Source organism: Nuphar pumila, chromosome 13, assembly GCF_984573655.1.
Source record: "Nuphar pumila chromosome 13, dmNupPumi1.hap1.1, whole genome shotgun sequence".
NCBI classification, from domain to species: Eukaryota; Viridiplantae; Streptophyta; class Magnoliopsida; order Nymphaeales; family Nymphaeaceae; genus Nuphar; species Nuphar pumila.
This window is the reverse complement of record NC_143261.1, coordinates 89666221-89810399: the sequence shown is the minus strand read 5'-3', so window position 1 is coordinate 89810399 and position 144179 is coordinate 89666221. Positions and strand designations below refer to the sequence as shown.

General features: G+C 38.4%; 6 protein-coding genes across 10 annotated transcripts; 2 read left to right on the top strand and 4 right to left on the bottom strand.

The window, feature by feature from the left end:
- The first annotated feature begins 2415 nt into the window (after positions 1-2415).
- LOC149819098 (light-harvesting complex-like protein 3 isotype 1, chloroplastic) lies at positions 2416-5925 on the top strand. Its single transcript, XM_089984415.1, has 3 exons — positions 2416-2770; positions 5204-5341; positions 5422-5925. Exons 1-3 carry the CDS (start codon positions 2449-2451, stop codon positions 5670-5672), a joined length of 711 nt encoding a protein of 236 aa, XP_089840541.1. The 5' UTR covers positions 2416-2448; the 3' UTR covers positions 5673-5925.
- Positions 5926-25756: 19831 nt separating this feature from the next.
- Positions 25757-26932, top strand: LOC149819097 (UPF0481 protein At3g47200-like). Its single transcript, XM_089986342.1, has one exon. The coding sequence runs from the start codon at positions 25757-25759 to the stop codon at positions 26930-26932; it is 1176 nt and encodes a 391-aa protein (XP_089842468.1).
- Positions 26933-46803: 19871 nt separating this feature from the next.
- LOC149819096 (cyclin-U4-1-like) lies at positions 46804-49702 on the bottom strand. The gene is made up of 2 exons (XM_089985543.1): positions 49260-49702; positions 46804-47140 (listed from the first exon to the last, which is right to left on the bottom strand). Exons 1-2 carry the CDS (start codon positions 49643-49645, stop codon positions 46846-46848), a joined length of 681 nt encoding a protein of 226 aa, XP_089841669.1. The 5' UTR covers positions 49646-49702; the 3' UTR covers positions 46804-46845.
- Positions 49703-69528: 19826 nt separating this feature from the next.
- Positions 69529-76904, bottom strand: LOC149819095 (WAT1-related protein At4g19185-like). The gene is made up of 7 exons (XM_089984204.1): positions 76615-76904; positions 75656-75718; positions 75445-75561; positions 75063-75348; positions 73157-73312; positions 72693-72844; positions 69529-69881 (listed from the first exon to the last, which is right to left on the bottom strand). Exons 1-7 carry the CDS (start codon positions 76788-76790, stop codon positions 69692-69694), a joined length of 1140 nt encoding a protein of 379 aa, XP_089840330.1. The 5' UTR covers positions 76791-76904; the 3' UTR covers positions 69529-69691.
- A 2210-nt stretch (positions 76905-79114) lies between these two features.
- LOC149819094 (NEDD8-conjugating enzyme Ubc12-like) lies at positions 79115-85563 on the bottom strand. Of its 5 annotated transcripts, none has more exons than XM_089984417.1 (7): positions 85442-85563; positions 85118-85229; positions 83789-83899; positions 81991-82099; positions 81531-81609; positions 81312-81428; positions 79115-79527 (listed from the first exon to the last, which is right to left on the bottom strand). In XM_089984417.1, the coding sequence occupies exons 3-7, from the start codon at positions 83892-83894 to the stop codon at positions 79390-79392; spliced, it is 549 nt and encodes a 182-aa protein (XP_089840543.1). In that variant the 5' UTR covers positions 83895-83899; positions 85118-85229; positions 85442-85563; the 3' UTR covers positions 79115-79389. The 5 variants fall into 5 exon arrangements, with proteins under 5 accessions (XP_089840543.1, XP_089840545.1, XP_089840546.1 ...); XM_089984419.1 differs by having other exon boundaries at positions 82000-82099; XM_089984420.1 differs by lacking the exon at positions 81991-82099 and having other exon boundaries at positions 83746-83899.
- A 10999-nt stretch (positions 85564-96562) lies between these two features.
- LOC149819093 (GATA transcription factor 27-like) lies at positions 96563-143940 on the bottom strand. Its single transcript, XM_089986341.1, has 8 exons — positions 143405-143940; positions 140385-140753; positions 132695-133130; positions 132375-132447; positions 132105-132208; positions 131838-132024; positions 131564-131684; positions 96563-97341 (listed from the first exon to the last, which is right to left on the bottom strand). The coding sequence occupies exons 1-8, from the start codon at positions 143442-143444 to the stop codon at positions 96983-96985; spliced, it is 1689 nt and encodes a 562-aa protein (XP_089842467.1). The 5' UTR covers positions 143445-143940; the 3' UTR covers positions 96563-96982.
- Between the last annotated feature and the right edge of the window lie 239 nt (positions 143941-144179).

The following is a 144179-nucleotide window of genomic DNA, read 5'->3' as shown; positions in this document are numbered from 1 at the left end:
AGATTACCTATGTGGCACTCGACATTCTAATAAGAAATATTATATCGTTGAACCACAAGTGTTTTGTATTATGTTATGAACTTACGAGTTCATGGGACCTCCCGTCACTCAGAGATTTGGAAGTCGGGTTATTCTTAAGAACTAGGGATTGAACCCCGCTATTGCAGTAGAAGAATGCATATGAAACGACCTGGTGGGGGTGTCCCAGCATTAGCTTTGACTGCCGCCTCACTATGGACAGGGTCACTCAGGCCTTTGGGGTATACAAAATACATAGCATAGTAAACCCTCAGACAATTTCATTTGATTTCGAAGATGAGTTTTCTCGTATACCAAGGGGTGAATGAGTAAATATTAAAATAATGCATTAGTTATAGGTTCAACTATGAATAAATGAATGACTGAATGTGTGTTAGCATTACTCATGCATAACCTTGTGAAATGTATTGATATTAGTACACTACTATACCGATCGGGCAAAGGACTCAAGTTGTATCTACACGGCTAAGTTAAGCTCGAGGAGCTCCTGCTTGGATTCATGGGATACCGATGCACTAAGTTGTAAAGACTTGAGCTATGTTGTATTCTAACTACGGCCTTGAAGAGACTTTTGTGTTTGTACAATAAGTCATTGAGACTTGAGCTACGTTATTTTCAATTAGAGGCTAAAGAAGCTCCTTGTATTTTTACACTTTATACTTGCTTTGAATTTGAATATCTTTTTACCAGACCAACGATGGTTCTGACCCTGTTTTATGGAGGATACATGTACTTAACTTGTGATGTGATATGCAGAGTAGGCCAACATCAAGTTTCAGGGTTTCTTCAGACTGTGTTGAATATTGTATTTATAAAATCAGTTTTATAGAGTTGCTTTTCTAAAGAGTGATGTGTATAATAAATTACTTGTTTTGATAAATGAAATACTTTGATGGTCAATGAGTGATTGACTACATACCTGTGACTTACCCGACATCTTCTAAAACTTGTGACTCATTATCGTCTATTTTCGCTGCTAAAAACATTTTCTAAATTTTACTGCAAAAAAAAAATCCATGAATTTTTTTCACTAAGTTTTGTTTTGAAAATTCGGGGCATTACAATTGATCAGAAAATCGATGGGTTGACTCAACGATTTGACATGATTGATCAAAATTTTGCAGTGATCTAAAGGTGTTTAGGAAACGATTTTAGTGCCTAGAGCTGTAGATGAGCAGTTTAGTTCAAGTTTTAACGAACCATTCCTCTTCTCAAGCGGCTTCAATGGTAAAGGGATCAACAATGTGGTCGATCAATCGATCAGGTTCCTTAGGGATTCATTGGCCCAAACCAATGAACCCCAATACCATACTGCCCTAAACATAGTTGGAAGCAATGTCGTGGTGGTTCTGGAGGTGTTATCAACGGAGTTACGACCAATCGGAGGGCGCAAAACCACCAAAAAATTGATCACCAACCAAGTATGTGTCTCGCTTCAGCCATGGGAGGTTCAGCCGATAAGGAGCACAATCGGGCCATGGATCAATCGAGCCCTGCCTCCACTTGTAGGATCATGCCTAGCCAACACCGACCAGGCCTTCAGACAGTCAGTTTTGGTAGGCAGAATCCTTTCAGGTTCTGCCTCTTTTGCCTTTAAGATGATATCTCAGTCGATCGAACAGGAGACCAGTGCTGGCTGGAACCCAACAGGTGACATCACATTGGCAGGACTCCTCCCTGCCGACGAGAGGGGCCCCTGGTCCACCACCTTGACAAGCAGTGGGCTGGGATGCTCTCCCTTATACCCTAGGGTCCGGGATCCATTTATACCCAAATACTCTTTCAATGATTCATTATGAACTTAACTTTTTATCCTACACCACAAATCCATATTTTAAATATTGTTTCTACCGAGTTTTATGGTTTGGGCAAATCCAAAATAAAATATTAGTGAACCCATCTAGCTAGACCATATGTATCATCTTAATGATTTACACATGCAAGAAATTAGAAGAATCACAACTAGAATCTTACTGGGGGGCGAGTCTTCTCCAACTCTAGGAGAATGATGCAGGGGCAAAGCCAAATCTGAATAGATCCAAATCTATCCAAAAAAAAAAAAGAAAGACAATAAAAAAAAAGAGTATTAGTCTTAGGATTCTATTTGGATCCGGATTAGGGTTTTCTTTCAAGCATAAATACTTTATTTTCATGATGACTTTGTAATTAGCTTAATTAATTAATTATTTTATACTTTTCACTTCTCTCTCACCTCTCTTATCTTCTTTTGATTGTTGATAGCATAGATCGTATAATTGGATAACAAATTTGCAACGGACCCACCTCCTCTGCTTTTCTAAGGTGTAGATTGACGTGTCAGCATGGCATCCAAGTGCATGCTATATAGCCTCTACTTCCTGTAAACGGCATCCTGTCCCTCTCACCAAAGCCAAAAGAAGCCACCCTACCATGGCTGCAAATGCAATGTTGAGTCTCCCTCCCTTCTCTTACATCTCTTCTTTCTCTGGCAAACCTACCTTCAGTAGTCACCAGAAATTCTTCCCACTCTCGTCTAGAGTTTCCATGGTGCCCCCTCCAAGGGCCATAGAGAATGGGTCAGGGATGGTGGTGGGTTCCTCCACTTTGGGGGCAAAAATGGCAGAGAAGGAGTCTGGTGGTTCCCGTAATGGGGCACCCACATTTGAAGACCCAAGATGGGCAGGTGGGACTTGGGATCTCAAACAGTTTAAGAAGGATGGGGTGACTGATTGGGACGCTGTAATTGATGCTGGTATGGAAAAAATGCCATCTGGGTTCTTTTTCTTCTTTTTCTTTGAAGTGATCTCTTGGTGAAGATTTTGATTGATTGTTTTCTGGCTTTCCTTGTTTTTTCTTTTCTTTATCTTCATAATAAGGGTTTTTCTCTTTGCTCTTTGGCGATGGCTTTGCATGCTGGATACCTCTGTGTGCTTGAGATTTTGCAATTAGGTTTCTTAAGTAGAAGCCCTTTTGGGGAATATTTCTGTTCTTCCCTTATTTCATTTATTCGGATGATAATTTGTATCTCCGTCTTCAGAGTTTGGCGTTTGTAGAGGGAAGATATGTTCTGTGATAATTGTTGTATCCTAACTTGATGGATTTGGAAGAGAAACGGTAAAGTATGTTTTCTGCATAATTTGGACCTGGACACTGAGGAAAATTGGGGAGTTTTTGCGGAATCAGAAATGAGAATCTGGAGTGTTTCATGTTGGTCTTACAACATGCAAAGGTTGAGCTTTTCCTAGAAGATATACTCTTCTTTTACGTTGTTTATGTAGCGACATTTGGTAAATGGTCTGGCTTTTTTTTTTCCTTTAGTCTCATTTTGGTTTGGCCAAATGAGAGGGTTTGATTTCCTATTAGGATAAGTACACTAAATTGACAAATGCAAATATACACATGGATGTGTGTGTCTGTTTATTTATGTTGTGTTTAAGCTGCTGTTTAAATCTTTGAAAAGAAGCCTATGTTTTCCCAACAATTCTTTTAGGAATATCACTTGTGCAAGTGTGATCCATTTGGTTGAATGAGTCACCAAAAGAAGGATAATCATATCAACATTATAAGGAACTGGTTTCTGGTATTTTAGCTTTCTTTATTTCTTACAGGTTTCGTCATTGTTGCCATTTCCATGCAGCAATTTCCAGTCCATCTTCTATATGATGATCTTCGTTATGAAGACATGAATGTGGAGCTTAATGAAACCGAATAACTGGGTGTATGTGGCAAATATTTAGTGTTATTCTCAATCTAATATTTGTTTTTAAAAAGAGTATTCTTATGGTGAATATGATTATGTTAAACTTCATCCTGCTACTGCCTTGTATATATATACAATCAACTCATTTTTCTATTTCAAAATTATTCTTTGTGCAATAGTTACGTTTGTTTGACCTATATGACTCTGGTCCTTTACATGGTGGAAACCAATATTTTATCACCAAAATGCAATTTATTTTTATGGTTGCTAATTAATGATATTTTCTTAGGTGTATATTATTTACAAAATTAGTTGATGGAAACAAAATATGCTGGATGCCAAGTATAGAATTATTGGCATTTAGTTGCTGGAAACAGTGTGCATTGCTAATGGTTTAGTACTTTACAGTATGTTCTCTATATGCTTATGGCTTATGGCCAGATCTTCAGTGTTAATGGAAAGAAAATTCATTGTGTGCATGATAGTTAGCATTTAGTTGCTGACCTAATTTTGAAGTTATTTTGGGTCAAATTTAATGGGAGTTTTGGAGATAGTAGGTTTTGGCATTGCCAACCTCGAAAATTTGTCGTGGTAAATTTGGGCATTGCCACCATCCTCTCTGTCCATGGTACTCCTTTTTTCCTGAAAGAATTAATTTTCATAATTTTAACAACAAAAAGAAAGAGGATTGTGCCTGTTGACATTTTCTAGCACGTTGTACCCTATGCTATAATTTCAGGGGTGAAAATCTTGTTGGTAATGATCTTCAGTACAGCTGAAATCAACTGTTTGGGATGCATGTTGTGAGAACATTTTACACAAACTACATTGGCAACTAAAGTTTGTATAGTCTCTCTCTCTCTTGAAGGAATAAATTGTATCAAATATCAAATGCAATATAGTGTAAATAGCTATCTTGGTTGTTGGATTAATGGAAAAAACTTGTTTGAAGGAATGGAAACTTATTTTCATTATATCTAATGCATGTTAGTGTGTTCTGAAACTTGGTTGAAAACTTGAAAGTAAACTATCAAAGACTTTGTTTTGCAGAGATTCTAACTGTCAATAGAAAGTGATCTTATGTAACAATTTAGCGGAAGTCATCATTTGGTTCCCTAGTATATCGCCGTTAAGAAGGCCAATTCATCCTGGATATTGCACGAGCGAAGCCCTAATGTGTGGCTTTGTGAATGGGAAAGTTATGCGTGCTATTGTTCTATGGAATAACAATGCAACTGATAGAAATGGGAAGATGGAATTTTTCTCAAGTTATCTGAACTGAGAAAGGGATACTTTTTTCCCCTTGTTCCTGGCTGGCAGGAAAAGACAAGTATCCATTCCATAGATTGTACATATGAATCCTTAAGTTCTTTGAAAACGGATCTCTTTCTAATATCATTCTGCGTGTTTTGGATTTAAATGTTCTTACTGCATTGCAAAAGCTTTGTAGATTGACTTTTTCATCTGCCTTTTTTTCCCATCTAGAGGTTAAAAGGAGGAAATGGCTTGAAGATAATCCTGAATCTTCCAGCAATGACAACCCTGTACTGTTTGATACATCAATTATACCTTGGTGGTCATGGGTCAAAAGGTTTCATCTGCCTGAGGCAGAGCTACTAAATGGTATGTTTATGGTGTTCTGAATTCTGCTTATTTCTTAACCTTCTAAACAAGATTAATTAACCAAATTGCGATTTTCGCAGGTCGTGCGGCCATGATAGGATTCTTCATGGCTTATCTGGTTGATGGCTTGACAGGAGTAGGCTTGGTAGATCAGATGGGGAATTTCTTCTGCAAGCTGCTTCTATTTGTTGCTGTAGTTGGAGTACTTTTTCTGAGGAAGAATGAGGACGTGGAGACTCTAAATAACCTTGTGAAGGAATCCACTTTTTATGACAAGCAATGGCAAGCTGCTTGGCAAGTGGACACCTCCAGTGATTCCAAGAGCGTTTAGGTATAGTTGAAGTAGTGTAGTAGAGATGAGTGTTTCACTCTTAGTACATCTAGTTTTCCTTGTATGCTAAGCGTGCAATTATAATTTGAAATTTATGGTTTCTTTTCTTTTTTGTGTTGGTGTCAATTTCAGTCTCACCTCCTGATGTATTCTCAAGTTCATCGGATCGTACGGATGGGCTTAGCGTTGTCAATTTAGTAGAAATCATGTATTTAATGAACAATTTGGATGTGGAAGGCCTTTTTTATGACCACATTTTGGTGCAATCAGGAACGTTCATTTTATCTTTATTTAATTTTTTAATTCAAGGTATGATCTAAAGTAAGCGAACCATGATAAAAATCAGTCCATACGGAGCGGAGCCGAGCCGTAGCAGATCCAATTGCGCCTTACCAAAAATTCTTGTGATACTAAAATCCTATTTTTTGATAGGACTAAAATCCTATTTGCTTTACCATATTTGCGTCCTCACGTAATGCTCCTAATTTAATCAATTTGTGATATCTAGTTACAAATCCAACTTGCCTCTTTAAGATTTGAAAGCAAAGAGAGAGAGAGAGAGAGAGAGAGAGAGAATAGAATACAGAAACGATCATGAGCTTATCGTGATTCTAGCATATTTTATCTGTTAAAAATTTCATTCCTTTTTATTCTTGAACTCGCTTTCTCATTATTTCTCTAAAAAACAAAATGGGAAATGATCGTACTGTCCTATAAAATGGAATGTTTTTCAGAAATTCCTCACAATTTGCCAAAATCCTTCTCATGTGATTTTTTTAGGACATGTTTACCCTTTGTGAACCTCGACATTCATATATATATATATATATATATATATATATATATATATATATATATATATATATATATATATATATATATATATATCGTCGGGCTTGTACCATGCATCAATTTTTTTTCAAAAAATCACTCAATCACTGTTTAGCAGTGGTTTTGCACAGCCGCTCAAAAGTATACATTTTTTGTGCTGTTGATCGTGGGATTTTTTTTTACATCGTGACCAGCGGTGCAAAAACTATCCGATTTGTATTGGACAGTTTAATAGTTTGACACTACTCCCATCTCTCTCTCTTTATACATATCTATATATTGTGAACCTCCTTTGACATTCGCACAGATATGTAATGATCCGCCTGATGTTTGACAATATGTGGCGAACCTCCTGATGCTTGAACAAATATGTGGCGAACCTCCTGACATTTACACAAATATATTGATAATTTCCTCAGTAATTTTAACCATATTTTAAGGTTCACAACATATTTGTGCAAACATCAAGAGGTGTACAAGATATGTGATTTTAAGCTAAGTGTTTCACAACAAGGACGGTGCAAGGATGGAGAACTCTGCAAAAAAAATTTGCGAACATAAAAATTTTTTTGACTTTCGTAAAACAGTTTTGCGAACAAAGAGTTATGATCATGCGGGACTGAAGAACAAATTATTGTGAAAATGAGAATATATGTTATTTAAAAGGAATTCGAGACATTCACAATATGAAATAAGTGTTTTTCCTCGTACGTGATTTCAACCTAAGATATGTGATTTTGTGAACAAAAGAAAGTTCACATTAGGACTTTCACGAATCTAAGATATACGATCGAGACTTTAGTAAAAAAATTTATAAACAATGACAATTATGCTAATTTTCTATGTTTTTGAAAATGTCCTTTTGTAATGTCCCTAAAAAATCTAACCTTTTAACACTTTTTCCAAAACCCAAATTTTTGAGAAAATTTAAAAATTTTCATTTTTATAAAGTTTTACACGACTCCCATGAGTGATGAGTCAACAAGTTTATCTACTGCCACATTCCAACTGTTTCAAATACTGAACGACCCACCTGAGCGCAAGCACAAATGTATATTAGCCTCCCATTATCAATACAACCCGATTGAGGTTATTATTCTAAGAGATATCACATAATAAAAAACAATACGAAATATAAAATTTATTTAAAGGTTAAGACAATTGAGAAGTTACATAAAAGTTTGAGATTTGCAATCTAGAAGAAAACACAACATTCATAAGGATTCTCATTCATAAGGATTTACAAGTCCTCAACAAGTAATGATCCAAAATAACATAGTTTAATTGTTTACAAGTTTATCAAAAACAAATTTTTTGGATCCCCTAGGGATCATACTAGGTAAGAGTAGTGTCTCCAAGTACGCAACAATCCGTCCTTCGCTCAGTCCTCTAGGATAATATCTGTAATGTTGTAGGAAATTAATCATATGCATGTAGGAAACCCAAAACCAAACTTGAAGAATATAAATCAAATTTGTAATAGTACAACCAAAGTGTGATTTTTATCATTTATAAAATGAGGTTCAAGAAAATCTACAACAATAATTATTCACATAATTCATTCATTCATTCATGTCCATAGCATTTATTCATTCATTTATATCCATGATATTCATTTACTCACATAAGTCAATAATATGTAAGCAATTCCCGTAAAATTTCACAATATAATTAGGTTAATATCCCATTTGACCATGTCCAACATGAAACACACACACACACATGTTTTTCAAATGTGAATAAGACATAACATATGCTTCTAAAAAGTTGCATATGACAAACATGTTGAAGTCGCATTCGACCATTACAACGTACTTGATACATGCATGCTTTTTAAGTGAATAAAACATATCAACCTATAAAAATGTAAACATTCACATTCTTTTCTCAAAAATAGCATACACACATCCAACTCATGACCATGAATGGGGAGTACGCCCTTTCACGATCGTTCACATGTATCTCACACACAGAAGTATCTCATGTGCAACAATCAAGTCTGTGAGTTGCATTAGCAGGCCAATTGCATGGCTTTAAACATGTATTTTTCATTCACATGTAAAATTCATATGCAATGACAAATGTAAACATTGGCAAGCTCTACATGTCTACATCTATATGTTTATGCACATGATAGCAGTGATTCTATGAATCTAATACATTATTTCTCATGATTATTCATACTCATCTAGTATAAAAAAGGTAACCACCTAGAAACAACTAATGGGATGCTGAGAGTTTAGCTGGGTCTTTCGAGCGATTTAATCCTACAATACAGTGGTTGGGAGAAGGACCAATGGTCCAGGTCATGGACTATACCATATCAAATCGTCAGGCTTTCAACACATGCATGCATCCCTAACTCTATAGAGTTGTGGCATTATAACCTAAGACTCATTAATAGACATGTCCCCTAACCTCCATGTGACAGAGACAAGAGGCACCTTCAACCCTAAAAACAACAATGTCTCATGAGGGTTGTACTATCTTTTCTCTTTAAGGAAAATAAGAGATCGAGACCGGCCCAGTCATCTCGCGAGATCAGGATGAACCCAACCATCTCTAAGAGCTCGATTTCACCGGCGCTTCAAATAGACCCAAGGTCCCTAGGTTATCTTTATTATTAAGTTATAGGTCGCACACAAGTGTCATTATCTCACGGGATAACTCATGCTCTCATGCATGATACAATAGTCCATGCCCATATGCATTACTCAAATATAACATGCTCTATGCATGGCTCATAATATGACATGCTCTCTGCATGATTCATTAACACATACCATCACACATGATTCAATTTCAACATATTTTATGCAAAATTCATTCACACATCCATATATACATGAAATCAACCATATATGTTTTTATACATGACACATATTACATATAACTCAAAATATCATGCATGATATATGTTACATCATAAATATGCTCACAAACAAGGGACATGTCACAATTAAGGCATGCACCTATGCATGATTCATTTATAACATTCATGGCATTTTTGCATAAAAACATTATTTTGCATAAGCATATGATTCACCCATTTCATCACATCCATCATGTAACATTCATTTCACAAAAATGCATGCTCAAACACATGTTTACAGCAAACACATTCCCGTTCTCTTTAAATTTGCAAAAGTAGTTTATAGTTTGAATATTTCATTCAAGATTTTTATTACTAAATGTCTTTTCAGGTATTATGGTGATTCAACTAACAAGGCACAACCTTTGAGGACAAAGCCTTTTGACCCATGGGCTACTGATGTAGAGCATCTAGGCAAGCTCCAAGGGAATGTAATAAAGACCTACTCATACCTAGCTTGAACCAAGCCTACAGGACTAAAATATCCTATCAGGTTTAATTTTGATATTCCAGAATTTATTCAGAACATGTTTGATGACATTTTTGTCCGAAAATAAGTTTTGAGTATTTAGATTTTTTATTTTTTTAAGCATTATAATTTTATTTTTCCTAGGTTTAGCTCTAATGGCTCAGTAAGATCCGCTCTGGCTATTGGCGGGTGTATGCAGAATTTCAGGTAGTTTTTCTTTATTTTTTTCTTTATTTATTTTTTATTTTGGCAAGTGGATCCCTAGGGCGGGTTTGGATCTAGTTTGGTGTTGATTGGTCTCACCCCAACTGTTGGGACCAAAACCTCCCCGTTGAACCCAAGGTGTGGTGTCTTAAGGTCCAAAGGGGAGAGATGTTAAAGACCCCCAAATCGTAAAGGGGGTTCTCATCTCTCTCCTTTGTTGCTGATGTGAAACCCATTGACATTCATGTGTAAGGAAGAATCATCCTCCCACTCAACCTTGTTGGTGTCCGCTTGAGTCACGTGTGTTGTTGTGGAGGGTTTCAATCGAGCAGCGACCAGACTAGTCTGTCTATGCATTGTAAAATAGGGAACACGTGACTACTGCATTGGCCAACGCTACATTGTCGGAGCTAAGAGACTCTCTCTCTCATTTCCTCTCCATTTTGAATGTTGTGTTTCATGTATTTTCTTTAATTAATTGAAGTATCGATTGTTGTAAGTGTTACCTGCTTATGTGTAACTGATTTTTCATGGAACAATATGAGTTTGTTTTGTGTTTCAATATCTACTCAGTTTTTTACTAGCTAGAATAAATTTTTCTATTTTGTGGGATTTGTAGATTTCATGTTCATATTGGATCTGCATGAAATTGTTATGCGTGAAATTGGGTTATCGTCAAATCTTGTTTTAGGTTCACTCTAAATTTTTTATGTAATCTGATTTGGGTGTGAATCTGAATTCCCTGATAAAATTCCATAGGGATTATTATTTTTTAATAGGAATGTGTTCTCTCATTTTCATTATCATTTGAACTGACAGTAAATCTATTTGTGGTTGAAGTTTCTTTCCTTTTGGCTACACATGATGTTCATAATCAATTACACAATTGCATGCATTAGCTCTTAATTGTTTAGGACATGGAGCATTCATTTAGAATTTTAACTGTTTAGGACAGGTCATGTTATGCGTTTTTAGTTTAGAAATAAAGTGTTGTATGAGTTGTGAATGATCATTTATGTGATTCTGAAATTTTAATTTATTGGAAGATATTATTTTCATGAATTACCATGGTAGAAAAATTAGGAAAAACACGGTCTAAATTCTGTTTTAGAGGCTCTCACCAAGTGTTCATTGAAATGCCTCAACGAGTGTGCATGAATCCTTTGAATCTGATTTTTGGCAGCGTATCTAGTTACAAATCCAACTTGCCCCTTTAAGATTTGAAAGTAAAGAGAGAGAGAGAGAGAGAGAGAGAGAGAGAGAGAGAGAGAGAGAGAATACAAAAATGATCATGAACTTATCATGATTCTAGTATATTTATTATATTTTATCTGTTAAAAATTCCATTTGTTTTATTCTTGAACTCACTCTCTCATTACTTCTCTAAAAAAACAAAACAGAAAATGATTGTACTGTCCTTATAAAATGGCGTGTTTTCATGTGATTTTTTTAAGACATGTTTACCCTTTGTGAACCGCCTAATATTTGCATATATATATATATATTGTGAACCTCATTTGACATTTGCACAAATATGTAATAAACCTCCTGACGTTTGAACAAATATGTGGCGAACCTTCTGACATTTACACAAATATGTAGATAATCTCCTTGGCGATTTTAACCATATTTGAAGGTTCACAACATATTTGTGCAAACATTAGAAGGTATACAAGATATGTGATTTTAACCTAAGTGTTTCACAAGGACGGTGCAAGGATGCATAATTCTCCAAAAAAAAGTTTTGCGAACATAAGAAATTTTATGACTTTCATAAAATAGTTTTGCAAACAAAGAGTTATGATCATGTAGGACTCATGAATAATGAAAATATTTGTTACTTAAAAAAATTTAAATTTTTTACTCGTTATAAAGTTTTATGCAACTTTCATGAGTGATGAGTCAACGAGTTTATCTACAGCCACATTCCAACCATTTCGAATACTTGACAACACGCCTGAGCGCAAGCACGAACATATATTAGCCTCCTAGTATCAGATATAGTACAAAATCAAGCTTAGACACAACCCAATTGAGGTTATTACCTAGGAGATGTCACATAATAAAAAAATATAGAAGACGAAATTTATTTAAAGGTTAAGATAATTGAGGAGTTACGTAAAAGTTTGAGATTTGTAATCTTAAGCATAAATGATTATCTAGAAGAAATGACAACATTAATAAGGATTCTCATTTCAAAATATTTACAAGTTCTCAACAAGTAAAGATCCAAAATAACAGAGTTTAATTATTTTCAAGTTTATCAAAAACACAATATTTGGATCCTCAAGGGATCGTAGTAGGTAACAATAGTGTCTCCAAGTACACAACAATCCATCCTCCGCTTAGTCCTCTAAGATAGTATCTGTAATGTTGTAGGGCATTAACCATATGCATGTAGGAAACCCAAAACCAAACTTCAATAATGCAAATCAAGTTTGTAATAGTACAACCAAAGTGTGATTCCCATCATTTATAATATGAGGTTCAAGGAAATCCACAACAATAATTATTCACATAATTCATTCATACATCTATGGCGTTCATTTATTTATTAATGTCCATGACATTCATTCATTCACTCACATAAGCGAATAATATGTAAGCAATTCTCGTATAATTTCACAATATAATTAGGTCAATATCCCATTTGACTATGTCCAACATGAAACACATGCACATGCTTTTCAAATGTAAATAAGACATAGCATATGATTCTAAAAAGTTGCATATGACAAACAGGTTGAAGTCTCATTCGACTATTCCAGTGTACTTGATATGCCCATGCTTTTAAAGTGAATAATACATACCACCCTATGAAAATGTAAACATTCACATTTTTTTCTCAAAACTAGCATACACACATCCAACTCATGACCATGATATGCATTCTTACATTTATCAAATCATCATGTCCGTTCTTAGGACAGTCAATGCACTTTAACATTTAAACAAATGGAGAATAGGCCATTTCTCAATCGTTCTCGTGTGTCTCACACACAGAAGTATCTCATGTGCAACAATCAAGTTTGTGAGTTGCATTAGCAGGTCAATTGCATGACCTTAAACATGTCTTTTTCATTCACATATAAAATTCATATGCATTGACATATGTTCTATATGTTTATGTACATGATAGTAGTGATTCTATTAATGTAATGCATTATTTCTCTTGATTTTTCAAACTCGTCTAGTATAAAAGAGAGTAACCAACCAGAAACAACCAATGGGGTGTTTATTATTCTATGTATTTTAATTTCTTCAAGAATTTAGTTGGATCCTTTGAGTGATTCAACCCTGCAATACAACGGTTGGGAGAAGGACCAATGGTCCAGGTTATGGACTGCGTCATACCAAATCATCAGACATTCAAAATGGGCATTCATCCCTAACTCTACAAAGTTGTGGTACTACCACCTAGGACTCATTAGTAGACTTGTCTCCTAACCTCCATGGGATAGAGACAAGAGGCACCTTCAACCTTCAAAAACAACAATGTCCCACGAGGGTTGTACTACCTTCCCTCTCTAAGAAAGATACGAGATCAGGATGAACCCAACCATCTTTGAGAGCTTGGTTTCACTGATGCTTCAAATGGACCCAAGGTCCTAGGGTTATCTTTATTTTTATCTCATAGGTCGCACACCAATGTCTTTATCTCATGGGATAACTCTTTCATGCTCTCATGCATGATACAATAGTCCATACTCATATGCATTACTCAAATATAAAATGCTCTATGCATGATTCATTAAGTTTGGGGAAGAAGAGAGCGATCCAAAGCTTCAAAGACCATGCCACATGTCTCCTAAGTCTGCTGCTACATGTGTTCTCTTGTTGGAATCGATGCTGGACTCGAATTGTCAAGGAGGGAGATCAATGGAGAAAAGTAGAGGGCAGGCGGTTGCAAAGGAAGGAGATTCTTGGCTGCTGGTTATGGAGGTAGATGGTGCTATCACCAAATCCAAAGGAGAAGTTCCAGCCACCAGTACATGCAAGAAAATAAAAGAAAAATGCAACAAACCACAAAGAAAATATGAAGGAAAACAATGGAGAAGGAGAAAGAAAAAAAAAAAAGAAGAAGAGAAGGAAGAAAGAAGAAAGAAGAAGGAGAAAAAGAAGTGGAAGGAGAGGATGTTGGAGAAGAAGAAGAGGGAAGAAGAGATGGGCATGATCTCCTAGGTTGGACAAATTTTCCTAACAAAAAATTAGTTTTTATATTACACAATTTGTTAAAAATTTCTAAAGCACACTTAGGTTAGAAATTATTTAGAAAAACTACCTAAAACCATCTACTTTCTAAAAATTGGGTTGGCACCACCTATTGAGTTTTTTTTTTCTTCGGTCCTTGGATCTAGGATTGATTTGAGATTGGGTCTGGTCCAAGATCCAAGTTGAAGGCTTTGGGTCAGATCTAGATCCAAACCACCTCAACAACCGATCCACTTACCTTAAAATAACTTTATCTTTCTCCTTTTAAACTGATTTTGCATGAAATTCGAACGGTGACTTCTTTGTACCTAAAACAACACAAACATACTATTTATTTTATAAAAGCACATAGAAATGCATGAATTTATGATAAATATGATATGCATTTTATGTATCATTACCATTCCATAATTCTTTTATTTTATTAATTAATTTTATTTGGTACTTTGGATTTCAACATTTCCAAAACTATATTTAAATTTTAAATGATGTGACTCTATATGTAATTCAAATGATTTCAAATTCATATTAAATTCTTTTAAATACTAATTTATCATACTTATCTAAATTCCTTTCTCAAAATGCCATTTTTACAAAAATGAATTTCAAGAGCGATTTTCGCTGGGGTCGGCAAGACACTTAGTCGTTTTAATTTTTTTTCTAAAATCTACTCTACTTATTTCATACCTCTTATTATCATTATCCATTTATTATTTATGAGAATATTCACAAAAAATCGTAGGTACTACATCCAACCCCCCTTAAAAAATTTCATTCTCGAAATTTAACTAAGGTTACATACTGAATAGGCTTGAATATTTCACTTTCATCTCCGCTTTCGCCCCCCATATACATTCTTCAAGTCCTTGGTGTTGTCATCGTACCTTCACTAAGGGAATAGTTTCATTTCACAACACTTGCTTCCATCGGTCCAAAATCTCTATCGGATGCTCCTTGATCGTGAGATCTTTTTGTACTTCTACCTCGTCGTACTAGATAACATATATCGGGTCTGACACATATTTCCTCAACATCGATACATGGAATACATCATAGATGTTTGAGAAATAGAGTGGGAGTGTCAATCTGTAAGTTGCACCTCCAATCTTCTCAAGGATGAGGAATGGTCCTACATACCTCAGACTTAGCTTACCCTTTTTGTCAAACTGAAACACTCTTGGTTGAAGAAACCTTAACAAATACGTGATCCCCAACTTCAAAAATGATTTCACGATGCTTTGGATCTATATAGCTTTTCTGACGGTTCTGAGCTGTCAGAAGTCATTTTCGTATCAACTGCACTTGGTCAGTGCAGTGTTGTAGGACTATTGGTGACTCGATAGCTTGATCACCAACCTCACTCCAACATACAAGAGACCTACATGGTTGCTCATATAAAGCTTGATATAGAGCTATACCGATGCTCAAATGATAACTATTATTATAGGCAAACTCTGCTAGCTTTAGGTGTTTACTCCAATCACTCTTTCATTCCAATGCATAAGCTCGCAACAATGTTTTTTAGCATATAGATCGTCCTCTAATTTTCCGTCTATCTGCAGGTGTAAAGTTGTGCAAAACTTAAGATTCATACCTTAAGTTTTTTGAAGTTGTCCCCAAAACTTGGACATAAATCTTGGATCTCTATCTGAAATGATCGAAACATGTACTCTATGTAATCTGATAATCTCTGTGTGATCTTCCTCACTCTCTGAATTGATCAAAATATCATCGATAAATATGATCACGGACAAATTCAGATAAGGTCAAAAAAACCTATTCATCAGATCCATGAATGTTGTTGGAGCATTGGTTATCTTAAAAGGCATCACCAAAAACTCATAGTGACCATACCGCGTCCTAAATATTATCTTCTACATATCTAAATCCTTTATCCTCAATTGGTGATATCCAGACTGGAGATCTATCTTTAAGAAAACCTTGGCATCCCAAAGTTGATCGAATAAATCATCGATTAGTGGAAGAAGATACTTATTCTTGATCGTTACCTGGTTCAACATACGATAATCAATGCACAAGTGCATTGATCTATCATTCTTCTTGACGAACAATACTGGAGCACCCCACAACGAAATGCCTAGCCTAATGAATCCGTTGTCTATCAGCTCTTGAAGTTGCTTCTTTAATTCTTTCAACTCTGTAGTGGCCATGCAATAATGACCTCTAGAGATTAGGGTCGTATCAGGCACTAACTCTTTAGCAAAGTCAATCTCTCTTGAAGGCGGTAGGCCTAGCAAGTCATCAAGGAACATATCAGTAAAATCATGAACCATGTCTAGGTCCTTTGGTGTGAGTTTTATGAAAATAATTTTTAAAGCAATATTTTTAATAAAAACAAGTGTGAAAGCCAGACACCAAATAATAAAAAATGGCTCGCACAAGTGGTGGAGTCTGGGTCGATCTCAGAGAACGGAAAATACTTGTATTCAAACACACAAGCTAAACTACTCTTTATTGCCAAAATAAAAAAGAATTTAAATAAATAACTATGAGAGTGCTGCCCTACGCAGAGGACTTAAACAATAATTGAATGACTTATTACAGACCTAATTAATAAAATAAAAGAATTAAAATCCTAATCTAAAACTAAAAGAAAAGGCTTCAGTGCTTCGAGTCTTCTTGTCCCTTCTTGAGGTAATGCATGTTTTCTTGAACTTTATGAGACTCCTCGCTCAACATGGTTCTCCTTATCGTAAGAGCCATTTATCTATTAACACAAAAGCAACGTAGTTCAGTTTCTCGTTGTATATAGGGAAGTAAAATTTTTATTTACTTATATACATTTCATCACAACATACATCACCTTTGCATACAAGTGTTATGCCTTACCGAAGGACATTGGCGGTGAAAAACCATACATATGAGTCCATCGACTCCAAACATAACTAGTTTCTTAAGAACTAGGTTTCTTCTTCGATGTAAATGACCTCAAATAGGCTCATCAATTGTCATATCACCTTGGCTTAGGCGCAGTTGGAGTTGGCTCAGGCAACACTTCTACACTATCAAGTGAATCCTTTGGATAGACTAGTGATGTCAGTATACTCTCTGATACGGTAGCATCATGACTCATAGAGTCTGAAATCATAATGGGCGAATGAAAGGAGTTGTATCCTTCATTTGGGTCATACAAGCCAGGTGTACATGATGTCAGGTGGTAGCTTGACAAGCGATTGAATTTCGCAAGGAAATTCAAGTCAAAGTCTCTCAGACTTGGTGATCCATCTGAAATCGATGGGGGTACAACTACTCCCAACACTTGAGTGATGAGGTCCACTAATGCGCGAGGTCTCATCCTTAAGACCAAGAGATTCCTGTCGACCCATATCGATGATATATTTTCTTTGGCATTCATTGGTGGAATGCCCATATTCACCACAATACTGGCAGTCCATAATCTCACATGGGCATATCCATTCACCGTGCATAAACTTGCACCTATAACAGTAGTCTCATGAATCGTGAGTTGCCATCTATATAAAGATGCACCCAATCAATAAGTTAAAATCATACTTACAGTGCGATACCATGAACATGACAGATCTTAAACTAGGTTTCTCAGACATAGGCTTTGATACCAATTCTGTAACGCCTCAGATTTTCAAAACAAAGATAAGTTGAAAATTTCATGAATTTCTTTTTTTTTCTTTGCAGCGGAACTTAGAAAAGGTTTTAGCAACAAAAATGAGCGATAATGAGTGGTCGATTTTAGAAAACTCTAGTCAAGTCACAAGTATCTGGCCAAGCACTCATTGGCCACCAAGGTGTTCTTTTTATCAAAACAACTTGTTTATTACAGACATCACTGCTTGGAAAAGTAGTATTTAGTTTTATAAAGGAAGCAGTACAACACTGTCTGGAGAAACCCTGGAACTCGATGTCGCCTTGCTCCGCAAATTGCAGCGCAGGTTCAACACCTGTAATCCCCATTAAACGGGGTCAGAACCACTGCTGGTCTGGTAAGTAAGCATTCATCCACACATTTAAACAAGTATCAACTCATGCAAAGACCACTTAGGGTCACAGTTCGCAACAACAACGCTCAAGTATCCATGACTTAGCGTATATCGCGAGAACCTTCACAAGGCTATGAGTTGAACATTTCGCTCAAGTCTTCATGACTTGGCGTAAGCCTCTTTAGGGTTGTGATTTGAACATCTCACTCAAGTGTCCATGACTTCGCGTAGACCTCTTCAGGGCCTCATTTGAGATGTCAAGCTCAAGTCTTTAAGACTTGACATATCTGTATCTCACAAACCCAAGTGCGAGCGGCTCGAGCTCAGCTTGTCGTGCGGATACAACACAGGTCTTTGCCCTATCGGTCTAGTAGTATACCAATCATGACACATTTTGCAAGGTTATGTAGAACTTGATAGAACAATGTCCATTCACTCATACATTCATACATCACTGGACCTAGAACTAATGTATTATTTTAATATTAGCGATTCACCCCCTGATACATGGGAGAAGTTTTGCTCAAGCATCAATGCGATGTTCTAGGGGTTGATTATTCTATGTATTTTAGATACCCCAGAGGCCTGTTGACCCTGTCCATGGTAGGGCGGTAGAACTCATACCAAGATAACCCTACCAGGCTAGTTCGGATGCATCCTCTACTATAGTAGTTGAGTTCAATCTTTAGATATTTAAGGATAACCATGACCTCCATACCCCTGAGTGACGGGAGACCCCTTGAACTCTATCAGGTTTATAATCAAATACATGTCACTCGCAGTTGTACCATCACCATATGCCATAATGAGCAATAATTCTGAAGGGGTCTGCCGGTCTAACCGTTACTTGTCGGATATTCGCATGCCATTCAGGAAAGCCAGTGCATCCCGCACTAAGAAAATATGTACTCGACCCCATTCAGTATTCTCCAGCGCAGTCAACAACCGCGAAGTCTGTGACCTTTAGTCATATTTACATGCATATTTGACTCTGCTCTCGGCATCTATGACCATCACAAATACCTCATCTCTTTTGGGTGGACAACATACTTCGGCTCTCCGGCCCTTACGAGTCTAGTTGTGCAACAATATCTCAATGAGCATGCATATGACACAATCTCAATGAATCGTCTGCTCAACATATATTATTGCAACGAGCACCTGGCCTAGTTAAGGTGCAACAACTACTCTGGCTATTTGGCTCTTATGAGTAAAGTGCCCTTATAGGCAAATATGGGAACACGCCATTCTGGCAGCGTCTCGATAATAGGCCATCCTCATGCCATTTAACCAGTTTAGACAATTCTTTTGCCAACCATTTTGACAGTACTTCCCCTGCTTTGACAATAGAAGTGTGACAACCCTTTCTATGTCATAGAAAGTACTTGACAGAATTTGGGCAGCACCTCCTTTGTATGACGAAGTAACATGCTACACTCTTTCTGAACTGGTTGAGCTCCTTCAAAAATTTTAGCAGCACCTCCTCTCTTTGACGAAAAAAGCGTGCATTTCTTTTAAGCTCGGTGAGTATCTTTTTAGAAATTTCAGCAGCATTTCTCCTCTTTGATGGAGAAATCGCTATGCTTAACTCATAGATGGATGTGCACCGTTGTGCATACTTCGCATCCATCGAGCTTCGTTAGAACCTTTGGCTATAGTCAGACCATACGAAAAAGTGGTTTTGTGCAAAAGTAAAACCTTTTCAATAGGAGCTTCATTCGTCAAGCAAAATCTTGATCGAGGAGCGACAATAGAATCACATTCGCGATTTAGAGTTGATCTTCATTTGAATGCTCATTTATGTGCACTATATGTAATATAAGCAGGAGCCTGTGCTTCATAATGCGGCATAATAAATAAGTACATATTTAATGTTCGGTAGAGAAAACTGAACTAAATAACTTACAAAAAGCAAATACATATATATTTGTAGAAAGCAGGAGCCTTGACATCATTCGACGTGACAACAATCTTAAATGCATAATTTAAATTGCAGAAAGCAGAAGCCTTAGTATAGTTCGATGCGACGATAATCTTAAAAGCATAATTTAAATTACAGAAAGTAGGAGCCTTGGCATCGTTCAATGCGATAACAATATTAAAAGCATAATTTAAATTATAGAAAGCAGGAACCCTGGTATCGTTCGACACAACGGTAATCTTAAAAGCATAAGCAAATACATATACATGTAATATGCAGAAAGCAAGAGCCTTGGCATCGTTCGATGCAACGACAATCTCAAATAAATATATACTGCCTTCAACAGGAGCTTTTATCGTAAAATATCCAACGATAGTCATAAGGACACGCGTGTGAACATCGAAGTGTTCTAGAGGGCGTAAACCAAAGACTAGGGTCAGATACTACTTTAGAACATATACAATATATATCACAATATAAATCAGTAAATACTTAAGAGAGAGTGATCGACAAATCAAAATTACCCTCCGATCGATGAAGAATGACTCTGGTGTGCTCGGTCGGCTTTTAAGTGGGTTCAAACATTCATTTGAGAGGACAAACTAGATCAGATGAGTTCAACCTAGTTGAAAAAGAGGAAGAGCAGGTCAAGCTGCTAAACCCAAGTGGTTTGGACAAAACTCGGTTCGATCCAAGTCAACTAGGTCAGACAGGTTCAGACTTAGCCCAAGTAGGCTAGGTCTAGGTCAAGTGAGTCAAACATGGGTTTAAGACCAAAGAGGATTTTGACTTCGATTAGACCCAACTGGGCTCAAGCTAAGTGGGTTTGGACCAGGTCAGGTAGGTTTAGACTAGGTCAGGTAGGTTCAAACCAGGTTAGGCAGACTCAGAAGGGCTAGGCTAGGTAAGAGAGGTTTTAGAGAGAGAAAGATATCAAGAGAGGGGGGGGGGGGGTTGAAAATATAAGAAGAGAGAGACAGGAGGGGGCTATTTATAGCCCATGCCCACCTCCTTTCTAGAAAAATCCAGATTTTTTTTCCTTCTTGCCCTTAGCTTTAAAAAAATTTCAAAAGGTTCCTTTGGTGTGAGGCCCACATGGAATATTTTATGGGTCCCACAAGATATCTTTTTGAGAAATATTTTTTTGGGTTCTACCAACATTTCTGTGGATCTCGTAAAAATTTTGGGTTTTCGGCAAATTTTTTTTTTGAAAAATTCTGAGTACGCCATTCTCTTCGTATCGATGTAACTAAGAAAGTTGGCTCGTACAAATATTCTAATTTATTTAGGGAGTAAATTATGGCTCCCTGACTGTTTGAGCATATATTCGCGAAGATACAAATATCCTAAGTATAACTGGTTTATTAAATTCGATTTGATTCACATTTTGGGTTCATATGCTATTTTTACTTGAAAATGCCTTGTGAATTTATTTAGAATTTTTTCTGAAAATTGTGGGTCTTACAAGAAAGGTCATTACAACTACAACAAACTCTATTTTGTCTATTTTTTAAACTTTTAGAAAGTCTACATGTATTTTAATAAAAGCCAATGAAAGGTAATTTTTGAACCTTTGGTTATTTTGGTAAGAGGAAGAGCACTGCTTACATATAAAAATTTAGTGAGTCATTATACTATTTTCCCTGAATTTGTAAAGTTAGTCTGCAGGTTGAATGTTTCATCCAAAAGATTTTTTCAGGTATTATGGTAATCCAACTAGCGAGGTGCAAGCTCTGAGGATGAAGACTTTTGACCTCGAGGGAATTGTTGCACTGCATTTGAGCAATCTCGTGGAGAAAATGATGAAGACATGTTCAAAAAATATGTACCATCGAACCTGGACACGTAGGTCATGCTCTCGCCCAGTTTAAACCAAACCTGAATGGCTAAATTGCCATTTTAGGCTTAGTTCTAAGATTCTAAAATTTATTTTGAGCATGTTCATTATTATTTTTATCTAGAAATAGGCTTTTGAGTATTTAGATATTATTCTTTATTTTTTATAATTTTTATAGCTTAAAATTTTACTCTTTATTTTTTTCTGAATTCACCCTGCTAATTCGGATTTAGGTCTAGCAGTCTGTTAGGATCCATTTGGGATATTAAGGGTTTTGAGTAGATTTTCTTTTTGTACTTAAGACTGATCCAGTCGTCCTTGAGTGTGGGTAAAATTTTGGTTCAAAAGTCATGTTCAAATCCCCATTATAAAGCTCATATCCATTTTTTCAAATTTTGAATCTTCTCCTAATTGTTGGACTTGACCCGATCCATCTTAGGGTTCCAAGGGGGAGAGACATTGGTCTCTCTCCCTTCCCTAGCTGTTTAAAATGCTGAAACATAAACGAGAAGGTTTTTTTTTCTTTGCTTGCCGAACATCAACCTTTGTGAATCAGAGCAAGTGGTGTCTATCCCATCGATTTGCCTCACTAGAGCTCTTCGATCATGCGAAGGCTGCTCATGGGAAGAATAGTTAGACATCGACCACTGAACTGGTCCATCCATGCACTGTTGGGATTGAGGATGTGGGAACTAGCTTGGCTAGCATTGGACGTTGGAGCTAAGCCCGTTGTGCTACTTTCTGTCTCCTTTAATCGTTTGCTGAATGCATTTTATTTTTTTGAACTATTTATTGAAATCCTAATTTTTTAATGATTCAGTTATGGGTTCTGAAGTTGTTTGTGCGTGACTGTTCATTTGCATGAATTTGATTTCATTCATAGCATGATCAAGTGTGAATCTGAATTTATATCATTGTATCTGGTTGGCATATTGCTCAATTCCTGGGTTATCTAGATCTCGTTGAAAAAAATAGATTTGAATATTGAGGATTACATCAAACTTTTAATGTCTAAATCTATTTGGTATTTTAAATGTGTTGAATTGATTAGAAAGTATTGTTTGGATGGGTCGACTTTGTTAAGAATATCAGATTATCAAAAATCTCGTCTGATTAGAGTTTCAAAATTTTGGTAATATCAAAGAGTTTAAGATATCAAAGTGTTTAAGATAATCTTGTATACTTATCTTATCTTACTTGTACGTGTTTTACATTTGTATATGTTTTACATTTTTTACATGTATAAATACCCATGTATGCTGTATAGAATACAATGAAATAGTTTTCCTCTATTTTCTCTTCCCTTTGTGTCAATATTTCCCATGGTATCAGAGCTTTAGATTCTTGGATAGCATTGAGGATCATGTGCATTAGTTCTTCATGAGCTCATGTGCATCCAGGTTGATCCGATTCTAGCATTGGTGCTTTCTGCACTGCTCGTTCCTCTTTTCCAACTGATATGTTGAAGTTTGTCCTTCCAGTAGATTGTTGTTACTTCAACTTCATTGCCGTGAGGAGCAACATCACAAAGGTTGAGTTTTTGTTAATCTCATTATGTCAATGACGCAAGAAGGAGAAAGTTCGAAGGATATGTCTCTCAAGACAGAATCAGGTCATGATACGTCTAGTCCCTTCTTCATTCATCACCCTGATAATCCCAGCAACGTTCTGGTCTCTCAACAGTTGATCGGGGATAACTATGACACTTGGAGTAGAGCCATGATGATGGCTTTTAGTGCAAAAATTAAACTTGGTTTTATTGACGGCTCTATTACCGAACCTTAAGAAGGAACAATCGAACACCCGTCCTGGGTCCGTTGTAATAACATGATATTATCCTGGATTTTGAACTCGATATGTAAGTATATTGCAGATAGTGTAATCTACTCCATCATTGCTCATGAGGTACGGAGAGATCTACATGAAAGGTACACTCAAAGTCTGGCACCACAGATCTATCAGATCCAAAGTTCTATTTGTCACTTGCAACAAGAAACAATGTCAGTTGCTACTTATTTTACCAAAATAAAATCTTTATGGGATAAACCTAGTTCATACTCTCAAGTGCCAACGTGCAACTATGGCTCAATAAAAATGTTTTCTTTTCAAATACAAAGGGAAATGATTATTCAATTCTTGATGGGATTAAATGATTCCTATAATGCAATAAAAAGACAAATTCTCTTACTCGAACCCTTACCTAATGTGACTAAGGTATATGCACTGGCGCTCTAAGAAGAAAAACAACGTGAAGCCAGGTTCACGATGTCAGTTAATGGTTAATCAAGTACGGCCTTAGCTATACCCTATGATAATAACCCCAACCATGAACCATCAAATGGGGTCAGAGGAGAACCGAAAATGATTGATTGAGTATTGAACTGTTGCAACGTTACTTCTGTTTTGTATGACTATTGACTGAAATGAAACATGAAATATATTTTAGTTTGAATATAAAATTAGAGAATGTTTAAGACAGGTGCTCATTCACATTTCATTGCTTTGTTTCCTTTGGGATTGGGATTGTGCAAATCAGTTTTGACTATTTGATGTCAAAACTGGACTGAATTTTGTTTTGAAACTTTTAAATCTGATTAGGACAAATTGTGTACTATTGCTGCATTAAATTGTTTGTTATGTGTGGTTCATATCTGTTGTTGGTGTTTCCCAAATCTGGGTTTACTGCGCACAATTTTTTCCTTATCACTTGCATACTTGATGTTGCACCCCAAGTGTTTGACAAAATTGTTAAACCGGTGCAACTTGACCCGTTCAATTCGTTTTTTGGTTCGTCCCTAGTGCTAGGCATTACCTTGGGTCTGTTAGGTCCCGAGTGCCGTCATGGTGTTTGCCTAATAGTCCAGTCAAACATGAAAAAAGCCAAACCTGATCATAATCTTTTTTTATAAATGCCATGTTTGCATTATTCAAAATCAACGGATTGGCGCTTACTTTAGTTTGCCCACATGCAGTAAATTCTCTTGGATCGGGTTTGGGTCGAAATAAGAAAGCTGGAACCCACGTGCTTTCTTCACAGAGCCTCATATCATATGCACCATGAGGATGACTCTTTTTGCCTTTTAAATGAAAGAAAAAATTAATTCTAAGAAAATTATAGGCGTGTAAAATACACTAATCAGGGGGCTAGCAATTACCCAAAGAACATAAAGGAAAAAAGAGAGGCCTAAGCCTTTAAATCCTCCTATAACATATTTTGTGCGTGTGTGACAAAACCAGATCTAAACGTATGTAACTGGAAATTTAGTCAGTAAAAAAAACAAAGCAACAGACAAGAGTTCTCTGTTTCCAGTTAAAACACAGTCTGTAATCAGCAACTATGAATTCAGCAGCGGCATCAAAATCCCTATTCCTTTTTTGCATCACAATACTGAGAAATCCGTATATCGTATCGAATGGTCTATATTTCTTCCTCAAATTCACAACCATCCTGCATAAATATACGTACATGCATGACATGGGAGAATCAACAACCAACTGAACAGTCAAATTCCAAAGCTTAAAAGAACAGAACCTAAGCATAGGAGGTAAGAATGAAACCTAATTAGGTTTTCTAACTTTATTCTTTTTTTTGGTTTCCGACCTTAATTAAGGCATAACCTGTCCCTTCATGGTTACTTAAAGCATAGGCAAGGCAGTGAGTTCTTACTACTACTACACTATATATGCACCTAAGGTGAGGTGCACTAGCATATCACACAATCTTTTGAAAGTTTTAGCTAGAACCAAACACACTAAAATCAATGGCTTCTTCCATCTTCCAAGCCGACGAAGCCATGCGTTCCAAAAGAAGGGAGGCCTTCGAGCCACAGAAGGTAGCCTTGGGGCCCTACCGCTCTTCATGGCCGCCAATCGACCAACTCAAGGACCAAGTGTTCAAGCAAGTGGTCACCAGAAGCAAGAAGGGGACCGGCGACTACTCGGCCGCCATGCAACGTGTCGAAAACGAAGCTAGCAAGTGCTACAAGTGGGTTGCCCCCGCTCTTCCAAGCTTTACCTTCAGAAACATGCTCATGATTGATGGCTGCTTCATGTTGGAGATTATTAGTGGAAAGATCCTGAGCTCCATTCCCTACGCCGAGCACCAGCAAATGATGCTCGATGTCATGAAGCTAGAGAACCAGATACCGATGGTGGTGCTCAGGGAGTTGTTCCAATTGGAGCATGGACATGACAGGATTGAAGAGTTGCTTTTGAGGTTTATGTTCTCGACTAACTTCTCTGGGATGCTAACCTGTTTGCTCCAAAAGCTCCATGGAGCATCCCATGTTCTTGACGCTATGAGGATCAAGATGCTCCCCATGATGTCCACCAGCATGAAGCCAGCTCCATTCTCGTTCCCAAGGGATCCTTCAATCAAGACAGGAGCTGGGTTCAGCCTGCTGCACAGTGTCACTGAGCTGCTTGATACAAATGTAGTGTTGTTGCCAAACTGTTCAGGGGGAGTAGAGTGGGTGCAATCCTCTTCCATCCTTATGCTCCCAGTCATCACCATTGGTGTGGGCATGGACACTGTATTTCTCAACATGATGGCCTTCGAGCGTGGCGCCGGCGACTGGCGGCAGCCGGTGACTGCCTACTTGCGCTTCCTTGACAATCTCATTCACACCGTCGACGACGTTCGGGCTCTGCGCTCCAATGGGGTGCTCATCAACAGCCTCCCCAGTGACAGTGGCGTGCTGGACTTCTTCAGGGAGCTCAAGCTGAGTGAAACATGTGATGTGGATATGCTCTGCGGGGTTAGAATGGCCGTCAACGCGCACTGCGGCTCGAGGGAGGTTGTTCGCTGGGCTTGGGGAAAGCGCGCTTGCTTCAAGAGCCCGTCGGCGTCCAGTTCCCTTGCTGTTTTATCTGCCATGGTTTTGCTTGTGCAGACAGCTCATATCATTCACTTGTGCCGCTTCCACCCCTCAAAGTAACAGTAAGGAGGAAGCCTGTGTGTTTCATAATCTATCAGTACATATAGTAATAATCCCCATGAATAAGGAATTTGTGATGGAAGTAGTCCATACATTTCCATCTCCAATTAGCGAGCTGGGCATGAGCCATGTACCATTCTTGTCATAAGATTGCAATATATTTAATATATTATCAAGTTATTTGATTTCTATGCTTCTTTATCAAAGGACTACTTTTTGTCTTGGGCAAGAAAACATGCACGTGTCTTCATCTTGCCCTCACCTGCAACTTCTGAGCACATATTCAAGTTTTTAGCAAGTTCCATGGCTGTGGATGAGATTATGTTAATTTGTTTGGATGCAATGGATGTGGACGCTCTGTAAAGAGCCTAGCATCTGTTTTTCTTTTGTAATAGGAAAAGGAAGACTGCCTCAACGCTTTTCATTATATATATATATATATATATATATATATATATATATATATATATATATATATATATATATATATATAGATAGATAGATAGAGAGAGAGAGAGAGAGAGAGAGAGAGAGAGAGAGAGAGAGAGAGAGCTGACATATTAGGCCCCATTGCTTTTCATTATATATATATATATATAGAGAGAGAGAGAGAGAAAGAGAGAGAGAGAGAGAACTAACATATTAGGCCCCATTTCTGGTTCTGCCCCATATGTTTTAAGTGTTTTATGATAGATCTGAACCATTAGATGTGTTTAGGATGCTCGATTTGGTGGGTATGGATGAAAAACCATATTTTTCTCAGCAGGGAAAAACTGGTATCTTCATAGCCATTGATTTTGGATCATCGGAAAAACTTGTATACAGGTCAGATTCCGGCGATCCAAAAGCCGGTTCCCACTAAACAAAACCTATACATCACATCTAAGGTGTTAGACATGAGAAAAAATACTTAAAACTATGATTTTTGAAGGGGCCTAATGAGACCCAACCAAAAAGGGGGGCCTAAGGGACCACATTACTCATATGTATATTTATTTATATATAAACCTTTTTTTCATTGCATCAATGTTAACAAGACGCCTATTGCTCAGCTCCTTTGTGTATTGCACGTCCGGCCCCTAACCCTGCAGTTGCACCAAGTTTCTGATTAGAGATGTAAACGGTTTGGATGGGTCGGATGTGGCCAATACCATATTTGACTAACCGAATGTTGCCTAAATGAATTCAAATTTAGATTTGGAAGGTGAAAAGCTCATATCAAATCCAATTTTTATATGTAAACTGATTCAGATATTCGTTGGATTTGGTAGCAAAAAGTTAAAACCATATCCACAACTGATTATAATCCAATATGGGTTTGGCTTACCAAATGCAACTAAACATAGTCAGATTCGGTCAGATATCCAACCCATTGACATCTCTATTTCTGATGCATTCCCCAATCCTGCGCCTGTCTGCTCCTTGCACTAGTTCAACAACGAGCAGTCATGCCCCATATTGTAGCTGTGAGGAAATTAAATCTGATTCTCTAGGAGGATTTGTCAAGTAACTTCAGTAATTATAGGGATTTAAGAAGTCAATTGTTCGGATTCAGGTAGGACATCTAACTGAATGCTGAATGCAAACTCGTTTAGTCCGGTTTGGTAACATAAGTAATTCCCCTCTAATAATTGGATCCGGGTTTGGTATAGATTCTTATATCTAAATTTGAATCCAAATATGAACCCGATCGATGAGTATCCGAGTCCAGATGCATGAAAATGTTGTCGGATTTAGTAATCAGTTCAGTTTCACTCATCCCCTAGGTCATCCACCATCCCTTCTTAAATCTTATGAAGCATGTTGTTTTGATCAAATCTGACCCTATAGATGCTTTCAGCATGGTCGACTTAATAACAATCACAAAAAAAACTGCACACAAGTGCAATTTAAATGTTGTTTTCCATAACAGAGCTGGGGTAATTAGGGCCGCCTCCTTTTTACAAACTTTTAGCCAACCCAAACATGCCTGAGGCCTGTTCATACTCCCAGGCAGTTATATATGCAATTTAAATGTTGATATGTAGATCACATCTGTGGAGTGGAGTCTGATTTGATGAAAACAGCCTGCACCAATGAAATCCCAGAGAGGGGTGCGAAGATAGGGATGAAATAGAAGATGAGCAGAACTGACTTGTTTAGTAATGCCTACATCTGAACCAAATCAAAATCTGACCCGTTGATATCTCCACCATCAAGCTCATCCAGCTGGTTTCAGGTCTGGGTCCTGTCAAGTGTCACCTTACAACCCGGTTTGGCCTAGGTTTTGCTATGCCCAGTGACATCCCTAAGATAGAGTTGGTTGACACTTGTATGAGGCCAAACAAAATTTATGCCATGGAGCATCCAGTTCATTATAGTTATATATGATAGGAAAACAATAAATAAGCGCCTAAAACAGTCTAATGAGTTACAAAACAGTCTTGTATTTGGAGATTTACCCAAACATATAAGGCAGGGAAGCATTGCAATTAGAGCTGTGTGCCTCAAGGATATGGGGAATGAGAAGGGCCACAAGGGTAGCATGCTGAAGCTTGCAAGGGCTGCACAGAAGGATCTCTTGGCCATGGCTAGGGAGAGAAGGTTCTGGGCACCTGCCTGCAATGGATGGATGGAGGTCCTCTCAAGCGAGGCAATCACCATGGCTGGTAGCAATGCATGTCCTCTGGGGTTGGCTCCACCCAGGCCAGGAATGAGGGTGGAGGCTTCTCTGGCCCATATGACCCTACATATGAGCCCTGATGCACTCATTGAGATCCTGATGAATGCTGTAAGCCTATGCTCTTTCTCACTCTTTTCATCTTTTTCTTAATCTTGAGAAATGTTATGTTGCATGTTGGTGTTAGACTCCCTTGGTTGCTAAAATTGTGAGCAGTTAATTAGAAGGGCATTAAGTGACCCTGTTCTTGGTGAAGGTTCCTCTGATATGATAAGTAGGTTAAGAGATAACCTCGTGGGATTCGAACCCAAGACCCCTCGATTATGATAGTGCAACTTAACCATCCAGCTATCTCATTGACCCCACGCATGGAACCTTGCCTTGTACATTAAGGAGTCCATGAACCAAGTGCCTTTGACACAACAGAGAGGGTTTAATGTGTGGGTATCCCTAGTGTACCGTTGTCTTGGGAACCGTGCATCCACTACATGGACTAACCTTTTCTGAACATGCCAATGCTGTAATAATGTATGCGGTTACGCATGCATGAACCCACACACGTGTGCATGCACATACAGCTGGATGAGAGCGGATCAAGTGATCTGTCAAATCACTTTTAGAAAAGTGATTTGGCATCCTCACCGCCCACGATGTACGCAAGGCCCGATAAAGCAATGGACGGTGACGATGTCAAATCACTTTCTTAAAGTGATTTCACAGATCACCTGATCTTCTCTTCAGCTGGATGCTGCCATCATCTCTGCTGGTTTCGAACATAAGCGACCTCTGGTCTAGCAATCCAATTCCTTACGGAATCAGTAGCTCATTTTCTTTAGCCGAACAAGACTGTTTACAGATTTCTGCTGCATAGACAGACAAGTATGAAATCTGGAGTTGCTGGATAATGATCAGGAGGCTTCTCTTTTCATTAAAATTTTTTCCATTCTCTGCAATAAATATTTTTACATGTTACCTAATAAACAGATTATAAAGATTACATCTGTTTAATCTGAGACCTACAAAATATTCAATGCAAACATTAAAAAATTATATACATTCATATGATAGAATATGATGCAAAGGGGGTTACGTGAATAGGTAACCATAAGTCATGGGTTAGTGGGTATGCGTTAGAGACGTTTTAGAATCCACAATTGTGTTGTGGTTCTTAAACTTAAGGAGTAAGTTATGTAATTCATGAGTTATAAATGAGTCATGAGTAGTGGCTATTAATGAGGAAGTGACAGTTATAGGTTTACTTTTTTAGCTATAAATAGAGGTCTTGGAGGTTGTACGAGATGTGTAATCTCTCACCTTTTGCTTTTACTTTGTGTTAAATATTTTCAATATTTTACTCTATTGTTAAGTTAATATTTTATATTGTTGCTGCATATATCTTTGCTTTATTCCAACAAGTTTGGTATCAGAGCCCCAGGTTCGATTAAGCTGGGTGTGTTTGAGCATTGCGAAGATCATTGCCGAAGCCGGATCTTCAAGTTGGTTGGTAATTACGTGGTGTAATTCACGATGTCTAACGGTACAAATCTGAACTCTATAAATCTCTCACATGCCTTGAGACCTATTTTTAATGGAGAAAATTATGAATTTTGGAGTATTAAGATGAAGACGTTTTTCATTTATCAAGATCTTTGGGATCTAGTTGAAAATAGTTTTGTAGAGACACAAAGTTCAAAGGCAACAAGTGAAGTAAAGGAGTTGCGTAAGAGAGATGCCAAGGCTCTTCTCGTTTTGCAGCAAGCCATGACTGAAAGTATTTTTCCTCGAATTGCGGCAGCCACCAAGTCGAATGAAGCATGGACTATTTTGAAGGAAGCCTATCATGGAGATAGTAAGGTAACTATTGTAAAACTCCAAATACTTCGTAGAGATTTTGAGACCCTGCTAATGAAAGAAAATGAGCCAGTGCAAGATTTCTTTTCTAGAATATCTACTACTGTAAATCAAATGAGAACATTTGGAGAAATAATTGATGATAAAAAAGTAGTAGAAAAAATCCTACGAAGCATGCCACCAAAGTTTGATCATGTCGTCACAGCTATAGAGGAATCTAAGGACATGAATAATTATTCGATTAACAAATTAATGGGTTCTCTTTTGGCACATGAGGCTAGATTGAATAGGTCAACCGAAAAAAGCATTGAACATGCATTTCAGGCCAAGGTAGAAATTTCCAACAAGCAAACGAGTGGCGAAGGTACCTTAGAGAATAAATATCCAGGAAGAGGAAGAGGTAGAGGAGGATATCGCGGCCGTGGTCGTGGAAGATTTGAAATGGGTCGGCACAATGGAAGCAATCAAAGGCCAAATTATAAAGACAAACAATGCTATTATTGCAAGAAGTATGGGCACGTGAAAGCAAGGTGTTGGGAGAAATAAAAAAAGCAAGTTAATGTTGCTGAAGAACAAGAACAAGGTAATCTTTTCCTTGCACAATTTGAAACCAAGGTTAATAATATGTGGTTTCTAGATAGTGGGTGTAGTAACCACATGACAGGTGAAAAAAGACTTTTTCACAATATTGATGAGTCCATGAGAATGAATGTTCGTCTTGGAAACAACAAAGAGGTACAAAGTGAAGGCAAGAGAACTATTGAAGTTGATGTTAAATCAGGTAATAAAAGAATGATTCATGATGTTTATTATATACCTGGTTTATCATACAATTTATTGAGTGTTGGACAATTAATTGAGAATGGGTATGCACTTAACTTTTATGATGGAATATGTGAAATTAGAAAAAGGAGAATGGACACTGAACCTCTTATAAGAGTCAAGATGGCACCTAATAGAATGTTTCCTCTTGAATTTACACACGTGAATGGTGTTGCTTTAATTGGCAAAGAGGATGAGCCATCACATCTTTGGCATTTACGGTATGACCATTTACATTATAATGAGCTAAAAATACTAAGAACCAAAAACATGGTTTTGGGATTGCCTAGTATAATGTGTAATGATGGAATTTGTGAAGGGTGCGTATATGGGAAGCAACATCGTTTATCATTTCCCATCGAAAAGGCGTGGAGAGCCAGAAAGCCCCTTGAGTTAGTTCATGCAGATCTTTGTGGTCCCATGAACACTCCATCCTTAAATAATAGTAGATATTTTTTATTGCTTACTGATGACTTTACTCGCATGAGTTGGGTGTTTTTTCTCTCTAAAAAATCAGAAGCATTTAAAAAATTTCAAGAGTTCAAGGCTTTTGCAGAAAAGGATAGTGAGCATGTCATAAAGTGTCTACGTACAGATAGAGGGGGAGAATTTCTGTCTAATGATTTTGAAGAGTTTTGCAAAAGAAATGGAATTCGCAGGCAGCTAACAGTAAGAAAAACACCAGAGCAAAATGGTGTAGCTGAGCGAAAAAATCGTACAGTCGTGAAAATGGCAAGGAGCATGTTGACTGAAAAACAACTCCCGAATGAATTTTAGGATGAAGCCGTGAACACAACAGTATACTTACTCAATATGTCTCCAACAAAAGTTGTGCGTAACATGACTCCATATGAGGCGTGGTGGCAGCGAAAGCCAAATGTAAGTAATTTGAGAATTTTTGGTTGTGTTGCTTATTCCTTGATCGATTATAGTGATCGTAGCAAGATGGATAAGAAAAGTGAAAAATGCATTTTTGTTGGTTATAGTGACACAACAAAGGGGTATCGATTATATAATCCAACATCTAAGAGTTTAATCATTCGTCGTGATGTTATTTTTGATGAATTAAGCTCTTGGACTTGGAATCAAGATGCAGATAAGTCAAAAATAGAGGTCGTTCCCCTTGCATCTGATAAGACATTGGAAGCTTCAACAAGTATGTCTCAAAACAATGGTGATAATGAGGACATAGACTCACCACCTAAAAAGGTAAGATCCATAAAAGAGATTTATGAATCATGTACTTTTGCCTTGTTGGTTGAAGAACCTATGTGCTACGAGGATGCTAGTGAGAAACAAGAATGGGTAAAATCCATGGAAGAAGAAATGGTAGCCATTCAGAAAAATGATACATGGGAACTTGTAGATTTACCCACAGGTCAAAATGCTATTGGTGTGAAATGGGTTTACAAGGTTAAATATAATGCAGATAGGAGCGTGCAAAAATATAAAGCAAGGTTAGTCATTAAGGGGTATGCTCAAGAATTTGGAGTAGATTTTTCAGAAACTTTTTCTCCTGTTGCACGTTTTGAAAATGTTAGAATTATTTTGGCATCAACAGCTCATATGAAATGGTCAGTTTTTCAATTTGATGTAAAATTTGCATTTTTGAATGGGTTCTTGGAAGAAGAGGTATATGTTTGTCAGCCTCAAGGATTTATTGTTAAAGAGAAGGTGTACAGGTTGAAAAAGGCGCTTTATGGCCTTAAACAGGCACCACGAGCCTGGTATGGGAGATTGGACTCATACCTAATACAAAGAGGATTTCACAGAAGTGAGAGTGAGCACACTTTATATGTAAAAGGATCAGGTACTGACTTTCTTATTGTCTGCGTTTATGTAGATGACATAATTTATACAGGCTCGTCGAGTATACTTTTTGAAGAATTTAAAGAGGACATGATGCATGAATTTGAAATGTCAGATTTAGGGTTTTTACACTATTTTCTTGGACTTTAAGTTCAACAAAGTGTTGATGGTATTTTTATTTCTCAAGAAAAATATGATTTAGACTTACTTGAGAAGTTTAACATGGTGTCATGCAAGCCGTGTTCCACTCCCATGAATGCTAATGAGAAATTATCAGTACATGATGGTACTATGAAGGCTGATGAACGGTTGTATAGAAGTTTGGTTGGAAGGCTAATGTATCTTACACAGACTCGTCCAGATATCGTGTTTCCTGTTGGCCTAATTTCAAGGTTTATGCAGTGTCCAACGATACATCATCTTGGAGCAGCAAAACAGATCCTTCGTTATATTCGAGCAACCACTAATTATGAGATTTGGTACCAATCAATTTCTGAGTTTAAATTAACTGGCTTTACTGACAGTGATTGGGCTGGTTTTGTAGATGAAAGGAAAAGCACAAGTGGATTCATCTTTAATCTTGGATCAGGAGCCGTGTCATGGATGTCAAAGAAGCAAGCAACAATAGCACTTTCATCTTCAGAAGCAGAGTATGTTGCTGCGAATGCAACTGTATGTCAAGCTATTTGGATATAAAGAATTTTGGCGGACTTGCATCAAGAACAAGCGAATGCAACATAGCTCTATTGTGACAATCAAGCAACCATTGCCATGACAAAGAATCCTGTGTTCCATGGATGAACCAAGCATATTGAGTTGCGTCATCATTTTATCAGACAAGTTATTGCCGATAGAGCTGTAGCAATGAAATATTGCTCTACAAATGACCAAATTGCAGACGGATTTACAAAAGCACTAAGCTATTCAAAGTTTGTGAAATTCAGATCCACTTTAGGTGTATCGAGTTTTGCATCAAGGGGGAGTGATAGAATATGATGCAAAAGGGGGTTACGTGAATAGGTAACCATAAGTCATGGGTTAGTGGGTATGCGTTAGAGACGTTTTAGAATCCACAATTGTGTTGTGGTTCTTAAACTTAAGGAGTAAGTTATGTAATTCATGAGTTATAAATGGGTCATGAGTAGTGGCTATTAATGAGAAAGTGACAGTTATAGTTTACTTTTTTAGCTATAAATAGAGGTCTTGGAGGTTGTACGAGATGTGTAATCTCTCACCTTTTGCTTTTACTTTGTGTTAAAGATTTTCAATATTTTACTCCATTATTAAGTTGATATTTTATATTGTTGCTGCATATATCTTTGCTTTATTCCAACATCATACACATGCACAATTTGGCATGACATGCTGAAAGACTATTTAAGATGCCATGATGCACATTACTTGTTTAGATCCAAATGTTGAAACATAGATTTGGTCTTTCATATGCACTTGGTGTGAACTATTTGGTGTTTCAGTATTTGGAGATGGACTCTACACAATAGATCCAACTTTTTCTAACTAGGGGTGGTCCTCCAGGTACACAATGAGCATACGAGTACCTGGGGCATGTTTGATGGTGCCAATTAATTGATCTCCCTAACCCAAAAACTTACATTTTTTCTGTTAGCTCCACGCGCCATCAAACGTGTGATTAAGGCTATGTTTGGGAGCCTTGCAATGAGATGGAAACACGCTTTAAGTGTGTTGCCAATTTTATTTTTTTGTCAATGTGATGTTGAGAGATGGAGTTGCCAAAAACATCCTCTGATGAAAGAGAGGGTGTTGCGTGTTCTCCCCTAACACGCAATGTAGCTACAGTGCATGTTCGAGTCCCGACTAGCACCGCGCTCAGTCAGGTGTATGGAGGTGCCGTACAGCCCACAGGCTGCGTATGGCGGTGTATGGCACCCCATACACCCAACTGAGCTTCATGCGGTGCTCAGTTAGGACCCCGAACACGCATGTTCGAGGATGGGTGGGGGTGCAGATATAACCTTCCAAACAGCAAAAGAGTATGAGAGCATGGCGGAAACCACAACAAAACCTCTCGTTCAACACTCCCAAACATAGCCTAATTCTCCTCCATTTTTCCACTGTTATGGATGTATATCCCGCAAAAGTGGGCCCCCTTGCATGGAGGACCGTTATGATTTTTTTTTTTTTGGGTTTTTTATTTGGGCAATTAAACACTATCTAAGCGCGGAGCCTCCTTCTGAAGTAAATGAATCGGAACCGCCCCAGCGGAAAATGTTTCCGCTTAAAGGTGGGTCATGTGTACGTTATTTTGGGGCTCTTTTTCCATGAGGGAAGAAAGCCCCGCGTATGCATTGCCGCGGTGAGCCCTGAGAAAAAGCATCAAAAAGCTGTGCATTTCTGCAAAACCCCCTGATTTCTGCGGCACACAATGGCGCCCTAAAGGTAATCCAGTAAAAGCTTAATCAATTTCTTTTTTTCTTTTATAAAACAAAAGGTTCTCGTGCCTATTTGAAATTAGCTTACCATGGGTCTTGGTTAATTTACTTTACCTAATTAAACCGAATTATGTGCAGAATTTTACTTATGGTTGCATGTTCCTCTTCTCTTTGAATATGTTCAAGCAAGCATTGAAAAGCTGGATTTAATCCCACGCGTATAAGATCTTTCTTTTTTTCAGTAGAAAAAGGGGTAGAATGTGTTTTATTCAACATTGTTGGCAAGTGTATCTGGCTGCATGCAGGGGCAGTGGCGTAAATCATTTTCTACGATCATCATCAAGGCACAAGAGTGCACCCTCCAAAGCGGCGCAGCTAATGATTACGATGGCACCCTCAAATGGGTCTCTCTCTCTCTCTCTCTCTTTTGTAGTTCTATTAATTGGGCCGAGTACTTTACAATTACAGAGCACTTGAACACGCAAGACACAGAAAATCGTTAACGTGTGCAGCGATTTTCTTTGTAAAACACAAACACAGAGAATCAAATCAAGGGCAGCCATTGTGTAAAACACAAAACACAGAAAATCGCTACACGGGCAGTGATTTTTTTTTTTGTGTGTTTTGTGTGGCCCAGGCCCGATCATTGGATCTGCTCCGCTATCGATTGAATAATCACTTTTGTTTTGTTGTCGATTTTGTGCCAGGTAACTGCTGAATTTCAGATGCCCACGCCGTTGATAACGAGAAGGCGGTTTGAGTTCGTGAGGTTCTGTGAAAAACTCATCACAAGGGATGAAGCATGGGTGGTGGTGGACGTCTCAAAAGCCAACAAGTCCCTCCTTCATTCTGCAAGGAGACGGCCATCAGGATGGCTTATACGACTCGATCACAATGGTTACACCCTGGTAGTATTACATGAGAATCCATGAACAACCTTCAGTTTCATTATTCTCTACTCTCCATGTCAAAGAACTGCAAGCTTTCGTCTAATATCTTCACCGAGTGCAGAAGTGATTCTGGTCCCTCATTGCTCTTAGGTAACGTGGGTGGAAAACGTTGAGGTTGAGGAGAATGCCTGTGATGGAGTGTACCGCAGCATGTTTGATTGTTGCATGGCGTTCAGTGCAAGAAGATGGGCATCGGCTCTGGAGAGGCACGATCAGCGTCAGCATAGCCTCTTTCTGGCTGAGGTCCCATGTGGAGGTCAGCGCCATTACAGCTCTGTTTGGGAGCCTTGAATCGGAAGTGTGTTGTGGTTTTCCCTAGTGCTTTCATGTTCTCTGCTGTTTGGGAGCAGTTGTGTTGCCGAAACCCTGCATTGGAAATGAGGTTGGTGGCCCCGTCACCACGTTGCTACAAAGGTGGATCATGTGCAATCACATTGCACATTTTGAGTGTGCCGCTGCACTTGACTGCCCTCCATCTCTTGGGTACAGCCTGTCAGTTGAGCCCAACAGAAAATGAAAAGTTTTGCACGGTCAGGACAGTAACCTTGAGTAAGACAGGTAGAGCCAGCGTGGCCAGGTCTAAGTTCCAGGGGCGGTTTATCTATGTAAACATAAAAGAAAAAAGATCAGGTTCTCAATGTGATTGCACTTGATCTGCCCTCTTGATGGCCTCACCACCACATTTCATCACCATTCAGAGGACAAGCGGATGCTTTTAAAGCACCAAATTTTGTCAACATGGAAATGGTTTTTCTATCCCAATGCAAGTCTCCCAAACATAGCCTAATTAGATTGCCATGTTACACAAAGGATTTTCTCAATCTGTGTTTTGCTTTACAATTTCAGGGACCTTATCTCTTAGAGGACTTGTTTTATGTTGTTCTCCTGTTCTGTACTTAGTTCTCTGTTTCCCAGTTTGTATCTTGTTTTTATTTTCTTTTGGGTGATTTCCTACCACCCTACTCATTTTCTATATGTGATAATTCTTCCTGTTAGTTTAGTAAAGCTATTTACCTTCAAAACAGTTCAAAAAAAGAGTAGAGAGTGGGCCATGAATTTAGCATAGCCAAAATCATCGTTGGCCAGCTCAGGTAACCCTGGCAAAAAATGAGAACAGTTTCCATCATCTGCCATATGATGGGATCAATCCTACATTCGATCCTGACCATTGAAACCGAATGTTTAGGTCGTGTGCCACGTAGCACTCATTACCAATTCAACGAGCAACTAAGGTTTTTTCTTCAAGGTTTGGTTTACTCACTTTGCTCATTTGTCTTTGCAGTTGTTCATAATTGTGAAATGCTGAGAAGACTAGCAAATTTAGGGGAGGATATGGTGACTGCTTTCTATAGGAACCTGAACTCACCTCCCCAGGCCACATGGTCCGCTGGGGATGGAGTTGAGCAGATGACCGTGATGGTTAACAGGGTAAAAGAGAAGACTGTGTGCGCAACGGCAGTGGTGAGGCTTCCTCACAGGCCCATTGAGATTTTCAGATTCATTGTAACCAACTACATGAAGATCAGGGTAAGTTGATCTTGACCATTATTTGCTGTGATGGACGGCTGAGATGGCCTAACCAAAGACTAGGGCTTTGCTGTTGATTGCTTAGCCTGGACTGGGCTGAGTATGGTAAAGCTTTTGGATGAGCAAGACTTGGATGGCTAACGAACACGGATCCCATCATTTGAAATAGGATGGGTTTCATCATACATTCAATCCTAGTCATTCAGCAGAACCATCTAGTCGTTGATTGGATGGCTAGGATTGAATGCATGATAGAACCCATCTTATTTCAAATGATGGTATCCATGTTCTTGGATAACTATGTATTAATGAGCTCCTGCACTAGGTCTCAGTGGCAGGACATGGAAGGTCCCTAGACACACAGTTCTCTAGGAGTGTCTGGATCTGTGAAATTTGGTGTAATTGGAATCCAGTTCTATCAAAATTTTCTTCACTCTGTTTCTATTAGAAAACATTTTGATGGTAGATTACAATTCTACAGAGTTTTAAGAATCCAAACACTGTTGTTTAATTTGGATAACAAGAGAGCAGAAACTGACCTGTTGTTTAATTTGGTTGATGTGAAATAGACAGATGAAAACGTTGAGGTGTTGGCCCACTTCCCTATATGCGTGGAGGGCAAGGCTAGTCTATCGGAAGGACCAAGTAATTTGTACCATTATGTGGAGCTATTAAGCACAAAGGTGCATCTCTCTCTCTCTCTCTCTCTCTCTCTCTCTCTCTCTACAGTATCGATGGCAACCTGAGCCTCTTGCAGTTGCATTTGGGAAGAATCTAACTTCTAGAAGCATCAAAATTTATAGCTCACCAATACTTTGTTCCCCTATTACAAGGGGTGATGCCTTATCCTAATTTAATTAAATTACATTTTACTTTCCCTCAGAAAAAAAAATACAGCTCACCAGTGATAAAGAGCCGCAACATTTGTTATTTCTAGGTAATTTTATTAATTTTTTTATTTATTTGGTCATATATCTCTTTATGGTGGAGTCCACTTTTATCTTCAATGTGAGGCCTACATGTTCACTTGTTTCTTAGTAAAAATATTATGAGAGACATGTCCACCAAATAGCATCGTTACTGTTCATGAAGATTCCCAACCATCGTTACTGCTCATATCTCTCAAAGGTCGAGGGCAAAAAAGTCAAGACGTTGCAGGTTCAAAACCTGCTTAACCCCAGCTGTGAAAAGATCAGGTGCAATATGATTGCACAAATATTTGTGCATTAAGAACCTGATCACCCTTCGTTTTGGGGACAGGGCATGTCAGGTATGGCACCCAAGACCTGATGGAGGGTGATGGGTGCTTAATGCATAAATTTTTGTGCAATCATATTGCACTCGGGACTCATCCCCAACTTGCCTTTTAAAAAAAAAGAAGGCACGTTTGGTGGATGGAGATTTTCGTTAGCTAGAGGGTGTGCTACTTGACCATGGTATCCACAAACCTTAGAAATAAGATCAGTCAAGCATCTGTATGTATCACTTAACACATCATAGGCTTAGGCATACCCATGGTTTTGTGCAACCGGAAAGTGCTATCGGCCCAAAATTGATTTAAAAAAAATGGCTGATTTTGTTTAATCGTTTTTAATCTTTTTCATATGTTTTTAATGGGAGTTTATAGTTTTTTTTTTATATTTATATTATTATTTTGTTTTTAATAACATGTGTCATTTGATGGTGAAAAGTTGACATATTCTTCGGGTCAGAGTTTGAACTCAATCGATTCTCTCAATCCATTTAAAAATCAATTCAAACCTGATGCCTATTCTGGCAACATTGGTTTGGACTTTGGATGGATAACAAAAAAATGTGAATTCAAACCCTTTTCATGTAAAGGGCAGAAGGTGAAAATGGTTTTCAATACACTCTTTCTTACCTATTTAAAAATCATACCAGCACTAATTCACCGGATTCCATCAAAACTTTGTATGCTCGAGCAATAATAGTACTAGGGTGGGTGACCTTTTGAGAAGTCCTCGTGTTACACCTTCTTTTAATAACCACCAGGGGTCTCCACGTGGTTGGTAGGAGATGTCAGTGCGACGTTGCAGCTTAAAAAATCTGAACAATAACTAACCCCAGCTTGCCTTTCAGAAAAAAAAACCTGTGGCAGGTAACATAATTTGTAAATTACCTTTTTTCTCTAAGGAATGGGGAACCACCCTTAAGCTGGCTATGCCTGCCGTACTTACAATCGTTTCCCAACTGTATAAACCCTTTGGTACACTCATTTCCTTCAGGGGACATAATGCCCTTGCCCCCTTCTTATACTGACACTCATGAGAATGGAACCTGACCACCTGTCTAGCAGCCAAGGCTCCCACTCACTACACCAGACCCCTTGGGGGCTTACATGTAAATTATCCTATACTTTTAACAGTCATAACGTTGCATGATCCTTTATTCACACGCTCCTTATCCACCTTGTAATGTTGCGTAAGCACTTAATGGGCTACGAATTTCCTCAATTGGGGCCATTTAGATTTGATTGGTTATTTCATGGTTTCACCTATATATATGTATATATATATATATGTGTGTGTGTGTGAATGCAATGATGATGTATCCATTGTGTCCAACTCACGCAGTCACTGTGTCTAGCAAATTTCTGTGTAACTCATGAGTCCTGTTATTTTCTTAGGAGGACAACAATGAAACCATGCTTCAAGAAGCCTTCTTCAATACACTCGAGTCCTTTGTTGTGTACAGCCGAGTTGCTGAGAACTGTGCTAGCACAGACCACGTTCCTCTTTCTCCTTTTGGATTCATCATTTTTCCTTATGACATGAACATGAAGAGCTCCATACTGACCTTTAATATCATGATTGATCGCCCATTGGATGCTAGTACAGAAAATGAGCTCAATCAAAACTTATCAAGAATTGTGAGAGGCATCAAGACAGGACCTTGAGCATTGATTGAGTTTACAAAGTAGGTAAGTGACTGATTTTCTCCTGCCAAAATTGATTTTGGTGATGCTTAATTTATGTAATATTGTATTACTGTTGAAGTTTTATTGCTTTTTGCAGGCGAGGAGTGATGAAGAGGATTGATTGACTAAACTCTTTTTTGTTTCTCATATTGATCTATATATTTGTAGCTTTCATAAGTTTCAAAATATTTATGTCGACATATCTTTTCAATTTATTATGGGGTAGGTGCATCTCTTTGTCAGACGTGTCTGTGGGCTTAAGTTATGTCTCTTCAATAAGTTATCTACGCTTAAGTGTAATGTGATTTTGCAGTGGATATATATGCCTCTTGTTTGAGAGAGAGAGAGAGGCGATGGTATAATTTCATAAGGATAAAGAAAAGGTTACAACTAGGAGTGGCAAAACCTGACACGACCCGAGGGTTTGGCTTAAACAGGTTCTTGTCATAAACGGGTCGATCCGCCAACCCGAGGGTTTGGCTTAAATAGGTTCATGTCATAAACGGGTCAACCCGCCTAACCCGTTTATTAAACGGATCGGGTTCGTGTTAGGGGTATGCCAATCCGGCTGACCCGTTTAATAAACGGGTTAGGCAGGTGGGTCAACCCGTTTACCCGAACCCGACCCGCCCGCCAACCCATTTACCTAACCCAACCCGTTTATTAAACGGGTTAATCGGGTCGTGTCGGGTTACCCGTTTAATAAATGGGTCGGGTTCGTGTTGAGGTATGCTGACCGGCCGACATGACCCGCCAACCCGATTGCCACCCTTAGTTACAACCCTGTTGGTTTGTGATTTCAAAGATCTTACACATTTTCCATGAGAGTAGAAAGGTATATATTTGCTACAATCAATCATCTCTACATTCTAGCTAGAATCTCACGATGCAAGTCGTTTTGACTCAATCTGGCCTAGTAGATGTGCTCAGCATGGCTGGCTGGTTTAGTGAGAATCGACCCACGAATCATGTTTCTTGAACGAAAAACTTATTTTCTTCAGTCAAGAAAATTTGGTGCAATTGCATCTATTGAATTTTGTATTGTTGGAAAAACCTATCACTACTCCAAAGTGGACTTCTAGTGAGGGTCATTTCCCTCGATAAGGGACACCCTAGCCTTTGCTGATACTTATAGTGACAGATCAAACTTCTTCGCTTATAGATTGTCTCTAAAAGAATTAGTGACGAAAATGTTTGTTGCCAGAAATAGCTTGTAATGGTGGATAAGGCCCTTGCTAAAAGATATTTTCCGCCGGCCACGGATATAGTCCTCAATCCCCATTGGCATGTTTGTTTTGATCACATTTGGGGATGAACAATCACAGCTGAGAAAGTAGATTATTGGTTATAAGGCTAAAGCTAAGGCTACGTTTGGCGCCCCCTTCTTGGAAGGCCTTCCAGGCGTTGGTTTCAACCCTTTCCAGATGGGAAGGTGTTTGGAAGGCTCACTACGGGGCTCCTTCCCATCAGAAATCTCATGAGAAAATAGTTTCTCATGGAAAAGAGTTATTTGATACGGAATTGTTTTCAGCTCAATGAGTTCTTGGTGGGTTCTCGGGTGAATATGTATACAAAGCATGGGAAATTTGATTTTGCAAATCGGATTTTTGATGAAGAGGGCTTGATGAATGTTGATGCATAGATGTCACTGATCTTGAACCATGCCCGAGCTGGCAAAGCACAGGACACTGAAGGTTGAGGGTTTGGGTAGGGCTGGGTGGGTTTAACCTATACCCAACCCATTTTAGAAGGCCAAGAGTAAGTTGGTCATTTGCTACAAAAAGTGCTTTAGAAGGCCTTCTTAACTAATGCGTCAAACACATCACTAATGTTTAAAAGTCTTTACAAGCTACAGTTTTCAAACTTCTTTATCCTGCAGATGAACTTCTAAACTGTCATCCACAAAACTGATTTCTACAGAAGTTCATCCACAATATGGGGCGCTAAACGCAACCTAAGCTTGTGATCAACTTTCACAAGATTCAAGGCAAAACAATAGCGATTGTCAATCACAAGCACAACTTGTACTTTTCTCATGTTTCACTAACATTGAGAAAGTGTTGTGATTTACAATGACAAGATCTTGAGAAAATCCAAGAATCACATGGTATTGCAAACATGCCCTGAAAGTCCTCTTTCAATAGAAACATAGTCTTAGGATGTGTCTTAGGGAAAAGAAAGGAGCTAGTGTTTATTACAACGCTACAAACATCAAAATCTCAATAACAGAATAGCTCATTATATTTGAAAATCATGAAAATTAAAACTAATAAAATGGAACTTATAAGAAAACACAAACAAGCTTTAAAAGCAACTTCACACATTGTGCTAAAACCTTGACAAATTTGCAAACAATTGTTGTAATTGTACATATCTTCTCTTTTTACTTTTATTAGTTGAAATGTCATGATCAAAACATACTAAACTCAATTTGTGATGCAATCCTGGATCTAAAATCAGATCCAAGTCAAACAAATAAGAAGAAAAAGAAAACCAAAGGATGACATGATTGAGATCCACGATCCATAGCATTCAGAATTTGGGTTTAGCTTTGGGTTTGCTTTCATATTTAGATCTTATCCAAGATACATTGTAGAGTTAGGGTTTTATTTTCATGCAATAAATACTTGTTATGAGATTTTTTTTAGGGTTAGTTGACTATTAAAACTTGATATTGTTTTTTATTTATGCTTTAATTAATTGTCTTATTTTCTATTAATATTGCTTTGGTAGTGTAGATCTGTAAGAATATCATAGCTTACACTATAAGGATAAGGATCAATAGCGGTGACTCTTTTTGGATGAGAAAAACTTTTGCTACTATTGATAAAACAATAACAAAGAGATTTTTGTCCCTGTTATTACCTTCATCAATAACGGCTAGCCATGAATCTTGCTGTTATTACTCTACTGTGAAGATGAATCTCGTCACTATTATCTTTATCAATAACGATGAGCTAGATATCCCTTGGAATGTCGTGCTCCTGCACACATCTCGCTGTTAAAGACATGTATAACAACAAGATTCTTTGGATATTAGATATTACTGTTAACACAATTACAGTAGAAATCAAATCAGAGAGTGACGATTTACAGTAGAAATTAGATAAGAGAGTAACGATTTACAGTAGAAATCAAATCAGAGAGTAACAATTTACAGTAAAAATCAGATAAAAGAGTAACGATTTACAGTAGAAATCAAATCAGAGAATAACGATTTACAATACAAATCAGATAAGAGAGTAACGATTTACAGTAAAAATCAAATCAGAGAGTAACGATTTACAGTAAAAATTAGATCAAAGAATAACGAATTACAGTAGAAATCAAATTAGAGAGTAGCGATTTACAGTAGAAATCAGATAAGAGAGTAGCGATTTATAGTATAAATCAAATCAGAGAGTAGCGATTTATAGTAGAAATCAGATAAGAGAGTGACGATTTACAGTAGAAATCAAATCAGAGAATAACGATTTACAATACAAATCATATAAGAGAGTAACGATTTACAGTAGAAATCAAATCAGAGAATAGTGATTTACAATACAAATCAGATTTCTACTATAAATCGCTACTCTATAATCTGATTTCTACTGTAAATCGCTACTCTCTGATTTGATTTCTATTGTAAATCGCTACTCTCTGATCTGATTTCTACCGTAAATCGCTACTCACTTATCTGATTTCTACTGTAAATCGCTACTCTTTGATTTGATTTCTATTATAAATCGCTACTCGCTGATTTGATTTTTACTGTAAATCGCTACTCTCTGATTTGATTTATACTGTAAATCGCTACTCTCTTATCTAATTTATACTGTAAATCGCTACTCTCTGATTTGATTTATACTGTAAATCACTACTCTCTTATTTGATTTTTACTGTAAATCACTCTTTTCAAAAGAGAGAGAATAAAAAAACCACGACCGCTCAGAGAGAAATCTTATTGCTCTTTTCAACAGTTACAAAAAAGAAAAAAAAAATTATACAAGGCAAGGGCGACAACTCTAAACCTAAATAAGTTGGGTCTGATCCATAAGAAACCGAGTCTCAAACATAAGGGACCCGCGCCGGGGGAACCCCCGGACCCCCCTTTCTGTAAGGCAAAAAAACTATGAATCAGGCTCCACAACTCATCAGGCAAGAAGGCAGCCATGTGTTGTAACATAAGTTAAAAACAAAGGCGAAACGTGCAAATCTATTTACGGGGAGCGAAAGGGCATTTTCATCCAACACATATCTATCTTACCGGAGGACATTTCCGTCAAAAGCATATCTACCTTTTTTATATGTTATTTTATTATAAAGTCATCGTGGGCAACATTGTCATATGAATTATCGTGGGTCCTAAGATATTCCTCGGTACACACAGGAACACGTAATTTGTGTTTCGGGGAGAACACACACCACCCTCCCATATATTCCTGTATGCTGAATGGAAAGATATGAACATTTTCCCTGCTATCTTCTCTTCGCTTTGTGTGTCGAGTTTCATAGGTGGGGGTGTGCAGCGTGTTTACCTCCCCTTCCCCTTCTTCCCTTACAAATCCAACGAAACATGGCCGCACCACTGGCGGGATTATGCCCAGCAAGCTTCCATCGGCGTGTTGGTGGAGGCCCAACCCACCGACAGGAGGCCCTCCTCCATTTCCTGCAGAGGAAGGCTTCTTCTCGATGGGGCAAGCCCACCCATGGTTTTCCTACAGGGGTGGGTTTTCGCCCGTTGTGAGAACCGAGTGAACCGGTTCTCTCAAGAAACAGGGTTTCAATCCATTCTAGCAATACTTATTTTCTTGGACTTTTGAAGTTTTTTTTATGACGAGGAACCGTAACCGAAGAGATCAGGAAAACCCCGAGTGGAGCCTCGCGACCGCAATCACCACTAGAAAGATAAAAGAGAGAGAGAGAGAACAAGAAAAGGAACAAACATGATCAAAGATCTCTGTTTACACAGAGTTGTTTGTACAACAAACAATAAGCTGCTGGTTCTGAGGGTTTGGATCATCAGAAGTGGAAGTAGAAGAATAGTAGCCATGGATTGTGAGGGGTCTTTGTATGTAGTAGCCATTGCAGGACTCAAACTCTAGCATCTCCCTCCGCAGATACATGCTGTAAGTGTGGAAGGTTGAAGGGGTGACGTTCAATTGGAAGCCAATGTTAAAAAGGAAATCAATCTCCAAACAGTTCATCTCTATGGTGCCGATCCCCCCAACTTTCGCGTAATAAGCATTGTTGTAATACCTGTAATAAACACAATTTCTTACAACAATGATAATAACAGTAAAAACTAAATATCAGTTCCTAGACTACTGCATATAATTATCCAGTGTCAGATTTCCCAAAAAAGAGTTTGAAAAATTCCAAGGAGGATGTCAACGGGTTTACTTAGACCAGACTCGAACCAAACCCTATAAGGTTTGGATATGGTGATAAATAAGAAGACTCGATTAAGACCCGGGTTCAGACCCGAAGGTCTGATTAATACATGAACGAGAGTATAATTTGTGAATACCAGACCCGAGCCCGACCCGAGTTATGATTAAGGCCCGCAAATTTTCATTGTAAAAATGATAAAAATATATTGTTTTGCCAGGTATGATCTGGGTCTGTTTATGTGGGTTTTATCGGGTTCGGGTATGATTTTTCTTATGATAGATTAGATTCTACTCGGGTTCGGACCTAATACCATACCCAAAAACAGAGGCCCAGTTTGGTTCTACCTGAGTCTGAACCAAACCCAACCCGTTGACACCCCTAACATCCCAAATACCATGGATGGATTATGGGGCTTCTAGATGGGGTCTCGCGTTTTTTTCAGATCCATTGATTCCTTAGATGAACGGCACTTAGGTTTTCAAAATAAACAGCCCAAAAAATAGTTACTTCATGGTACTTGGAATGTTCATCGCATGAATGAACGGTGGAAGCACCGACGGGTTGGATAAGACAGTATTCCATACATCATAGTACCTCTGGATGCCGTTGATCTCTAGATGAACGGCATCCAAAACCAGTACAAATGGGATTTGGGCTCCACATTTTCTCCCATGTCATTCATATTTAGGATGAACGACATCAGAATGGTTTAAAATGAACGGTTAACAGTTAGCCTATTCACTGCTTCGTTGGGTGCCGTTCATTTTTAAGATGAACGGCACCCAAAGCACTTCTGACGGCACGTGATCCTCTCTTTTCATTTATAACAGTACATAACCTCACTGTTATGTGCTTGGTTGCTGTGCCAATAAGGCTACATCGCCAGCTGGACGTCCCAATAAAGACTCCCCTACGCCCCCAAGGAAGGATCACGTGCATTGTGATTGCACACATTTTTGCCATGCTGCTGCACCTAATCACCTCACCGACATCTTTGTGACGAAAAGATCAGGTGGAATATGAATACGATTGTATAAATATTTGTGCATTAAACACCTGATCACCCTCCATCTTAGAGATATGGCTTAAAATAAAATGTGCAATCACATCAAGAACTTGGTGGGTGTTAAGTTGTCGGTCGGGGTCATTATGGGCCAAAACCATACTCATAAATCTCGTTTTGGGGAAATTTTCATACTATTTTGAAAAAGTGATGATTTTCTCTCAAGAATCTTGAGAAAAATGTCAGTTTATCTAAATATATAAAATATGAATAACATAAAATTTTATCATTAAATTTGATATTTTTTGAAATAATAATATTGTGAAAATATCATATATTTTTCTAGTATAATATCACCCTTTGAGAATATCACGATTTTAGCTCAATATTTTTAATTAGAAAGTTGGCAACATTTGTAACTATGGCCAAAACTTTGGCGCATTCGGGATTATCGTCCTCTGGGTCCTACTGGGCTTTGGTGGTTGAGTACTGTGCTTAATTTTCTGTCTAGAGTTTGGTGTCCATAGTTATTAAAAACTTTCAAAAAATCTTAAGAGCTTGTTTTGGAAGTATGAAACTATGCGTTTCTTCCACGCTTCCTAAAATTTACTTGCAAAAAGTATAGGTTAGCTTTTCTCTAATATGAAATAGAATTTAATTGATTGTTTCTTGTGTTAGAATTAGAAACATATATGGTTCTTACAAATCATGGAAGCTTTGGGCAGATGTATAAAGTAAAAGCATAAGTATTATCTTCTTAATTTTGTCACTTCCTACTTGCTCCTCTCCTATGCTTTTCACACGTTTCAATCTTTATGCATTAACCTGACTGATCCAGTGAGGCTAGGTTTTTGCGCCTTGGGCAGTTTCTCGAAATAAAATAAAAAACCTTTAAGTGAGAAATTTCAGGACAATTATCGGTGGAGCGTAGCTCGATAGCAGCGTTAAGTATGTAAGAGAAAAAATGGAAGATCCACTTACAGGTCGTCCATGAATTTTGCTGCAACCAAGACACTGGTGATGAGGAGGCGGTGGACATTGTAGGAGGTAATGGGGATCGCCGGTTGCCGGCTCGTGAAGCGATCTAGGTAGACGTAGGCGACGACAAAGCAGGACGGGCTGCAATTCGCGTATCGGAAGATACGTTCCAAGTAGCTCTGGATCGAGATCGCGGGCCTGGAGAGGCCATGGAAGAGGGAGATCCACTGTGGTGAAGAAGACAACGACAACGACGATGGTGGTGATGACGATGGTGGTGGTGGAGAAATGAAGGCAGCAGCATCATTGGAGTCGGCTACTCTCTGAAGCAAGGAAGAGAGGAAGGTGACCACCTTGGGGATGTCTTGGGGATGGTGGATCTCCGCCATCTCTGCCTCAGTTTCAGCCCCTCTTCCCTATCTCTCTTTTAGAGAGAGAGAGAGAGAGAGAGAGAGAGAGAGAGAATCACAACTACGTGAAAGCTACGTTGGGGCCGGCTTTCTTTTTATTCGAATGGTTGGGATTATTACTTTATATAACTTTTTTGTGGGTTTTATCCTTTGAGCAAATTATTGACACCCATCCAGAAAAGGGTTTAACAATGTTGAGCGATATTTTGTTTTTTTTTTAAATTATTAGTCTTATTTTAATAGAAGATTTTTTTTCTGGTAGGAAAAATTAATTAAGCACAGGGATACCGATATATTTTTAGATTAATTTCCTATTTTAAAATAATGCATTAGTTTGATAAAAAACACTTTTCTATATTTTAAATATTTTTACGTTTCCATGTATATTTTTATGTATGCCCAATATTTTCACGAGATTTTTTTTTTTGAAGAAATAAATAAAATTAATTTATCATGAGATTTTCGCAGCCTGACTTTTCCGAGAACGATATTTGTGATTAGTCTTAGTAATGATTTGATTGATACTTAAAATACCTTGGACTTCTCTGCAAACTTCATTGATAAGTGAATTTTGTTGGGGGCAAAAATGACTGTTTGTTCCTCTTCCGACTTCATTGTGAAGCTAAATTTGGTTGAGATTTGTTACAGTGTGAGTCAATGGACTTGGTGATAATTAGGGATGTTAGTTCACAGATCAGAGGGTATGATTCTGAAAACAAAGTCAATCTGCTATAGGCAAAGTCGCTGGCAGCAAACAGGCTATTCCCTAGAATTCTGCCCCTCTCTCGATCTGCTTTTCCCATTAAAATAACTTTTATACAACAACAACGCCTTCATCCCAAAACAATTGGGGTCGGCTAACCAAAAAGAAAAAAATCATTCTGGGTCTTCCACATGAATCCTTCTCCTCCAATCATTTCTATCCAATGCCATGTCCTCGGTGAGGTTCAAAGCATTCATATCCTTTCCTATCATCTCCATTCAAGTTTTTCTAGGCCTACCCCGACCTATTTTAACTAATATATTTTTCCATTTCTCCATCCTTTTAACTTGAGCATCATTAATTAGGCCTTCACCGAATATGTCCAAACCACCGTAAACTATTCTCTCTCATCTTATTTTCAATGAGTGCAACACATCTCCACGTTTCGAATCTTATCTTTTATTGTATTTTCACACACCCATCTAAGCATACACATCTCAGCTACACTCATTTTTTAAAGTTTTATGAGACTAAAAAAAAAATCACCACTGTTTCAACAAGCAAATTTTAAAGTTTAAATCCTACTCAATCGATCACGCAGCCCCACTCAACCTCTGCCAAAAGGTGACAAAGTTATTGGAGATCACTAGAATGAGGGTAGTAATGTATCATGCCAACAATAACTGGCATTGTAATAAATGCCAATGCAAACGAACAGTGTAGGAACAAGTTTTCTGAATTCAATGCACTCAATGTAAGTAGTATAAACCATTGTCACAACAAGTCTTGTTTCTCAGGAAAATGTAGGCAAGGAAAAATCTTGCCATGTTTTAATTTGAAAGTTGAATTTTTCTTGCAAAAATATCGTGTTATATAAATATATGAAATATATATAATATAAATATAAAGATAAAAATTATAAAAAAACTAGAGAAAATTTATTTATTTTGCATTAATATCAGGTTAAATTTGTTATATTTTCAAAATAGGTGACATTGTCAAGATATCATGTTTTTTCAGAGTAATATCATTTTTTTATCATGATGAAACAGATATTTTCAAAATATCGGCAATATTTGTGATTGTGGCATAAACCATTTAAAACAATACGAAGAAAGAGGGGGAAGTAAAGCGGAGAAGACTTTAGTTTAAACAGCCTAGTAATGATCTGGAGGCATTAGTAGGCCAACTGTGAAATCTGAATCGAGCATCATCAACCATTGTAAGTCAAAATAACGAAGCAGCTGTCAGAAACCATTCTCCAAGTAGTTAAGTCCCACTCAACTTGCATTCAATTTCATGGCAGCTTTACCCTGCTGAGCCATTGTTTTTTAGCGACGAGGAAAACCTTGGGTGGGGGCCCCATGATCACCCTGCTTTACGCAGCCTACCTCTGAACACCTGTGCGCCAGTGGAGTTTGATTGTGTGCCTTCATCTCTGCACCCTGCTGTCCATGTGGGCGACCCCTGCGGTGGTGGCCTGCTGACCCTTGTTAAAGCAAAGACTATGGCTTGGAATTCTCCCTCCCCACCATCTCTAAGATCCATTTAACAGGATCAGTCTGCTAATATTTTGTCTGTTACCTCATCAAAATGAGAACCAACCAACCAATTTGATCGATTGCACATGCATTATTAAAATAGTCACCAACTATAAAGAAAAGGTTGGCACCGGAGCATTAGTAGGACAAATACTCCTTGACCCTCCTTACAAAAAGAGATGATTCTGCAGCTGCTTGCCTAATTGACAGAAAGGCTACCTCACACTCTGTTGAGCTGTCAACTTGTGTGAATTTGAGCAAGGAATGTGATTTCTTCCAATGCTAATCACTCCAATAAAACCAATATATCCCATGATTAAAGAAGCAATAAGCTAGCTTTCCATTCATTTTGCCAAACAGAATTGGAGGCCTCACTCCAACGGCCGACCATCATACATCAGAATCCAATGCGGGCCCCATCTCTTTCACGGGCTTGACAAAGCCATGTTCCTATTAAGGGGACTCGTCCAACCACAGCTTTGTTTGTTGTGTGCAATTACATGGCACCTGATCCTCAGTTGGAACCACTCACCCATCTTTTTTCATGGATTTTTGGTTTTCTTGAACTTTATCTACCACATACGCATTTACCACTATAATAATAAGATGCCTTTAACTTCCTTGTTCCTAGAGCAAGAGAACCAAGCATCACCAAGATCTTGGTGGGTGACTGATGCAGAGAAGGAGGGGGATGCGATCCGGATTTGTCAGATCCAATTTTGCTGCTTGAATTGGTTTTCTTTTTTTGTCTTTAGTTGTATTTGGATATTGAATATATCAGGATTTGCATCAGTGACAGAACCCAACTTACAGCCAGTCATTTCATTGATTCAATGTGTCTAGCACCCAAACTTTGGTAACTCCTCATCCACAGGCTCCACCAGTATCATTATCACCCAAGAATCCGATCCGCTTTCCATCTGGGACAAAGATTGAAGAAAACAGATCTCAGCTCACAACCCATCTCAGCCCCCTCCTTTGTCATTGTGCCAGATTAATGAAAGCCTGAAAAAAAAAAAAACTGAACCGTGTCCCATTTAATCAGAATCACATGAGTTGATGTTGTCGGACCCAGATCCAGTACCTGGTCCACATCAACTTAACCCAAGCTAAGAATCTTGCAAGTTACAGAGTCTCATGCTTTACTCCTTGAAAAGCACCACACAAAACCATGCACATGAACGTGGAAAGAGAGTGTGGAACCAATCCATACATAACAGTTGTCAAGTGCTTTTGCTGCTTGCTGGAGTCCATATAGGAATGTGAGGGACAGAGTGGCAACCATACAGCTAGGCTTCATAACATTCAGCATCCTTGATGTCTTCAATTACCATAATTGGACTCGGATTTGTCAAATTGTACTGGGTCCAAATGAAGAGTTTGTAGCTCCTTTCCTAAGTTAATTAGTTCAAATTTGACCTCAAGCTGGTTGGGCTTAGACCATCCATGTAGGCTCGCCACCATAGTCATAAATGTCTCCGATATTTTGAAAATTGTTATCTTTTTTTGCAATATTTTCGAAGTATGATATTATAATGAAAGAAAAAAAATGTTATTTTTTCGAATTTTGCATATTTTTGAAATTAAATGTTCTACTCTTAACCCTATATTCACACGGTACTTTTGTGGCACTTTTTTCTATTATGAAAAAGTTATATATAAACATGATTATTTATCTTTTATATTACATGCCAGTAAGTTCCCAAGAAAAACTAAATTTCTAAAACAACTTGAGATTTTTTCTTTGCCATATTTTCCGTGTTGTAATATGGTTGTGCCTACAACCAAGTCGTAATATGGCATAAATATATTAACAATAGAACCAAACATCGCTTTTTTCCTTTCTCCTTTTTTTATTACGAAGCTCTCCATCGAAGCAGGTACCGTGTCAGACCATTCCTTCCCAAGTAGCAATAGATAATCAAACCAAGACAGATTTCTTAAGAAAAAAAATAGACCTTTAGAAGCATCCTAGAGTGCATAAGCTTGGTGGACTAACCCAAGGCTCATACAAGAGAAAACAAGTGTATGCAATTAAGGAAAGGCCAGTAGCAAAAGCAAAATCATAGGAAAAGAATAAAAGAAGAGGAAAAAATTCAAGAAGCCCTAACCCTTGCTCATTGCGCAGGCAGTCTTTCCACCTGAATGCGAGTCAAAAATCCAGCAAAGCTTCACATCCCTACCTGATATCCTTTACCGACACCCAAACCATTGCAGAGCCCACCAATGAAGGGCACCTGCACACCTGATGATAGTCAAACCTAGGACTAAGGGTTCAGCACCTTCTTCCCAGGTTCGCTGTCACTTGGGTTCTTTGATGGGAGCAATATCCAGTTTCATCAAGTGTAAAAATAAGAATGAAGATGTAACACTCCAAAATTTTGAACTTGTAAACTTTTTAGAAAAAATTTAAAGCTTTGCAATCAATTCTTTTTCTGAGTTTAAAATGGCAATTCAACGAAAAACAATATTTGAAAGAACAAGTTAACACCTTGGGCGCATTACAGGCGAAACTTTCTTACACAATGGATTTGTATCTCCATATAATCATCGAAATCACATAGATTCAAAACAAGTTTTTTTATAATTAAAGTTTACACAAAAAGAGAAATTTCAAAGAAACCCTTATACAAATTACAAAACGTGCTTAGGAGCAAAACAACAGAGAAAGAGTGAGATCTTGATATCATCACGTCATCGCATCATCGTCTGCCACATAAACCTAAACATCACCTATATCCCATAAAATGTGTCAGACTTATAAAAGCCTAGTAGGTGCATAAATATAAAAAATCGAAACAAGACTAACATATTCGTTGTTTCTTTCGTGATGTGCAATTTCAAAATAAGTAAAGTGAGCATGGTAAATCTTGTTTCGATAATTAACTAAGATGAGGGTATGCATAAGATAAATGTAGAAACAACTAAAATTGTTCAGAGGTTTGTTATTCTATGCATTTTAATACCTTGAACAACTAATTGAGTTCGCTCCTAAAAGGAGCCAAATGACCAAGAAAAAAATCTTCATAGGTCACCTGTTATACGGAGATGCATCCAAACTTCTACAGAAGTCATTGGGATCTACCACCTAGGATAATATTTGGTAGCCCGATCCCCTAACTTCGATGATCAAAGACACTAAGTCATTACTACTTAAGGAGCGTAGTTGTTAACAACTTTTACATCGTAATTTTTATACTATCCCATCCTCTCTCTTGATGGAACCAAAGAGACGAATGAGTATACCGGGTTTTATTTTAACTAACGACCCATTCTATATGCTCTAGTCTTTTAAACAAAATCAAGCATCTTGCCTGTGAAAGCCATCATCTATATTTATGTAAATTTTTTTAATCATAATGCATTATCGTACTATGAGGTAAACATAAACCTCCAGTCCAATCATCGTAGTACTAACATACCGTGCATGTCTGATAGTACCATTATGATGAGAAAGATATTGGTTGCTCAGAAAGAAATCCAAACATTATTTAGAAATTTCAATATCCTGTGCTTTAGGCCAAAAAATATTTGAGTCATTTCGAATATAGAAAAGGATCTGCCCTACGTACCATCGATAGCTACGTAGTCGAGGCCTTTTTATTATGTTGGTTTGAGGAGAAACTCAATTGAAAATATGCAAACATAAAACATTTATTTTGATTATCGAGACATCAGACAATGCGAGCTTGAAATCTTGCATGTGAAATCTTTAAAAACAAATTGAATTTCAGTGAGGATACACAAATCTATGTTTTTAAATACATACTAGCATAACATAAAGTAGGTAGAAGTACGCAAAACCACATACTTTATAATATTATATATGTATATAGAATACATATATATTAAAGCATAAGCAAGTGCGCATTACAACGCAACAACAAAGTAAATGACATAAAGCAAGGTCCGATATGTGAAACCATACATCAAACTAAATAAATTATGTATGTGAGGCCCGATATACAAAACTATACATCAGGCTAAGTAAATTGGGTAAGCAGGAGCCTGCACACATTATAGCTCAACGACAAAGTAAATAATATAAAGTAGGGCTCGATGTGTGAAGCCACATCGAGCTAAATAAATTTCAGAAAGTTGAAGCCTATGCATATTAAAGCACAACGACAAAGTAAATAACATAACTTAAAATAGAGAAGAATATGCAAAATTGCATCATTGAGTTAAAAGCATATATATATATATATATATATATATATATATATATATATATATAAACATAAATATAATAAGTATAAGTTAGAAGTATTCTGACATTGTTCTTGTATACAACTTTTTCCTACCTCGAAGATGGTTTGAATCTCTAACGATTCTGAGTGTAGGTTCTTAAAGGCTCGTGCCTCGGTAAGCATGTCCTATCCATTATGCCAGTCTGTAACGCTAAAAAGGATTCTATTGTGCTGCATAAAGAATGATAATAAAACATTATTTAAGTAGACGAGGAACAGTTGCGTCATAGGGGTCAAATCCGAACCCAGTTCAAGCCGATCGGACCGAGCCGGGCTCAACACAAGAAATCAAGTCGGATTCGCTAGCAAGCCAAACCGGGTGGAATGAGGTATAAAAAGTCGGATTTGGTTCGACAGGAAATCGAGTTGATATATGGTGCACACGAGTCAGCCCAAGGTACTGGACTAACCAGGGCTGCGCTCGGTGATAGCAGAGTTTTGCTCGACTCGACCATGCTAGTGCTGCTACTGTTTGAGCGCAACTCGAAAAGGGGATAGAGGGCTCAGCTATTACGCTGAGCTGGGTCTGGCCCCCAAACGAGATAGGACCGAGCCTAGGCTCGGTCCTTCTACTAAGGGGCACAAGCTGAGATTGGTTTAAAAGGAGGAAAGTCGGCGGTCAAGCCAATACTGAAGGCAGTGGCTGCCGCAACCAACGGTCAACACCAGGAGGGCAACAGCCAGGCCACTACTCAAGGCAGTGGCCACCATGATCAACAGACAGAAAGGGGAAAAATGAGGTGACAGGCACAGTGATGCATGTCTTCTAGCCAAAAGAGCAGGGGAGGAGGGAGGCTGGCGGCATGCCACTGTCAGAGACAGTGGACATCGCGGGTAGCCAAAAAAAATGGTGGTGGCAGCAGGAAGAGGCAGCATTAGCCAGCCCCTCCAGCTAGCCACACAACAATGACAACATCACTGTTGCAGTTGTCATCTCTAGGGAGAAAAAGAAAAGAGGGACGAGTGTCAGGTGGAGGTGGCTCGACCCCTCCATCTAGCCAAACCAAGCGAGAGGGAGAGAGACAGATGGGGGGGGGGGGGGGGGCTGCCTAACTAGCTTGCCTTATAAAGAGAAAGAGAAGGAGGTAGGTGCAGGTGGTGCCTGTCCTCCATTTGGCCAAAGGGGCAGGAGAGAGAGGCATCAAGCCCTCCCTCTGGCTGCCCCATCTTGGAAAGACAACAACAACCAGAGGTTGTTGCCGATCTTGCCAGAAAGGAGAGGGTGCTCGACACCCTCTCTCTTGGTGAGCTAGAGCCACCGATGTTGGTGGCTTTGGGTTTGTAGGCAAGCCAGCAGAGAAGAAAAGAGAGGAAGATGGGTGGCGGCTTCAGCTGCCCCATTTGGTTGGCCACCTAATGGCCACAGCATCAGCCAACGACTGCTGTTGTCCTCTGAGAAAACAAAGGAAGAAGAGGGACTTACTTGTGAGCATCCAACGAGCTTCGACGAGGTGCAGGGATACAGGAGGAAGAGAGTCAAGGGGCCAATGAGGTGCAGGGAGACATGAGAAAGAGAGTCGGGGCATCGGGTCTTCAACGTGAGAAAGAGACAGAGGAGTGTGACAGGAGGGGGGGGGGGGTTCTGGTGAGAGAGAGAGAGACAGGAGGGCTCGGGTGTGAGAGGGGGAGGAAGGAGAGAGAGAGAGATGCAGGGTCAGGTTTAATTAAAAAAGAACCCCCCCCCTTGTGGGTAGTTTAAATGGATCACAGGGAAGAATGATCGAAAAAAAAATCTTAGAAACATATAGGATTTTACATTCTACCCCTTTTAAAAGAATTTCATCCTCAATTTTCCTTCAAAGGTTATTTGCAAAAATCGTAATCTAAGTTAATCGGAGTTAACGAGGATGCATACACTATATATGTGTAAACCCAACATATAAGCTCTTAAAGCGATCAAAACAACTCACAATGAGTTCCTAGGAAAAGTTTTGGATTAATTACTTGATTGAACAAAATTTATACATGATTTCATTGATTAAATTTTGTTTGACAAAATTCATAAATTTACTAAATTATAAAAAGTATTAACCTATGATTATTTGAGTGTCTACTTACTATTTTCTATTTGTTCAATCATGATGGCATAGACACGGCGTGCCACTACTTTTTGTGGTTGCTATTGCGGTTGTTGTTGTTATTATTATTGTTGCTAACCTTCACCTGCGGTTCGTCTCTACCAATTTGCCGCCTTCTTGTGACATTCTCGGACGTAATTCCCCATCTTCCCACAATATAGACAACCTCCAGTGTCTCGAAGGCATGGCTTTCTAAGATGACATAGTTGCACTTCAGGCATGATTGATTTGACTGTTGTTGTGGCTTGATTCCTATATCTTGATTTTTCTTCTTAAATGGGGGTCTCTGCATTTTGCTATCAACAAGTTGTCGTTTGTTAACCCCACCATTCCAAGCAGACTTTTTGTCATGTCCACCCTTAACTCGCTTTCAATCATTATTTAAAAGGATGGTTGTCACAACAACTGTAGAGAAAGTTGAGGGCATACTGGTCAGGACCTGATGACAGAGTCCTTCCTTCAGTCTTCGAATGAATTTTCTGGCTTGCTCGCAATCATTTCCGAACAGGTTAAAGTAGTATAGTTTCAAGTTCTGAAATATCATGGTGTAATCCACCAGACTTGAGTTACCTTGCCATAACTCCATGAATTTTGTCTTCTTTTTGTCTCGTTCATGTGAGAAAAAATAGTTTGCCAGAAAGGCACTATAGAAAGTTTTTCAAAGAATAACTGTCGCTCCCGAGAAATGGATACCCCAGGTCCCGTCCCACCATTTTTGGGCACTATACTTAAGCTGATAAGTACTGAAAACAATCTTCTTCTCTTTGGGTACTGATAGTACTTGAAAAGCTCACTCGGTCTACTCAACCCAGTTTTTGACAAGCTCAGGATCGACCTTGCTAGCGAAGGTCAGAGGATCTAGTTTCAATTTTTTTTTATAAGTGATTATGCCTTGATGATGGTTTGCCTCAGTAATTGTAGCCTAATCCCTCTGAGCACGAACTTGACTTTAAATTATGTTGGCCAGGGTGCTGAGGAAATCCATGATGAATTCTCATTGTTTAGCTCATTCGTCAGGCGATTCACCATTCATACTTTGCACCATTCTTTATTCACACCAAAGGACAGGTAAGTTAAAATTTAAAATAATCGTGGTAATCAAGTAAAACAATATTTTTATATACTACAAAACTCTTTACAAAAACCCATCACTGCTGATTGATTTTACAAAAGGTTAAAACCTTTCAGATAAGAGTTTGCCGACTCTACAAAAAGCATCAAAATCCTAACATTCTCTAGCCCCCTAAGAATGGTTCAAGTATTGCTTAACATTGCTCCTCGCAATACTCGTGCATCTAACCTTGCATGGAGGACGGGGGTAAGGTCAAAATGCTAGTAGGTGGTCTAGGCATATAAAGGGACGTAGGCGTATAATGTGGTGAGTTTGGCAAGTTGTTGGGCGACATGTCACCTCTTGTCCCCGTTAAATCTGTTGAATATTCAACCAGTACAGATATATCAGGAGAACCTCTTACGGAGGAAACTTCATCTTCAAGGCCTTGTGTGCCAGCTACTTCTTGTCATGACCCTATTTAAGATGGCATTTTTTCACAGAATGACCCAACTCATCATAGAAGATACAATTAACAAGATTCTGGGGGCACATTTGTTGCACTAAGGCCATGGATCATTCACTGCCTAACCGCTATGGTTCAGTGCACGCAGACACACAACTGAGAAGCACACATATGCGCTGAATTTTACTAAGCGCACACAGGTGCAAATTGATTTTTGCACGCACAAGTGTGCCTTTAGCTTGCACGCACAAGCGCAATTCATTTGGCACTCACAAGCGCACAATCTATGGCACACGCAGGCACAAGAGGGACAGCGCACAAAGGAGCCAGAAGACGCAACACACACAACATGTCGAAGCGGCTTCACTCCTTGTTTGTGTCACACGCATAGCAGGGAAGCTGCAGAGGAAGTGTGTGATGATTTTAATGCTCTTAGGCCTGCGATCAAGAAAGAATCCACATAATTAATAGAATAAGCTTTGAAAGGATTAGTTGATAATGCACTTAGTTGGACACACTTGATCGACACTATGAGTTGTGAGCTCAAAGGCGTTGGATGCTTTATGTGTGCAATTTGGAGTGCGATGTCGTGGCATTGTGTGCGATTTCAAGCTTCGATTGTAAGCAGTCAAGCTACTGCAACTACAAAGAAATTGTGTCAAGTTTAGCTAAGAGTTCAGCCAAGAAAATGTTGTGCTTATACTCATCTGGCGATAGAATTGAGACGTTCATGAGTTGAGATGTTCATTGAGACGTTTGAAGCAATGCACAAAATATGCCCTGTGCAGCGATCAACGGAAGTAGTCTGGATGCTGCAGAAGTAATTCAGGTTGCGGTAGCTAAATGATAAAGCTGATTGAAGATCTGATCCTCAAGATGATCTCTTTGGCTTAGCTTCTTATGATAATGTAACTTTAATAGTGATGAAGTGGAGGTGAGTGAAGATAAAATGATGAAGTGGAAATCCCTTGCTAGCCTATGGAAGAGACTAGGAAAGGCCGATCCTCAGATTGAGGTTATCTTCAATTGGAGCTAAGAAATCAAAACTTTATTTCTCAAAATTTCTGCAGATTACATATTATTATGCTCAATACAAAATACCAAGCATTTATACCTTTGACTTTAGCTTTGGTTCCATGCTTTGGGTGGCCCAAGCTTCAAAACCCACTGTTGATGACCTTACAACCTCGGTTGGCACCACACTGGCTGGTAACTGCTTGGTGTTGATCACCCTACTCGACAGGCTGGGTACTTCTGCTGACCCGAATATCCCTACTGATCTGAATACCTCTGTTATACTGAATAACCATGCTGATTTGAATGCCCCTATTGATCCTGATAATCCTGTTGTACTGCATAACCATGCTGATCCAAATGCCTCTATTGTACCAAACTTAGTGGCAACCTCTCAGGCGTGCTCTTCGGTTGGTTTCTCTTATCTCTTTACTAAGGTTTGCATCACATTTGACCCGGGTGAGCTTGATGGCATTCCATCCGGTTACCAGGTCATCCTAGGTTGGTGCTTTCGTAAGCCAACCTATCCACCTTAAGATTCATGTTCTAGACAATTGATTGAAATTGTTTAACTGCTCCAATCAAGGAATTTATTGTCTCGACCATCTCATTATATAACATCTAAACCAAAACATATTTTCTTAATCAAGATAGATACAAAAAGTGTGAAGCAAAATACTCACAGTGTGATGTGGATGTCGAATGATCAAGAATTACTATATTCTCTATTGCTTTGATACCAAAGCTGTAACGCCCCAAAATCCTAAACTTGTAAACTTTTAAGAAAAAATTTGAAGCTTTGCAATCAATCCTTTTTCAGAGTTTAAAATGGTAGTTCAACGAAAAATAATGTTTGAAAGAACAAGTCAACGAACCTTGGGCACATTATAGGCAAACCTTCCTTACATAATGGATTTATATCTCCATACAATCATTGAAACCATATATTCAAAACAAGGTTTTTGATAATTAAAGTTTACACAAAAAAGAGAAATTTCAAAAGAAACCCTTATACAAATTATAAAACGTGCTCAGAAGCGAAACAACAAAAAAAGAGTGAGATCTTGATATCATCACGTCATTGCATCATCGCCTGCCACATCAACTTAAACATCACCTGTATCTCATAAAACATGTCAGAATTATGAAAGCCTGGTAGATGCATAGATATCAAAAATCAGAACAAGACTAACATATGTGTTTGTTTGTTTTGCGATGTACAATTTCATAATAAGTAAAGTGAGTAGGGTAAATCTTATTTTGATAATTAACTGACTTGAGAGTACGCACAAGATAAACATAGAAACAACAAAGATTGTTCAGGGGTTTGTTACTCTATGCATTTTAATACTCAGAACAACTAACTGATTTCGCTTCTAAGAGGACATCAAAATAACACAAAGAGAATTTTCAAGAGGCCACTTGTTACAAGGGGATGCATCTGAACTTCTACAGAAGTCATTGGGATCTACCACCTAGGATAATATTTAGTAGCCCAGTCCCCTAACTCTGATGATCAGGGACACCGAGTCATTATTACTTGATGAGCGTAGTTGTTAACAACTTGTCCATCAAAGTTTTTATACCATCTCATCCCCTCTCTTGACGGAACCAAAGAGACAAATGGGTATATCAGGTTTTATTTTAACTGACGATCCATTCTACATGCTCTGGTCCTTTAAACCAAATCGAGTATCTTGCTTGCAAAGGTGATTATTTTCATTTATGTGATTTTCTTTTAATCATGGTGCATTATCGCACTACGAGGTTACCAGAAACCTCCTCATCGTAATACTAACATATTGTGCATGTCCAATAGTACCACTACAATGAGAAATATATTGGTTTTTCATAAAGAAAACCAAACATCATTTAGAAATTTCAATATCATGTGCTTTAGGCCAGAAAATATCTGAGTCATTTTGAATATAGAAAAGGACATGATGTACGTACCACTGATGACTACGTAGTTGAGGCTTTTTTTATTATGTTGGTTCGAGGAGAAACTCAATTGCGAATACGCAAATACAAAACACTTGTTTTGCTTATCGAGACATCGAATAATGCGAGCTTGAAATCTCGCATGTAAAATCTTTAAAAAAAAATCAAATTTTGGCGAGGATGCGCAAATCTGCGCCTTTAAATACACACTAGCATAATCTAAAGTAGGCAGGAGTATGCAAAACTGTATACTTTATAATATATATATATATATATATATATATATATATATAAAAGCATAAGTCTGTGCACATTATAATACGACGGTAAAATAAATGACATAAAGTAAAACCTGATGTGTGGTTTGCATAATCGAGGTTCGGTGTACGAAATCGTACATCGAGCTAAGTAAATTGCGTAAGCAGAAGCCTGTGCACATTATAGCCCAACAACAAAGTAAATGACATAAAGTAGGGCTCGATGTGTGAAACCACACACTGAGCTAAATAAATTTTAGAAAGCTGGAGCCTATGCACATTAAAGCACGATGATAAAGTAAATGACGTAATTTAAAATAGACAATAATATACAAAATTGCATCCTTGAGTTAAAAGCATATATATATAATACATATAAGTTAGAAGTATTTTGACATTGTTCTCGTATGCAACTTTTCCCGACCTCGGAGATGGTCCGAATCTCTGGCGATTCTTAACGTAGGTTCTTAAAGGTTCGTGCCTCGATAAATGTGTTTCGACCATTATGTCGATGTATAGCACTAAAAAAGATTATATTGTGCTGCATAAAGAATGATGTTAAAACACTATTTTAGCAGACGAGGCAACGATTGCATCGCAGGGGTCAAACTCGAACTCAGTTTAAGGCGATTGAACCAATTTGGGCTTGGCACAAGAAATCAACCTGGCTTGGCTAGCAAGCTCAACCAGGCAGAACGAGGTATAAAAAGTTGGGTTTGGTTCGGTTGGGAAATTGAGTTGATATATGGTGCACACGAGTCGGCCTGGGTACTAGACCAACCAGGGTTGTGCTCAGTGATAGTCTAGTTTTGCTCAAGTTGACCATGCTAGTGAGGCAGCTATTTGAGCGCAACTAGAAAAGGGGACAGAGGGCTCAACTATTATGCCCAGCTGGATCTGGCCCCCCGAACGAGACATGACCGAGCCTTCTACTGAGGGAATCGAGCTGGGCTTAATTCAAAAGGAGGGAAGTCGGTGGCCTGCTGCAGCCAACGGTCAGCACTGGGACATTGGCAGCCAACTCACTGCCGGAGGCAGTGGCCTCCACAGCCGATTGCCAAAAAGGGGAAAATTGAGGGGATAGGCGCAGTGGCATCTGTCTTCCAACCAAAAGAGCAGAGGAGGAGGGACGCTGGCGGCCAGGCCACTGCTGGAGGCAGTTGCCACCGCGACCAACAGAAAAATAAAATGATGGTGGCAGCAGGAGGAGGCTTTAGCCAGCCACCTAACGACGACAACAGTACTATTGCTGTTGTCGTTCCTAGGGAAAAAAAGAAAAAAGGAGCAGGTGTCGGGTGGAGGTAGCTCGACCCCTCCATCCGGCCAAACCAAGCGAGAGGGAGAGAGACTAACGAGGAGCAGGAGGGGTTCTGCCTAACCCAACTTTCCTTACAAAGAGAAAGCGAAAGAGGTAGGCGCAAGTGGTGCCTGCCCTCCATTCGGTCAGAGGGGCAGGAGGGAGAGGCATCAAGCCCTCCCTCTAGTTGCCCCATCTTGGAAAGACGACACCAGTCAGAGGCTGCTGTTGATCTTGCCAGAGAGGAGAAAGGAGAGGGTACTCGACATCCTTTCTTTTTGCGAGCTAGATCCACCAACACGGCAAGCCAGTAGGGAAGAAAAGTGAGGAAGATTAAGTAGCAATTTCATCCAACCACCCATTGGCCATAGCGGCAGTCAACAACTGCCTTTTGAGAAAACCAAGGAAGAAGGAGAAGAGGGACTTATCAATGAGTATTCGACGAAGTGCAGGGAGACGGGAGGAAGAAAGTCGGGGGCGTCGAGTCTCCGGCGTGAGAAAGAGACGGGGGGGGGGGGAGGTCCAGTGTGAGAGAGAGACATGAGGGCTCAGGTGTAACAAGGGGACGGAGGAGAGAGTTGGGACGAGTTTTAGTTAAAAAGAAACCCCTTGTGGGGGGTTTAAATAGACCACAAGGGATGTTGACTGGTGAGTCGACTACCCACCCGGATTTGGGATCCAAACATTTTTTTTCTTTGAAACACGTAGGATTTTACAGAAGAGGCTTAGTATCCTATTGATTTCTTTGTTTGAATACAGAAAGTAGGCTCTGCTGTGCATATCAACCGCAGGAGCAACACCCCCAACAAAACCACCATGGATGGTTTCGGCCCTTGCCCTAGACCTGAATAATCCATTGGCATACCTGAACTGTGAAAGAACAACCCTTCAAACAAAAATTGAGCCAAGCTGTCTTTATCAACTTCTGCTTCACCACCTTCACCGTAGGCCTTGTTCTCCTGGTTTAACCCATAGGGGAGTTCCAATATCCGACCGAATTAGATTCTATTTAGTTGCATTTTGTAAGCCAAAACACTATCAAATTATAATCGAAAGCAGATATGGTTTTGACTTTTTGCTACCAAATCTGAGAAATCCGAATTTGATGGTATCAGAATCCGTTTACATGTAAAAAAAAAGAATAGGTATAAGCTTGTCACCATCCAAGTTCCAATACGTTTGGTCAACATCCAATTAGTCGAATATCAGGGGCCGAGCTACATAATGGCCTGACCTGGCGATTTGGGTCAGGGTGAGTAGTGCCCACTGACCGGAATGTTGTCTCTCTATCTATATATATATATATACAAAAACCCATATCATCAATCAGGTTTTCGTCAAACTCGGGTTGGACGCAAGGCCGTGCACCGCACGTTAAAAAATTTGATTTTTTCAACCAGGTTTTTGTCAAACTTGGGTTGGAAGCACGGCTCATGCGCTGCACGTTAAAAAAAAATGAGTTTTTGACATTTAGGGGCGCTGCTAAATGTGCCAAATATATATATATATATATATATATATATATATATATATATATATATATATATATATATATATATATATATATATATATATATATATATATATATATATATATATATATATGTGTGTGTGTGTGTGTGTGTGTGTGTGTGTGTGTGTGTGTGTGCTTACCCTAACTTGGATTCTGGCTCCGTCCCTGCCGAATATGGTATTAGCCACGTCCGACCCTAATCCAAACTGTTTACATCTTAGAGCCGCATTTATGACTTCGTGGGCACAACACTAAAAAAATCCAATCAAATGAAGAAAAAATCGCAATCCCTAGCCCATCTAGTGTGTTTTCATGGGTAGCCACAACCAAGGGCAAGAAACATGGGAAAGAGATGAACGCAACATGGGATTTAGTAGTGTGGCCCACCTCCATTAACAAGAAACGTTGTGTTTCGTGTGATAGGCATGTTGCAACATCCTCCCCTGGGGAAGCCATTTCTCACAGGAGCAACATTTCATCTGGCACGGTGGGTCCAGACTCCAATCCCACACGTCGTCACAATTGCAGCCTAAGGTCATGTTTGATGGCTTGTTCAGGTTTGGACAAAAGGACAGAACAGAAGATTGGTTTTGTTAGTTTTGTAACTGTTTCAAGTCTAACGTTTGTTTGGATCATACTCAAATGCTATGTTCCAAATGTCCATTGTTTGACGACGATGTGCAGACAACTTGGACAATCATTGATAATGGGTCAAATTATTTTGTTTTGGATCGTATGACCTGATTCGTACACCATTTTACATGTTTTAACAAGTTTATTATGGTTTTTTGCCCGAATATGGATCCAATTATGAAATTATATCTAAAATCCTGAATTTTTTCCCTAAATATGGATTTGAAATTGAATTTTTGACCCAAATATGAATCTCAAATTTGATTTTTGCCTTGAATATGGATTTTTGCTCTGAATATGGATCTCAAATTGGATTTTTGCCTCGAATATGGATCTTGAATTGGATTTTTGCCCTGAATATGGATCTTGAATGGGATTTTTGCCCCGAAGATGAATTTTTGCTCTGAATATGAATCTCAAATTGGATTTTTGCCTCGAATATAAATATTGAATTGGATTTTTGCCTTAAATTAGATTTTTGCCTCGAATATGGATCTCAAATTTGATATTTGCCCTGAATATAGATCTCAAATTGGATTTTGCCCCAAATATGGTTTTTTGACCCGAATATGAATATCAAATTGGTTTTTTGCCCCAAATATGGTTTTTCAAAAACTATTATACATTGTGCTGATTTATCAAAAAAAAAAAAAGGTGAAGAAGATTTTTACAAGGTCAACATTTTTGAATTACCTCAAAGTCTTAAAAAAGGTAAAGAATATTGAAAGAATCTTTCAATTCATAGCATTTGTGGAGGCACTCGCAAGGTTCTTGTTAGTTATTTTATCCTTTGTCTCAATAGGTTGACTAAAATTAGCTTAAAACTCTTCTAGGGATATATCTTTTATGCATGTGCATTTGTCTTTATATTTTGCAGTTTATTGCATGATCTAAAATAGAAATAGTGTGCAATCTCTGCCATTATATTCATGGAGAATTAGACATGCTGCAGTTTAGATCAACTTGGGGTTGGCAATTTAGATCATTTAGTGCAGTATTAATAAAGATGTATGACTTCATCAAAAGGTTCAATTGGAAGCTTGAGACTTGTTCTAATATGGAGTAATTTTACCATCAAACTATTTCATATCCCATTATAAGCATCATTCAGTTGAAATGTTTCAATCCTTATCACAAAAGTTTATTTTCATGAAAAAAAGAAATTACAAATATTTGAGGTTAAATGCACATGAAAGCAACATCAATTGAATTATTAACAGAAAAAAAAACCTCAAAGATGTAAAACTTATTACCATGCACTTAGCTGATAGCATGATCAGTATGCTGATCAAAATACATAACAGAAAGCACACAGAGATGTAGTTTGTTGCAGCTGTCAACAAATATCACAATGTCAACTTTGAAATCAACAGGATATGATTATCTCCAACCTCACTTGATCAAACATAACTCTATGCTTCCACATCATTGCGATGAGCTAGATCGAGCATCTCTGCAATTTCAGAAATGAACCGTATTTACCTCTACATAACAAGATCATGAGAAGTCTGGGTTAGTTGCAGCCACCAACATCTACATTAGCACCTCATTTGCATGTCTTTTCTTTTTTTTCATTCTTAGAAGTTTTCGTTCAACTACCCATTAATGTCAGATCTTACAATTCTCTTACTAACTAATGTACAGTCTTTAGTCTTTTATATCCGCTCAAAATACCAATATAGAGGGGTATGTTAAGGAATTTTAACAAATTCTCTTCAGAATCTTCCTGAAATCACTAAACCAAGGATTCCATAAACATTCTGATATTCTCAGAATCATGCTCATATTCGACATACTTTTGTGGCTTAAATAGTCGAGAAAATTCAGCTGTTTGCCTGCTCTTATGAACCTTTTCTTTGGTCAATTTTTCAAAGATCTTCACATTTTAGATACGGATTGACAAAGAAATTGTAGAATTTGTGCCGGTTAGGCTTCACCAAAACCTTCAATCCCACCTCAACACCAAGCCCGCATTGTGACCTCAGCCATTGAACGACCCTGTATCTGGGAACAATCTGTTTCTCAAGATTCACACCCAAGTATTCTGGAACTTCAATCAGGGCACTGATTGGGAATCCGATTTCATCAGTAAGAAAATTGATCTTCCTCCCCACATCTGCTAAATCATAAATGAGAATTTTAGGCTCTCTCCACAACAATTTGAATGCATCTCTATGATTCAACCCGTTTCGGCAAAGGCAACCTACATTTCAAATTCTTCAACAAATTCACACATCTACCCAATTCACCCCCTGCTTCAATAAAAAAAAATCGTGGGTTGTTGACGACGCCTTCTTAATCTCAAGAAAACCAAAACCCAGTCCCCTAAACTCTGAAACTAGAGGTTTTAACCTGTCCTCCACCCCCCAATTCAAGAACCCCTGGGAGATCACCGACAATGGAATCAATTTCTTCCCTTCTAAATCCAATTCCCTTCAAATAATTGATCCTCGACGCAATATGCCGTGCACCCAATTTGAACAATTTTGGGAAATCTATCAAAATCCTTGTCTCCAATGCTGTCATCCCTCATAACCCCCACTCTTGGTTCCAATTCCAACCGCCGATCCAAGAAAACCAAACGCCCCTCCACCGGCCGCCGCCCAGAGAAAGCTCGTACCTCAGCTTGGCCACCACCCCTTCACCGACAACTGCTGAGAGAGAGAGAGCACCGCCCCTCTGGCCGCTACACAAGAGAGGGAGAGACAGCTATGAGAGAGTGTCGAGTGTCCGAGAGATGGTCCGGCATGCCCGCTACACAGAAGAAACCCTTGCTGGAGGAGCGGCTTCCTCTGAAGGCGCTCTTGCAGGAGGAGCGAGTGGTGCCTGAGACCGAAGAGCTCGCGGGGCGCCCGTCGAGAAATTTCCGTTCTCCTCATCCCTGTTACTTTTGTAACAACAGGGGGGAGGGTGGAACGAAAAAACCACGTGTGTAAGGATGCTGTGGACGCACGGAACGCCATCCGCAGCATCTAACGTTTGTTAGATATCGCCGTTCCCAGTGAGATTTTTGTCCAAATCACGCTGGGAACGGCGCATCAAACATACCCTAAGTGTACAAAGACATGGAAAGGATGGGGGGGGGGGGGTAAAGAACAGCTTGGAACAAATACAAAGGTTCAGGAAAACAGAACTTTTAACAGTTCTATTGAGAAAATCATCCATCAAATACATGCGCTAAATTTGGAAACCTCTCTCTCTCTCTGAGTGTGAGTGTGTGTTGTCTTCAAATGTATATCAAATAGCAGAAAGCTAAAATCAAAACTCTTTCTGCCTAACATTCATGTGGTCCTTTTGTCACCCTCGAGGTTGCCCAGTGGTGCTGAAGTTTTGAGAAGCGGTGCAAGTTCATGAACATGTGGTTTAAAGTCTTTGTTCACGTACACCAAGCCTCCAGTTGCAAGTCTCTCTCTGTAGTGTGCCCACGTTACAATGTATAAACCAGCAATGATGAGAGCTCCTCCAATAATACTGTCATAAACAGAAATAACCATCAATTGGCTTGTTAGTTTTTTGGCTTCAATAGGCAACAAGTAACAAAAAATAAGAACTTAGGTTACCGACATAATCTCTGAACTTGCAGAACGTCATTGTTTGTACATTACAGACTCGATTTTTCATTATGAAATCCACTACCATGTCAGAGGAAAAGAAAAGGAGACAAAGGACTCTAACGATGAAAAAAGATTGGCAATAGAACTCAAGAATATTTCCCTTCAACTCCATCAGAATGCACCAGGTATGTTACCCTTTCAGTATTCATGCTTTTCCTTCAATCTAGACTCCCAGAGATCCAAGGTCATTTTGACAGAAATGTTCGCTTATAACAAACGCAACAACATAACACATGGAAACAATAATCTGTCAATTTGATTGCATTCCCAAACAAGAGCAGGAAATCCCATGATTTGTCAATGGAGTCTCCAGTGATCCCCGGTCAAAGACTGTTAATTCAGACAATGTTCTTGGTACCTCCTCAGCCTTCAAAATATAAATTTCCCTGCTCCATGAAAAAGTCCATCTTAGGTTGTTAGGCCATTTTATTGTGCATAGCCATTTATCAGAGGGACAGATACCAAAAGTTGGCAACATCGCCTGGGAGCTGGTATTTGAGTTACGAACTGAGGAATTGTGTTGAAGTTCCAGCCAGCATAATCTTGCAATGGTTGTTTGGGAGAAAGGAATTGAGAAGGCATTTGAGGAAGTTGAGAAGGCCAACGAAGCATTTACTCCATCGGACTTGCAGCCAAAGCAGAACTGGAAAATGCTCGCAGGAATTGAAGGATTCCACAAATCCCCATGAATCCCAGCTCCCAAAGAGGCCAAATTTCTAAACCCGCACCACCAATTCTAAGGTGCAAAACCAAATGAAGCTTAATGATGTTAACCTATATTGAGCCTATCATCACAAGAGATATTATTGAAAGCATTATTACGAGGAAGAGAGAGCGCATGTCAATTTGCAAGAACATTTATAAATCTATCAAAGAGGAAGATACAGGAAGCTATACTACTTGAAAACTTCATTGAACCAGCAAACCACCATGATTAAGCTACAAATCCACCAATGGAGAATCTCATCCTCACATAGCATTTTTTGAGCAATATATACTAAAACACCTAATTCCATCCCTTAGGAACCACCTGACAGATCCTAACCATTATGGATAAATTGTAATTCCTTATGAGAGCAAATGATTAAAACCGTATTCTATCAATAGAATACCTAAATTGCCCTTAATATATTTGCATTCATAAATAAATACCAAGGAAATGACATGTTTCCTTCTAATGCCACTACTAATCCCAAAGTGGAGGACTATATTAGATGCATAGCTACAGATGCTGAGAGGAATAACCGAAGAGACTGTGGCATGCACTTATAGGCTGGATCCAAGGTGTTGATGTATAATGCTAGGATTTCTTAGAGTCTGATCACTGTAGGTATGTAACAGCTGGCTGCCATCCCCAGGAAGGCTGCAGTGACAGAAACTTGTTAAGAAAAATACTGATATAGCAGATGAGATATATGGTACAATAGAAGCTAATGACTACTGAACAGAAGCTGTTAAGCAGCCCTGTTATGAATTCATTTTCATCCTATCCATTCAATGCCAAATCCTATTAGTGATTTCATAAGATTCAAACACTTGCCAGGTAAGAGAACCTAAGCAGCATCCTTATTATATTGAAACATTAAGGCTTACCATCTACATAATTACTTCATCATCTCTTTTGATGTGGATTGTTTTGTAATACACCTCACTGTACGATAGAAGCCTTACCTTTTACAATATGGTGCTTATCTTATTTTGCAACAAAATATCAAAGCTCTTCGGTTTAAGAAAAAGTAATTAAACTGCACTAACTACTTGTCAATATGGTCTTTGCTTCCCTTAGCCCATCTCAATGTAACATGGCTAAGCTTACTGAGGAATTGCGGTTTCAAGCATCGCCCTCAAGCACTATCAGTGGTACACTTGTGGGTCCTTTATGTAGCCCCCAACAGTTGAGAGGCCTAAGTATATATGGTACATAATCTCTCCATGAAAGCAATGAATTTTAAAGCATATTGTACTTAAGTCATTATTTTTTTTTCTTGAGTTACTTCTGTATTTAAGCCAAGTTCCTGTCCATTGAAAATCCATTCTAAAAGAACTGTACTTAAAGAGAGTATGCATAAAGAGATATAACTAGGACCTGTTACATAAACATGTCACGAAAGCCAAAATCATCCACAAATATTCAAAACTAGTTCCTTTATCTAGTGTAAATTTCTCATCCTTATCTTAAATCAAGCTTGAACCGACTTGTGCATGTGCATAAATTTTTTGTGGCATGCTAGCACCGATTTTTTGATGTTCAATCATAAAGCAAAATGCTACTATGCAAAACTTCTGCAGCGTCCATAGAACAGAAAATGTACCACCAAAAGACAATGAAACCTCATTATTGTAAATTCACATTCCAAATATCTCTCAAAACACATGCGTGCACCTACCCATGTGCATGTGCATGTGCACATGCACGCACGCACACACATACACACACACACAGTTCGGATGGTATAATAGTTAGCTAACTGCTGACCTTTATTAACCTGTGATCTATAAGTATTTTAGTCAGAATATTGCAGCAATTGACAGTTCATCAAAAATTGCCCCTTTAGACCCAATAAATACCAAATATGATAGAAAAATTACAACTAAAGCAAGATATAATAGTAAGTTTCAGATGTTCAATACAGAAGTTGACATGATTCAGTCAGTGCTCAAAACCCACCTTCCGAGATATAGTGTGCTTCCAATGAAAATTCTTGACAAAAAAGCAGATGCAAAAGGCTGAAGTGGGTTGTACAGTGCCACTAATGCAGGGCCAATGATCTTATTAGCCCAAGTCAAAAGCCCATAGTTGATGGCAGATGCAACAACTCCCTGGAAATCAAGTACAGCATTTATTATATTTTAAATATGATGGCACAGTGAAAAATATAAATATCTAATCGCCAAAAGTTTTCAGAAGCCATTAATCAGAAGATGCTAAAAATAGGATCATTGCATAAAATTCAAAATAATAGGGATTCACCATAAAAACTTTTGCCAAACTTTTCTTTCAAATGGATGCTTGTTGAACAGGGGGGAGTTTGTATTATGACTTCGACATTTGAAAAAAGAAGCTTTGTCAAAGGTCCTTTTCACATTATCTTTTAAAACTGATTGTAGATAAAATGTAGGTCAATGACTTACAGCATATATCACCGTGAGTATCTCAGACTGTGTTAAGACCCAGTCCGTAGAGTCATTGGTTGCAAATACTCCAGTAAAAGTCATCAAAAGAGCACCAAATAAATATGAATACGCTGTCAATGACAGGTTGGCAGGATATTTCACTAGAACTGGAGCCTGCAATAATTAATCAAGTCTTCAGAGGAAAAAAGCATCTGCAGCAGCATAGACGTCTCAAATCTCATGCCAATTTTCTTCATCTAGCAACCATATTTCACCAAACCAGTAACCAAGACTACATTTTCTGGTGCTTAAAGATTATTAGAATAAAAATAAACTACAGCTAACAAAGGCAACAGAAACAAACTCATGCCTAAATTTGAAGGAAAACATAGAGACAGCAAATAGCAAAGAATTTCAACAGAAAAAAAAAGATATCATGTTATAGATGAACAACAAGTGCATTTAACACAAAGTCCAAGTTAATCCAGGCTAATAGTTATGCCAACACAATTGTGGAACCCAACATCAACCCAACGACCCACATTAGTGACAAAAAGATTGCAGATAGAAAAGGATAGGGTTAAAACACAAACTGGCGGAACTGCACAAAAGGTATCAAGCACGCCTAGTCAAACAAAATCTTTTAATAGAATCAACTTCAAGAGGCAACAACTCTTGGCGTTAAAGACAGACCGAATGACACTGAACCAATTCTGGTGTATTAGTAACAGTCTGCACTTCACACAAAATTGTGCATCCGTGCATTGAACAAATAAGGCATTTTTTTGACAGTGATAGCCTAGCCATAGCACCCCAGCTGTGGACAGCTTGGTCACCGGCCTAGCCCATGTTTCACATACCTAAATTTGTTCTTGAGCAACCATGCAGCATTTGAGTGGAGTAGGCCACAAAGATATGTGGCCTAAAGCACACATGGAAAGCTTTGCAAGGCCAAGGCATGATCACATGTGAGATATCGTGGACAAATAAGCAATGAAAGAAACAACCTATTAGCAAATGTAAGCCAACATTCAAGCAATTGAACATACCAGCAAACCATCAGAGGAGCAAAGAGCTGTAAGGAAAGTGGGATACGATCAGCATATATTCCTTTCACTAATGCAAAAGGGGCAACAACTATCCAACATTACAATGATGTGTTACAAGTCACCTTAGCATCAAAGCATATAGTATACATGAGGAACATCAAAGTATGGCTTCTCCAGCCACAAGTAACACACAAGCAAGCCCACAAACTACAAGTTACTCATTGTAAATCCTACCAAAAGCTTTGCATACATCATGTGCCATCACAACCTTGTATGCATGTGTGGTTTGCTACGTAAATCTGTAAAAATATGTTGGTTCTTTAAGTATTTGTTGGATTTCTCTAGTAACTCAAGAATGCTCATCTTAGAACCTATACAGGTTTCACTTCCTAAGCAAAGTTGGCTCCATATATAATACACTTTGATTCTAAGCCCTAAGGTGACCTTTATAGCTAGCATTCTAATGTTGATTGGCTGCTGCCCTGTTTGTACTAATAAAAATGAAATTGCTGCCCCATTTGCACTAATAAAATGAACATTACTCTTAACTGTCATTGCTTATCGCTCTTTGCCCCTTTTATGGTTTACTTCTATGTGCAATTGCTTGAACGTCTGCTTAGATTTGCTACCAATTGTTGCTACCATTGCCTCTTTTGAACATGCCATGTATAAACCTGAGCTGATAATGTCCCACTAAGTGCCTTTTAGGCTTGTCCTTGTGGCCTACGCTCAAGTGTCGTGCTGTTTCTCAATGCCATAGTTAGGCCCGTGAAATATGAATCATGGACCAGGAAGTGCCTTCACACACACATGCACATATATACATATATATAGCTATCTCAAAGCTATAGAAACCAAAAAATGGTGAGACGTACCTGCAAAGCCAGATATATAGACATGCATAGGCAGTTCCCAATAAGGCACAGGATACCAATGTGCCATCTTTCAAGCCCAAACTCCATCAAACTAGGAGACAACCACCCAACAGGCTCTGGTTGGGATACTGCACTTATCTCACTATGAGCAGCAAGATCCATAAACCCATTTCCAATAACTGCCTGACCCCTAAATGATGCCATCAATAGAGCACCAGAAACACAAATAATTGTGCCTGCAATCTTCATCTTGCCTTCATTTGTGAACAAGTTAACCGTCTCTGTGCTACACAAACAAAATTAATCATATGAAATTAGAGTGAATGGAAACATGAAGAAAACCATAACCGACAAAAAACATAGTGACATCAACATTCTTTACCCCATTAATGCAGCCAATATAAATGTAAACACTGGTATTGCAGGCTGTATGGCTGCAGCATATGTTGGACTCGTATATCCAAGGCCAATAATAAACAGAAGCTGGTTTCCAAATACCCTATACAAGCATAAACAAGTAACGTATATCATAATCCAGTGGGTTGCAGAATTGGGTATGCATTGTTGGGGAGAATGCTGATAGAAATTCTTACCCAGTTAGACCAAGAAAGAAGAATGCCACAAGAAGCTGACGACATATTGGTGATCGTATCCTTCTGCATAATAAGAATAATCACCCATCATGATTTCATCCACTACTCTTAGTGACACCACGTACATACAAGAGCACACACAGTCAACAACTCCAGAATTCATTGTTGTTACTGACACTGCTACTACTACTACTCGTACTGCTGCTGCTGCTACTACTACTCTATTATAACATTGGCCAGAAACAAAAGAGTTTCTTGTGTCTTGCAACCAATTTTATGAGAATTGAACAGCTCCAATATTTAATGCAATGATTTTAGATTATTACACATTTAACATATCTTGAAAAGAAAACAGCTGAAAATAATGACCACTATACAAAATAGAAGAAAAAGTTTATTAAAAAAATTGCCCATTATTTGCAAGAGGAAATTCTCCTGTTCAACTTGGCATAAATCAAAGGAAATTCTCAAATTGATATGTACATTAAGAAAGAATATTCAAGACTGTTTTTTGAAAAAAGAAAATGCAAAGGCACGACAAGACAAAAGATTGTTGGCCAGCATGCTTGAAGAAGAATTGAATCAAAAGGCACAATCACCATAGATCTCAATGAGGCGATTAGGCGGCCCACTTCTGCAAAAAGGATGAGGAATTTGCACTATGAAGTACAATTGCATACACAACTCATCCTACCTTTCCCTTATGAAGATTGTACCCGAAACACATAAGATAACACTCCAAAAAGCCAAAGTTTTCTAATATTGTCAAATCCCCTATACATCAAAGACCGAAGTCGCATAACAAAGGCACCCAAAATTCAAAAAACTAAGCAATTGAAATTGCAAAATGAAATCATGCCCTCCCCTTTTCCTTTGAAAACCCACAAGAAATGAAGAAATTGTAACCAACAAAGGGAAAAAAACAAAAAGGGAAAGTAGAACCTGGGAAGAGGTCACACTTTTCTCTGTAATAAGCGATGGGGCCAAGCAGGGCCAGCGCCAGCATGTCTCTGTAAACGCAGAAGACCACCTGATTCATCCCAACATTGAGCGCCAACTTCGTGATAACGTGGTAACCTCCATAGCCGATCTGAACCAGCACCATCGCTGCATGAGCCTTCCAAGTATCGACCATGATAGTTGTCGCTGCTCCTTCACTCGATCCGTTTGCTACCCTCGTGCTATTTCACTTTTCTGATTAGTTTTAGGCAACACCAACAAATTAACACTCTGAATCGTTCTCCTCAACACCAACAAATTGCAATTACTCGCTGCGATTCATTTTTGTCTCTCTCCTTTTGGTAAAGCTGATGGTGATCACGTACGTACGCACATCAAGATCAAGCCACCAAACACCTTTTTTAACACATTTCTCCAAGAGCAATTCTTTTGTCAATCCCCAAGAAAATGTAGGCTTTCCAAAAGTTGTCGCCCATGTCACAAACCGATATTTTGAAAATATCTTAATCCTATGGCGATATTTTCAAAATCTAATACAGTGCTGAAATGCAATATTTTCAAAATATCACCTGTTTTGAAAATGTTGTGTTATTTGGTGTTATTAATGCAATAAGAAACAATTTTCTAGAATTTTTATATTACTTATATTTTTCATTATAATGATTTTATAAGGTTTTATATATGTTGACTAGGGGTGTCAAATAGGTCGGGTTTGGTCCAGACCCAGGTAGAACCAGACCTGGCTCCGATTTTTGGGTATGGTATCGAGTCCAAACCCGGGTCTAATCGGACCTAACCTAAGAGAAACCACACCCGTGATTTTTTCTATTTTTAAAAGGATAGTATGGCCTAAAAGTGCCACATCTAAGCCTTAGCATTTACTAAAGTAATATACCTTTTTATATTTTACAAAAATCCTTGGTATGTGCAGAACGTGACGCACTCCAATGCCGTGAGAATTGGTAGTGTGTTGTGAAGCTTTCATTCCACGCAACCATGGTTTAATCCCAAATAGGGATCACCTTATAGTTGTTTAAAGGTTTTGTCATGTGCGGGTTTAAGGATAACCTTCTTTTATTTAGCACAGAGAAACCACTGCTATGATTTGGACCTTCTATTAAGGGCTGAAAAGTGCTACATTAACAGTGAGCTTAAAGTTCAAGTTGCAGTGTAAAACAATGTAGTAAGAAGCTTCGGAAAACTCACTGGGAAGTTTCTCACATCCTAAGATAAGCTTTGGAAAACTACTAGAATATAGGAAACCTTTTTTTTTAAAGGCTAAAATATAGGAAACTTGCTTCCTCATTGTTTCAGAAATTGATTCCTTTTCACATTCTTAACATTTCTTTGTCACTTCTCTTTCACTTATCTTTTTAAGTTTTTCATATTAAAAAAAATAAATTTTTATAAAAAACTTACCTATTGGTTTTATATTTGTGTTCATGTCATTTTTTATTTGTTGTTGCCCATGGTTTATATTGCTTTTTATGTGTTTCCTTTTCATTTTCATGTGTTTACATTACTTGGGAAACATCTGCTTCTGCATGAAGGGAGTTCAGCATGCATGGAAACTAAATCTGAAAGTTGTGCTCCTTTCCGCTAGACCAAGAAAAAACCCCTCATTACCGACTGCACATTGACAGATCTCTAGTTAGCAAAAACCCTTGAGAGAGTCCCCTCTACCCATTAAAAAGTACACCCAGCTTCAACCTTGCAACAAAGTACAGCCTCCATGAGTTTTGAACTATGGTTGTTTCGCGTCAGGTGACCAACCACAAAAGCCACTTTCATTCTGGGATGATTCTGTTTTCATCATCAAGCGGTACCCCTGGAATCAGAGATCCTTTCCATGAAAAGGATCCCATTTCTGCACATTGCAAACACACCCTTACAGCTTTCGGGGAATGGAACACAGCCAGTTGCACGATATTTTAAAACGGTTATATATTTTTGGCATTATATCAGTATTCGACATCATAGATTTAAAACACGCTTATATCAGCATTTGACATCGCCTTAAAATCAGGATATTTTCAAAGTATCGCCGATGTTTTGTTGTATAGTTGCAAAATGTTACAGTTACACTCCGAATCGGGCTCAGCTACAGCCAAGGCACATACATTGTCCGGGGCCCCCGGGCATGACTGTATCTTACATGCAGGCTGTTCCAATGGCATTCTTGTTCATAGTCCTACATCCCCTGCAGACAGCATCGCAAACATGGGGAAACCAAATTTATACCTGCAAAGAACATGACCGATCTGCATGCGGTTTCAAAGCGAGTTTGGACTGAACCAGTCCAATCTAAATGAGTCTACTTCCTGGTCCACTAGTAGCCCTTGTCTAATTTCTGAATCTCTTTGTGGGTGGAACTATTCCCATTCTAATATATTCTGTGGTACAGCCATTGCTGCTCGGCTTGCAAGTATTTCAGAAGGGCGATAACACAGCAAAAACAGAAAAATAAGGAATACAATAGAAGCTGAAGTAATGAATGGTAAACAACAGCAGTTTTATTTATTTATTTATTTTTGAAAAGCAAATAAACATCAGTTTTACATCAAGCAAGAGATAAACAAGCGTTGTATGATATGTCACAGATCAGTTCAAAATGCACAATTCACCAACAAATGCAGCATGAGCTTCCTATGCATCATCGAGGCGCGAGGTTCAGATCCAGTGGCTGTTGTACTAGAAGCACATGCAGAAAAAGGCCCCACGAGCTGGAAGCAAAGAGCAGTAATTACAGGGCAAGAGCACCAGCAGCAATCGGGCTATATGCACCTTGGGAAGAAGGTCTGGACAACATAACCTCCAGCCATCGCCCTCCTTACATTTGCTTCAAATAACTTAGGATTGTCTCTAAGAACACCAGCGGCATCATGGTTGAGGGGATCTTCATGGTTGGGTTGCTGCATTCACACAACATATGCCAGAATATTTCAGATCATGACTCAATTTTAAGAATATGAAAAGTAACAAGGTAACAGAACATTGTTCAGATGAGAAAGACATCCAAACGCAAATGAAATTGGAACTTCCCCCCAAAACGTAGAAGAAAGAGGAGCATTGGTTGCTTTAGAAACTGAAAAGAAATTATCAAATGGATCTCCAAAAAATAGGATAATCCAATATACGTCTATTCTTCATTTGTTAAACCAGAAATGAAATGTTGAACTTATTCTGGTGCAATGAAAGTCCTCCCAGGAACTCGATGCACACAAGTAATAAAGGTAAATATGGATCTATCAGATGCCAACCACATGTGGATGGGATGATGATGATGATGATATGGATCAGTAGTAAGTATGACAAAGAACAGGGAAAAATAGTTTGATCGGTACCGGGTGCAGGTTTTGCATATAACACTGTCACTCAAGTTTCCTGCACGCACAAACTCTACTAAAGAAATAGGATTGCATTTTGTGACAAGTAGACCAGTGTTTTACAACTGCAACTAACAAAATATTGTAAGTTATCAACAAAGATTCAAATCAGAACCAAAGGCCGATCACAGTTATCACATAAATGTAAAAAAGCTGAATGATCCAATCCTCACCATAATTGGTATGAAGTGGAATGATAGGACAATCATGTAGACGTATAAATTTAGTTACATGATTATGTCACGCAGACATACAGAACTTGAACTAAATACAACATATGAATGCAGATCAGAATGCTTGTCTCAGAATCTCTGACCAAGTACTAGATAATTATTTTTACTTCAAATTTCCAGTTCAATGAATAACAATCTCCCATCATTACTAAAATTTCTGGAGGCAAGAAGCATAGCCTACAACAGCAAATCCCACCCAAATGCACTTCAAGATTTATGGAGTAAACTATGTAAACCAAAGCACCTGCAGCGGTGAAGGGGATGCATGAGCATGGTAATGTGAAATAAGAAACTAAGTTCAACAATGTGGGCACGCTAGAAGCATAGTTGTGGTCAGGATATTGGAGTCTTTGGACTCTCAAGAAAGTGAGGTAACAATAATGGCAACTGGAACAACATTGTAATTTTTAATCATAGTGTAACATCAATGCCTCATGATAATGCACACGATACAATTACAGATATGGATGTTAAAGATTTTGAGATATCCAGAAGACAAACATACAAATGACATGCAGAAGATGGTGGGCTGTCTCTAAACAAAAAAAAAGAACCAAGAAGGTAACAGATCAAGAGATGTTCTCTCTGTGTGTGTGAAGCAATAAAAAGCTTAAACCTATTTAGGAAATAAAACAAATTGTTTGCTTGAGTTAACATAAATTGTGAACCTACAAGTCACTGCATGGGGCAAGACCAGGTTCAGTGAAAGGAAATGCTGTGGGTCTGCAACCCACATAGGGTTTGGTAACCCAACACTTCACTACCCAGCATCTCTTCAGCCGGGTTCATCATTATCAGTGAAAAAGAAACAGGAAAGGATTGAAACATGCAGCCATATACATGTAGTATTTGATATAGTGCTATACAGAAGACCTATAATATGCTTATGAAACCCATCTGCTTAAGTCCTACATACAGGAGTTGTATCAAAATGAAATGGCCACTAAATATAATAACAGAACTATATTATAAGAGGTAAGAGAGTAACTGTCAGAATCCCAACCAGAGGGTAACTATCGGAAGAAAACAAGAATAACTTCTCAAATTATGCCAAATGTTCAATGGGAGCAGAATTACCGTGAAAAGATGATTCAGGCCATAAATTAAAGTGTTTATATTAAGCACTGGTTTCCAATCTTCACGCAGTATGTTAAGACATACATTTCCCTCTAAGTCAATATTTGGATGGTAAACCTGAAAATATTTGTACAATGGTGATATTAAAAACTAGTAGCATACTTGATACAATAAACTACAAGAATAGAAGCTTTTTACTCATTAGTACAGGAAACGCACCTTAGTTTTACATTTGACCTTTGGTGCCTCATGTGGATATATAGCAGAAACATGGAAAGTGAACAAAAATATCCCACCTCTGGCACAAAATAAGAACATAAATTTATTCCATGCATAGATTGAGGTGATAGAATTGTGACATAAGGATTACAAAGAAATATGTTTCATTAGTAAATTATATGGAAGAAACGGAGTACAAAAAATGTTACAACTGTTCACTATTATTTTAAACATAGATAAATAGTGTGTTTTCAATGAAGAGGTCTTGCAGAAAATAGTAAAGACATTTCAAAGTCATCTATCATACAAGAATGAGGACATGGAGTCCCACACACAAATGATGGAGAACATCAGATAGAGCATCACACTTTTCCAGCAAGAAAAACAGAAAAGAGACACTAAATTCATGCCTACTAGGAAAAGCATTAACATTATTGATGCAATCAAGAGGGCATCTTACTGATAATACCCCTCATCAGGCCGAATGCTGATCTCAAAGTTCATCAGGTCATCCTTCCCATTGGGAAATGATATGCTGGTGGTTTTGGGCAGGTTGAGCTCACTGATATCTGGAAAATGCATGCTGAAGCAATTAGAGATCTTCATTCAAAAGAGAGAATCACAAACATTTAAAAAATCTTTAGTATTTGTAAAACATTGAACAGTGACAAAAATGTCAATTTTATAACTCGGACATAGCTGATAGGAAGCCAATGAACATCCTTTAAAAGCTCTTGAAGATGTGATAGTAGAGACAATTTTGATGTGGTTAAAGCCCCCAAAATCACTAACAACATCCAACATCATATTCAGGGCATAGTGACAAAAGTTAAAACGGCAAAATATCGGCAGTCAAAAACTCGGGAGATTTTGAAATTTTTCATAAATCTCGCATTTTTTTGGGCAAAATCTCGACAATAAAAAATAAATTAAAAATATAAAAAATATTTTTTATAAGAAAATATAAATAAAATACATTTAAAATAAAAAAAACTCGGGAGTTTTCCCAATAAATATCTGTTAAAAATGTAAATCTTGCAATATTTGTCATGCTTTGAAAATCTCATGAGAAATTGCCATTTTAAACTTTCAAGCAATTTATCGCAAGATTATTGCGATATTTTTATAAATCTCGCGATATTTGTCACAGAGATTGAGGGAACAGCTCACGCAAAAAGATAGCGCGAGACCCCCAAAGAGCCCCATCAGAACCAACATCAGGTAATATTACTTTTAGTTTCAATCATATCCAGAAAGGAGCAACTTGCCACTACCAAGGTCCAGGCAATACAGCCTCTACATTTAGAGTTTAAAACATCTCTAGAACCAGCCATCACTTGGCTGTAGCTAGCAATTTAATGTTTGCAGTAACCGAACTAAAGATTTATCTCATCTTATTCAGTACTCAAATCCTCCTTTTTTAAGCAACTTCATCTTGCCCTTGAAAATCACAGAACAATTCATGGTTTTGAAACTACTAAATGGGAGCATGCTCTCACAAAGTATATGCCTACAACAAATGGAAAAGCACTCTGTAGTACGTATAGTGTTGGATACATAAGTCTCTAATAAGCTCAAAATGCAAGATTGTGCTTGTTTCAAGGTAAGCAGTATACATTAAATTTTATATGAACTTACAAGTGCATCAGCAGATGTCCTATACATGAATGGTTGTCCAAATAGACAAGAAAAAGGAAACTATTACAATAAAAGAGACAAAGAAACGATGTTCAATAATAAAATATTGGAATATAGGAACACTGACCTCATAACTGATAGATATTTTCTTTCAAGTTCAGCACTTTACACACACATGCACCCACCAACACTAACTTTATTCTTCAAAAAGACATTTTAAGATGCAATATATTCAAAATAAACCATCAATTTTAGTGGCCATGTGTGAAATATTGTAATTAAAGGTAAAAACAGAAGTTGTTTGTCTGAAGAACAATTATCATTAAATCTACTTCCTACAAGATGACTCCTATTTGAGTTCTAAGGCAATTACAGAAAAATATGAACTTAAACAGGGTCGTCACCAAGAAGATTCATTTATAACCTCACACAGTGCACACTAGGTTTTTTACAATAAAAAAATAAGAAAAGAATGCAACTGTTCTTGAAATTAGATTCCACAAGGTCTGAAAATATCGTGCCAATATCCAGCAATGTAACAAAATTATCAGTGCCCAACCAAAACAGCTAGCCAAACCTGGAATGCATGCACAAGAAGCATAATTCAGATAAACATGAACCTCTATGAAGCCGTAACTCCCCAGCAGTTTGCTTCTTAATCAACCTTCCATTAGCATTCTCAGCAGCTTCTCTCTGCTTCTCCTTTACTTTGAAAAGCTTAATCATCTTATCTACATATTCAGTTCCCCACAAAAGTAAAAGAGTAGAAAGAGATTAGCAAGCCCATCATGAAGGTGCGGGAGGCTAGTACCAGAGGCACATGAACTCATCAACAATAAGGGGAGGCTAGATTGTCATAAGTTTTAAAATACAAAAACCATAGAACAAAAGGCATGTCATACAACTGATACTGAGAATATTACAAACATAGAAGAGACGTAAAACGATGGTTTAATTTGATTGGAAATGCAAAAATGTGGTAAGCTTCTAGAAATATTCATGAAGTAAAATGATGGTCAATAAATATGATGTCCTTCTCTTTATTACTCACTAGGCGAGATTAGGATATCCGACAGGATATGAACCCGAGAACTCTTGACCAAGGTGGTAGCCACTCTACTGGTACATACAAGTCATGATACACGTAAGGCGTTAATTGAATCATTTTTTTGACTAAATGAATCAAGTTGATTAACCAAGTTGATCAAATCCATCAATTGAACAAAAATAAAGATGTCCAAACATCAGGGACATCTTTATTTTTGTCTGCAGCTTCTTGTTTCACTGCTTCCTTTCCAAGTAAAATTTTGACTTTTTAATTAGAAAAGGATTTCCCCCAGTCATCCAGACTGTCCTGCAACGAAGTTCTTAATTCGCCAGCCATGATTAAAAGAGATTGCATGAAGATGTATGAGGTTTAGATGGAAATTATGTTTCAAATGGTGTCAATGGACTCAGAATCAAGAGAGATATGACCTTAAACTCCGGTACCTTTGTCATATCTGTATATTCTATAAAAAGGATGAAATAATAACATTGAAATTTCTTTGAATGGAATGTCACCACAATTAGGGTTCAAAGAAATTAGTGAATCATCTTTAGCAGAAAAATAAAGAAAGGTAAACAAGTAAAAATCACTAGACAATCACAAAATTTAAGCACAAAAAATCCATTCGCCTGCAGAAATTGGAAACGAAAAATCTCCTCGTCCCCAATCAATTCTGAACACAAAATGATCCACCCAACCACCCATATAAAGATCTTTTAATTCCCAGATATCATATCATGGATACGTCACAAAAGAAATCTTCAAACCAAATTAAATCGGAAACAGAGCTTTCCTAGACCACAACAGGCCCAAAACATCCACATAGTTACATATATCCCACTCTAGAAAGCAAGAAATAGAAATCAAGGACTCCGAATGTCGACGAATCGCGATGGCTTACGTTCGTTAACCACAATCACAGTGACTCTTCTTCTCCGTATTCTTCTTCTTGTTCGGGGTAGATACTCTCTCTTTACACAAACAAAAAAACCTTTTTCTCTGTATCGATTAAACTGAAAATTCAAAAAAGAAAAAATAGAATCAAAAGATAAGAAAATTAATAAAGGAAAAACGAAAAAGAAAATAAGAAACCAAAGGAGAGAATAAGAAGTAGAAAACAAAGAAAATTCCCTAAATATGTAATAAAAAAGCAAATAAGAAGAAGAAGAAGACGAAGAAAAAGGAAGATCAGAATTAAGAAGATGGAAGAGAAGAAGAAACTTACAGTCGTTTTCACGATGACAATCGGCCGGAATTTTTTTCCGGTTAGGTTTAGCGTTGACGTTCTCTCTCTCTCTCTCTCTCTCTATATATATATATATAAATCCCCTGCAGACCATGGGTTTATTTGCCATTTTACCCCTGCTGTTGATGACGATGACCAAAATAGACTTCCATCTGGATCTGAATCTAATTCCAATGGACACTGATCCGATCAAGATGGACTCTGGGTTTTCCAAAGGGGATGTTTGCTTGGTATGGAAATGGTGCCCTTTCCGTGGAAAACAAAAACTTTTTGCATGTGTGCCACTTATGCGTGGTTTAGCCTGACAAGCTAGGAAACCTTTTCCTTAGGAAAGGGCTCCCATCACCGGCTACTTTCCTCAATGCACCTCCATTTACCCTGGGAACAAAGTCTGATCGAGGGTAGTCAAAATTTGTAACACAGTGGCATTCTCCACGAAGCTAGGGAGGCAAACGTTTTGGATCAAGAGGGATCCGGTCCGATCCAGAACAGCTAAAAATTGTAAAACCCCATCATGGATCCAACCCATTTGCATCTCTTCACACAGCTTCTGCTTGAACACTATTACAGTTATCGAAGGGAACGTGTCAGACTCGAGTCGGATCATGTTGTCTAATGTAAGGTGGGCAACAGGCTATATATATATATATATATATATATATATATATATATATATATATATATATATATATATATATATAAACTCTCTCTCTCTCTCTCTCTCTCTCTGGCACTCACTAGTTATGGGAATTGTTAAAAGCCACTCAGCTTTCACGAGTAGGTGTGTCGACGGATCGGGTGTGAGATCCTATAAGGTCAGGGTTTGGTTACAAAGAAGAGGGTCTGATTTACTATCTTGGTCGAACCCATGAAGTCCAATTATTAAATGGGTCATGTATGGTTTACTAAATTTTATACCAAATTCGGGTCAGACCTGAGTTCTGATTAAGATCTGCAATTTTTCAATGTAAAAAACTTTAAAAATTTTATTTTACCGGGTATGGACCATGTATGATTTATGTAATTCTTATCACATCTAGGTATGGTTTTTCTTATAAAAAAACTACCTAGACCCGAATTCGGATCTGATACCTGTATCAATTAGTCGGATCTGAGGTCGAACTCGCCCATTTTAGCAGGTGTCTGACCCGTTGACACAAATCACAAGGCCTATAGTAAACTAGGGTTTGGAAACAAGACGAGCCCCTCAGGGTTCAGCAGCTTCTAAAGAGCTTGTAAAACTTGTAAAATGGAGACTTAGCAGTAGCAAGCTAAATATGAATTACAGGTGTTGAACTTGGCTCGGCTCATATAAGCTGATGAAGCAGGTAGTTAGATAGATTTTTTGTCATATAATATAGTGTATAATAAATAGTTGAGGTGTTTGGCTTGCAGGCAATAGGCTTATAATTAAAATCTAATTACTTCCAACTTCTTAACAATGTATTTTTTCTATAAAAAGGCCAATTTGAGCTCTCCTCAATAGGTCTATGGTTCAAATCCTGTTACATTCAACTCGTTTACCTTGGGTTTATCATGAGCTTGAGCGCACCAAAAACAACCCAAGCTTGAACACACTTATGTTCAAATCATTTTCCAGCCCCAGACTTAACTAGGGTTTCCTGTTTTCTGATTGAATTCATCAGCATCAAACCTGGGGTCTGCATTTCCTCACCAGGCAGCACACCCAGCATCGACCCTGCAGCAAAAGATATGTACTCATGGGTTTCGAACTCATAATGTCCTTTCAACTTGGTGACATTCACCAGTCATTCTTACCAAAATGAGCAAAGCTCTTGTGGGGTGCACTCAACTAGGGTTAGAAGAACGAGGTAAGGACATTGCATTTACTCTCTCTCTCTCTCTAGGGATGTCAACGGGTCGGATTTGGGTTGAATTCGGATGGAAAAAGATAAAACAGAATCGGATCCGACCTATTCTAATTTGGATTCGGAGTATGATGGAAAAGTTAGAACCAAATCCAGATCCGACTAGCTTAAAACCCGATATTTACACTTAATCAGGTTCAGGTTTTAGTCGGATTTGGGTCGAGTTTCAATGAAAAACTCAATAAGGAACCCAAATCTGATTTCTAATCGGATTCGGATTTGGCTACCGAATCTGACTAATCAGATTCGGATTCGGATCCGGATCGGATGTCGGGTTACATCTGACACATTGACATCTCTCTCTCTCTCTCTTTGATAATAACAGAATTTAAAACACTAGGCCACTTCTTCAAGCCATGTACTTTAGCTAACTGTTCTATATAACAGCTTGTAACAAGCATACATGAACCAAATCTAGTCAAAAAGATCTTTTTCATGTTTAACTTGGTAGTTGATGTTCCAAAAAAAATTTCCTTTTTTAATTTTTTATCCCTGATTCAGCCTGAATCTACCCTTTTTTATTTTTTTACAATTTTTAATAACATTTTTAAATTTTAAAAAGATAAAATTGACTGATTCAGCTCGAATGTAATACAAGTATGAAACGGCTGATTCTCTAAATCAATTTGAAAATCGATTCAGGTCCAAAACCGATATTGACAACATTGGTTGGTAACCATAACAATTGATCACTTGACCACCTACTTTAACCAACTGTTTATATAATGTTTTGTAATGAGCCTACACAAGCTGGGTCGAGCCAAGCACCTATACGAATGGTTCTTGCTCAAGATCGATAGGACTTATTTCACGAGTTCAAAACAGGCCCAAAAACAGAACTGTTACACTTCTGTAAATATGATCTTAACCGTTCAGATGCATTCTGTTGGACGGCTATGATAGGATACAAACCTTCCTTTTGCGTCGTTGAAATAAGGCAAGTGCCCTCTGACTAGTGAGCTATGTGCTTTGTAAGCATACTTTTGATGATGTCTTGATATTTTAAAAGGGATTTTTATATGCTAGTGTCGCTATTACCTACAATTGATTCTTTATTTTATTTTATTTGTATTTTTATTTGTATTTTTATTTTTATTTTTTGTTGTTTTTCATGAAAATGACGTTACTGATGATCTACATGTTTAGCTTAGTGGGAAAACGGGTTGGCGGGTTGACCCACCCACCTAACCCGTTTATTAAACGGGTCACCCAGGTTGGCATACCCCCAACCTGAACCCGACCCGTTTAATAAATGGGTTAGGCGGGTCGACCCGTTTATTAAATGGGTTGGCTTAAGCCCAACCCGAACCCGCCTAAGAGGCGGGTTGGCGGGTCGGGTCGGGTCAGGTTTTGCCACTCCTACTTTAATGAAGGCCTGACGTTGTAAAGTTTGAAACGTAACATGAGAATCCAACATGAAAATCTCTAAAGTTGTCTGGGTACACGGGTGTGTCCGAGGTGGGCCACATAATGCAGGTTGGTTGTGGGGCCTCACCTGAAGTTTTCCCCTTGTTTCGGCGAGGGTTCCTCAACGTAAAAAAAAAAATATATATATATATATATATATATATATATATATATATATATATATATATATATATATATATATATATATATTGAAAACAGCTCGCCATGTTTTCCTTTTTTTGAAAGGCAAGCTGGGGTTATACCCTACGAGTTATACAACTATATCACTGGGTTTTGAACCTGCAACGTCTCAACACAGCATGACGTGTACTGGCAGCTCCTACCAGACAAATGGAGCCCCCCCCCCGTTGGTTAACCATATTCCTTTTTCACTTGCAAGGACCTTCACATTAGAAACGGCTGCTCTTAAGTCCCAACCACACCCACCTAGGGGTGGGCATTGGGCCAGCCCAGTCCAGTCTGGCCCATTAATGGATCGGGCCAGCCCGGTGAACGGCCTGACCCATTTACTATCGGGTCGGGTTTTGGCCCGGTTCTTAACGGGCTCAGGTTTGAAGAGAGGCCCATGACCCGGCTCATTGGCCCAACGGGTCATTGTGAAGCGGGCCAGGTTCGGGCTGCCCCGGGTAGGCCCAAATAAGATTATTCCTACACAAAACAATCCTAATCAACTGTGTGTAATTATTGTGATTTGGTGCAATCAATTAGGTAATTAACAAGTTCTCATGTACCCAATTAAGTTACTATATGATTTCTAGTTTCTATAAAAAAATAAATTTAGCTCTTTTTTTTTATTTTTTATAACTCAAGCCCATCGGGCCAGGCCAGGTTTCAGCCCGGTTCCCAACAGGCCCAGGCCCAAAATCCTGGCCCATAGCAGGCCGGGTTACCCTGATGCCGTTCATCCATGTGATAAACGGCATCCCAAACAAAATAGTCATTTAATTAGAAAATACATTTGAATTGTTCATACAAAAGTGCAAAAGATAAATTTTTTAAAATAAAAAATGTCATTTAGTGTATAAAAATAGGGAACATTTTGAAATATCATGTTAATATAGCAAAATTTTAAATATATGGCTTGGCGATGTTTTTTAATTCTGAATTGTTGCGCTGTAGGGAAACTCTACCACAAAATTTACATTTGATTTCAAAATCACATGAAGGCATGAACAAAAGTTCAGAGTTCATACATACTATTATTATGGTGGCTTGCACATGCACATGCACACAGACACCCCCATCTTCAAATTTATCAAAAGAAACCTTTTCAGGTAAGCAAAGGGGCCCAAGCGGGTTGGCGTAGTGGGGTGGGGCCTTGGCTGCTAGACGATCAGTCAAGGTTCGATTTTCATGAGTGTGTCACCAAATGCATAGCATAGGCCCCGGAAGTAGGGGTCCTAGCCTCGGTTTTATGCAGCCGGCACGACAACCGTAGGTAGCTTAGCCAGCGCGATCAGGTCTTCGTGCGGGGTGCAGTTTCTTCAGGTTATAAATTCAAAGAAAAAATTTAGCAGAGGAGGCACACAGCCAAGACAATTTAGATGGCATCCCTTGGTATGTTGCTTTATGGTGCTTAACTTGTTGCAAAGTTAGGGAACGCTTGTTTGGGCCCAGATGAGAATTAGTCTCTCACGATTGTTTGAGAACGACCCTCATTTGCCCCATTTCTAAATCGCAAGTAAGCATGAGAAAATGGATAATCAATTGTGGAGTCATTTTACTCACTTTTCATGTGATTCCAAATCATGTTATCAACCCTGGGATTTTGAATCACATGAGATGCAAACAAAATGTCATGGTGGTGGAACAAGTATGATGTGGTCTTTTCAGGTTTACTTGGGGATTTATATTTGCTACAAACGCTTGTACATACAATAGAGTTGGAATCTTATCATGTGAGTAGTTTTCACTAAATCTAATGTCATGGATGTGTTCAGCATGCTGGATTTAGTATGGATCGACCATTGGGTCATATTTTTTTTTATCAAAAAACATATTTTTATGAGTTGAGAAAAATCTATGCATTTATAACTGTTGATTTTTGAATCGCTGAAAAAACCTAATATACTGGTCAGATTTCAGCGATTCATCACAAAATCCAAACCTCCATCCCCACTTCCATCCCCCCACGTGTTTGGATTTTAACATCATCCCCGTTTCATGTCCTCCATCCCCGATCCAAACGGGGCAAGGCGGGGTGGGGGTTTGTTTCCCCTCGGTCCATTGACATCTCTAAAGAAGGATTAGGGATGGGATGAGGATGGGGACAGGGTGGGGTGGAGAAAGTGTAAGTCCATCCCCGCACGGGTTTTGATATTAACCTCTATCCCCATTTCATGTCCTCCATCCTCAATCCAAACGGGGCAAGGTGGGGTGGCCCTCCATTTCCGTCTGGTCCACTGCGATGCCTACATGTACCATAGGCATTTTAGAGAGTGAAAACAATGGGATTGGAATCCCAAACCTGTTTTTTTTATAGGTATGCACTCTAACCACATGTATCATTTGTTCTTAGTAACATCTCTACAATAAAACCAATGAGGGCTCCACTTGTCTGTAGGGGTGGCAAAATCTGACACGACCCGCCAACCTGCTTCTTAGCCAGGTTCGGGTTTGGCTTAAATGGGTTTGTGTCGTAAACGGGTCGGGTTCGTGTTAGGGGTATGTCAACCCACCAACCCGACTGACCCGTTTAATAAACGGGTTAGGTGGGTGGGTCAACCCGTTTACCCAACCCGACCCACCCGCCAACCCGTTTACTCGAACCCGACCCGTCAACCCGTTTACCTGAACCCGACTCGCTAACCCGCCAACCCGTTTACCCAACCTGACCAGTTTATTAAACAAGTTAACTGTGTCGTGTCGGGTTACCCGTTTAATAAATGGGTCAGGTTCATGTTTGCCACAGCCGACCCGTTTAATAAACGGGTCGGGTTCGTGTTGAGGTATGTTGACCCGCCAACCCGATTGCCACCCCTACTTGTCTGGCAGTTAGTGCACATCTCAAAACTCAATGGTACATTTGTAAAAGTTGTGAGGGTCTGACTACCCCTTTCATGATTTAAGTGCGCCAGGACTCCTGGAGCAAAGATCTTTTAGGTTCTCAATTTTTTGCCGATGGAAAGAAATGGAGATTCATTTGGGGGTGTTGGATCCTAAGTGTTTGGTGGTTCATTTCGAAAGAACGCAGTTCCTAAATTTTTGCTAGTAGGGGTGCCGGCCCGGTCAACATCCTGGCCCGTTTACTAATGGGCTGAGTTTTGGCCTAGATCTTAACAGGCTTGGGTTTGAAGATATGCCCATGGCCTGCCCATTGGCCTAACGGGCCAATGTGAAGCAGGCCGTGTCCGACCAGGCCCAGCCTGACCCAATCTTAAAATGCATAAATGCTTGACTGAAATTATGAGTTAATGAGAGAATAACAAGTTCTCATGCAACTAATTAGGTAAATAATAAATAACAAGTTCCTATGCAACTAATTAGGTAAATAATAATAGTTATCCAAGTTACTATCTCATAGTTAATTTTTAAAAAATTTATATTATTAAAAACTTAATAAATAACTCAGACCCATTGGGCCGGCCCGATAGACCACAAGTCGGCCCAAGCTTAGCCCACGTATATAACAGGCCGGGTTTCAACCCGGTACCTAATGGGCTCGGGCCTAAAATCATGGGCCAAACCCGGCCCACGGCCGGCTGGGCCGGTTGCCCACCCCTATTTGCCAGCGAAGACCAATAACCCCAGCAAGTATGCAACAGGATCCTCTCCGAGATCTTCATCTCAAGGCATCAAATGCCACTACATTACATTCTCTTTACCCCCAACTGATAGATTGTGGCTTTTAGTGGCAGTTGTTACATGCCTCTATAGATTAACAGTGGCATTACCAACCTATTATGGCAATCCTGCCGTCAATTGCCGCTATTGTTCTGTGACTATATGCCAAAATTGTTGTAGTGAGCAGATCAGACGATGTGCCAAATCGCACACGGCATTTTGTTTTTTGGGATTGTGGCCGTCCCATTCAGGTGATCAATGGTCAAATCAGTTTCACTCATCCCCTATATCATCTCTATCTCCATACCCTTCTTGGAATTTCAATGATGTGAATGATGCTAGTTGTTGTGATCAAATCTGATGTGATGTACGTCATTCATTTAGTGAATTATGACATTTAAAACACCAAAATCTGAATTGTGTGCAGGATTTCAAAAAATCAAGGGTTGACAAAACATAAAAGTTTGTGATTTAAAAAATTATCCGGAACCAAGATTTGTGATTTTGCTAGCATGTGAAGCTCTTTGCCTATTCACATGATCCGAAACCAAAGGGAGAGCTGCAAGAAGTTTAATCTCTCGTTGTATGTTGTAATATAAAGTTATAAACACTACCAAAGGGAAATTAATGTGATATTTTATTTCTTTTATACATGATGAACCAATAAGGCCCAGAATTGCACCCCAAGTAAGCGGTTCCAATGAGCTATCTGTTTGGATCATTCGGATCCTTACCTTAGTTACACCAGGGCTTTGTTTGTATATTTCAAACCAAATACCTGGATCACATTCAAAAAACACTTATAGAGAAACCACCCCAGGATCATAGACCTAGTCGCTCTGGCTTTGCCTGCTGTACTTATGATTACTGTCCTGATGGCGCAAAACTCCGAGGGCTTACCTCTCACCGTCCGGGGAGTCCAAAAACCATTTTTATGCAAACCCAAGTTGGATGTTTACCTTTTGGGACTTGGTCTATATCTCATAGATCCAGACTCTTATCTAACCTTGAGGATCCCTTGGTTAATCTAGGTCCAGAGTGTAGTGGGTATGAACAAGGGTCCAGTATCAGGAAAACGTCCGTCTTCTTCTAAATTTATATGCAATCTCCAACTCACATGGGATACTGAGACAGGAAGTTGGACCTTACTAATCCAATGTGGTAAACAAATTGGTTGGGTCTAGGTGTGATCAGATTAAATTAGAAGCTGCATTGCGGAATTCACTCCTCTCCATGTGATCCCTCCTTGGAGGGAAACAGGTTGGACCCATTGCAATACCCTTGATCCACTCCTCTCCATGTGATCCCCCCCCTTGGAGGGAAACAGGACTCCTCTAAATAACACCCATTTTTGTCAGAAACCAAGTTTATGTATTGGGCTGTTGGATGGACAGTAACAATGTTGAATTGAGAGGAAGTGTTGGTTGGATTGACCAGTTTTAACATCAAAAACTTGAATTTCAGTTTCAAGTTTGACTTCCAAATTTAATTAGAAATTTGAACTTGGACTTGAAATTCAATCGATATTTTGAAATAAAAATTTGAAATTAAATTTTAATTTCAAATTTTAAATGAAACCGTAATTTTCAATTTTCAATTCAAACTTAAATTTGAATTTTTTGTTCATTATTCTATTTTCAATTTTGAATTACATCTTGAACTTTTGAATCTTAATTTAGTGCAAGTTTTAATTCAAATTTCAAAGTTGTATTTCAATTTAGATTTGAATTTGAGTTTTTATTACAAATTCATATTTAAATTTGAAAATTGATTTTCTGACATGAAGTTTAAATTTGAATTTCAACTTTAATTAAAATTCAAAATTTGAGTTTATTTTCTCATTAAAATCAAATTTGAATTTTAGTTTTAATTCACATAAAACTTGAATTTCAATAATAAGTTTGTGTTCAAAATCGAATTGGAATCTGAGGACCTCAAACTCTACTTATCCAATCACCCTAAAAGAGCAGGTTCAACAAAGTCTAATGATGTTTGTGAAATGGGGCAATACTTGAATCTGGTAAAGAGGTCTTGCATGCTTAGACAGAGTTTGAACCTGAACCAGGTCTTGCTAAATCTAGCTAGATTTGATTTGGTAACTTTGGTTTAGTTAACTTAAACCATATCTGAACCATTTGCATCATTATTAGAATAGGTCAACAAAAATGGATAAAACTCACCATTATTTGAATGTGCTAGTGAATAGCATCAGTACGGTGCATCACCATAATGTTTGATGTCCAAAATAACATACAAATAATACAAAAGACAAAAAAATGGAGAGTTCCATACTAATAATGAAATTGAAAATGCATTGTCAACGAGGAGAAGAGTTTTTAAGAAAGGCCATAACTGAAAGGAATGGGGGAAGATAAATGTGGTTGATTGCTTAGATGATTGAAGAGTCAGAAGCAGAACATGGTGCTCCCACATATCTAAAGTGGTTCTGCCAAGGAGAGAGAGAGAGAGAAGGAATAATCCTGTCATCATTGAGAAGCCAGAGGAATTCTTTTGATGCCAAAGTTTCCCGCCCAAACAGGGAATCTCCGGGTATGGCCACCGACACCCAAGCCCTTACAGAGCCCCAGCAGTAAAAAGCACCTGCATAGACAGTGGGAGTTGAACCTGGGACAAAGGGGTTAGCACCTTCTCCCTAAGCCAGCTACCAGGTGTAGAAGCCAGAGTATTTGGTTAATTGTGAATTAGAAAGGAGTCTTTTATTTTATTTTTTAAAGGCCAAATTAATGATATGCAGCAGGCCGGATAACAAACTTCTGAAGCGTGAAAAATCTGCAAGTGCAAGATGTGGAACAGTATCAAACAGGGGATGATAAGGACATGTGATGGAAGGAGTAGCCATCATGTGTAACAGGAAGAATCATGGCTGTGTGACAAATATTGGCAGTATTTTGAAAATATTGTGAAAACAGTTATATTTTATCAGGCATTTTAAGTGTTTAATACATCACTTTTTTTAAAAAATATTTGATATTATCATTCAAATAAAAATATGGCAATATTATCTTGGTATTTACATTTTATCAGTAAAAATGTTTAATTTGTTAAGTATTATTTACTTTATTCCCTTTTGATTTTTTATATTCATGAAGTTTATTTTTGTAACATTTTCATGATAAAAATGCAAGTTAAAAAGTTTAAATCTCCCCAAAAATCATGGCCAAAAAATTGTTCTTTTAAGCATTCGTCACTATGGATCATCGTACTAAGAAAGAAAAAATTGCCTTGTAGGGATCAAATACGTCAAAAAGGAATCCAAGGCTTTATGAACTGAATTTGAAGCTCCACTAAGCATTATTCTTCCATTTTGACGCACCTCAAAACAGGGGGAATCAAGCAAGAAAGGCTTTTATTCTAAACAAACTCAGAGCCAAGACATTGGACTCCTTTCTCTTTTTCCTTTTTTACCTTCTCAAAACAAGAAAGAATAGCCCAGCCCATTTGTTGTTCTTTCCCATGATATACATTCCAATTGTGCACATCTTCATTCCACTGAAGGTTGCAACAGAATGGAAGAATACTTCTACATGGGTTGCATTTACAACTAGTCCATGTTCCTCTATTTCTATTAAAAGTTGGCAATAGACATAAACAAATTCTATTAACTTCCCCCAAGCTGATTCATATACCACATTCCAAGCTAGGCAAAGCTGCAAAATCCATTATTGTGAAACACCTTGTAAACTTGTCTGGACCCGATGGTTTTACAAATCTAAACCATAATCTTCTTAAGGGCCATCACTTCATATTCATGTCATGTCCCATTAACTGTTGTCCCAACCTGGCCTATCAACAGTCCGAGTCGATAGTCATTTTGGCCTAGGTTATCCAACTTCCAACCAACTTGAAGGACTAAGGTTTCGGTTGACTGTGCACCTATGGTGCTCGAGTTGACTTGGACCCAGGGACCCAAGTAAATGATAACTCCAAACAAGAAAATGATGTAACTAAGACTACATAAAATTCAGAAAATTTTCCAAAAAATTTACATGAATCAAAATGTCAATGACATAACAACCAAAGGCTGGTTGTAGAGAAGAAATTATCTGTAAACAAGCAGGTGAAAAGGAATTACAAAATTATGTCCTCATGTGCAGCCACATTTTTCTATGAACTCAACCTAACCTACACGAAAGACTTTACAAAACCACCCATATTCATCTCTTTATATGCAGTCTTAAATCATAAGCCAGCATGCTCAAATAGTATACCAAACTTGTTTAAAATATGGCCAAATTGCACATGAGCTTGTATCCTAGATTTCTAAAATATAAAAGCTTTTGAAATACTGGTGCTTCACATTGGAACCTATAATATCATTAGCATCTAACATCACTGTAGAGAACTGCCTCTGATTGGCTGCTGGCTGGAAAGAGCTAAAGATCATTTCTAGATAGTGGCACTACTTGCCAGGAGCCTCTATCAAGGAACCAGTTGAAGAAGACTTCTGCTTCCAAAAATTGCAATCAAGAAGCTCAGCCTGCTGCAGCCATACGTTTGAAGGGACATCTAGTAGCAAATCTTGTTCTGATGAGTCATCTGTGAATTGCAAAGGACCCAGCATGACTGAGCTCCTGTCTGGAGGAGAAGCAAACAAGCTTCTTGGACTGAAGCATGATGCATCATAGTAGAGAGCTTCATTTGCTTCATAGTTGTTTTTCCCATGCTTAGTGTAGGAATTCACTTGAAATTTTGCAGAAGGCAGATCCACAGAGTCAGATTTCTGCAACCTATTGGGGCTCTTTATTTTGTGTTTTGACTCTGAAAGATGCAATAGTTAAATAAGAAACAATTGATGATTCCAGCTCAAAGTTAAGGAAAATGATAAAGCTAGTCTAGCAATTTAACCAACTTATTCTTCAACTGAAAAGACATGATTTTTAGCAAAAGTACTTCAAAATGCAAACATGAAGTGACTTTCCAATCTCTATAGGAGCTTGAGCAGGATGAAGTATGAACTCACATTAGATTGGTTATATTTAGGAGTTACTGTCAATAGAGTCTGTTAACAGCTATTTGTAGTCATTAGTCAAAGCATCTGTGAATGGGACAGATCTGACTGGACCATGACCAGACTACCCACACAAGACTGGAAACCAAAATACCTATGAGTTGGGTCGATAAGATGTGATATCCTACTCAGACCCACACCTTTTCTAAACTGGATCTGAATCCAACATGGAAACAAGTGGTGGTCCAGCCCATTCCAATTGTTAAAAGGAGAGAGAGAGAGAAAGGACTTTAGCTAATCAGGCCTGACCTTAGCTAAGTCGGAATTGGGTCTGAAACTGCCTATTCAAACTTGGAAAAAGAGGGACTTTAACCAGTAAAACCAGAACTGGGTTGAGTTGTTGGTTCGGGAATAAAACTGCCTACCCATGCTGGTAGGATCCAGGTATCAATCCATCATGGATCCACTAGGACAGAGTACGTAACTATGTAGCCAAAGTCCAGGTCCTTTCATAGTGAGAAAGCGAAGTGGCACACTTCTCAGTGAGGAACATTTCTAGGTCAAGCTCAACCATAAACTTGGAACCACATCCATTGGTAGCATCATTTGGAGGGAAAATAAAAAACATAGACCCAAGTGCATGAAGAAGCACCTTCGATGAACTAGAATTCTCACCGTCTCAAACACCAGAACAATCACGAAAAAGTCTCAGCTTATGTGTCAATGGCATCTATGATATTTCACATGCATGCAGCATGATATACTATACAGAGTACATAGGTTATTCACACATTAGCCATTACTTGTTCATTATTATGTATTACACAATATGCATATGTCAGCATTCTTCACAAAATTCCCTTTCCATTACGGTGTGGAGCTATGGTCTATGGTTTCTTTATTTGAAAACTCTGTAAATTTACTCATTATCTGTCCATCTTCAAAGTTGCTTTTCTCAGACACAGGCGATTCAGCACCAGTTAATTGCCTTACTTTTAAAAAAAATGATGCTGATTGTCTATTTCCAAAAAAAAAGATAAAAGAAAATATGACATTGTGGATCTTGAAGTGACCTACAACTTTGACAATGGAGGCATCACTGCTTGAAGTCTATAAATCCCATTTTGAAAGCTTGAAAACAGGTGGCATCATAGTTTTGTAGTTTGAACCGGTTTTCAACTTTGTGATCTTGATGAAGAGATTACTGCACATTCAGGTCAGGCTTTGGATTTTCATTTTATGGGATTTTTTAATATCTATACAAAGATTTTTGTTCATATATGTGCTATTGTCAAATCTTCCCTGGACCCCACTTTTCCAGTTTTCCTTCATTTCAAGCCTGACCACCCTCAGCTCCTAAAATTGGGCTGTTCAACTTGTTTTTTGTGTAAAAATCAAAAGATGCTGCTGTCAGCATCTAAGACCACTTTTTATGTACTCTCTTATTTTCTTCTTAATTTATTTTTTATCATGCCACCTTTTACTTTTTGTAACTAATGCACTTTGGACACTTCTAAGTTCTCTTTTTTTGTATCAAATTCCTTTCTAATTTCATCTAATATCTCCACTTGAGCAAGTTTGCTATTAATTCATCTTACTGATTCCCTTTTCCGAACCTTGTGAAAAGAAGACATTATTATCTTCATTGTATGTCTGACCCGATCCATTTGTATAATGGATCAGGTTCAGATCCAGTTCATGTATTGTAAATTATTATTTTGTAAAAGGGTATTTTCGTACCCTAATGTTTACACTTTATGTTAAATAGAATGAGAGGGCAGTCACGATGGACTGAACCCTCCTTTCAGCTGGAAATTTCTCTCTCCCTCTCTTCTCTTCTCTCATCGTAGATTAGGGTTTCATTCTTTCATGGTATCAGAGCAGGGCGTGGATCTGCGTGAAGAAAGCAAGGCGTGGATCTGCGTGAAGAAAGCACAGCGTGTGCATCAACGTGGATCTGCATCAGCTATCTGCGTGAATCTGGGTGTGAATACCCAGCGTAAATACCCAGTGAAGAATGTCTGGTTGTGAATCAGCGTGATTTCAGCCTGCGTGAAGAAAGAAAGCCCAGCCTGCGTGAAGAAAGCCCATCTGCGTGAATCTGCGTCTGCGTGAAGAAAACCCAGCCTGAGTCTGCGTGAGCAAATCCCAGCGTGAATCCACCAGCGTCAGCAGAGTGAACTTATCAGCCGTGAATCCAAATCTGTGTGGTAAATCTCTGTGAATCTGTGTGGTATTGTGGCCCTCAAATACCTAGCGTGAATCTGTGTGAAGAAAATCTTTGTGAAGAAAATATGTGATTTCTTTCAGCCGTGTGTTACAGCATCAATCTGTGTTTTCTTTTCAGCCGTGATTGCTTCTTTGTGAAATCAGGTTCATCAGGTTTAATTCCTGCTGTTTTTCCTACATTTAATCTCTTGATCTGTGGTTTAATCCCTGCTAATCATTGTTAATCTCTTGATCTAAGATTTCCTTTTCCTTTCTGCTGTTTTTCCTGCTAATCACTGCTAATCATTGGCAGCCATCTGTCATATCTTATCTGTCTTTTTCTTTTGGCCGAGTTCTTTGTTCTTCATACCTAAGTGTCAGTTCAAGCATATTCATCAAATGGAATTTACTCACGGGCAATCATGCCTGTCCTCAAGTTTTCTTGGTCAACTAGTCTCTGAAAAATTGAATAACTGTAATTTCTTGACCTGGAAAAGACAGATTATTCCGTTTATAAAAAGTCAGGACCTTTCTGGTCATCTGGATGGATCGGTCCCACCGCCTCCAGAATTTCTTTCGCAAGAAAAGGTGGATGATAAAGGCGAACAATCTGTTGTTTTTCACAAGAATCCAGAATATGTTGCTTGATGAAGAGAGATCAATCGCTAGTGGCATATATCACTTCAACTCTTTCACAGGAGGTCCTTATTGCTCTTCCTGATGATTGTTCGGCAAAGGAACTGTGGGATATGTTAGTTCAAACATATTCACAAATTTCTGAGGCAAGAATTATGTTTCTTAAGCGAGAATTTCAAATGCTGAAGAAAGATTCCATGTCTATTATGGAATACCTGAATAAAATGAAAGGCATCACAGATCAGTTGGCGGTTGTTGGGTGTTTCGTCAGTGAAAAAGATAAAGTACAACAAACCTTGAGTGGATTGGGGCCAGATTATCATGTTATGACGACAACCTTACTATGTTTACCAGAACTTCCAAAGTTTGAAGATCTTCGTGCAAAACTGTTGCAATATGAGATGAATCTGAAAGGTTCCTCTGAAGCTTTTCATGGGAATTCCGGAACACAAGATGTGCTGGCTATGGGAATGAGTTATGGTCAAGGTAGAGGAAGTTCTTTTCGAGGAAAAGGAGGACAAGGGAGAAATAACTATGGAGGTCGTGGCATACTTCCAACACCCAATGTTCAGGGACAAAGACCCATTCCCACCTGTTTCCTATGCAACAAGAAAGGGCACATTAAAGCGAACTGTTGGTTTAATCCTCAAAACAAAGGGAAAGCTCCACAAGCAGAGGCTAGAAAGGATGGAAAAGTAAAAGAGTTGTTGTTGGCAGCCTTGGCAGGATTGAATATGAAACAAAATGACAAAGGAACTTGGTATGTCGACTCTGGAGCAGCTACTCATGTTACAGGTGATGTAGGTAAACTCTTGACTCTTACACCTTATGTTGGAAAGAATAGCATTGTCACAGGAGATGGATCACATCATGCCATCTCACATACTGGAAATGCCATTATACACATGTCAAAGTCCTCTCTTAAACTTCCAAGTGTCATCCATGCTCCTAATATTCAAAAGAACATTGTTTCTGTCTCAAAGCATGTTGATGATGCAAATGCTTCAGTTGAATTTACTCCATCTTCTGTTTATGTCAAGGATCTTCGCACGAGGAGGACATTCGCTGAAGGAAAACGATGGGGCAACATGTACATCTTCCAAGAAGATCCTTCTTTCATTCATCCCAACTATTCATCCTTGAAGCCTCACCAAGTCTTTGATTCTGATTTTTTATTTAATGTTTCTGAAAGTAATAAGCCAAGACTTTGGCATAGTCGTCTTGGCCATTGTGGCCGCCATTTTATTGAAAAACTTGTCATGAATAATCTTATTCCTAAGTCCAGTCTGAGTTCAGAAGTCGTTGATACAAAATGTTCTAGCTGTCATTTATGTAAGAGTCATGTCTTACCTTTTGCTTCCATTAATAAAAGAGCTTCAAGGCCATTTGAGGTCATTTGTTCAGATGTCTGGGGTCCTGCTCCAATTACTTCTTTTTCTGGCAGTAAATACTATCTTATTTTCATTGATAGTTATTCACGTTATACTTGGATATTCTTTATGAAACACAAATCAGAAGTTTTTGGATTGTTCCAGAAATTCCACTCTTTCGTTCAAAATCATTTCTCTACCAACATTCTTAATTTTCAGTGTGATGGAGGAGGTGAATTCTCCTCGAGTGACTTTGTTAATTTTCTTCAACATAATGGGATAAAGAGAAGAGTGTCTTGCCCTCATACACCTCAACAAAATGGGATTGCTGAGAGGAAGCATCGACATATTGTTGAGACTGCAATGAGCATGATGCACGGGAGCAATCTCCCTACATCATTATGGACTGAGGCCTTCCACTCCATAGTTCATGTGATAAATCGCTTGCCCATGAATATCTTAGAAAATAAGTCACCATACTTCTCTCTTTTTGGCATACAACCTGATTATCATGAATTACGTGTGTTTGGGTCTGTTTGTTATGTGCACATTGATAGCTCACTCAGGCACAAGTTCCAAGATAAAGCTTTGAAATGCAGGTTTATAGGATATGCCGAAGATTACAAAGGGTACAGGTGTTATGATCCCCTGAGTAAGCGTGTCAAAATATCAAGGAATGTTATTTTCGATGAAATGAACTTTGCTGATCAGGATAATAATTCAACTATGGTGGATACTGATAACTCAAGCTCCAGCATTGAGGTATACTACCCATGGTTAAATTCAGAACTCTTCTCCAATGGTACAGTAGAATGTCCAGAAAATTGCAGTCAGAATGAGCCACATGAGGATTCAGCCAATGAGACTCAAACGGAGGAAACTGTCACATATGACTTGGAGCCAACAAGGTATAAGGGAATTGTGTACACTCGGCGAGAGAAAGAGCCCTCATTCACTTCTTGTTCGAACACGGATCCATCTGGATCATCCGTTTCGCAGCAAATGGATATCAGAAGATCTTCACGGATTCGACATCCACTTGACAGGTGGGTAAGTTATAAAAAAATTTCAATGGATTTTCAGTTATTCTTGACATCCATAAGTAAAGAGGATGAGCCTCTTATGTTCTATCAAGCTGCGAGCTCTAGAAGATGGGTAGAAGCAATGAATGAAGAAATGGAGGCCTTACATGAATGTGGCACATGGGAGATTGTGTCTAGACCACTGAACAGAAATGTCGTTGGGTCAAAATGGGTGTACAAGATAAAATATAAACCAAATGGGAGCATCGAAAGGTACAAGGCTCGACTGGTAGCCAAGGGATTCACACAAGAGGAAGGCCAAGACTTTGATGAAACTTTTAGTCCTGTTGTCAAGATGGGGACTATTCGTATTGTGTTGAGTCTATCCATTAAACATGGATGGACATTGAGCCAGCTGGATGTGAAAAATGCTTTTCTGCACGGGGTTTTAAAAGAAGAGGTCTACATGGAACAACCCACTGGATATGCAGAACGAGACGCCAAAAAATATGTATGCAAATTAAAGAGAGCACTCTATGGTTTGAAACAAGCTTCTCGTTCCTGGTTCGACAGTTTTTCTCTAGAAATACAACGGCATGGTTTTTCTAGGTCTCTTCTGGATCACTCATTATTCATTCACAATGAACAAGGAGTTACTACCCTTCTGTTGATATATGTTGATGATATCATCATCACAGGGAATTGTAAAAGCCACATTGAGCAGGTGAAGAAGTTATTAAATCAGACATTTAAGATGAAAGATTTGGGAGAGCTGCAATATTTTCTTGGGGTAGAAGTTGATAACAAGAATGATACACTTACCCTTACTCAACACAAATATACGCTGGACATTCTCGGCAGAGCAGGCATGACAGATTGTAAGCCGTTAACAACTCCAAGTGTCATTCATCAGAAATTGAGTTCACAAGAAGGGGATATATATGGAGATCCCACTAAGTATCGCAGTTTAGTTGGCATGTTGCAATACCTGACTTTTACTAGACCCGACATAGTATATTCAGTTAATCAGGTATCCCAGTTTATGCATGAACCTCGTGTGTCACATATGGAGGCAGTCAAACGTATACTTCGCTACCTAAAGGGTACAGTGGGTGATGGGCTGGTATACAAAGGCAAGGAAGAATTAGATCCAGGTGGGGGCCATGAGATTATTACTTATGCTGATGCTGATTGGGCGGGGGATCCAGACGAACGACGATCAGTATCTGGTTATTGCAGCTTCATTGGGCCAAACTTGGTATCCTGGAGCAGTAGAAAACAAAAGGCGGTTGCTAGATCGAGCACTGAGGCCGAATACAGATCAATGGCCACTGCCACGGCCGAGGGTACATGAATAAGACATCTTCTGACTGAAATGGGAGAGCCGATTGTTCGATCACTGTTGCTGTGTGACAATCAAAGTGCCATCAACATGTCATTCAATCCCATTCACCATAGTCGAGCAAAGCACATTGAAATAGATCAACATTTTATCAAGAAAAAGGTTGAAGACAAAGAGATTGAGCCCATGTATGTGTCAACTAAAGAACAAGTTGTTGATATCCTCACTAAAGGGTTAACAAAGGATAGATTTTGGTTTTTGAAGAACAAGTTGTTCATGGTCCAACACCATGCACAACTTGAGGGAGGCTGAAAAGAAGGCATTGTTACTTTCACTGTGTATGTCTGACCCGATCCATTTGTGTAATGGATCGGGTCCAGATCCAGTTCATGTATTGTAAATTATTATTTTGTAAAAGGGTATTTTCGTACCCTAATGTTTACACTTTATGTTAAATAGAATGAGAGGGCAGTCACGATGGACTGAACCCTCCTTTCAGCTGGAAATTTCTCTCTCCCTCTCTTCTCTTCTCTCATCGTAGATTAGGGTTTCATTCTTTCACCTTGCACCCACCCAAATTGAAAGCTTCTTTGTCAATCCTTTGTCTTAATCTAAGCAGTTTCAACAATTGTTCTTGTGTGAACCATGGATACAACGGACCAAGATAAAGGTCCTCCTATATCAGCTAAGTGTAATAAAACAAGGTACAATGAAACAATACTGAAACAAACACAATGCCAACAAAGGGCTTTAATAAACTCACTTAAGGTTGGTCACTAATGGACCAAATACAATCTCAAAAGAGATAAAAATATCAAACAACACAAGAGGCATACAAGCCTATAAGATGGGAAAAAACTCTAGAGAAAACCCTCAAATGCTTCTAAGAGCATTCAGGAATAACAAGGGAGTGATCCTCACTCCAGCGCATAGGAGGCAGTCCAGCTCTTTGGATTGCCTTCCAACAATCATTATTATGACTGTTGGATCGTAGTCCAACGTCTAGTTGGACTGCCTCCCAACAGTCATATTTTGACTGTTGGGCAGGTTATTTATTACAATGCTAAATTACATTTCAGTACCTAGTGGACTGTACTCTAGGATAAAAGACAGAAATACCCTTATCGGGTATTTGAATATAATTTTATTTTTAACACTCCTTAAACTTATGAGGAAATCACCGAAAGTTTGCTAAGTGTAATGAAAAGAGGCGGAAGCACCAAAAGAGCAAAAGTCACTCTTTAAGAGTGACTACAAGAGCCAAGAACACAAACACCAAATGTGCACACACAAAACCTCACAAATATAGGAAATGACTTAAAGTCATAAGTTGGATTTATTGAAGAAAGAGAGAGAGGGGTGTAAAAACCCATACATTTAAGAGGGGAAGACCTCCTCTATTTATAGAGGAGGGAAGCACTAAAAGGAACCACAAGGGGGGCTCCCTTGTAGTCGTTGGGAGCCCCAACGGTCAGAAATCTGACCGTTGGAGCCCCAACGACTACAAGTGTGGGGCCCCCTTGTGGTCATTACAAAAAGGAAAAGAAATAAAGAAAAAAGAAAAAGGAAAAAAGGAAAAAGGAAAAAATAAAAAAGAAAAAGGTATATATGTGGTTTTACAAGAATACCCCTATCGGGTATTTATCTAAATGAGAAATAGTATATATATACATATATGTATATATATATACTTATATATATACGAATGTATATATATATAAGTATATATATATATTTTAACACGCCCCCTCAAACTTTACGGGGAGAAGACCGAAAGTTTGCTAAGGAGGAACATAAATCGTGGAGTTGGAAGCGCTTTGGTGAAGAAGTCAGCCAGCTGATATTCTGAAGTAACATATGGTAATGAGATAGTCCCTCGGAGATATTCGTCTCGAACATAATGGCAATCCATCTCGATATGCTTTGTCCGTTCATGAAAGGTGTGATTGCTGGCAATGTATATCGCACTTTTGTTATCACAGCAGAGCTTGGTAGGAGTGAAAATGAGGACGCCCATGTCAGCGAGGAGACTTCTGAGCCATACGATTTCCATAGTTGTCATTGCCATAGCCCGATACTCAGCTTCAGTAGATGATAAGGAGACTTTCTGTGCTGCTTCTTGCATCTCCACGAGATGAAAGATTCACCTAAAAAGATACAAAGACCCGTAATTGAGATACGATCATTGGGATTGCCTCCCCAGTCAGCATCAGTAAAAGCAGTCAATTCAAGAGATGAGGAAGAGGATAAGAAGAGTCCCTTTGAGATGGTGTTTTTGATATATCGCACAATTCTCATTACGGCCGCCATATGAACCGTGGTAGGTGCGTGCTGGAACTGGCTTGCTGCATGAACCACATGAGCTATGTCAGGACGGGTGATGGATAGATAAGTGAGAGATCCAATTAATTGACGGTAGGGAGTTGGATCTTCAAGAAGAACACCATCTTCAAGTCTAAGTTTTGCATTGATAACTTCGGGAGTCTCAACTTTCTTTTCATCAGATATTCCTGATTTGGTACAAATTTCAAGAGCTAATTTCATCTGAGATAAGATGTATCCACGTTCGAAATAAGCCACTTCAATACCTAAAAAATATCGCAAATAACCAAGGTCAGACATATCAAAAGTATCTTTTAGCATAGACTTAACATCATTTACTCCCTTTTTGTCATTCCCAGTGATGATCATATCATCAACATACAGCAGAAGCATAATAATGGAGTCACCTGTTCTTTTCACAAAAAGAGCAGTGTCAGTATAACAAAAAGAAAATCCTAAATTTATTAATACGTTACTAAACCTATCATACCAAGCTTTAGGTGCTTGCTTAAGACCATATAAAGCCTTTTTTTAATTTCAAAATTTTTCCATTTAAATCCATACCTGAAGGTGGTTCTATATACACTTCTTCATTTAAATTATCATTCAAAAGGCATTTTTAACATCAAGTTGAAAATTTGGCCATTTTTTAACTGCGGCTATAGCAATAAGAGCTCGAACACTAGTCATTCGAGCAACGGGGGCAAAGGTTTCATCATAATCTACCCCATACTCTTGGGCATATCTTTTGGCTACCAACCTAGCCTTATACCTTTCCAATGAACCATCACTCTTAGTTTTTACTTTAAAAACCCATCTACATCCGATGGGTTTCTTGCCATTGGGAGGATCAATGATTTCCCAAGTTTGTGCCTTTTTAAGAGCATTAAGTTCAAGTTGCATAGCTTCATTTCAATGAGCATATTGTTTAGCATCATTGTAATGAGATGGTTCATGAAAAGAGTGAAGAGCAAGAAGGCATGCTCGAAAATTAGGCGAAAAAGAATCATAAGAAACAAACCTATTTGGTATTTTGGAAATCCGATTTGATCTTCTTTGAGAAGTCTCTTCGGTGAACTCATTTTGGGAAAAATTTTCAAGGGCACAAGGAGGATTCCTTTCATTCCTTCTAGAGTAGACTTGAATTTGTCTTGAAACATTTTCTTCAAGATTTTGATCATCATTTGGATGTTCAACAAGATTTTCACTAAGAGATTCATTAGAATCAATATGATCATCTATGATGTTTTCGTTAGGCAATAAGTCAAATAAGAATGAATAATCAATATTTTCATTCGGTTGGTGCGAAAAACCACTTTCTTTTTCAAGGAATGTGACATCTTTAGAGATATAAAGCTTATTTTTAAGTATGTCAAAACATCTATACCCTTTTTGTTTTTCGCCATATCCCAAAAAAATGCATTCAATAGCCCTAGGGGAAAGTTTATCATTCTTGTGAGTTAAAACAAAACATTTACATCCAAAAATTCTTAGTCTTTTGTAATCGGGAGACATATTGTAAAGTTTTTCAAATGGAGAAAGATTTTTTAAAGAGGACGAAGGGGTCCTATTGATAAGATATGTAGAGGTTAGAACCGCTTCGGCCCAAAAGGATTTTGGAATGTTTCTTGAGATTAATAACGTTCTTGTAGTCTCTATTATGTGCCTATGCTTTCTTTCCGCAAGTCCATTTTGTTGTGGAGTGTTGGGACAAGAACGTTGGTGGAAAATTCCATTTTCTTTTAAATATTTTTGAAAATCATTGGACATATATTCGCCTCCCGAATCGGATCTAAGAATAGATAAATTTCTCAAAAATTGGTTTTTGACCATTGCATGAAATTCTTTGAAGAAGGAGAAAACTTCGGATTTGCGACTTAGGAAGTAAATCCACGTGAATCGAGTAAAATCATCAATAAATACCACATAATACGAAAAACCTCCTTTAGATAAAATAGGGGAAGGTCCCCACACATCGGAATGAATAAGTTCAAATGGCCGAGTGGTAAAGTAACTTCTTTGTGGAAATGGAATAGCTTTAGATTTCCCAAAAATGCAATCTTTACAAGTCATGTGATTGTCTTTACAAGTATTGTTCAAAAACGGAAAAAGAGACATTTTTACAAAATTTGGATGGCCAAGTCTCTCATGCCATATTCCAATACTTTTGTCTTTTACAAGATTGCATGATGCCTTAGATGGGAGAGTCAAAAAATCCATAAAGTAGAGGTCACCCCTTCTATGGCCTTGCCCAATCAGCTTCCCTGACTGGAGATCCTGCACGGTGCAATCCTTAGGTGAGAAAGAGACTTGGCATCCATGATCGGTGATTTGAGATACGGAAAAAAGATTTAAATTTATTTTAGGAACGATTCTTACTTTAGGAACAAAGAAGTTTTTGAAATCAAGAGATCCAATACTTTCAATTTTCAGTGATGTACCATCGGCCGTTGAAACACAAGAAGATATAGGTTCGGAAAAAATATTTGAAAGAGAATTTTTATGAGATGTCATATGAAAAGAAGCACCGGAGTCTAGTATCCACATACCTGGAGGAGATGATGAGTAGGCAATGGCGGCCCCGGATGTTAAAGGAGAAGTCTTGAGAAGATGTTGAAGAACTTCGGAGATGTGATTTAGAGTTTCTTTGATATCTCCTTCTTTGGTACTTTCTTCCTTCTTTGGAGAAGTTTCCCCAACCACGGCAACTTTACCTTTGAGTTTTGGACAAGCCGGTCTAATGTGACCCGGTTCATTACAATAATGGCATATTATTCCCCTTCTAGGCCCATTGATATTTTTGTTAAAGTGGGGAGGTCTATATGCTTTAACATTTGATCCGGGCCTATTAACGGCCAAAACTTCATCATTCCTAATGCTCAAGCCAAGTCGAGTTTCTTCTTGACATACCTCGGCAAGAGCGTCTTCAATAGGTAGGGCTTTGCTTCTATGGAGAAGAGATGCCCTCACTTGTTCAAATTCCGGGCGAAGTCCATGAAGGAATTGAAAAAAGTGCTCCTTTTCAATTTGTTCCCTTCTTAGTTCAATGTCTTGTGGAGCAACCCATTTGGGTTCAAGAAGGGCAAGCTCATCCCAAAGAGGAGTTAGAGAGCTAAAGTAGTCCCGGACATTCATATCCATTTGTTTGGTGGAACGAATTTTTTCTTGGCAAAAGAATTGCCGAGCAAGATCCTTTTGGGTATACATACCCTTAAGAAAAAACCAAGCCTCATTGGCTCTTCTAAACTTGGCAATATTGGCACAATTTTTAAGATCTACGTTGTTCATAAACCATGCCAAGATTTTGGCATGGTTGCTTTCCCAATCCTCGATTTTGGTTTGATGTTCATTAATGGCTTTGATGCGCTCATCGCCATCTAAAGCCTTTTCAACTTCATTTTCAATTTTGGTAAGAACAAGAGAGGGTTCGGGAGTAGTTCCCATAACAAAACCCCAAAGTTTCTTACCTCTTAGATGATTTTCCATAGCGGAGGCCCACATGAGATAGTTGGACCCATTTAGCTTGAAAGAGAGCTCCACTTTAGAGTCACGTTCCATCGGCACCAAATATACTTCCTTTCTTCAAAAACTTTGAGAGGCACGCTTTCCAAGATGTCAAAAGAGAAGCCCAATCACCAACCGAGCTTTGATACCATGTAATGAAAAGAGGCGGAAGCACCAAAAGAGCAAAAGTCACTCTTTAAGAGTGACTACAAGAGCCAAGAACACAAACACCAAATGTGCACACACAAAACCTCACAAATATAGGAAATGACTTAAAGTCATAAGTTGGATTTATTGAAGAAAGAGAGAGAGGGGTGTAAATATTAAGACTGTATCATAAACTGGATCGGGTTTTCCAGTATGGGTCGGGTTCTCCAATGTAACTTGTAAGTTTATGTCTGGGTATGGATCCAAATACTTGGTCCAACCCAGTTACTGTTTTGTATATGTATATATAAACATAAAGTAGGGCACGACTTCATTATTGAAGTCCCCTTTTGCTGCCGCAGCTCTCTCTCTCTCTCTCTCACGCCTCATTCTCACGTTCCAGCAAGATCGAGTGGGCCATTCTAACATGGTATCAGAGCAGGCTTCTGCACAGTGAATCGACTCCGAAGGGCGTGTCTAGCAAGATCGACACTGCAGGTGCTGTTCCGTCTAGGGCTATCCAGCGAGATCAACGTCCCAGGTGTTTCTTCTTCCAGGTTCTTCAATCTACCTCCTTTTCTATTTTCTATTTATGTCTGCATCCTCTTTCTGCCTTCATCCAGCTTTTCCCTTCTGTTTAGTCGTCGTTCTTCTTTTTGTTTGTTTTCTTCCAATCTATCGATAGATTGGACCCTGCGTGACTGCTGTGCTTTTTTTATCTATCTTTTCTTCCTTTTGTTTATCACGTCTGATTTGGATCAGACTGTCGAACCCAAAGGCTATCTGAAATCCGAATCTGCCCAAACGTGGGTTCTAATATCAGATTTGGTATTAAGTTGAAAACAGCCATCAACTGTTTAGGTTCATATATTGTGTTTTGATTGTTGCATCTGTTTCATTCCAGTCTGAAATCAAGATCAGATCTAATCCAAAGATCAAATTTGTTTTCTTAGTTGTTGTTGTTCCTTCATCTGTCACGGTTAGATCTGAGTTCACTCCAGATCTGAAGCGAATCTGATTTTTATTTCTTCTCGATCCAATTTCACTCCTTTATTCTTGATTTCTGGTTATTCCTTCAAGGTCTAAAATACCTATTCATTTATTCTTTATTCTTGATTTAATCTGGTCTGAATTTATTTCAGATCTAAAGTCATTCCTTAAGTGTTTGTCAGCAGTCAACAACTTTATAGTTCAGTTTTCATGGATTCTGTTACCCTGCCATCTAGTTTTCTAGGACAACTTATCTCAGACAAACTGAATAACAATAACTATTTAACCTGGAAGAGGCAAATACTGCCTTTCATTAAGAGCCTCGATCTCTATGGACACCTAGATGGAACGATCTCTGCACCATCAGAATTTATTGTGCAGGAAATTGTGGACGATAAGGGAGAGACTTCTAACAAGTTGATTCGAAATCTTGAATTCACCACTTGGAGAAAACGAGATCAAGCTGTTGTAGCCTACATTACCTCTACTCTTTCGCGAGAGGTTCTTGTAGGTATTCCAGATGAGTGCTCAGCAATGGAGTTGTGGGAACAACTTGCGAAGACCTATTCTCAAATCTCAGAGGCAACAATTATGCACTTGAAGAGGGAGTTTCAACTCCTAAAGAAAGAAAGCATGACTGTTACAGAGTATATGAACAAGGTGAAGATCATCACAGATCAATTGGCTATGGTGGGCTGTGTGATTTCTGATAAGGACAAAGTTCAACAAGCGCTAAACGGGCTTGGATCAGATTATCATATGTTGGTAACATCTCTCTTGTGTCTTCCTTCACTTCCTAACTTTGAGGATCTTCGGGCAAAATTACTACAATATGAAATTTCCATTAAAGGAGAAGATGTAGGCAACAATTCAGGAAGCCAAGAAGTATTGTTTACAGGGACAAATTCAGGAAGAGGACGTGGCCACTTTCGAGGAGGACATGGACAGATAAGAAATAATCAAGGGGGGCGTGGATTGTTGCCCACGCCTAGCATGCCGTCAGGTAGTTTTTCGGGAAATCACAATTTCAAAAATGTTCCAACTTGCTATTTGTGCAACAAAAAGGGACATATCAAAGCAAATTGTTGGCACAACCCGCAAAACAAAGGGAAAATGAATGGCACAGGATCGTCAAGCAAGGGAAAAGATGGAGGAACTCAATGGGATGAAGACAATGTCAAGAGTCTTTTAATATCAGCTTTGTCAGGATTGAATTTCAAACAGGGTGATCAGGGAACTTGGTATATTGATTCTGGAGCTGCAGCCCACGTGACAGGTGATATTGGTAAGATTTTGAAACCTATCCCTTATCATGGAAATGCAAGTATTAAAACTGGAGATGGAGCTCTCCATCCAATAACTTACACTGGAAATGTGAATATTCCTCTTTCCGATGGTTCCCTAAAATTGTCCAATGTTTTTCATTCCCCTAATATTGTCAAAAATATCATTTCTGTTTCTAAATTGGTTGATGACATTCATTCTTGCGTCGAATTTACTCCTTCTTCTGTCTGTGTCAAGGATCCACTCACGAAGAAGACGCTCGTTGAGGGAGAGCGAAAGGGAAATATGTATATCCTCAAAGAGACTTCTTCACTTGTTCGCAGAGCTGGATCGAAATCGTCAATTGGTCAACCATTCAAATTAGATTCATCTAAGGATTGTTTGAGTTTGTCTTCGTACAATAAGCCAAATATTTGGCATTGTCGTTTGGGTCATTGTAATAATTCTTCTCTTGAGAAACTTGTGTCAAGTGGACTTATTTCAAGATCAAGTCCGCATAATAAGGTTGATGGTTTTCTTTGTTCTAGTTGTCAGTTGTGTAAGAGTCATGTACTTCCCTTCAATTCAATAAATGAAAGAGCTTCCTTTCCTTTTGAACTTATTCATTCTGATGTTTGGGGACCTGCTCCACAACCCTCTTTGTCTGGTAGTCGCTACTATGTCACATTCATTGATAGTTTTTCCAGATATACTTGGATTTATTTTATGAAATACAAGTCTGAGGTATTCAAATTCTTTCGTTTATTTCATGCTCTTGTTCTCAATCAATTCTCGACAAGTATTCAACAATTCCAGTGTGACGGAGGGGGAGAGTATCTATCAAAGGAATTTACTGAATTTCTTCAAAACAACGGGATAAGGCGTAGAATATCTTGCCCACACACCACAACAAAATGGGGTCGCGGAAAGAAAACATCGTCATATTGTTGAAAGTGCCCTAAGTATGCTGCATGACACTCATATTCCTTTAAGTCTTTGGACAGAAGCTTTCCACTCTGCGGTTTATGTAATAAATCGTTTACCGATGTAAATGTTGAATAATTTGACTCCTTATTTCGTGTTGTTTGGTACCCAACCTCAATACAGTCAACTACGAGTGTTTGGATGTGTATGCTATGTTCACATTGACAGTTCCCAACGTAATAAATTTCAGGATAAAGCTTGTAGATGCAGGTTTGTTGGGTACGCTGAAGAGTATAAAGGATATCGATGCTATGATCCAGACACTCGACGCATTAAAATCTCACGAAACGTTGTCTTTGATGAGAACAATGTTCAGATCTCGAACAAAGAAGCAAGGGTTACTAAGGAGGAAGAAAGCTATCAGCCGTGGCTAGCGAATGAATTATTTGATCAGCTAGAAATGGATAACTCTGCTCCATGTCACACAGTAATAGATGAGTGTGAGCCCATGGAAACCAATGCAGAACCTAGTGGGAACATGTTGACAGTTGCTCAGGGATCTACTGTGCCTCCCATCGCAGAAGAAACCTTGACATCAGGTACTGCTCGTCCAGATGGCAGAAGATTCAAAGGGGCAGTGTATGTCAGAAGAAGGGACACACCCCACATAACTGAGCATGTCAGACGTTCGGAAAGGATCAGACACCCTATTGAAAGATGGGTAAGCTATGAGAATTTTTCCACAGAAATGCAGTTATTCGTTGCACAGGTTGAAAAACAAGAAGAACCCATCGATTTCTCCCAAGCCTCCTTGTCATCAAAATGGGCAGATGCTATGAATGAAGAAATGGGAGCCTTGCATGAATGCAGGACCTGGGAAATAGTTCCTAGGCCTCCGGATAAGAATGTTGTAGGGTCTAAGTGGGTATATAAAATTAAGTACAAACCTGACGGATCCATTGAAAGATATAAGGCAAGACTAGTCGCTAAAGGCTTCACACAAGCATATGGAGAAGACTATGACGAGACCTTTAGTCCAGTTGTAAAAATGGGAACCATTCGACTCGTGTTATCCTTGGCGGTTCAGCATGGATGGTCTCTAAGTCAACTTGATGTTAAAAATGCATTCTTACATGGCGATCTGAAGGAGGAAGTTTACATGGAGCAGCCTCTTGGTTATGCAGAAAACAATCCTGAGACACATGTTTGCAGATTGCGACGAGCCATTTATGGACTAAAACAAGCATCTCGGTCATGGTTTGACAGTTTCTCCATTGAAGTACAGCGATTTGGATTTGTCCGTTCTCAACTTGATCATTCATTGTTCATTTTTCGAGAACATCAGGTTAACACCTTACTTCTCATATATGTAGATGACATTATTATTACAGGAAGTTCTTGCAAGCATATAGAGGCTACAAAGATCCTATTGAATCAGAAGTTCAAGATGAAGGACCTGGGTGTCCTACGATATTTTTTGGGGGTTGAAGTGGATCGACAAAATACTAGCCTCTTGTTGACCCAACACAAGTACGCTCTGGATCTTCTGGAAAAGTCAAGAATGAAGAACTGCAAGCCATTGAATACTCCTAGCGTGTTAAACCATAAACTCAGTGCTCAAGATGGGGAGATCTATGAGGACCCGAAATATTATCGTCGCTTAGTTGGGATGCTTCAATATCTTACTTTTACGAGGCCGGATATTGTATATGCAGTGAATCAAGTCTCTCAGTTCATGCACGATCCACGTACAGAACACATGAATGCAGTTAAAAGAATTCTTCGGTACTTGAAGGGTACTCTTGGAGATGGGCTTGTTTATCGTCAATCAAAGGCAAAAGGAGAACATAGACCACTAGAAGTGTATGCAGATGCAGATTGGGCAGGAGATCCAGACGATAGAAAGTCAGTCTCTGGGTATTGTGTGTATGTTGATGAAAACTTAATAGCATGGAGTAGTCGGAAGCAACGTGCTGTTGCGCGTTCAAGTACAGAAGCTGAGTACCGATCCATGGCCTCTGCCACTGCCGAAGTTACATGGTTAAGACATTTATTAACAGAGATAGGAGAAAAAGTGAAGGTTGCGAATCTGTTTTGCGATAATCAAAGTGCCATTCAAATTGCTTTCAATCCTATCCATCATGGTCGAACGAAACACATAGAGATCGATCAACACTTTGTCCGACAGAAGGTAGAGGACAAAGAAGTTATTCCAATCTATGTACCAACAGAAGATCAAGTTGTTGATCTACTTACCAAAGGACTTACGAGTGCGCGGTTTTGGTATCTCAAAGGCAAGTTGTCCATGGTACAGGACCATGCACAACTTGAGGGAGGGTATTAAGACTGTATCATAAACTGGATCGGGTTTTCCAGTATGGGTCGGGTTCTCCAATGTAACTTGTAAGTTTATGTCTGGGTATGGGGCCATTCTAACAGTAAAAACCCATACATTTAAGAGGGGAAGACCTCCTCTATTTATAGAGGAGGGAAGCACTAAAAGGAACCACAAGGGGGGCTCCCTTGTAGTCGTTGGGAGCCCCAACGGTCAGAAATCTGACCGTTGGAGCCCCAACGACTACAAGTGTGGGGCCCCCTTGTGGTCATTACAAAAAGGAAAAGAAATAAAGAAAAAGGAAAAAAGGAAAAAGGAAAAAAGAAAAAAGAAAAAGGTACATATGTGGTTTTACAAGAATACCCCTATCGGGTATTTATCTAAATGAGAAATAGTGTATATATATACATATATGTATATATATATATACTTATATATATACGAATGTATATATATATATATATATAAGTATATATATATAAGTATATATATATATATATATTTTAACACTAAGAAGGTACAAAAATTAAAGCAGTGAAAGAGCTTTGGTGAAGAAGTCTGCAATCTAAAATTTAGACTGGACATATGGCAATGTAATAGTCCCCTTCAAATATTCTTCGCGAATATAGTGACAATCTATCTCGATATGTTTTGTTCGCTCATGAAATGTGTGATTGTTGGTTATATAGGTGACACTTTTATTATCACAGCATAGCTTTGAAGGTTCTGAGACATCAACACCCATATCGAAAAGTAGTGCTCTCATCCACACAACTTCAGTGGTTGTAGTAGTCATTGCCCTGTACTCAGCTTCCGTAGAGAATAAAGACACTTTCTATTATTTTTTGCATCGCTAAGAAATGAGAGAATCACCTAAAAGCACACAAAAGCCAGTAGTTGAGTAACAGTTATTGGAATCTCTTCCCCAGTCAGAATTAGTGTAAGAAATAAGACTTAAGGATGAGGAAGAGGATAAGAATAGTCCTTAGATATAGGTTTCTTGATGTATCGAATTATTCTTAATACTGCACTCATGTGGACGATTGTGGGCGCATGTTGAAATTGACTTGCAGAATGTACGACATGCGCAATATCTGGCCTTGTAATGGACAGGTACATCAACGATTCAATAAGTTGTCGATAAGGGGTTTGATCATCTTATAATACTCCATCTTCAGCTCGCATTTTCGCATTTATTACTTCAGGAGTATCAACATATTTTGTGTCAGTGATTCCTGGACGCTCAACAATATCAGCTGCAAACTTGATTTGAGATAAAATATATCATCTTGGCGAGTAGGCTACTTCAATTCCTAAAAAGTATCTCAAAAAACCAAGATCAGTCATATCAAAGGATTTTTTAAGCAAAATTTTAATATCTTCAAATTCCTTTTGATCATTTCCTATAATGATCATATCATCAACATACAAAAGAAGAATGATCAATGAAGTACCTGTAGATCACACAAAAAGAGCAGTGTCAGTGGAACAATATTTAAATCCAAGTTTTAATATTGTACCATTGAACCGATCATACAATACTTTAGGGGCTTGTTTAAGCTCGTATAGGGCTTTTTGAAGACGAAGGACCATGCCTTTTTCAATAGACAGACCAGAGGGAGGATCCATGTATACTTCTTCATTTAAGTTTTCATTCAAGAATGCATTTTTAACATCTAACTGATATATCGATAATTTTTGAATGGATGCTATAGTAACTAGAGTTCTAATTGTAGTCATACGAGCTACTGGGGCAAAGGTCTCTTCATAATCTATATCATATTCTTGAGAATATCCTTTTGCAACAAGTCTTGCTTTATATCTCTCAAGAGACCCGTCACTTTTTGTTTGAATTTTAAACACCCATCTACACCCTATTATCTTTTTTCTGATAGGAAGAGGTTGAATTGCCCAAGTGTGAGCCTTGTGTAATGCATCTAATTCAATTTTCATAGCTTCAACCCATTCGTTTATATTTTTAGCCTCGTTATAGTTGGATGGTTCATGATATGAATGAATGGCTAGAAGACATGCCCTGTAGTTTGGTAAGAATGATTCGCATGAGACAAACCTACTTGGAGGCCTATGTGCTCGTTCTGACCTTTTAACACTAGTTTTTTCAGTATTTGTTAGTTGATTATATCTGTTAAGGGCACATGGATGCTCCCCAATATTTCATCTAAAGTATTGAAGAAGATCTTGAGATGGTTCGCTACTTAAGTCATTAATAGACTCGAAGGTTTCAATATCATTACTAATACCTTTATTGGGTAATAAATCAAATAAGAAAGCATACTCAAATTCTTCCTTAGGAACTTCAAAATAAAATCCATTGTCATTTTCTAGAAAGATAACATTTCTAGAAACATAGAGTTTATCATTTGTTTTATCATAACATCGATATCCTTTTTTATTATCAGCATAACCAAGAAAGACACATTTTATGGCTTTAGGAGAGAGTTTGCTATATTTTTCAAGAAGCACGAAGCATTTACAACCAAATACCCTTAGCCTTTTTAAATCAGGAGAAATTTTAAAGAGTTTTTCAATAGGAGACTTGTTTTCCAAAGTTTGAGAAGGCATTCTATTTATTAAATAGACTTCGGTTATGGCAGCTTCAACCCAAAATTGCTTTGGAATTTCTTTTGAAATAAGTAGGGTTCTAGTAGTTTCAATGATGTGACGATGTTTTCTTTCAGAAATCTCATTTTGTTGATGTGTCTTAGGGCATGATTTTTTATGCACAATTCCATGATTTTTTAGATATAATTGAAATTCATTTGAAAGAAACTCTCCCCCAGAGTCGGAGCAGAAAACTTTAATGTTTGTTTTAAATTGATTTTTAACTAGATTATGAAAGTTTTTAAAACATGAAAAAACTTCAGATTTGAGTTTTAGAAAGTAAATCTAAGTATGTCTACTAAAATCATTTATAAATGTAACATAGTACGAATAACCACCTTTTGACATAACAGGAGCGGGACCCCACACATCCGAATGCACTAATTCAAAAAATTTATGTGTTACAGACGTTCTAGACCAAAAATGTATCATTTGCATTTTTCCAAGTATACAATCTTCACATACAAAATTTTTATCTTTACAAAAAATTTTCAAAAATGGAAAAAGAGATAATTTGGATATACTTGAGTGTCCTAATCTTTTATGCCAAAGATCTATATTAATGTTATTGACATGATTACAAAACGAGTATTTTGGTAAACACAGGGAATCCACGTAGTAAAGGTCTCCTCGTCTATGGCCTTGCCCAATCAGCTTCCCTGACTGGAGATCATGCACCCATCATGCCTTAGATGAGAAGAATACTTTACAATCATAGTAAGCAATTTGAGAGATCGAAAAAAGATTTAAATCCAGTTTGGGAATGACTCTCACTTTTAGAACAAAGAATTTTTTTGAAATATCATCAAGGTTTCCTAAGCTTTTGACTTTTAAAGAGGTACCATCGGTAGTTGACACACGAGAAATATGATTTAGTGCAATCGGATAATAGAGACTCATTATGAGTCATGTGGAAAGAAGCACCCGAGTCTAGAATCCAATAGGTCTTACTTGGAGGAGAAGAGGAAGAGATGACAGCCCCGGATGTAAAAGGTGTAGCCTTGAGAAGTTGTAAGACGACTTCTGCTATTTGAGCAAAATTTAATTCATTGAAGTCGCCCCATTTTCTTGATTCTTAAGGTTCTTCACTTAAGGCGGCCACCTTTTTAAATTTGGGACATTCTGGTCTTATATGTCCGAGTTCCTTACAATGATGACAAATAATTTTACCTTTATATCATCCTCCATTGTGTCTTTTCCCATTAAACTTCTTCTCAAAGTGAGGTGGTTCATATGTTTTCACAAAATTTATGGGTCTTGCCATAGCAAGGACCTCATCATTAGACTTGTGCATTCCAAGTCTTGTCTCTTCTTGACAAATTTGAGCAAGGGCCTCACTTATAGGAGAAGTGGTCCTATGAAGTAAGGAAGATCTTACTTGCTCAAATTCCGATCGAAGACTATAAAGAAAGGAGAAAAGATTTTCTTTTTCGATTTGGGTCCTTCTCATATCAATAGCCGAACCTTCCCATTTTGGTTCCAACATAGCTAATTCATCCCAAATAGGAGATAAAATACCGTAAAAATCTCTTACACTTTTATCTTCTTGTTTTGAATCATGTACCTTGTCTTGGAGATAATAAAGTCTAGTCCAGTATTGTGAAAAGCGTTGAGGCGTAGCGAGGCGCTCCACCAAAATCGTAAGCCTAAAAAAAAAAAACTTAAAACTTAAAAAAAACTATAAAAAAATATCTAAAATTATAAATAAATAAAAAGTGCTTTATTGATGAAGCAACAACCAACAAGAACTAAAAAATCTCAAATAAATACTGAAAAAATGTGAGATTAACATGTAAAACAGTAAAAGTAACATTAATGTAACAACTTGATCTATATAAGTATCTAAGAAACCAAAATTCTCTCACAGCATGAGATATTATTTATGTTGTTTTTCAAACATTAGAAACCAAAATTATCTTCAATTAAATTGATCTCTTGCCGCATTTGCAGGAAAAAAAAACATCCAGAGAATAGCCATCTGTAGTAGAGAAAGCATGGGCCTCTTTTGTGTTCAATCCAATTTCAGCAAGCAATGAAGTTAACTGACGCAAAACCGAAGCATAAGTGTTATCAAAATCCAAATAAAAGAACATTTACAGTTCTATAGAATCATTCAACAACAAAGGAAAAAGATCCAAATACGCAAATGTGTATAAACTTAAAACACTCTACCAAATATGCAGCAATCACAATTGCATCAATTATTTAGATAAAAATAACATGTATACATCTATGAAGCATTTAAAGCATGTGGTTTTGATATATTTATATGTATATCTAATAAGTGAAAACCAATATTAAAAGTATATCATGTCATTTGTATTGCATCGGCTGAATTTGCTAAAGAATCTAACTTATGTCTATTTCTCCAACTTCTGTCATCGTAATATATCAGTTGAAAAACACCTTGGGGTTAGCAAACTCGACGAGTTTAGTCCCTAACTAAGATATTGTTTTTTAACTCAGTTAGGGATCGATCCGATCCAACTCAGACAAGTCACGAGCTGACTCACCGAGTTTGCTAATCGTGTTGCAAAGAGCTTGAATCAACCTTTATCTATTGAAATCTCATTGAAATCTATAAACTGTAACTTTTTTCTATTGAAATCTCGTTGAATCTATAAACTGTCACATAGGTATGCATGCAATAACATAGGAGAGAAGAGGCTGATAGAGGAGCAGTCTTCGTCTTCTATTTCTTCTTCTTCTTAGGTTGATAGATGAGCAAGAGGTGGGAGACGAGCGAGAGGTGGGCGAGAGCAGAGAGTGAGATAAGGGGAAGACGAGAGGTGGGAGACAAGCAAGGAGGTGGGAGAGAGACGAGATAATGAGGGGCCCCGACAAAATAACCCTATTTTTTGGTCAAATGGGAGGCTTTGACCCCCATTTGACCAAAACAAGGTGAGGCGTGTACGCCTCACCTTGAGGTGCGCCTCGCCCTGAGGCGTACGCCTCAAGGCGTATGAGGCGTGCGCCTCAGGGTTTTTGCGCCTTATGCCTGCGCCTCAAGGCACAAAGCCCCTCGTCTTGAGGCGAGGCGTGCTTTTTGCGCCTTGAGGCGCACTTTTAATAACACTGGTCTAGTCATATCCTTTTGGATAAAGGTACTTCTTAGAAAGCTCCATGCGTTACATACCTTCTTGAATTTGATGATATTGGTGGCAATCTTAAACTCCATGGTATTCATAAACCATGAGAGTATTTGTGCATTGCTTGCCTCCCAATCTTCTAATTTATTTTGGTATTCTTCTTGTATATCACCCTTATGCTTGGGAGAGAAAGGTTTAGAATGGTTGACAAATCTTTTTAACAAGATTTGACGGACAAATAAGATGCCTAATGAGTGGAGGAAGAGTACTTTGGTGCCTCTATATAAGAATAAGGGTGATATACAAGATTGCACAAACTATCGTGGTATAAAACTCATGAGTCATACTATGAAACTTTGGGAGAGGGTGATTGAGTCTAGGTTGAGGAAGGTTGTTATGATATCGGAGAATCAATTTGGTTTTATGCCTGGAAGATCAACTACGGAAGCTATACATCTTCTTAGATAACTTATTGAGAGAAATAGAGAGAGGAACAAAGATTTGCATATGGTTTTTATTGATTTCGAGAAGGCATACGATAGAATACCTAGGGACGTTCTCTGGTGAACAATGATGAAGAAAGATGTTTCTCTCAAGTACATTAGTATAATTAAAGATATGTATGAAGGAGTAGTAACCTAAGTCACACGGACTCGGCTAGGGAGGTGCTGCACCCGAGTCGACACGCCCTGACACGGGTGTGGACACGGGTGCAGCTTCGGACTCGGCCTGGACTCGGTCAATGCCGAGTCAGACTCGGTCAACGAGTTGAGGCCGAGTCCGTCCACATTTTGGACTCGGTCAACTTTGACCGAGTCCAAAAATGTCCATTTGTCCCTAAAAAACGATTTTTTTCTTTTTTATTTAAAAAATATATATAAAAAGAGTCACAGTGCACAGTCAGAGTCACAATGCATAGTGCACAATGCACAGTGTTGTGCACAGTTACAGTGCACACTGCACAGTGGACTGTGCTGCAGTCACAGACTGTGACTGTGCACAGTCACAGACTGTGTTGTGTCTGTGGACTTTTTTAAAAAATAATAATAATAATAATAATAATAATATATGTTGAAAATAGGTGGTTCTTTGCTTAAGTTATTTTATATTAGAGGGTTTTTGAATTTTTGTCCTCATAAGGACCTACATGTAATTTCTCCTTTTTGCCTCTCTCTATTTAATATAGAGAGAAGCCCTAACTAATTGAGGTAATCGAGTTCTATTCTCACAGTCGTCTCTCTCCTTCTCTCTCTCTCTCTCTCTCTCTCTCTCTCTCTCTCTCTCTCTCTCTCTCTCTCTCTCTCTTCTTCTCCCTCTCTCTACCTAGGGTTCGGGTCATCCCTTCTCCTCTTAACATGGTATCAGAGCTAGCGATCTCAAGAGCGTGATCGAGCTGATCTCAGGAGCGTGATCTACATCCTCGAACCAGGTGTCGATTAAAATTTTTTTTAGATCTGATGACAGATCTGGCCTAGATCTGTTATCAGACCTAAAGAACAACATAGAGAACATCGTGGGAGTACTCAGGTCAGGCAATCGAATTTTTTTTTCTTCACATCTGGTAACGCCTGGGTGTGGCAGCTGATAGCAGATCCTAGTGTCGTATGACTATGTCTGCTGCCACGAGGTGTTTGTGGCTGTCGTGACTTACAGCATCTGCAAATATGATTTCAGTAATTGCTGTCGTGACTTACAGCATCTGTCGTGATTTCAGCATCCACCGTGATCCTTCATGCTATCGTTATTATTTTGTTTGTCGTGATTACATCTGTTGCCGTGACTTTAGCATCAAACCCACATCAGCCGTGATCCTTCATGATGTCGTGATTGTTTTTCCCATGCTGTCGTGATTAGTTTCAGCATCGGAAGCTCTGTAGTGGAAACAGCCATTTTTTTTTGTGTTGAAAATCATCATGTTTATGTGTAAGTTGTTTTTGGTCGTTGGTTATAGCTGATGCGTGACTGTTATGTGTGTGGACTGTTGTTCAAGACTCATGTGTGTGGGCTGCTGTCCACTATTGTCGTGGAGATTGCAGGCTTAATTCCTGTGGTTATTTGGCTGTTGTTCACTATTGTCGTGGAGATTGCAGGCTTGATTCCTGTGGTGTTGGGGAATATTCTCCTCGTGTGACCTGCTGTTCCTTATTGTCGTGGTGTTTCTTTTGTGAACAGCTGGTAGGTTGCTTGAAATCTGTCCAAATTTTTTTTTGAAACAGAAATATTTTGTTAGTATGGCTGAAACTTCAAAGTGTGATTCCAAATTGGAACACATTGGTGAATATAAAGCATTTGCCAACCCCTTCTCGTATGGCTCTTCCGTAAGGTTGAATGAAAACAACTATGCCAGGTGGTCCAGAACTTTTATGATGTCGGTATCTGGACATCGTCGAAAACATATTTTGTTGGAAGGCGAACCCAATGAGAAATTGGGAAAATATGTGACTTGGGATGAAGATAATGACATAGTTATGTCATGGATCATGAATAGTGTCGAACCCCATATTGCAGATGGATTGATCTACTATAATACAGCCAAACTGATGTGGGACAATCTTCGTGATACATATTCACAAGAAACGAATGTGAGTCGTATCCTGCAAGTCGAACAGGAAATATATAATTTGCAACAGGGAGATCAGACCTTGGCCCAGTACTATGCCTCGGTCAAAGCTGCGTTTGAAAGACTTAATGCTCACAGGCCCCTATGTTGCTCAAAGCAAAAAGATCATCAAGAACAAACCATGGTTGCTCGTTTCCTTACAGGTTTTTCTTCAGATTTTTCCGTTGCAAAAGTTCAAATGTTGACTGGATCAGATGTTCCCACTCTTGCCGATGCTTACAATCGCCTGAGTAGACTTGCGATCTCTCTGCCACAATCTCAGTCTGTGACTCAGTCATCTGCTCTTGTTGTCCCATCTAGTTATGGGCGTGGAAATGTTCAGAATATCAGAGGACGAGGACGTGGACGTGGTATGGGTGGCAGAGGAAAGCTTCACTGTACATTCTGCGGAAAATCTGGACATTTAGAAGATCGTTGCTGGGATAAGCATGGTCGGCCAACCTCTTCTTCATTAAAGTCATATACTCCTAAAGCAAATGTGACTACTATCGAGGCTACAAATGTACAAAAGAATATTGTTGAAAATGAGAGTAGTATCACTCTTAGTCGTGCCGAATATGATGAGCTCATAGCTCTTCGACCTTTGAGTTCCACTCCTCCTGTAGCTGGTGTTGCATATTCAACCGGAAATCATCTTCATCCGACTAATAGTAAGTGGGTTATTGACTCTGGTGCATCCAGACATTTGTGTGGCAATTCTCGTGTTTTTTCAGATCTAAAGGATATTAAGTCTCAGATTGGAGTCTCCTTAGCCGATGGGAGCTCCTCCCCGGTTGTTGGTCAGGGAAATATTTCAATATCCTCCTCATTACAGTTGAAAAATGCTCTTCATGCTCCAAATTTTCCTCAAAGTTTACTTTCTGTTAGTTGTCTTATAAAAGAACAAAACTGTAGAGTAATATTTGATCCAATGGGTTGTCATTTTCAGGATTTGCTGACGGGGAAGAAGATTGGTGGAGGCTATGAAGAAAATGGAATTTACTACCTACATCATCCAATGGGTACTGTCCATGCTGCAGTGGAACATTCATTCAATCCTGTTCAGTGGCATCGTCGTCTTGGTCATCCTTCTTTGTCAAAGCTTCGGTCGGTCTTTCCTCAGATTCCTTCCACCACATCATTTCAGTGTGAGGCATGTCAGTTGGGCAAGCATCATCGAAGTTCGTTTCCTTCGAGTCAGAGTCAGTCTAGTAATAAAGTTTTTTAATTTCTTCATGCAGATGTATGGGGTCCTAGTAAGATTCCTACTAGGACTCAGTGTCGTTACTTTTCTTGTTATTGTTGATGATTTCTCTAAGTTGTCATGGGTATTTTTAATAAAAAAAGATCTGAAGTTCCAAGTATTATCAAATCTCTAATTCTTGAAATAAAAACTCAGTTTGAATCTATTGTCAAGATTGTTCGCACTGATAATGCTCTCGAGTTCAAATCAAAAGGTCTGTTACAATTTTACCAAGATCATGGCATCCAACCTCAAACTTCCTGTGCCTATTCATCTCAACAAAATGGGGTGGCTGAGCGAAAACATCGACACCTCCTTGATGTTGCCAGGGCCATTATGATTCAATCCAATGTTCCTACGTCATACTGGGGTAATGCGATTACCACTGATTGCTATCTGATCAACCGCATGTCTTCGTCTTCTGTGGGTGATCAAATTCCATTACATATCCTAAAACCTAATGCTCCACTTTTCCCCTTATCACCAAAAATATTTGGATGTGTTTTTTTGTACACAAACTTGGCCCTGACCGTGATAAATTAGCCTCTCAAGCTACAAAATGCATATTTATCGGTTATCCAAAAAATCAAAAGGGCTATCGATGTTATGATCCTATTTCTCGCCGAGAGTATGTCAGTGCGGATGTATCTTTCCTGGAATCCTCTCCATATTACTCTATTTCTAGTTCCTCGCTGCAGGTTTGTCCAGCTGAGTCTTTTCCATTACCTATACCTCCTTTTCCTTTGGAATCTGTGCCCCCATTACCGAATCAAACTTCATCCACTTCCAGATTTAATAATCCTCCATTGGTATATGTGCGTAGAGCTCCACTTCCGCAAGAGCCTTCATCTTCTTCTTCTCCTGAGGTAAGTTCTACTGACAATAGTGATCTCCAGGATGATGATAACAAGCCTATTGCTCTACGTAAGGGGACAAGACAATGTACCTTATATCCCATATCTCATTTTGTCTCTCATGCCAGAATTGGACAACAGTTGAAGTCATTTGTTTCAGCCCTGTCTGCTGAAACTATTCCTCTGAATTATCAACAGGCAGCACTTGATAATCGCTGGAAGCTGGCTATGCAAGAAGAAATGACAGCTTTAGTATCTCAACATACCTGGGATCTCGTTGATTCCCCAGCAGATGCTGACATTGTTGGATGTAAATGGGTATATACAATAAAGTACAAATCTGATGGTTCTATTGAAAGGTACAAGGCCAGATTAGTCGCAAAAGGGTATACTCAGACATATGGAATTGACTTCTTTGAAACTTTTTCTCCTATTGCACGGATAGGTACCATCTGTCTTGTTCTTTCAGTAGCTGTTCAGCATGGTTGGAGCTTATGCCAATTAGATGTGAAAAATGCATTTCTCTATGGGGATCTATCTGAGACCGTTTACATGCAACAACCTCCAGGCTTTGAGGTTGAGGGGGAGTGTCAGAAAGTGTGTAGATTGCGAAAGGCGATTTATGGCTTGAAACAAAGTCCTCGTGCATGGTTTCAAAAGTTATTTGAAGTAATGTCAAGCTTTGGCTTTAATAGATCAGCAGCAGATCATACTCTTTTTATAAAGAAAACTAGCTCTGGCATAGTTGTTATGGTGGTATATGTGGATGACATTATTCTTACAGGAGATGATGTGAAAGCTATTGAAGCCACAAAGGCTCATCTTCAAAAACACTTTGTTACAAAAGATCTTGGTTCACTCAGGTATTTTCTAGGTATAGAAGTTGCTAGGAGCCGAGAAGGGATGGTGTTGTCTCAACAGAAGTATGTTCTTGACTTATTAAAGGAAACGGGCATGTTGGGAGCTAAACCAGCAAATATTCCCATGGACCATAAAGTTCAGTTGTTTGAAGAAGGGTCAAAACCTGTTGATAGCAAAAGCTATCGCTCCCTAGTAGGGAAGTTATTATATGTAACTGTGACCAGGCCGGATATTGCTTTAGCAGTAAGCAAAGTTAGCCAATTTATGGACAAACCAACTGAAGTACACTGGAATGCAGCCATAATGATTCTCAGATATCTAAAATCATCCCCTGGAAAAGGGTTATGGTTCAGGAAAGGTGGAACTCTGGAGATAGTAGCCTATTCAGATGCTGACTATGCTGGATCTGTAGTAGATAGAAAATCTACTACAGGATTCTGTGTGTTTCTGGGAGAAAACTTGATTTCATGGAGAAGTAAGAAACAAACTGTGGTTTCCAGGTCAAGTGCTGAATCGGAATATCGGGCTATGGCCCAAACAGCTGCTGAATTGATGTGGGTTTGCACTGTTCTTCATGACCTCCAGGTGAAGGTTCTCTCTCCAATGACCATGATGTGCGATAACAAAGCGGCAACATATATAGCAAACAATCCTGTCTTTCATGAGAGAACAAAGCACATTGAGGTTGATTGCCACTATGTAAGAGATATGATTCAAGCTGGTCATATTACTACCAAATATCTAAAGTCGGAAGACCAAGTTGCAGATATGTTTACAAAGCCCCTTGCTAGGCCAAATTTTTCAAAGTGTTGTGACAAGCTGAGCATGATTGATATCTATGCTCCAGCTTGAGGGGGAGTGTTGAAAATAGGTGGTTCTTTGCTTAAGTTATTTTATATTAGAGGGTTTTTGAATTTTTGTCCTCATAAGGACCTACATGTAATTTCTCCTTTTTGCCTCTCTCTATTTAATATAGAGAGAAGCCCTAACTAATTGAGGTAATCGAGTTCTATTCTCACAGTCGTCTCTCTCTCTCTCTCTCTCTCTCTCTCTCTCTCTCTCTCTCTCTCTCTCTCTCTCTCTCTCTCTCTTCTTCTCCCTCTCTCTACCTAGGGTTCGGGTCATCCCTTCTCCTCTTCAACAATATATATCCGAGTTCCCGTGTCCAAAAATTTTAAAATTGCGTCGCACCCATGTCGCACCCGCACCCGCACCCATGTGACATAGGTAGTAACTACTATCCACACTTGTGGAAGGGTGACAACCAATTTTCCTATAACGGTTGGGTTACATCAAGGATCTGCTTTAAGCCCTTTCCTATTTGTTATAGTGATGGATGAGCTTACAAGATCAATTCAAGAAAATGTGTCGTGGTGTATGTTGTTTGCTGATGATATTGTTTTGATTGATGACTCTAGAGCTGGGGTTAATGCTAAGTTAGAATTATGGAGACAGACATTGGAAGCAAGAGGTTTTAAGTTGAGTAAGAGTAAGACAGAATATATAGAATGTTGGTTCAGTAAGCAACAAAGTAGTGATGGGAGTGTAGTGAAGCTTGGTGATCAAGAAATACCGATGGATGATTGTTTCAAATATTTGGGATCTATCATTCAAAAGTATGGAGAAATTGATGGAGATGTAAATCATAGGATAAAGGTTGGGTGGATAAAATGGAAAAGTGCAACTGGAGTGTTGTGCGATCGTAGAATGCCATTGCGGTTGAAGGGAAAGTTTTATAAGATGACTATTAGGCCCGCTTTACTATATGGTACAGAATGTTGGGCTGCCAAGAGACATCATATTAAAAAAATGAGAGTAGCTGAGATGCGTATGCTTAGATGGATGTGTGGAAATACAATAAAAGATAAAATTCAGAACGAGGAGATACGTAAGAAGGTAGGCGTTGCACCCATTGAAAATAAGATGAGAGAGAATCGTTTACGGTGGTTTGGACATATTCGACGAAGGCCTAATGATGCTCCAGTTAGAAGGATGGAGAAATGGGAAAATATATTAGTTAAAAGAGGTCAGGGTAGGCCTAGGAAGACATGGATGGAGATGATAGGAAGGGATATGAATGCTTTGAACCTCACCGAGGACATGGCATTGGATAGAAATGATTGGAGGAGAAGGATTCGTGTGGAAGACCCAGAATGATTTTCTTTTTTGGTTCATATCGCCGACCCCAATTGTTTTGGGATGAAGGCATAGTTGTTGTTGTTGTTGTTGATGATGATTCTTCCAAGGCTTTTTCTTTTTCTTCTTCGGACAAGGCTTGGACTTGATCTCCTTCTCTTCTAGTCAATTTGAGTTGTGGTTCAATAGTAGAATCACTAACAAAACCCCACAAATTTTTTCCTTTGATATGATTCTCCATAGCCGTCGCCTACATGAAGTAGTTGTTTTCATTGAATTTATAGGTGATGACGGTGGCAGACTCTCCTTCTCCCATAATGAATACTTGAGTTTAGAATAGAGGAGATAGGGAATGATCAATGATCGAAGAACACTTCCTTCACGAGATTCCCCTTCTTTCAAGAGCCTAGCTCTAATACCATGTAATGAAACAAGATACAATGAAATAATAGTGAAACAAATACAATACCAACAAAGGGCTTTAATAAACTCACTTAAGGTTGGTCACTAATGGACCAAATACAATCTCAAAAGAGATAAAAATATCAAACAGCACAAGAGGCATACAAGCCTATAAGATGGGGAAAAACTCTAGAGAAAACCCTCAAATACTTCTAAGAGCATTGAGGAATAACAAGAGAGTGAGGCTCTATTTATAGAGCCTCACTCCAGCACATGGGAGGCAGTCCAGCTCTTTGGACTGCCTTTCAACCGTCATTATTATGACTGTTGGGTGGCAGTCCAACGTCTAGTTGGACTGCCTTCCAACAATCATATTTTGACATGGTGCCTAAGAGTCATAATATGGCTATTGGGCAGGTTATTTATTACAATGCTAAATTACATTTCAGTTCCTAGTGGACTGTACTATATGATAAAAGACAAATATCCTTATCGGGTATTTGAATATAATTTTATTTTTAACACTAAGCACTAAGTATCAAAAACATTGTACTGCAGTTTTTGAACTTGGCACCAATTGTCAGGATTCAGACATCATGCCTAGTTTGATGCAACTATTGTACAAAAGGTGGAAACATGAAATACATTTGTGCAACATGAAGGCAATAGGTTATATAGAAATCCTCAAGAAGACCCATTTATCTCCAGTTGAATTGAACCAAAATGCCTACTAGATGCATATGTCGCAGGGACATGTCATTTTGGGCTCGTGTCACCTATGACACAACACAATATGCAGTGCAACACGGCTAATCATATGACATGATAGGACATGTCTTTGACTGTGTATAATACAGTCAAGGTGTGTCATAGGACAATTGTGTCCTTTTTAGATGAAAAAAAGAAAAATATAAAATACGAAACATGACATAGACCACATTAGCTTTTTGCACAGGACCATAACTGACTGCAAACTAGAAAATATGACAAATGTAGCCGATTTACTTTTTTCTTAACAGTTTTGCTCTTGTCACCTGAAAAATTAGACGTCTTGGTCGAAATCATGGCACCAAATTTTACAACTTACATGGTGCCGGCAACTTAGACAAATGGTTTTGACCAAGGGGTCTAATTTTTTGGGCAACAAAAGGGCAAAGCCATCAAGAAAAAACAAATTCAATCAGCCAGATTTGTCATATTTTCAAATTTGTGGTCAATCTGGATATTTTGCCCAAAAGCTAGTGCCAGCTATGTCTTTATCGGTATATTACTTTGGTAACTTTGGTATGGTTTAGACAATAATTCATCCCCACATACAATTAGATGGTTTGCAATCCTCTGCCTTGCTCACCTTATAGAAGAGAGAAACCAGTTGCCCTCTATTTTTAGTCTATATGGAACTAAACTTGTGTTTCCATGAGTCTCCTTTTTTTTCTATATGTTTTCCTTATTCAGTCGAAGTTTGAATCGGCATTCAAAATTTAAACCTTTATTAAAAGGCTTTAAATGCACATGAAAAGTTATAGTTTCTATGCACACATTCTAATTAATTCACTGTGATAACTACTATTATGTTGCCCAAGTTAGGGATTTTCTAAAGAAGGTGGTTCTTCTCCAATATGAGGATATAATAGATTTTGTCATCAATGTTGACGATGGACTTGCTAACTGGAACATGAAAAAGCACTTTCCAGCAGACAATTTCTCGCTAATGCTCCACTCTAACACTCCACACTAGAAGATCCTTGACATAGACTCATCACCATTGTGATCAACAAAGAGTTTTGAACCCTTAGAAATACCAAAACCAACAAGGATCATGTTGGTGCGTATACCTATGGAGGACAAACATTAAATTTATTGAAAGAGAGATTAAAAATTCCACATTATTTGGTTTAAGGTTGCAAAGAGCCTAAGGATAAGCAACAACTAATTCGAAAACCTTAAAAGGAACTTCTATGAACATGAGCAAACTACCAGGTAATCACCTTACCAAGGGCCAACCTTAACTTAGTAAGGGTTCCAACACAAGCATGCACGTTTACAGAATGCCATTATAGGGAAGAAATAAAAGTGCTTAAGAAGATCTAACATTTACAAATATACACACCAGGGAAGCCAATAGCTTCCACCAATTCGAATTGCAGCAGAAGAATTTCATACCTGCAAAATTTTGGCATAGATGCCCATCATCAGGTCTCTTCATGGGTACTGAGTTGCCACATTCAAGGAGACCACGGGGCAAGCTTGGATTCCTTCCAGTAGCCTCCTTACTTTTTGAGTCCTAAGGAATGCCAAATGAAAAGGAGGAGGAAAAGATGTCATAAGAGTAGCCATTTGGATTCACAAATAACATCATCAAAATACCAATAAACAAGGTTAGGAAAGGAAGAACATGATGTTTGGAAAACCTAGAGATACTGCAAAAGGTGCTGACCTTCAGTTGCGTATATCTTTCAACCCATCTGGACTTGGTTGTTTCAGACAAAACAAGCCTTTTCAAAGCTTTACAAGCTTCAATATTTGCCCCCGAGAAAGAGAGATCAAAGACACCATCAGAAAGCAGCCTCTGGTAGATACATAAGGCCTCTTTAAAATATGGACTGTCAAACATGTTTTTAAGGCTGCACACAGGGCAACAGATCAAAACAAAGAATAAACACAGCCATACAAAATGTGCAGATAGTGTATGTAGATAGCTAACCTGGCAGGACTTTTGGAGATATCAATAGAAGAAAGGTGTTTCATCAAATGTTGTTGCTCTTCACGAGTGAAATGTTTAATGAACTCTTCATAGTTAATAACATCCTACTCCAAGAAGAGCATCAATTGCATGAGCTACATGAAGATTCCTTGAGAAAAAGAACCACTGACTCATTTGACTTTTGCAGGAAACCATTAAATCATATATGTCCAGCTTGAATCAATCATGGAAAATTCAAGGAGTCAGAAAATGAACACGGATGAAACATACCTTCAATTCTATAAATCGCAGAGGCGATGAACTGCTTTGCAGAATGTGAAATTTGTCATAGGAGACCTTATCCCTACAAAACCAACTAAGAACAGCTTCAGAAAAAAGGAAGCCTAAGTCATTTAGATCCACTCCCAAGAACATGTAGGTGACGCAATGTAACTTAATAACTCAAGAACAGAAGGACCCACATGCTAAGACCACTTTTTGGTACACCATTTCAAAAAATAGAAAGCATTTGTGGCAAGACCACTGGAAGCACCTCAGGTGCTGATGAAGAGTGCCTGCATCAATATGACATGAAAATTTTTGTTAAGCACCTTTTTGCAAGGTCAGACAGTGCTTGGCTCATGGCATGCTTCATTTTTTCATTGCCGACTTTAGTTGAATTTATTCCTTCGCTTTGAGTATGTACAGGAAGAGGTGAGGACGTTGAATAAGATTCACTAACAGTACATCCTTTGTTTTGCATCACAAGAGAACTTGCTTCTGATTCTTCTTCTTGAGTTGTTGAATGTGGATGCTTAATAAGAACACCACCATGACCTATCTCAACAGAAACCATAGGTTTTTCACTTTCAAAAATAAGATCTTCCTCGGAGGAGCCAGATAGATAGGATGACTCTTGCTCATGTAATATGCTACATAGATCTTTTGTCAATTTTTCAACAGGAGAAGGCTTTCGCTTTGGACGATTGAGGCGTGTTCGCTTTCTTGATGGAACAAGTGAATCCCAGACAATGGATTGTGATGAACCTAGAAAAAAGAGAGAGATGTCAAGATTATAGATTGCAACAGAATCTTTACATTTCATCTCATTTTACTTGGAAATTTGCAGTAAAGTCACAAATTATTCATGAATGGAATAGATCACATTAGTGAAAAGAAGGCATCGTTACTTTCACTGTGTATGTCTGACCCGATCCATTTGTGTAATGGATCGGGTCCAGATCCAGTTCATGTATTGTAAATTAATATTATGTAAAGGGGTATTTTCGTACCCTAGTGTTTTACACTTTTAATAAATAGAATGAGAAGGCAGTCACGATCAACTGAGCCTTCTTTCCTCTCTCTCTCTCTCTCTCTCTCTCTCTCTCTCTTCCCCTCTCTCACTGTCGATAATAGGGTTTCCATTCTTTCATGGTATCAGAGCTGAATCTGGGAGTGTATCACAGTTTGAATCTGCGTAAATCCATCAGCGTCAGCAGCGTGGGTTTATCAGCCGTGAATCTGCGTGAAGAAATCCCCAGCGTGAATCTGCGTGGTATTGTGAACCAGCGTGAATCTGTGTGAAGAAAAATCTGCGTGAAGAAATCCCCAGCGTGAATCTGCGTGGTATTGTGAACCAGCGTGAATCTGTGTGAAGAAAGACCCAGCGTGCATCTAGACCCATCAGCTGTGTGCTTTTCATCCCAGCGTGAATCTGGACAGTCCTCTTCTCTGCTATCAGCCGTGAATCTCAAAGAAACACAGCGTAAATCTGGACCTATCAGCTGTGTGAATCTCATTCCAGCGTGAATCTGGACCTATCAGCCGTGAATCTCAAAGAAACACAGCGTCAATCTGTGTGCTTCTATCAGCAAAATCTGTGTCCTGTGTCTAATTAAATCAGGTTCCCCTTTCCTTTGTGTTAATTCGATCTGTAGTTTAATTTCTGCTGTTTTTCTTTTGCTTTTCCTACATTTAATCTGTGTGTTCTTCCTACTACCTGCTAATCACTGTTAACCTGTCTCTCTTGATCTGTGATTTCCTCACTGCTGTTTTTCCTGATGTTTTTTTCCCTGCATTTAATATGTGTTTCCCTGCTACCTGCCAATCACTGTCAATCTGAAAATTTTTCTGATTAGCCGAGTCCTTTGTTTCTCATACCCAAGTGTCGATTCAAAGATAGCAGTGTTCTGTTAGCCGAGCCTTTTGTTTCTCATACCTAAGCGTCGATTCAAAGATATTCACCAAATGGATTTTACTCACGGGCAATCATGTCTGTCCTCAAGTTTTCTCGGTCAACTAGTATCTGAAAAACTGAATAACTGCAATTTCTTAACCTGGAAAAGACAGATTATTCCGTTTATAAAAAGTCAGGACCTCTCTGGTCATCTTAATGGATCGGTCCCACCGCCTCCAGAATTTCTTTCGCAAGAAAAGGCCGACGATAAAGGAGAACAATCTGTTGTTCTTCACAAGAATCCAGAATATGTTGCTTGGATGAAGAGGGATCAATCGCTAGTGGCATATATCACCTCAACTCTTTCACAGGAGGTCCTTATTGCTCTTCCTGATGATTGTTCGGCAAAGGAACTGTGGGATATGTTAGTTCAAACATATTCACAAATCTCTGAGGCAAGAATTATGTTTCTTAAGCGAGAATTTCAAATGCTGAAGAAAGATTCCATGTCTATTATGGAATATCTGAATAAAATGAAAGGCATCACAGATCAGTTGGTTGTTGTTGGGTGTCTTGTCAGTGAAAAAGATAAAGTACAACAAACCTTGAGTGGATTGGGGCCAGATTATCATGTTATGACGACAACCTTACTATGTTTACCAGAACTTCCAAAGTTTGAAGATCTTCGTGCAAAACTATTGCAATATTAGATGAATCTGAAAGGTTCCTCTGAAGCCTCTCATGGGAATTCCGGAACACAAGATGTGCTGGCTATGGGAATGAGTTATGGTCGAGGTAGAGGAAGTTCTTTTCGAGGAAAAGGAGGACAAGGGAGAAATAGCTATGGAGGTCATGGCATACTTCCAACACCCAATGTCCAGGGACAAAGACCCATTCCCACCTGTTTTCTATGCAACAAGAAAGGGCACATTAAAGCGAACTGTTGGTTTAATCCTCAAAACAAAGGGAAAGCTCCACAAGCAGAGGCTAGAAAGAAAGAGTTGTTGTTGGCAGCCTTGGCAGGATTGAATATGAAACAAAATGACAAAGGAACTTGGTATGTCGACTCCGGAGCAGCTACTCATGTTACAGGTGATGTAGGTAAACTCTTGACTCTTACACCTTATGTTGGAAAGAATAGCATTGTCACAGGAGATGGATCACATCATGCCATCTCACACACTGGAAATGCCATTATACACATGTCAAAGTCCTCTCTTAAACTTCCAAGTGTCATCCATGCTCCTAATATTCAAAAGAACATTGTTTCTGTCTCAAAGCTTGTTGATGATGCAAATGCTTCAGTTGAATTTACTCCCTCTTTTGTTTATGTCAAGGATCTTCGCACGAGGAGGACATTCGCTGAAGGAAAACGATGGGGCAACATGTACATCTTCCAAGAAGATCCTTCTTTCATTCATCCCAACTATTCATCCTTGAAGCCTCACCAAGTCTTTGATTCTGATTTTTTATTTAATGTTTCTGAAAGTAATAAGCCAAGACTTTGGCATAGTCGTCTTGGCCATTGTGGTCGTCATTTTATTGAAAAACTTGTCATGAATAATCTTATTCCTAAGTCCAGTCTGAGTTCAGAAGTCATTGATACAAAATGTTCTAGCTGTCATCTATGTAAGAGTCATGTCTTACCTTTTGCTTCCATTAATAAAAGAGCTTCAAGGCCATTTGAGGTCATATGTTCAGATGTCTGGGGTCCTGCTCCAATTACTTCTTTTTCTGGCAGTAAATACTATCTTATTTTCATTGATAGTTATTCACGTTATACTTGGATATTCTTTATGAAACACAAATCAGAAGTTTTTGGATTGTTCCAGAAATTCCACTCTTTCGTTCAAAATCATTTCTCTACCAACATTCTTAATTTCCAGTGTGATGGAGGAGGTGAATTCTCCTCGAGTGACTTTGTTAATTTTCTTCAACATAATGGGATAAAGAGAAGAGTGTCTTGTCCTCATACACCTCAACAAAATGGGATTGCTGAGAGGAAGCATCGACATATTGTTGAGACTGCAATGAGCATGATGCACGGGAGCAATCTCCCTACATCATTATAGACTGAGGCCTTCCACTCCACAGTTCATGTGATAAATCGCTTGCCCATGAATATCTTAGAAAATAAGTCACCATACTTCTCTCTTTTTGGCATACAACCTGATTATCATGAATTACGTGTGTTTGGGTCTGTTTGTTATGTGCACATTGATAGCTCACTCAGGCACAAGTTCCAAGATAAAGCTTTGAAATGCAGGTTTATAGGATATGCCGAAGATTACAAAGGGTACAGGTGTTATGATCCCCTGAGTAAGCGTGTCAAAATATCAAGGAATGTTATTTTCGATGAAATGAACTTTGCTGATCAGGATAATAATTCAATTATGGTGGATACTGATAACTCAAGCTCCAGCATTGAGGTATACTACCCATGGTTAAATTCAGAACTCTTCTCCAATGGTACAGTAGAATGTCCAGAAAATTGCAGTCAGAATGAGCCACATGAGGATTCAGCCAATGAGACTCAAACGGAGGAAACTGTCACATATGACTTGGAGCCAACAAGGTATAAGGGAATTGTGTACACTCGGCGAGAGAAAGAGCCCTCATTCACTTCTTGTTCGAACACGGATCCATCTGGATCATCCGTTTCGCAGCAAATGGATATCAGAAGATCTTCACGGATTCGACATCCACTTGACAGGTGGGTAAGTTATAAAAAATTTTCAATGGATTTTCAGTTATTCTTGACATCCATAAGTAAAGAGGATGAGCCTCTTATGTTCTATCAAGCTGCGAGCTCTAGAAGATGGGTAGAAGCAATGAATGAAAAAATGGAGGCCTTACATGAATGTGGCACATGGGAGATTGTGTCTAGACCACTGAACAGAAATGTCGTTGGGTCAAAATGGGTGTACAAGATAAAATATAAACCAGATGGGAGCATCGAAAGGTACAAGGCTCGACTGGTAGCCAAGGGATTCACACAAGAGGAAGGCCAAGACTTTGATGAAACTTTTAGTCCTGTTGTCAAGATGGGGACTATTCGTATTGTGTTGAGTCTAGCCATTAAACATGGATGGACATTGAGCCAGCTGGATGTGAAAAATGCTTTTCTGCACGGGGTTTTAAAAGAAGAGGTCTACATGGAACAACCCACTGGATATGCAGAACGAGACGCCAAAAAATATGTATGCAAATTAAAGAGAGCACTCTATGGTTTGAAACAAGCTTCTCGTTCCTGGTTCGACAGTTTTTCTCTAGAAATACAACGGCATGGTTTTTCTAGGTCTCTTCTGGATCACTCATTATTCATTCACAATGAACAAGGAGTTACTACCCTTCTGTTGATATATGTTGATGATATCATCATCACAGGGAATTGTAAAAGCCACATTGAGCAGGTGAAGAAGTTATTAAATCAGACATTTAAGATGAAAGATTTGGGAGAGCTGCAATATTTTCTTGGGGTAGAAGTTGATAACAAGAATGATACACTTACCCTTACTCAACACAAATATACGCTGGACATTCTCGGCAGAGCAGGCATGACAGATTGTAAGCCGTTAACAACTCCAAGTGTCATTCATCAGAAATTGAGTTCACAAGAAGGGGATATATATGGAGATCCCACTAAGTATCGCAGTTTAGTTGGCATGTTGCAATACCTGACTTTTACTAGACCCGACATAGTATATTCAGTTAATCAGGTATCCCAGTTTATGCATGAACCTCGTGTGTCACATATGGAGGCAGTCAAACGTATACTTCGCTACCTAAAGGGTACAGTGGGTGATGGGCTGATATACAAAGGCAATGAAGAATTAGATCCAGGCGGTGGCCATGAGATTGTTACTTATGCTGATGCTGATTGGGCGGGTGATCCAGATGAACGACGATCAGTATCCGGTTATTGCAGCTTCATTGGGCCAAACTTGGTATCCTGGAGCAGTAGAAAACAAAAGGCGGTTGCTAGATCGAGCACTGAGGCTGAATACAGATCGATGGCCACTGCCACGGCCGAGGGTACATGGATAAGACATCTTCTGACTGAAATGGGAGAATCGATTGCTAGGTCATTGTTACTGTGTGACAATCAAAGTGCCATCAACATGTCATTCAATCCCATTTACCATAGTCGAGCAAAGCACATTGAAATAGATCAACATTTTATTAGGAAAAAGGTTGAAGACAAAGAGATTGAGCCCATGTATGTGTCAACTAAAGAACAAGTTGTTGATATCCTCACTAAAGGGTTAACAAAGGATAGATTTTGGTTTTTGAAGAACAAGTTGTTCATGGTCCAACACCATGCACAACTTGAGGGAGGCTGAAAAGAAGGCATCGTTACTTTCACTGTGTATGTCTGACCCGATCCATTTGTGTAATGGATCGGGTCCAGATCCAGTTCATGTATTGTAAATTAATATTATGTAAAGGGGTATTTTCGTACCCTAGTGTTTTACACTTTTAATAAATAGAATGAGAAGGCAGTCACGATCGACTGAGCCTTCTTTCCTCTGGAATCTCTCTCTCTCTCTCTCTCTCTCTCTCTCTCTCTCTCTCTCACTCTCACTCTCACTCTCACTCTCACTCTCACTCTCACTGTCGATAATAGGGTTTCCATTCTTTCAATTAGAGTGTTCGTGTGTGTGTATTTTAAGAGAGAGTTATTTAGTTGTGAATCAGTGTCACAAGTATGGTTGAAATTTTGACCATCCTGCAATATTTTCACGAGATGTTGACAGGTTATGAGAACCCCAATATTATCACAAAATTTTCAATGTAGCGTGCTATCATCATGATTTTGTAGTTTTTCATTTTGATCATTTCTTGTTCATAAGACTATTAGAGAATAAAAATCGTAAATGGATACAGAATCCTCACCCTCATGCTTTGTTCTGTTTATTTTTCAGTTCTGAGAAAGATTGAAAAGTCAAACAAACAAAAGATCATGTAGAAGATACCAGTTTGCCCACTTCATTGTTGCCCAAAAGAGGAGAGTATAAGAAATTGAAAAATGCATATACTTTCTCATGACAGTGCCTGCTGGTGACCAAACATGTAACATCCACTGGTGTCCTATACTTATAATAAACTCCACACCCTCAAAATCATTGCCTGAAAAAACACAAATGTACCTCCTCAAAGCCGACCAACATGGAATATGGTTTTTGACTTTGACAAACCACTAGACAGATGATATCCAGCAAATATTTGTTCAAATTTCCAACTTTTGTTATGGGCATGAGAGAGAAATGGTTTAGAGACTGCAATTTCGAAGAGACATGAAGATCAAAAGAGATAGGATACTGTTCCATGTCATATTTGTTTGCATGTTGCATCTCTGACTAAATCATTTCTGCAGTATATAGTCAAAGATTGTTAACTCAGGAATAATAATGGGACAGACTTCATAGCTGACAAGTAACTGGTGAAATACTAAAATAGGAGAAAAGATACAATTCCACACGTCGATGTCAAGTTGATATCAGTAAATTTCTTCATGAAACAAAAATAAGGTATCAAGTAATCCATGAAATCAAAGTTGCTGCCTTTCCATTTCACTGAAAAAGTTCATTCAGAGAAACACATTCTGCTCCACTGCAGCACGTGCACACATGCATGCATATCTTTGTACATGTCTGCAATGCACGCATGCATGTGGGGGTGTGTGTACATGTGTATGTCTGGGGTGGAACTATATGTGTCCTCATCAATTAGATCATGAGTTAAAATTATTTATTTCCCATTTATGAAAACATAAAAATACACTGATCCAAGTAAACTATTTTTTTTAAACCTAAACCACCATGTACCACAATTCAAGAGAAAATATGATATAATAGTTAAAAACAAATTTATCTGAAGTAAAATAGCTACTTCTGAAATCTTTTGCAATATGGCAAAAACAAAGAATCCTAAAATAATAGAATTCATTGTACCTAGATTCTCCAGGTATATTTTAGAATGAAGAGCAGTTAAGTTCTTAAATTATAACATTTGATACCAAAGAACTTTTGAATGTAGTGGGCTCTAAAGATCTAGAAATTAATGTGTATAAGGCTTCAAAGATCTAAAAGTAAAATAGAAAAAGAGCATAAGCAAAAGATGACCTGTGAAATCACTTGCATCTGTGCTACCAAATTGAGCACAGCTCTCAGAATATGATGTAGCTGATCCAGAACTAGACTGATTGCTTGACTCTTCTTCCAACTCATTTTCATTTTGAGGGTCACAGTCACTAGTTGCATTTTCACTTTCTTGGCTAACTTCATCCAATTTCCGCTTATGCAATTTCTGCTCTTTCTTTTTACCAGGAAGATATTTCACCTTAGAAGTTTTAAACTGCACTGGCACAGGAGATTCTCCACGGGAATGCAGTGGAGTATAGTTTGTAAGTGAACCCTTTGTTCTCCATCTTGAACCACATGCATTGCATAAAACTGGCTTGTCTGGTGGTCCATTTCTCCAAAGAGGAGTACCTGCTCCATTAACTATGTGTGAGAGATAGATGCACAAAATACCATCCATGCATGCATATAGCTTTAAACACATTAGATTGTTTTAATGCATCAAAACATTAGATGTTTAGTGACAATCTTTTCAGAATATGTTAACTCTTATTAGATAGTTTAGTGACAATCTTTTCTCAAACATGTGGATAAACTCCAAAGAGTTGTTCAAACCTTGAAAGACTGAATCCAAAAGAAGCAACACAGACAAGAAATACATACAGTGAACAGAGGAAATAAAAGAATAAAGGCACTTCATCATCGTAGAATGTGGAGATTGATCTAGAAATAGGAACTAGGGTTCAAACGGATTACAATATTAAACATAAGCAATGCTCAGAAGCCAAGACAGTCCAGAGTATCAGAGACTTTGATTTCATAAAACCTTTATGCCAGGAACCAGTCAAAAAATAAGTAGTCACCTATTTCTCATCCCAATATGAGAAGTGTATTGACAACAAAATATTTAGAATGCTTCTTGCATGGGTTTTCAAGAAAGTTCACAAGACAAACATACATAAACAAAAAGATATATGGCTAGGAAAGTTGTGCACAACTGCACATTTACAACTTCAACGATGCAATTAAAATGCATGGAGTTTTCAAAGGCCTAATGGCAATTCCACATTGATCAACCAAGGTAAACTATAGAGATATTACATGGTTTCATGAAATAAATAAATAAACAAATATATATATATATAGAGAGAGAGAGAGAGAGAGAAATTATGAGTGCCCAAAGAACTACAAAAAATGCAGCAGTGGAAAAAGAATTCAAGAGGGTATCAACCCAAGAAGCATCAACATGTAGGCTTGAAGTAGGAAACTGCAGAAAATGAATAACTCAATGCAGGACTAGGTATTAAGTTTCATTGCAACTAACTGCATGCAATTATGATCCATAACTGGGGATACTCGACAAAAAAATCAAAGATGATATGAACGACACTATTATGCAAGGGCATTACCATAGGACAACAAAATACCACATTGCAGCAACATTCATATTTACATCCTCCAATGTGATCCCAATACAAATTTGATTTCAAATAAGCAAAGGAGGCAAAACTATTTCAAGGCTTAGCTAGATATTTTGCAGCATCATGCTTTACAATCTTCTCAAAGCAAAGCAAGGGATAGAATAAAACAAAACATGGAAAATAAATCCAAAAATTATCTAAGGTGGATGTATTTTTTTATTATATTCAGAGCAATTATTATTTCTATCCAAGAAAGGCTTAAGAGGATAATGTTAGAGATACATTGCCTTCTGGCTCTCATGTGATGCATACATACCTTTCAGTAAAAACCATATATAATTAATTTGGCATTCTATCTGAATTGGAAGAGGTATTTCCCCTAGTGCCAATTTAAGAAAAACATGGCGACTATTTGGAAATAAGACCAAATCTTGCAAGTCCATCTCATACTGCCATGTCGCTACTTTCAACTGAAGTTGGTTAGATAGACACTGCTATCCACATTGTGCTAACATGCAGCTTCACTTCTTTCAGGAAAATGGCTACCTAAGTGATGACCAATTTATCAAGGTCATAATTCCCAAATACCTTCAAGAAGCACTCTACATGTTTCAATCTTCAAATCTACAGCTATGATAATAATCAATATGCTTTTGAAGCAGCTATCCAACGTTTCTGCTTTTGCCCGCTTTACTGGCACCATCCATGGTCGAACTCAGACAGGTGATGACTTGAAAAACACAATGCAGAGACATATTTGAAGAGAGACTGAAACATAGGATAAACAAGGTACTAGCCATGCAAATGGAGATGACTGAAAATCAATAGGCCTTTATAGAAGCTAAGTGAAGCTTCAGTTCTTGTTGCTCTAAACGTAGCACGCATGGTTGAATATGCAACAGAGGATAACTTGAAAGCACAACATTAAAACATCTTTGAGCGGAAGGAAAGACGGACTGAACCAGAAGAAAAACGAGGTACTAGCGATGGGGAAAATGGCAAATTCCAAGCATTCCTGCATGTTGTCAATAAGCAAAATCTACAGATTGGTAACTCAAACAGGGAGCCGCGACAATGCTCACATCAAGGCTAAGAAAAAATTCACAAATACATTTTGAGCCAAAACAGATAAACAATACTTAGAGAAGCATGAAGTAACTATAATTGATTTTGCAAGTGCTAACGAATCCAAATTGGTCACTAAAGCAATAAATTGATTAAAAGTCATTCACCTAATCAAACTAACAAAATCGACAGAAATCCAGAAGACATATTAATCAAACAACTCAGCGAAGGAAAAAGGAAAATAGTACAAACCCAGCAAGCAGAAACAACAAAATTACAACCGAGAGATATAAATGAAAGTCATGTTACTAACTTTTCCAATATAATTGAATTAAAAACAAATACAGAGCAAATTCCCATGCACTCAAACAGCATGGAACCCGTTCCCATGTTCTGTGAATTTATTCATCGTTCTAATATGAATTACTCAATACTTCTTGCTCCAAGACTTATTATAAGTACTTAAATAAAATAATAACAATAATAATAGCCCAACACTTTTTTCTTCAGAAAACGATACAAAACGCAAAGAAAACAATACCATCTAAAAGAAAAAGAGAGAGAATAATGACTCACTCGTAACACCACAATGGTAGCAAGGCCCCTGCTTAACCATGTGCTTCTTCTTCTCCAATCCCCAAGAGATATACCAATTTCTATCAAGAAGAAGGGGCACCCACTAATTCTTTCAACCAATATTATTTATTAAAATGCTTCAGATATCCAACGATTCCCATAAACCAAGAAACACGCTATTCATTCTTTCTTTCTTTTTCACCGTTAGTTACAGAAAAATATACGCAACTACTTACAAAAGCAAAAACCACCAACCTATGGAGAAACCAAAAAGAAGGAATAAAAATATTTGTGGAGTCGAAGAGATTAAAAAAAAAAAAAGAGTGAACAAAAAGGCTATAGATTGAAATGGCTTTCCTTAGAGTTATGTGTACAATCCATCAAAACTAAAAATCCAAAAAAAAAAATCTCTGAATTCATCGGAAAATGGGTTGAAAATGGAGGCAAGGGGAAGGAGGAGGAGGGGTGCAGTATGACCTTCCTATATTTGGTGTACTTTTTCTGACGTCAAAATTTTTATAATAAAAATTTATTAAATGTTGTTACTCATTTTCTTAGTAATGAGCAGGTGAATTGAGAAGGAATACTTCAGACATATCTTGTTGGGCCTTACGGTTTGCACCCTCTTTTCATTTTATTTTTCTTTTTTTTCTGGTGAAAAAAAAATGACAATTTTGATAAAGAATTTAATAAAAGACTTCACATTATACACAGATCTCTTACTAAAAAATAAGAGGCGAAACTAGGGATGGCAGTGAACCGGGGCGGGGGCGGA

What these genes read in the sequence shown, in the direction of transcription:
- LOC149819093 (XM_089986341.1), bottom strand. Translation starts at nt 143,444, where the DNA reads ATGGTTAAGCAGGGGCCTTGCTACCATTGTGGTGTTACGA. An exon ending in CTACCATTGTGGTGTTACGA is followed by an intron (nt 140,754 to 143,404) that starts GTGAGTCATTAT and finishes TTAATGGAGCAG; the next exon opens with GTACTCCTCTTTGGAGAAAT. An exon ending in AGATGCAAGTGATTTCACAG is followed by an intron (nt 133,131 to 140,384) that starts GTCATCTTTTGC and finishes TCTTTTTTCTAG; the next exon opens with GTTCATCACAATCCATTGTC.
- LOC149819096 (XM_089985543.1), bottom strand. Translation starts at nt 49,645, where the DNA reads ATGGCGGAGATCCACCATCCCCAAGACATCCCCAAGGTGGTCACCTTC. An exon ending in GCAAAATTCATGGACGACCT is followed by an intron (nt 47,141 to 49,259) that starts GTAAGTGGATCT and finishes TGTTTATTACAG; the next exon opens with GTATTACAACAATGCTTATT.
- LOC149819094 (XM_089984417.1), bottom strand. Translation starts at nt 83,894, where the DNA reads ATGATTAAGCTTTTCAAAGTAAAGGAGAAGCAGAGAGAAGCTGCTGAG. An exon ending in CCTGATGAGGGGTATTATCA is followed by an intron (nt 81,610 to 81,990) that starts GTAAGATGCCCT and finishes ATTTTGTGCCAG; the next exon opens with AGGTGGGATATTTTTGTTCA. An exon ending in GCCTGAATCATCTTTTCACG is followed by an intron (nt 79,528 to 81,311) that starts GTAATTCTGCTC and finishes GTGTGAATGCAG; the next exon opens with CAACCCAACCATGAAGATCC.
- LOC149819095 (XM_089984204.1), bottom strand. Translation starts at nt 76,790, where the DNA reads ATGGTCGATACTTGGAAGGCTCATGCAGCGATGGTGCTGGTTCAGATC. An exon ending in ATCGCTTATTACAGAGAAAA is followed by an intron (nt 75,719 to 76,614) that starts GTGTGACCTCTT and finishes CTTATTATGCAG; the next exon opens with AAGGATACGATCACCAATAT. An exon ending in TTCTTTCTTGGTCTAACTGG is followed by an intron (nt 75,562 to 75,655) that starts GTAAGAATTTCT and finishes ATGCTTGTATAG; the next exon opens with GGTATTTGGAAACCAGCTTC.
- LOC149819097 (XM_089986342.1), top strand. Translation starts at nt 25,757, where the DNA reads ATGGCTTCTTCCATCTTCCAAGCCGACGAAGCCATGCGTTCCAAAAGA.
- LOC149819098 (XM_089984415.1), top strand. Translation starts at nt 2,449, where the DNA reads ATGGCTGCAAATGCAATGTTGAGTCTCCCTCCCTTCTCTTACATCTCT. An exon ending in GGACGCTGTAATTGATGCTG is followed by an intron (nt 2,771 to 5,203) that starts GTATGGAAAAAA and finishes TTTCCCATCTAG; the next exon opens with AGGTTAAAAGGAGGAAATGG. An exon ending in TGAGGCAGAGCTACTAAATG is followed by an intron (nt 5,342 to 5,421) that starts GTATGTTTATGG and finishes CGATTTTCGCAG; the next exon opens with GTCGTGCGGCCATGATAGGA.